The sequence below is a fragment of the Pan paniscus genome, chromosome 1, assembly GCF_029289425.2.
Source record: "Pan paniscus chromosome 1, NHGRI_mPanPan1-v2.0_pri, whole genome shotgun sequence".
Taxonomy (NCBI): Eukaryota; Metazoa; Chordata; class Mammalia; order Primates; family Hominidae; genus Pan; species Pan paniscus.
This window is the reverse complement of record NC_073249.2, coordinates 48,708,984-48,853,162: the sequence shown is the minus strand read 5'-3', so window position 1 is coordinate 48,853,162 and position 144,179 is coordinate 48,708,984. Positions and strand designations below refer to the sequence as shown.

Below are 144,179 nucleotides of genomic sequence, written 5' to 3'. Positions count from 1 at the left end.
ACCAGCCTGGACAACATAGTGAGACCTCATCTCTACTAAAATTCAAAAAAATTTAGCCGGGAGTGGTGGTACACACCTGTAGTCCCAGTTACTCAGTGGCGGGTGTATGTGGGTGGGGGGTTGAGGTGGGAGGATTGTTTGAGCTGGGGAGGTTGAAGCTTCAGTGAGCCCTGATTGTGCCACTGCACTCTAACCTGGAGAGCAGAGCAAGACCCTATCTCAAAAAATAATAATAATAAAATAAAATAGGCCAGGCACATTGGCTCACACCTGTAATCTCACTACTTTGGGAGGCCGAGGTAGGGGGATCACCTGAGGTCAGGAGTTCGAGACCAGTCTGGCCAACATGGTGAAACCCTGTCTCTACTAAAAATACAAAAATCCCAGCTACTTGGGAGGCTGAGGCAGGAGAATTGCCTGAACCCGGGAGGCGGAGGTTGCAGTGAGCCGAGATTGCACCACTGCACTCCAGCCTGGGCGACAGAGCGAAAATCCGTCTCAATAAATAAATAAATACATAAATAAATAAAGATAAAATAAAATAAAATAAAATAAAATAAACAAAGAGGTGTAGCACATGACTTTCGTGTTCTTTGTATCTCCGCTGTTCTGTGATTCATCGGTCCTAGACGTCATGTGGTCTTTGCTAAGGGAACTAGGATGATGCTATCATTGAATTCTGTTTAGTAACTCTCTGTTCAAATTGCACTTATGCTTTAAAGAGTTGGGAAGTTAACTCTATCATTACTTTAGTGTGGGATCAGTTACCTTATTCTGGGATTGTCTCCACAAAAGCTGGGTGGTTGCCCTCCAGGTATCCTTATCGAAGCCGGGTCTACTCAAATGAAAATCACCGCCACTGGGCCATGCCCAGCTTGGACTGAGCACATGAATCACATGGCTGTGAGTGATTGTCCCAGCCCAGGACAGTCCCCTGCTTTGTCCTTGCCCATGGGAACTAAGGAGCATCATTCAAAGAATAAAGACCAAGCCCAGAGCTGACAACTAGCTGCCTGGTTGTTCCATCCATGGCTCAAACTCAAAAGAAGAGAAGTGCAAAGCCACTTTAAGAAATAGTAAGTGTCAGCAGAAAATCAGGTTTAAAAAAAAAAAAAACAAAAAACTGCATAACTGAAAACACGATGAGTGACTCTGTGAAGCTCTCCCATTAACATAAGGTCTCAAAGAGGCTGCAAGAGGGGAACAGGACCCCTCAGTTGTAATTAGAGCCACTGACATAAAGCAGGCCAGATTTACTGGAGTTTTTGTTTGTTCTGAAAGCTCAGAAAGGTGAGGTGGCCTGATTTCCTGGGTATTATACAGCTGGGGGGAAACCTAACAGTTATAAAACTGGTTCAAAGCTGCCTGCATGATTTCATATTTTAAAAGTGAAGTGTGAAAAATCTTTTTAAATTTTACCTGCATTAGATCACCTTATAAGGTTACTAAAGCTCCTAATTAGAGGGCAGGATTCATTTAGAATCAAAAGTGGTTACCATTTTAACCAGTGATAAAAGCTGGCAGACCCTAAGAAATGACTAACAAGAATGGAAGGTAATCAGGAAGCACTTGTGTTTTACTAAACTTAGCACCTTTTGCAAATATTGCTAAGTGGTCACCTCCAGCAGCGAGGTAGGATGTTTGAAGGTGAGACCTCTCACCAGAGTGCACTAGGTTCAAATCCCAGCCCTGGCCCTTGTTAGCTGTGTGAATTTTAACCTCTTCTCCGTGTATAAAATGGTGAGCTTAAGGGGCTCCTGTAAAGATTAATGAACAGTGTCAGGCAGTATGTGAGTGTGTGGGCATCTCTTTAAATGTGCTTATCCACAGGTATGGTGGTTCACACTTGTAATCCCAACACTTTGGGAAGCTGAGGCAGGCAGATCACTTGAAGTCAGGAGTTCAAGACCAGCCTGGCCAACATGGTAAAACCCCGTCTCTACTAAAAATACAAAAATTAGCTGGGCGTGGTGGTGCACACCTGTAATCCCAGCTACTCAGGAGGCTGAGGCAGGAGAATCACTTGAAGCCGGGGGGCAGAGGTTGCAGCGAGCCAAGATCGTGCCACTGCACTCCAGCAGGGGCAACAAAGTGAGACTCTGTCTCAAAAAAAAAATAAATAAAATAAATGTGTTTATCATATTTCCGGAATGGTTAAGCATATACACTCTCATTTTTGTGGATTGCATTGGTTGGCTCTGTGCTCTATGTCATTTTTCTGCCTCTCCTAGAGGCTCTGGTGTTTGCAACAGGAATTTCAGTCTTCTTGACTTGATAGGGAAAAAAGATGTGGGGGCTAAAGGGCCACCCTGTAAACCCAACCCCATTAGGTGACTGCAAACCTTACAGAAATAAATGAACATGTCAGTGCTGGTTTATGTGTGAAGTGAGGTGTGTTCCCTAACCTGTCAGCAAGCCATATTTTATTTGGATAAAGACCCTGAAATCAAGCACCTTTACGGCTGTTGCAGCCACTCCCATTCTGCTCAGCTAAGCAGCTGCACCCCCCGCATCCCCACAGTGCAGCTGTGATCCTTCCTCGGGGCCCTGGGCTCCTGCATTCAAGCTAGTTCAAAGCATCTAGGCCACACCACCACATCCTCTGCACTCCATAGAGGTGCAGTGGAACTGAGCCCACATTAAGCCAAAACCTCCAAAGAAGCAAAATTTTGCATTTTGTAATGGCTGGTGAGATCGGCATCCATGCTGCCTTACCATGCCCTATCCCGGGGAGATCTCAGAGAGGACACTATTAAAGTCCCCCACACCTCGCCCATGTCACTTCCCTGAGTATGATGTCAGGTGAGAGTATGGTCCTATAGCAGAAGACAGGTATTTGTAGTAGAATCTGCTTGTGCCTGCATGTGTGTGTGTGTGTGTGTGTGTGTGTGTTTGTGTGAGAGAGAGAGGAGAGAGAAGAAAGAAAGCCACAGTTAACACTTATTTGGCACTAACTTTGCACCTGGGCACAGTGCTAAGTCACTTTCACACAGTCTCCCTCCTCCTGCAACAGACAAAAGGGCCTTTTCCCTTTATGCCCTCTCTTTCTGAAGACCTGTCTCCTTCCGCTCTCTGCAGACTTTCTTTCCCCCAGAAGTGAACAGGTTTCACGGGTATTGCATGTTTTCACAGCCTCTGGTGGGAGGGTGGGCCCCAGCCTCCCTCTCCGTTTCGCTGCTGGGTAGAGGAGATGGAGCAGCTTCTAGTCCCAAGAGGGAGGGGAAAGGGGCAGGGAAGAAATGATGTGGAATGATTCCTTTTCTCCTTGTTGCAGTTTGGTAGATTCCCTCCCCTCCATTTGTTTTTCTTTGATTATCACTTAGGAAAAGGGAAAGTCAATCCTATTAATAAGCCTCATCAAGTCTTCATTCAAGATCAACTCCTCTATTAACATGACTTTGACTTTATTACGTGAATGAAACATTTGTCCCCTATCCCACCTAGCGTTCCTTACAAAGCCCTATTCCATTAATTTCACACTGGAAGGCAGGCACTATGCCCAATCTCTCTATCCTAATTCTTTTTTTTTCTTTTTTTTTTTTTTTTTGAGATGGAGATTTTACTCTTGTTGCTCAGGCTGGAGTGCAGTGGCACGATCTCAGCTCACTGCAACCTCCGCCTCCCAGGTTCAAGCAATTCTCCTGCCTCAGCCTCCCAAATAGCTGGGATTACAGGCATCCGCCACCACGCCTGGCTAATTTTTATATTTTTAATAGAGACAGGGTTTCACCATGTCGGCCAGGCTAATCTCAAACTTCTGACCTCAAGTGATCTGCCCGCCTCAGCCTCCCAAAGTGCTGGGATTACAGGCGTGAGCCACCATGCCTGGCCTCTCTATCCTAATTCTTGAATTCCCCCTCCAATGGGGGAAGAGACTGGGAAGGGCATTTCCTCCACACTCCCAATAGGACTTTGAAATTGCTTGCTTTTCTGGGTCTAAACTAAATCCTCTTCCACTTGGCTGTATGCTGGGGAGGCTGACCCATATGGCCCATTCCAGGGGGTTCCCTTGCCTTGTCTGGCTTCTTGTTGGATTTGGCCCCAGGGGGAGTCTGGAGGGAGGCAGGAGAGTGAGGACTAGGCAGTCATTTCCCCTGCTCCCTCCCTCACTATGGGATCACATCAGGCCAGTTAGGTCCCTGACCAAATGGACTCTCAGGTAGCACACTCCACAAAGCCCACTCGACTTTGTTGTTCTTGTCGTCTAATTAACAACAGTTAATCAATTCTTCCTGTGTGGGTTTATCATACTGAAGACACTTTTTTTTTTTGAGACAGAGTTTCACTCTGTCACCCAGGCTGGAGTGCAGTGGTGCAATATCAGCTCACTGAAACCTCCACCTTTCAGGTTCAAGGGATTCTCCTGCCTCAGCCTCCCAAGTAGCTGGGATTACAGGTGCCCATCACCACGCCCGGCTAATTTTTGTATTTTTAGTAGAGACGGGGTTTCACCATGTTGGCCAGGCAGGTCTCAAACTCCTGGTCTCAAGTGATCCACCCGCCTCGGCTTCCCACAGTGCTGGGATTACAGGCGTGAGCCACCATACTCAAGACTTTTAATCCATGGTCACGTTGACACCAATATGGATAACTTGTTCCTGCTTTACAAAACACAGCCAATTGTCCCAAACTTTGTGGATCCCACGCTGCTCCCTAGTTGGATCTTGGTACTGGTTTCTAATATTTCGTGGTTGTTTAATAAGCTTAGACTTCAACAGAGCCTCAAGGGAAGATTTCCTGACCCCCAGATATGTATGTGAACTATTTCAAGTGCTGGGATAGCATCCTTGCCAAAGGTTCATTTTTATGAACTCTGTAAGTTTGGTCCTGTGTGACTGGAGAATAGTCTATTGGAGTTTGTGGGAGGACAACACTTGATGACCACCACTGTCTCCCCTTGTGTATCTACTGACTTCTGGTCTTAGCCCCAACAGTCTATGCCCCATACAGCAGAAAGAGTGAATCTTCTGAAAAAAAAAAAAATGGCAGATCTGTCATTCCTCTACTTACAACCCTCCAATGGTTCTCTACTTGGAGTCAAATCCAAAGTCCTGGCCAGGCATGGTGGCTCATGCCTATAATCCTAGCACTTTGGGAGGCTGAGACAGGCAGTTCCCTTGAGCCCAGGAGTTCGAGACCAGCCTGGGCAAAATCAGCAAGGCCCTGTCTCTACAAAACAAACAACAACAGAAAAACCAAAGTCCTTACAAATGTCTATGAGGCCCCTCTGTGCTCTGTCCTCTCCCCTTACTAATCGAACTCTCATCTGCTGCCACTCCCGCATGTACCCAGCTTGAGCGCCTAGGACCCCATGCTGTCTCAAGCCTTAGGATTTGCTGTTTCCTCTGCCTCCAATGCTCTTCCCTGGTATCCACATGACTGGCTTCATCATTTCTTGCAGGTCTCTGCTCTTACATCTTATCAGTGAGGTCTTCCTTGACCACCCTACATAAAATAGCAACCCCTACTCATATGACCCTAGCACACTTTCTTCCTTTTTTTTTTTTTTTTTTTTGAGACAGAGTCTCACTGTGTCACCCAGGCTGGAGTGCAATGGGGAGGTCTCGGCTCACTGCAACCTCCACCTCCCGAGTTCAAGCGATTCTCCTGCCTCAGCCTCCCAAGTAGCTGGGATTACAGGGGCCTGCCACCACGCCCTGCTAATTTTTGTATTTTTAGTAGAGACAGGGTTTCATCATGTGGGCCAAGCTGGTCTTGAACTCTTGACCTCAGGTGATCCACCCGCCTTGGCCTCCCAAAGTGCCGGGATTACAGGTGTGAGCCACCACACCAGGCTACCCTAGCACTTTCTATCCCTTGCAGTCTTTATTTTCTCCATAGCACTTATCACTATCGGATATAGTATAACTATTATATATAATGCATATCAGAACAGTTATGAAATTAAGATTTTTGTGGGCATCTTAGATTTTTTCAATTATTTGTATATTTGATACAGGGTCTCATTCAGTAGCTCAAGCTAGAGTGCAGTGTTATGATCATGGCTCACTAGAGCTTTACCCTCCCGTGCTCAGTTGATCCTCCCACCTCAGCCTCCCAAGTAGCTGGCACTACAGGCACATGCCACCATGCCTGGCTAATTTTTTTGTATTTCTTGTAGAGATGAAGTGTTGCTATGTTGCTCAGGCTGGTCTTGAACTCCTGGGCTCAAGTGATGCGCCCACCTCAGCTTCTCAAAGTGCTGGGATTAGAGGTGTCATCAATTATATTTTAAAAGGTTATCTGTTTCAGTTCCCAAAATTATATATGCGTATCTTATAGCCTCATTCAGCATTTAGATGTTAATAGGGTTTAAAGCTTTGGACTAAAATCAAATGTTGCACAGAAAGATCTACACTCTGTATTAGCATTGAAAATCTTAATGGTCAGTTTCAGGTAATTTCACCTGGTTATATTGCATAAGAAACATTAATATATTGTTCAAAGAATTTGTAATATTAAGATGTTAATTTGTATCTGCATTCTGTCCTCATTACATAGAAAACCCTTGAAGAATGACCATGTTTCCTGATTTTTGTTGCAAATGCCAAATGGATGTGTGAATGAGTTGGGTTTGTGCCATTTTCCATTTGGCCTGCAGTGTAGATTGGAGTTGTCAGGCAGCAAGAACTAGAACGAGGCAGCATTGAGATTCCCCATACAGGGGCTGGGCACGGTGGCTCACGCCTGTAATCCCAGCACTTTGGGAGGCCGAGGCGGGCGGATCACAAGGTCAGGAGATCGAGACCATCCTGGCTAATATGGTGAAACCCTATCTCTACTAAAAATTTAAAAAATCAGCTGGGTGTGGTGGCATGCACCTGTAGTCCCAGCTACTCGGGAGGGCAAGACAGGAGAATTGCTTGAACCTGGGAGGCGGAGGTTGTAGTGAGCCGAGATCGCACCACTGCACTCCAGCTTGGGAAACAGCACGAGACTTGGTCTCAAAGAAAAAAAAAAAAAAAAAGATTCCCCACACAGGGGCGAGTGGGCACACCCACGGGAAGGGAGCCCCTGTAAAAATGGCACGTGGTTCTGTCTCAGCTGCCTGAAATGACAGAACACAAGCTCTGTCACGACTGATATGAACTATGTAAGACATCTCCACTGGAACAAAATACTCATTGCCTTTGAGATAAGCAGAAATTTCTAAAATCTTTCCAAACATTGGTGTTAGATTTAAAAGTACTTTTACTTTTAAAGTCTTTCTACTTTTTTTTTTTTTTTTTTTTTTTTTGAGGTGGAGTCTCACTCTGTTGCCCAGGCTGGAGTGCAGTGGTGCAATCTTGACTCACGGCAACCTCTGCCTCCAGGGTTTTTTTTTCTTTTAAGCAATTCTCCTGCCTCAGCCTCCCAACTAGCTGGGATTACAGGCGCCCACCACCATGCCCAGCTAATTTTTGTATTTTTAGTAAAGACAGGGTTTCACCATGTTGGCCAGGCTGGTCTCAAACTCCTGACATCAAATGATCCTCCTGCCTTGGCATCTCAAGGTGCTGGAATTACAGGGCATAAGCCACCATGCCCAGCTCACTTTCTACTTTTAAAAGGGGCCCACGACTTATATTAGGCCCTGTGAGGCAGCTGGCATCTGATGTCTAAGCTAGGCAACGCATAGTAATCTGCAGTTGTTTATTTTGCCTCTGGGTGTCGCCATTGAGCCAATGAGTGACTCACTACCCAGGTGGCACTGCCTCGCGCTTGCTGATTGGAAAGTGACTTCTGCCCTTTTCAGGTGTATTTGCATTAAAATATTATAATAAAAATAAGTACCATTTATTGACAGTTATCGAGTTATTTCTCATTTTGCCTGCACAATAGAAAATAAGCTGCAAAAACCTATGTATAGGCCATTCCTACCCCAGACCAATTATAAATCAAAATCTCTGAGAGTCAGGGTTGTTTTTTTTTTTGAGACGGAGTCTCACTCTGTCCCCAGGCTGGAGTGCAGTGGCGCGATCTCAGCTCACTGCAACCTCCATCTCCCAAGTTCAAGTGATTCTCATGCCTCAGCCTCCCTAGTAGCTGGGGTTACAGGCACCAGCCATCACACCCAGCTAATTTTTTGTGCTTTTAGTATAGATGGGGTTTCACCATGTTGACCAGGCTGGTCTCGAACTCCTGACCTCAAGTGATCCTCCCACCTCAGCCTCCCAAAGCGCTGGGATTACAGGCGTGAGCCACTGCCCCTAGTCAGGTGTTAGTATTTTTAAAAAGCTACCCAGTGCTGGAAGCAGTGTCTCATATCTGTAATCCCAACACTTTAGGAGGCTGAAGCTGGAGGATTGCTTGAGCTGGGAAGTGGAGGCTGCAGTGAGCCAAGATCGTGACTACTGCATTCCAGCCTGGGAGACAAAGCAAGACTCTGTCTCAGAAAAAAAAAAAAAAAAAAAAGCTACCCAGGTGATATTGATGTGCAGCTAGGTTTGGGGCTCTGCTCTTGGTGGCTAAAAGCAGAATGTCTGGATCCAGATTACCTGGCTTCATCCCATCTTCATCATTTACCTGTAGCAGCTGTGTGACATAGGGCAAGTCCCTCAACCCTTCTGTGCTTCACTCTTCTGAACTTTCAGAGACAGCTAATAGCTCCTAACTCATAAGGCTATTGTGAGCGTTAAGTGAATCAATGGATAATTATTTAGTAAGTGTTTGCTACCATTGTTTTTATAGCTAATGAAGTTGTGGGTAACTCTTGAGAGTCTCCAGAAAATTCTTTCCATGTCTCATCAGAAGCTGTCAGTTATGCATATGGTTGTTATGCCTATGGTACAGAACAGAGCTGCTTCTGTCCTGAGCAACAAATGTAGCTATGTCCCCCTGATGTGGGGCCTCATTTATTTGAACCACCCGTTGGGGTCTGGTCATTGTACTTTCTGTATTCCCTTGTTCCTCTGCCTAAACGCTACAATTCTTCTGATCTCTGGAGTCTTGCAGAAACTGATAACAATTTATGCATTGTAACTGCTGTGCTGCTTTGTTACATAAACATTAGGTCAAGAGCAAGACCCTGAGAATGCAGCTTTGACCAACTGAAACAGATGGTAACTGAGCCTTCCAAAGGCCACACTCCCCTCATATTTATTTACCTGGCAGGCAGCAGAATGAGCCCGTTCTGCTTTATGTGCAAAACTTTCCTCCCAGGACAATTTTCTGGTGCCCCCCGTGACATATCGCAAAATGAAATAAAAGTATCAAGAACAGTAATTTATTCCTGAAATACATCTTCCAAGAGTTACAGATATCTACCATGTCGACCTCTCTTAGCCCGAACCTGAGCTGTCACCCACATTAAATTACTTTCTAAATCAGAGGTAAACTTTGTATCATAAAATACCATTCATAGCCACATCAATCCAACCTGAAATCTGCATTACTCTCTTGACCCGAACTCCTAGATATCCACAATTCACAGATCGACCAGCTTTGCTCTATCAATATGCCTTACCCTAGTGGTGTATTACACTAATAGATTACTGGAGCCGCAGCTCACTTTGTTGATGTATAAGAGCAATACGTTAAGAGAGCCCCAGTTCACTTGGATGATGTATAGTTGAAATGGTCATCTGGGGGAAGCACGCTGGTGATGTATGGCCCTGACAAGGGCACCAACTGGGAGAGAACAAGTTCAAAGTGGGGTTGGTTTAGCTTGTAGAGGCAAAGAGAAACACAACTTAGATCCCACCAGGCCATGTTCCCACTGGTCTCCCAAGGCCTTCTATTTGCAGGAAAGTAAGCAGCTGCACATACAGTTAAAGAGTGAGGTCTTAACCACTTTTGCCATAGAAATTATTGTTTGCAATTACTATAAATCTCTCCAGAGGCTTAGATGAAAACAAAGAGACATAGATGTTACTTTTACTTTTTGGATATATATTTCATAATAAAATTAATAAAGGAAATTGCATAAGGACATGTTATTAATTTTTACATTGTTGAGCAATGGTGAAAACTGTAGATGTGTGCACCAAAAGATATGTACCAGAATGTTCATATCAACATTACTGTAATTACCAAAAACAGAGAATGACACCAAGGTCCATCAACTGTAGAATGGAGTGTCAATTAACTATGGCCACACTAATCCCCATGGCATACAGAAATGGCATATTTTTTAGCTCATGCTTCTATGGCTGGCTCATCTAGGCTGGGTTCTGGAGGATTCAGGGGAGGTACTGCTTTACACATCTCTCATCCTGCTCCTAGGACCAGCTTGCACCTGTTTGTCTCATGGCAACAGCAGAGAGACAAGAGCTAGCAAAACAAATCTTCAGAGCATTTTTTTCAAGATGGCATAACTTCTGCTAATATCCTTGTAACCAAAGCAAATCACATGGTCAAACCCATGCAGGGAATTGCACCGTGCCCACAGTGGGAAGGCATTGAAGAGTTACATGACAAAGGGTATGGATATAGGAAGGATGGTCAATAATGCAGTTTATCGGCCAGGCATGGTGGCTTATGCCTGTAATTCCAGCACCTTGGGAGGCTAAGGCAGGTGCATCACCTGAGGTAAGGAGTTTGAGACCAGCCTGGCCAACATTGTGAAACCCCATCTCTACTAAAATTACAAAAATTAGCCAGGCATGGTGGTGTGTGCCTGTAGTCCCAGATACTTGGGAGGCCAAAGCAGGAGAATTGCTTGAACCTGGGAGGTGGAGGTTGCAGTGAGCCGAGATCACGCCACTGCGCTCCAGCCTGGGCAACAGAGTGAGATCCAAAAAAAAAAAAGCAAGCAATTGATCACCATTTATTATTAATGCAATAATAAGTCTAACTTATTATTAGATGAATAAACTGTGACAGTCATACAATGGAATACTATACAGCAATGAAAATGAACTACCGCTATACATAACAACCTAAATCTCACAGAGATAATATTAAGCAAAAGAGGTTAAACACAGGAGTTCATAGGTATGATTCTACTTATAGAAACCTCAAAAACAGGCACAAGTAATGACGGTCTTAAAAGTCAGGGTGGGGGTTACCTTTGGAATCAATGACTAGGAGCAGGCATCAGAAGGGCTTCCAGTGTTTGTGATACTCTGTTTCTTTATCTAAGTAGCAACTACATTGATGCATTCACAGAGTGGAAATTCTTGTAGGACACATATAGTTTCTGTATTTTATATATTTGGTATGCTTCAATTAAAAAGTTTATTTGAAGAAAACTGAGCATGCAAAGCAGCATGACAAGCCTGGGGCAGATTAAAAAATGAGATATTTAAAACAGGAATGCTTTAAAGCTCTTGAAAAGCACATTCATGGCTTCATGATGGTATAGAGAGTGACAGCAGGACAGATAATCAGAGGGGCAAAGAAAGGAAGGGGCTTCCCTCTGGGAGTTGGTTTAGTCTTGCCCACCTACAGTTAAAAACAAACAGGCCAGGCACAGTGGATCATGCCTGTAATCCCTGCACTTTGAGAAGCCGAGGTGGGAGGATAGCTTGAGCCCAGGAATTCAAAACCAGCCTGGCCAACATGGAGAAACCCCGTCTCTACAAAAAATACAAAAAATTAGCTGGGCGTGGTGGCACCTGTAGTCCCAGCTACCCAGGAGGCTGAGGTGGGAGGATCACCTGAATTTGGGAGGTTGAGGCTGCAGTGAGCTGTGATCAGCCACTGCACTCCAGTCTGGGCAACAGAGTGAGACCCTGTCTCAAAACAAACAAACAAACATTAAAAAATGCTTGCTAACTAATTACATGCTCAAACGAAACCAGAGAGGATTTGAGTCTGGGAGTGGTATCTATACTTTCAGAATACTGCATTAATTAGCAGAGAGGATCAAAATTCTCCAACAAACCTGAGTTGTAATCTGGGCCCTACCAACTTCCTCACCCTATAACCTAGAAGAATTACTGCCCCAGGTCTCAGTTTCTCTAACTAGGCTGGTAAAGTTAACAATAGTACCTCCTTCATAGAGTTGTTTGATGATTATATGAGCAGTTGCACATACACTGCTTAGCTTAGTAGTAGTAAGTATTGCCTAATAGTAAGTGTTCAACAAATGCAAGCTCTTGTTATTATCTATCTATCCATCCACACATCCTCCACCCACCCACCCATCCATCCACCCATTCACCCATTTATCTATTCACCCTCCCATCCATCCACCCATCTAGCCATCAGTTCACTCATCCATCCATCCATTCATCCACCCATTCATCCATATACCCACCCATCCATTCATCTACCCACCCATCTAGCCATCAGTTCACTCATCCATCCATCCATTCATCCACCCATTCATCCATATACCCACCCATCCATTCATCTACCCACCCATCTACCCATCCACCCATTCACCCATCCATCCACCCATCCACTCATCCACCTGTCCATTCATCCACCCATCTATCCATCCACCCATCCACCCATCCATCTACCCACCCATCCATCCATTCACCCATCCACCCATCTACTCATCCATCCATCCAACCATCCATCCATCCATCCATCCATCCATCCATCCATCCACCCATTCATCCATCCATCCACCCACCCAACCATCCACCTTTTCATCTATCCACCCACTTGTCCACCCACCCATTCCTCCATTCATCATTCAACCCTCTCTTCCTACCATCACTGCTTCATCCATGAAGATTTATAAAGAAGTGTAACATTTGGAGTTTATAAACCAGTATTTGAGACCTAATTCTAATTCTTTCCGCCTGTGCAATCTTGGACAAATAGTTAATATTCTCTACATTTTTTGTTTATTCTTTGGTAAAATGGGAGAGAGTGCTTATCTTTACATTATGAAACTACTATGAGAAGTAGATGATTCAGCTGGTTGGGTGTGGTGGCTCATGCCTGTAATCCCAGCAATTTGGGAGGCCAAGGCGGCTGATCACCTGAGGCCAGGAGTTCAAGACCAGCCTGGCAAACATAGCGAAACACCGCCTTTACTAAAAAAAAATACAAAAATTAGCCAGGCATGGTGGCAGACACCTGTAATCCCAGCTACTTGGGAGGCTGAGGCAGGGAGAATTGCTTGAACCTGGGAAGTGGAGGTTGCAGTGAGCCGAGATCGAGCCACGGCACTCCAACCTGGGCAATAGAGCAAGACTCTGTCTCAAAAAAAAAAAAAAAAGAGAGAGCGAGAGAGAGAAGTAGATGATTCATTAAACTCCCCTGAGGCAAAGTATCCACTTATCAGCGTGACAAGGTTTGTATGACGAAAGGAGAGCTATGCCACAGTACGGGAATATAAAAGACCTATAAAGCAGCCCCCTTCACACATATTCTCACCTTCCACTGCATATCACACCATGGCGGTGCGATCCCTCACATCAACAAATCTAAAACTAGGTTTATTATGTCTCCTCTTAGGAGTTGAATTGTATTCTCCTCAAAATTCATATGTCGAAGTCCTAATCCCCAGTACTTCAGAATGTGATCTGATTTGAAGACAGGGTCTTTACAGAAGTAATCGAGTTAAAACGAGGTCATTAGGGTGGATGCTAATCCAATATGACTGTGTCCTTATAAAAAGGGGAAATTGGAAGACAGACATACAGAGAGGGATGATGATGTGAAGGGACAAGGAAAAGACAGCCATTTGCAAACCAAAAAGAGAGGCCTGGCTGGACACGGTGGCTCTCACCTGTACTCCCAACACTTTGGGGGGCCTAGTTGGGAGGATCGCTTGAACCCGGGAGTTCAAGACCAAACTGGGCAACATAGGAAGACACTGTCTCCACACACACATACAAAATGAGATGTGGTGGCATGTGCCTGTAATCCCAGCTACTCAGAAGTCTGAGGCAGGAGGATTGCTTGAGCCTGGGAAGTTGAGATTGCAGTGAACCATGTTCATGCCACTGCACCCCAGCCTGGGAGACAGAGCAAGACCCTGTCTCAAAAAAAATAAATACATAAAAAATAAAAAAAGCAGGGAGAAGGAACAATTGGGAGACAGACATGCATAGAGGGATGACAATGTAATGAGACAGGGAAAAGATGGCCATCTACAAACAAAAAGAGAGGCCTTGCTGGGCACGGTGGCTCATGCCTGTAATTCCAGTGCTTTGGGAGGTTGAGGTGGGAAGATTGCTTGAGGCCAGTTCAAGACCAGCCTGGGCAACATTGTAAGATCCCATCTCTACATAAAAAAATTAACTGGACAAGGTGGCATATGCCTGTAATTCCAGCTACTACTCGGGAGGCTTGGGTGGGAGGATTGCTTGAGCCCAGATGTGGGATGATTGCTTGAGCCCAGGAGTTCAAAGCCACAGTGAGTCATAATCACACCGCTGCACTCCAGCCCAGGTGAAAGAGGGAGACCTTATCTCAAAAAAGAGAGAGAGAGGACTGGAACCTTTTACCTTTCCTCACAGCCATTGTATTCTCAGAGTCTCAGTGGCAGGCAGGGCACACCACAGGCATTCCATGCATATTTGATTGAAAGATTTTCATAAAGGAGGTAGAATTTGAGGGATGGCTAGGACTGGATAAGATGGAGAGGAGGGGAGATGTCCTGGAGCAGATGAGGGAATAATTAAGGATGCCATGTTGCAGAAAGACCAAGGAGCATCAGAAGCTCCAGAGATGTTTCGTTTTTCTTGTGAAGACCCTTCTGAAAGTACCGCTCTGCAAATAACTCAGAAACTCATTGCTGATTTGCACATGGGTTAGTAGGAACTTGGGTTGCTGTTCTGGAAATTTCCCTTAGTGTCTAATACATTTTATTTTACTTCAGAAGGGATTTCCCATAATCTAATCTGTGTGAATATCACTTGAGTTCTTATGCTTGTGATAAGTTTCTGGTCAAGTATTCTGGGCCAACGTGAACTTACTTGGCAATGGTGACACATTCTTCACATTTCTTTTCTTTTTTTTTTTTTTTTTTTTGAGACAGAGTCTTGCTCTGTCACCCAGGCTGGAGTGCAGTGGCGCCATCTCGGCTCCCTGCAAGCTCCACCTCCTGGGTTCACGCCATTATCCTGCCTCAGTCTCCCGAGTAGCTGAGACTACAGGCGTCCGTCAACAGACCCGGTTAATTTTTTGTATTTTTTAGTAGAGACAGGGTTTCACCGAGATCGAGAGCCAGGATGGTCTCGATCTCCCGACCTCAGGTTATCCGCCCACCTCAGCCTCCCAAAGTGCTGGGATTACAGGCGTGAGCCACTGCGCCCGGCCCATTCTTCACATTTCTTAATCACTTAGCCTCAGGATAATGTGACAACCTATTGGTTAGGGAGGATATGGAAACTGAGAGAAATGCAAAAAGAAAGAAAGATCTCTATATAAGCAAAAATTTCAGACTAGCACTAAGGCTTTTGTGTCATTCTAAGCATTCTGCAAACTGTATTCTTCCCTCTAAAAGTAATTGAAATGGGAGTTGGGGGGCAGGAGCCAGACTTGAACATAAATACAATACAGGCGCAGTGGCTCACGCTTATAATCCCAGCACTTTGGGAGGTTGAGGCGGGTGGATCACAAGGTCAGGAGTTCAAGACCAGCCTGGCCAACATGGTGAAACCCCATCTCTACTAAAAATACAAAAATTACCTGGGCATGGTGGCACATCCCTGTAATCCCAGCTACTTGGGAGGCTGAAACAGGAGAATTGCTTGAACCTGGGAGGCAGAGGTTGCAGTGAGCTGAGATCGCACCACTGCACTCCAGTCTGGGTGACAGAGCAACGCTCCATCTCAAAAATAAATACAATACAACACAAAACAAATGACGAACCGTAGCAGTGTAAGGTAGTGGCAAAAAGTACAGAATTTGGTATTCAACAAACCAAAATCTTAATCTTTATGCCTCCTCCAGCTGTGTGATCTTGTGCTAGTTATTTAACATCTCTGAGTCTTAATTTTGTTATCTGTAAAATGGTGGCAATAATGGTACATTGCATGTTATTTTGAATTATTGTGAACATTAAATGAGGTCATGTTTGTAAGACACTAGCCCATGTAAGTACTCAACAAGGTCACAGTGCAAGCTCTCAGGAAGTGTTAGCTATGACTGTATTTGTCAGGGAGGACCTATGGCCAGAAGGTAAACGCCGTTAATAATATGTGTGTGTCCCATGACTCCTAAAAGGAAACAATGCCCACTGGACATTCTATGCTGATCAGGCTGATAAGTCACCAGAAGTGGTGAAGAGGCTAGAAGTCTTTTTTTTTTTTTTTTTTTTTTTTGAGACTGAGTCTTACTCTGTCACCCAGGCTGGAGTGCAGTGGCGCCATCTCGGCTCACAGCAACCTCCCATGTTCAAGCAATTCTCATGCCTCAGCCTTCTGAGTAGCTGGGACTACAGGCATGCACCGCCACGCCCAGCTAATTTTCATATTTTTAGTAGAGACGGGGTTTCACCATGTTGGCCAGGCTGGTCTCGAACTCTTGGCTTCAAGTGATCCACCTGCCTCAGCCTCCTAAAGTGCTAGGATTACAGGCACGAGTCACCATCCCCGGCCCTGGCAGTCTTTTTCTGGGTTAGAATGCTTTAAAAATGGCTGATTCAGAACTGAGGGACTGGGACTTAGCCTGCCAGAAAAACCTGAAGAGGAAGCACAGGTGTAAGCATAAAGAGCACAAAACACAGGGAGTGAAGGGAATTAAGCCTTGAGAAGCAGGTGAAGATGGATAGTCGGGCCTCCCCGGCACAGGTCGGGGGCTGAGGCACCCGGCTGCCAGAACTGGACCCAGCAGGGACAGGAGACAGTCCAGGCAGGGTCTGGGCCTGGGAACTGGGTAAATAATATTAATACACTCATAATAATAAATGTAGTGAAACCTGCTTGCCAGTCACTCTCCTAAGCAATTCACATGGCTTAACATTTCAGTTCTCTCACGATGACCCCATGAGGATGTATGATCATCTCTGGGGACCACAAGAAAAGTGGGATACAGGGAGGCTGCAACTTGTCCAGAGTCATGCAGTAAAAGGCCGGGCAGAAACTCCAACCCACGTCTGGCCGGCTCGAAATCCCAAGTTCTTGCCACTTTGTGCTGCCTCCCTAAACTCTGCCCTTTCTGCTTGCACTTTTATGTTTCTTTGTGTTTGGTTTTTTACCCTCTGCCTCCTTCTGTCTTTTCTCATAAGCTGTTTTGGGCAGCAGAGGCCCTAGCACTGTGCTCTGCTCCAACCTTTCTTGTACACTTTTTCGCTTCTCCCCAAACTCATAATTTTTCTTTGTGAAAAGAGTGAAAACAAGGAAGCATTAAAAAAAAAAAGTTAAAAGTTTAAATCTGTAAACAGTGAGTTCTGGCTGGGCATGGTGGCTCACACCTGTAATCCCTTTGGGAGGCCAAGGTGGGCAGATCACGAGGTCAGGAGATTGAGACCATCCTGGCCAACATGGTGAAACCCCGTCTCTACTGAAAATACAAAAATTAGCTGAGTGTGGTGGCGTGTGCCTGTAATCCCAGCTACTTGGGAGACTGAGGCATGAGACTCGCTTGAACCCGGAAGGCGGAGGTTGCAGTAAGCCGAGATTATGCCACTGCACTCCAGCCTGGCGACAGAGCGAGACTCTGTCTCAAAAAAAAAAAAAGTGAGTTCTATTTTTAGCCTCCACTTTATATAAATAATCACCCAGAATCCCCTCACAATGGCCATGCAATGTCTCAAGTGATTGTGAGCTCATGTCAAAGTTTGATTTCAAAGTTGCTGCCAGGAAGAGGTTTTTGAGCAAGTCAGTTCAATGAGTCCTTTTTGGTAGAGACATTTTCTGGAAAAAGAGAATGGCTAGAGAATCATTGTGTGTGTGTGTGTGTGTGTGTTTGAGACAGAGTCTTGCTCTGTCACCTAGGCTAGAGTACAGTGATATGATCACGGCTCATTGCACCCTCGACCTCCCAGGTTCAAGTGAGCCTCCCATCTTACCGTCCCAAGTAGATGGGACCACTGGTGCACACTACCACGCCTGGCTAAGTTTTTTTGTTGTTGGGTTTTTTCGTTTTGTTTTGTTTGGTTTGGTTTTTTTGTAGAGATGAGGTCTCACTATATTGTTTCGGCTGATCTTGAACTGCTGGGCCCAAGCAATGTTCTCACTTCAGCCTCTAGGTTGGGTTAAAAAAAAAAAAAAAAGTCTGGCCGGGTGCGGTAGCTCATACCTGTAATCCCAGCACTTTGGGAGGCCGAGGTAGGTGGATCACCTGAGGTCAGTAGTTCGAGACCAGCCTGGCCAACATGGTGAAACCCCATCTCTACTAAAAATACAAAAATTAGCGGGGCACTCGCCTGTAGCCCCAGCTACTTGGGAGACTGAGGCAGGAGAATTGCTTGAACCTGGGAGGCGGAGGTTGCAGTGAGCTAAGATCATGCCACTGCACTCTAGCTTGGGCGAGAGAGCAAGACTCCATCTCAAAAAAAAAAAAAAATTCTAGTGAAAAAGTGTGTAGTCAGTCAGGTGAGTGGGTAGCCCTGGCTTCCCAGAAGTTCAGAATCTCTTTTTGTACCAGTAGAACATTCCTCAAGCATTGTATCAGGAATGCTAACTCCTTCCCAGAAGGAGGCTGTGAGTTACATCATAGCCTGGGGTTGAGGCAGTTTTCTTTTTCTTAAATTCCTTTCTTATCCACTTGAACCAACTTGTTTCTTCTAAATTATGTAGTCGGGGAGGGAGGTTTGGTTTTAGAGAGGAAAGTAGGGAAATAACCTGAACTCCAATCAAGAAGCTTAAAGAAGTCTTTCTCCCTTTTCTGTTCTTGAATAGTAAATAGGTGAAGTTTATCTAAAATCCCTAAGGGGTCCTGGCGTGTTGGCTCACGCCTGTAATCCCAGCACTTTGGGAGGCTGAGGTAGGTGGATCACTTGAGGTCAGGAGTTTGAGACCAGCCTGGCCAACAAGGTGAAACACTGTCTCTACCAAAAAATACAAAACTGAGCTGGGCATGGTGGTGCGAGCCTGTATTCCCAGCTACTCGGGAGGCTGAAGCAGGAGAATCACTTGAACCAGGCAGACTTCAGTGAGCCGAGAATGCACCATTGCACTCCAGCCTGGGCAATAGAGCAAGACTCCATCTCAAAAAAAAAAAAAATCCCTAAGGGGTTTCCAGTAGGGGAGATCACCTGGAGGATATAGGAGATGCTATTCTGATGCTCTCAGAAGCAGCAGGTTCTGGGCAGCAAGCAAGTGGACCAGGGAGGAAGGAGATGGGGGCATTGTTGGAGCCCAACTGCCCAGAAGTGGGATGGAGGAGAGGGGATGTGAGGGAAGGGGAGAGCATTACAGGGCTCTGAGAAGCTTAGAGGGAGGTCTAAGGAGGTTATTAACAGGTATGACCTTTGTGATCCGGAAGAAAAAAATGCAAGAAGAACGACTTCCAAATCCTAAGAGCTGAGCTTGCACTAAGTATAATACCAAACTTAAATAACAACAAAACAACTACAAAAAGACAGAGCGATCCATCTGGGCAAGTTTTCAAAAATGGAAATAACCCCTGTGTTCCTCAGCAGGTGAAGGGATAAACCCGTTGCAGTATAGCAATACAATGGAATATTCCTCAGCAATAAAAGGGCCTAACTACAGGTTCATTTAACAACATAGATAAATCACAAAACATTTTGTTGAGCAAAAGAAATCAGACACATACCTAAATATATACTGTGGCCAGGAATGGTGGCTGACGCCTGTAATCCTAGCACTTTGGGAAGCCAATGCTGGCACATCTCTTGAGCCCAGGAGTTTGAGACCAGCCTGGGCAACATGGTAAAGTCCCATCTCTACAAAAAAAATACAAAAATTAAGCCAGGCATGGTGGCGCACACCTGTGGTCCCAGCTACTTGGGAGGCTGAGGTGGGAGGATTGCTTGATCCCAGGAGGTCAAGGCTAGAGTGAGCTGAGATCATGTCACGGAACTGCAGCCTGGGTGAAAGAGCCAGACTCTGTCTCAAAAAAAAAAAAAAAGCAAATATATACTGAATTATTCCGTTTTTATGAAGTCCAAGAACAAGTAAAACTAATTTATTGTGATAGAAATCAGAAAGTGGTTTGGGCATTGGGAGGAGAGAAATGGCTGGAAACGGACATAAGATAACTTTCTAGAATGATGGAAATGTTCTATACCTTATTTTGGGTGGTGATTATGTGGGCAAATACAATTGTTAAAATGCACTGAACTAAAGGCTTATGATATGTTCATATTTTGTATGTGAATTTTTCTTCAATTAAAAAAATAATTTAGGCTGGGCTCAGTGGCTCATGCCTGTAATCCCAGCACTTTGGGAGGCCGAGGTGGGCAGATCACAAGGTCAGGAGATTGAGACCAGCCTGGCCAACATGGTGAAACCCCATCTCTACTAAAAATACAAAAATTAGCCAGGGGTGATGGTGCATGCCTGTAATACCAGCTACTCGGGAGGCTGAGGCAGGAGAATCACTTGAACCTGGGAGGAGGAGGTTGCAGTGAGCAGAGATCATGCCACTGCACTCCAGCCTGGGCAACAGAGCAAGACTCCGTCTCAAAATAATAATAATAATAATAATAACTTAGGCTGGGCACGGTGGCTCATGCCTGCAATCCCAGCACTTTGGGAGGCTGAGGTGGGTGGATCACCTGAGGTCAGGAGTTCGAGACCAGCCTGGCCAATATGGTGAAACCCTGTCTTTACTAAAAATACAAAAATTAGCCGGGCATGGTGGTGCATGCCTATAATCCCAGCTACTGGGGAGGCTGAAGCACAAGAATTGCTTGAACCCGGGAGGTGGAGGTTGCAATGAGCTGAGATCGCACCACTGCACTCCAGCCTGGGCAACAGAGTGAGACTCTGTCTCAAAAATAATAATAGTAATTTAAAAACAACTATGGATTCAGAAAGTTCCTCTTAGATGGTAATTTTTTAATCACACAAACAGTAACTAGGGTTTTTTCTTTTCTTTACAATTTGTTTTGTTCGTTTGATTCATTTATTTATTCAACAGGTATTTACTGGCGCCTACCACATGCTGGGTGTTGTTAGGTGCTAGAGATACAACAGTGTGTGCAACAAATGAAAAATTCCTGCTCCCACAGAGCTTACCTTCTAGTGAAAGGAGATAAACAGTAAGCTTCCACAGAGCTTACCTTCTAGTGAAAGGAGATAAACAGTAAATAAGAAAAATAGGCCTGGTGCGGTGGCTCACGCCAGTAATCCCAGCACTTTGGGAGACCAAGGCAGGCAGATCAGGAGGTCAGGAGTACGAGACCAGCCTCACCAGCATGGTGAAACCCTATCTCTACTAAAAATACAAAAAATTAGCCGGGCGTGGTGGTACACACCTCAAATCCCAGCTACTCCCGAGGCTGAGGCAGGAGAATCACTTGAACCCAGGAGGCGGAGGTTGCAGTGAGCAAAGATTACACCATTGCACTCTAGCCCAGGAGACAGAACAAGATTCCGTCTCAAAAAAAAGGAAAAATAAGGAAAAGTTATGGCATAGTATCTAGCTGGTAAAAGAGCCAAGAAGACATTAAATCAGGGAAAGAGGACAGAGGGTTGTGAGGGAAGGGGAGGGAGGGAGACCTCGTGGAAATGACACTTGAGTTAAAACCTATAGGAAGTGAGATGGAGCCACAGGGATTCCTGGAGGAAGAGCGTTCCCCGCAGAGGCAGCAGCAAGTGTGCTGCTTAATTAGCTTCCAACGGGAACTTATTTTAGAAGAAAGGGATATAGAGCATGGACTTTGGCCCAGGAATTCTGGTTCTGAGATTCTGTACTACAAAGCCAAGAGGCCTCATTTTCCTCATCTGTGAAATGGGGATCATAATAGCACTCACCTTCTGGGGTTATTGTGAGGATCAGGTGTGGTCAAATAGATAATAAGCCTACGATTTTTGGTCTGGGTGACTTTGTGGACAGTGGCGTTTTCAGCTAAGATAAGGAATACAGGAAGAATTAGATTTAAAAAGTATAGGGTTGGGAGGCTGAGGCAGGAGAATCGCTTGAACCCAGGAGGCAGAGACTGCAGTGAGCTGAGATAGCACCACTGCACTCCAGACTGGGCAACAGAGTGAGACTCTGTCTCAAAAAAAAAAGAAAAAGGAAAATATATAGAGTATGAGTTAACTCTTTAGATACCTTTAGATTTAAGGTGCTTGTATTATGGCCAAGTAGACAATTGAATAAGAGAGCTCAAAAGAAAGAAATGTACATTTGGGAGTATCAGCTTATAAACAGTGGTTACATCACTCAAGGAGATAAAATTAATAATCATGGCCACCATTTCTTGAGTTATCATGCATCGGGTTTTCTGTGCTAAGTGCTTGTGTCTGTGAGGTGTCGTGTCACTTAGCCCTCAAAGCCATGACCCTCAAGGTACCAGTTTAGAAATAAGAAAACAGAAGTTCTAAGAGTTAAGGAAGTGAGCAGAGAGGTAGGGAGTAAGAAGCAGAACCTCTAGAATCCACGCCCTCAACAGCTTCACTATGCATTGATCTCTAGGGAAAGTAAGGAGACTGCAAGGAAAAGGTCACACTGGGCACCAAATTTTCTTTCTTTCTTTCTTTTTGAGATGGAGTCTCGTTCTGTTGCCTAGGCTGGAGTGCAGTGTGCAGTGGCACAATCTCGGCTCACTGCAACCTCTGCCTCCCGGGTTCAAGTGATTCTCCTGCCTCAGCCTCCCAAGTAGCTGGGATTACAGGTGCACACCACCACGCCCAGCTAATTTTTGTATTTTTAATAGAGACAGGGTTTCACCATGTTTGCCAGGATGGTCTCGATCTGTTGACCTCAAGTGATCCACCTGCCTCAGCCTCCCAAAGTGCTGGGATTACAGGCGTGAGCCACCGCTCCCGGCCTGGGCACCGAATTTTTCTGTACGAATTTATGGAGTACACATGACATTTTGTTACATGTATATAATGCGTAGTGACAAGTAACTTAGGGTACTTAGGGTATCCGTCTCTCAAGTACAATACATTTTTGTTCAACCAACACACAGAACTCTAATATTTAAAAGACCTGGTGGAGAATAAGAAGCTCATGAAAGAGATGAAAAAAGAACAATCAGAAAACTCAGGCATATTCTACTGTGGAGACATGAGAGGAAAGAATTTCCAAAGAAAGGGAGCAATTAAGTGAGATTAAGACTGAAAAATTCCTTTGGCTTTTGTAATTAGAAGTTAACTGATGACCTTGGTGAGAGCAGTTTCAGCTGGGGGAGTTGAGGCAGAGGGCAGTGGGGTGACTGGGGAGAGAAGGAGGGGAAAATGGTGATCACCCATCACAGCACCCAAAACAGGAGGCTGGAGAGACAAAAAGGGAGAAGAAAATGGGCAAATATCTGGCATCGCAATTTGTGCTCATCATCACTAATCATCAGGGAAGTGCAAACCAAAACCACAATGAGATTTCATCTCACACCCGTTAGGATGGCTGTGATCAAAAAGACAAGAGGTAAATGTTGGCAAGGATGTAGAAAATAAGGGGCCCGGCCGGGCACGGTGGCTCACGCCTGTAATCCCAGCACTTTGGGAGGCTGAGAAGGCGGATCACAAGGTCAGGAGATCGAGACCAGCCTGGCCAACATGGTGAAACTCCGTCTCTACTAAAAATACAAAAATTAGCCAGGCGTGGTGGCACGCACCTGTAACCCCAGATACTCAAGAGGCTGAGGCAGGAGAATCGCTTGAACCCGGGAGACAGAAGTTGCAGTGAGCTGAGATCATGCCACTGCACTCCACCCTGGGTGACAGAGTGAGACTCTGTCTCAAAAAAAAAAAAAAAAAGAAAAAAAAGAAAAGAAATTAGGGGGCCCTTGTACACTGTTAGTGGGAATGTAAACTGGTATAGCCATTATAGAAAAAGGTATGGAGATTCCTCAAAAACTAAAAATAGAACTACCATATGACTCAGCCATCCCTCTTCTGGGTATATACCCAGAGAAAATGAAATTAGCACCCTGTAGAGATAGCTGCATTCCCATGTTCATTGCAGCAATATTCACAATAGCTAAGATCTGGAAACAACCTAACTGTCCATTGATGGATGAATGGATAAAGAAAATGTTACACACACACACACACACAAAAATACACACACACACACACACACACAGGAATACTCTGCCTTAAAAAAGGAAATTTTGCCACTTGTCACAACGTGGAGGAAGCTTGAGGATGTTGTGCTAAGTGAAATAGCAGACACAGGAAGACAAATACTGTATGATCTCACTTGTGTGAGGATTCTTAAAAAGTCAAATTCATAGAAGCAGAGAGGTGAAGGCTGTTTGCCAGGGGTTGGGGGTAGGGTGAGGAGAATGGAGAGATGTTGATCAAATGATACAAACTTTCATTTATCAGAAGAATGAATTCTGGGAGTCTAATGTATAGCAAGGTGTATAATAATACTGTATATAGTAGGCCAGGCGTGGTGGCTCATGCCTGTAATCCCAGCACTTTGGGAGGCCGAGGAAGGCGGATCACGAGGTCAGGAGTTCGAGACCAGCCTGATCAACATGGTAAAACCCTGTCTCTACTAAAAAATACAAAAATTATCCGGGAATTGTGGTGAGCACCTGTAATCTCAGCTACTCAGGAGGCTGAGGCAGGAGAATCACTTGAACTCGGGAAGCAGAGGTTGCAGTGAGCCAAGGTCCTGCCACTCCACTCCAGCCTGGGTGACAGAGTGAGGCTCCATCTAAAAAATAAATTTAAAAAAAATAATGCTGTACAGTATACTTGAAATTTGCTAAGAGTAAATTTTAAGTGTCCTTACCCCCTACACGCACATTCACAAATAGTAACTACGTATGGTGATGAATGTGTTAACTTGATTGTAGTAATGATTTCACAATGTGTTTGTATATCAAACCATCACATTGCACACCTTGAATATACACAATTTATTTGTTAATTACACCTCAATAAAACTGGGGAAAAAGCTTTATTTTTTTTTTTTGAGACGGAGTTTTGCTCTTGTCACCCAGGCTGTAGTGCAATGGGGCCATCTCGGCTCACCACAACGTCTACCTCCCAAGTTCAAGTGATTCTCCTGCCTCAGCCTTCCGAGTAGCTGAGATTACAGGCACGTGCCACCACGCCCGGCTAATTTTGTATTTTTAGTAGAGATGGGGTTTCACCATATTGATCAGGCTGGTCTTGAACTCCCGACCTCAGTTGATCTGCCTACCTCGGCCTCCCAAAGTGCTGGGATTACAGGCGTGAGCCATCGTGCCTGGCCTTTTTTTGTTTGTTTTTAAAATAAAGACCAGGTCTCATTATGTTGGCCAGGCTGGTCTCGAATGCCTGGGCTCAAGTGATCCTCCCATCTCGGCCTCCGGAAGTGCTGGGATTATAGGTGTAAGCCACCATGCTTGGCCCGTAAACACACACACACACACACACACACACACACACACACACACACATATATATATATATATATATTTTTTTTTTTTTTAAGACAGAGTCTTGCTCTGTCGCCAGGCTGGAGTGCCATGGTGCAATCTCGGCTCACTGCAACCTCTGCCCACTGCAACCTCTGCCTACCGGGTTCAAGTGATTCTCCTGCCTCAGCCTCCCGAGTAGCTGGGACTACAGGCAAAGCTAATTTTTGTGTTTTTTGGTAGAGTCAGGGTTTCACCATGTTGGCCAGGATGGTCTAGATCTCTTAGCCTCGTGATCCGTCCATCTCAGCCTCCCAAAGTGCTGGGGTTATAGACGTGAGCCACCATTTTAAAAAGAGGGGGATGTAGGGCCATAGAAAGTGATATCCATTTTCCAAATTTCAGAGATTCTCCATCTTCTTAGTGGACAGCACAATCTGCTCTTTGTGAAAATGAGGCCCCCTAATGGGCAGATGCTCGCTCTTTAGACAAATTCAGAAGTTTCACTGAATATTAGCCAGAGAAACGAAAGCCTGTGACACCACAAAATCGCTCTTAAATTCTTTTTTTTTTTTTTTTTTTTTTTTTGAGATGGAGTTTCACTGTTGTCGCCCAGGCTGGAGTGCAATGTGGCCATCTCAGCTCACTGCAACCTCCGCCTCCCGGGTTCAAGCGATTCTCTTGCCTACGCCTCCTGAGTAGCTGGGATTACAGGCGCGTGCCACCACGCTCGGTTAATTTTTGTATTTTTAGTAGAGACGGGGTTTCACCTTGTTGGTCAGGCTTGTCTCGAATTTCTGACCTCAGGTGATCCACCCACCCCGGCCTCCCAAAGCGCTGGGATTGCAGGCGTGAGCCACCGTGCTCGGCTAAATTCTTTAAAAACCTATGATTCTCTGAGCTTAGGACCATTCAGCAACAGGAAATATGCAGTTTCCAGTTGCCATCTGTTTAATCAAAAGTTTGCCCCTGAATTCTGTCTTGAATAAGTCAGCGATTCTCTGGTGGTTCTCCTGTATGTTCGAGTGTAGTGTGTGTTTTTTGTTTGTTTGACAGTCTCCCTTGGTCTCCCAGGCTGGAGTGCAGTGGCGCAATCTTGGCTCACTGCAACCTCTGCCTCCCAGGTTCAAGCAATTCTCATGCCTCAGCCTCCCGAATAGCTGGGATTATAGGCATGCACTGCCATGCCTGTTTATTATTGTTTTTTTTAGACAGAGTCTCGCTCTGTCACCCAGGCTGGAGTACAGTGGCGCGATCCAGGCTCACTGCAACCTCTACCTCCTGGGTTCAAGCCATTCTCCTGCCTCAGCCTCCTGTGTAGCTAGGATTACAGGCGTGCCATGCGCCACCATGCCGGCTAACTTTTGTGTTTTTAATAGTGATGGGGTTTCACCATGTTGGCCGGGCTGGTCTCAAATTCCTGGCCTCAAGTGATTCACCCTCCTCAGCCTCCCAAAGTGTTGGGATTACAGGCATAAGCCACTGCACCTGACTTGAGTTTAGCGTGTTTAGAGGTCTTTGGCATCGAGAAAATATGTTATGAACAACTGGGATCCAAAAAGTTGGGCCTTTCAAAAGTCCATGAGGCAATCTAATCTTTTTCAGGTTGCTATGGCTTAACACCAACAGCATACCTAGCATTAAGTAAATAATTATTAGAATGAATGAATGAACCTAGCTATCAGATACTAAAACAAACTAAATGGCCATGCTCCACATCTAAAAATCCCATAAACTAATATTGGCTAAAGGAAGAAAGATGGAAAAGCTCAGTCTTGATTATATCATGCAATGACTGTAACTTGCAAAATCCAGAGCACAAACTTACCTGATGAATCATGCACAGGAAGCTGGGCACATAACCTTTTTTTTAACTGAACCAAACTACTGATACCTTTTTCCCTCACCTGTGATTAATTCTTACTTTCCATATTTAGGGAAAACCTTGAAATGCTTATTGGCACATAGTTAGGCTCTGTAAACTCAAGTATGCTAGTTAGCTAACTAGACAGAACAGCCTTTTGCTAAAACTTTCAGATGGACTGACTCCATGGAGGACACATAGCACATTATACCTTCTTTAAGAGCAGTAAGATAATGTTTAGTTATCTTTATTGTCCATTTATTATCATGGAACAAAATGACGGCAGATATATTTTCAGGTATGCCATAAAGGACTGCAATACAATTTGGCACATTGGCAGAATGTTATAAATGGCATATGCCTGCACCAAGTGTGATCTTATATACATAACAAGGGTTTTGTAGCTGGTAATGAAAAGGACAGAAAATAAATTCACTAACAGTCTACTACTTGCCAGCAGTTATTCCCACATTTTTCTCACTAAGTGCTCATAGATAGATAGTCCATGAGGTGGGTATTACTTTTCCTTCTGCAGATGAAGGAATGGGAGTGAAGACAGTAACATGTCTAAGGTCATGTAGTTACTAAGCAGCCTAGCTGGGATTCACACTCCAAATGTGTGAAAAATATGTCAAACTCCAAAGCTCATGCTCTTTCCACATACCACATGGTGATAAATCTATTCCAGGCATAATCAACTAAAGAGAGGCAGAACAATGTTAAAAAAAAATAGTTGTTATGACAATATTAATATTTGTTTAGTGTTTCCTAATTATTAACTTGATTTGCAACACTAGCCTAGCTATTATCAAGGCAGAGCTATTTTGAATGAAGAGTAAAATAAACAAAGAAAATCAGTAAAATAAAAGAGCATAGACCAAGAAGCAATTCTAATGCTGAAAAGATTTATTAAAGGCATTCTCTTTATAACATTTCTTGTCAGTGCACATAATTCCAATAGCAAATATTTTTTCACCATTCATTCAAATACAGTATCACAATGTGTTTAGTATAAATATGTATACAAAATTTTATAAAGACACTAAAAAGTTTCTGACCAATTAAGTCATGAGTTTACAAAGCACAAACTGAAGATTAAATACTGAATATTAAGATGAAAACTACTATACACGTACTTCAGGAAGTTCTTCAAAGAAGTGCACCTCCCGGGAAATCCTCATATGTACATCTACACTCCAGCAAACTGGACAAGCAAAGTGCTACTTGCCAGAGTATTGACTAATAAAAACATATATAGAGCTTCAGAAAGAATACAAGGTCAAATGCCAAAAATAAAAAAAGAAGTGAAAGCAAATGTGCTACATTGTACCATTTTAAAGAGCTTGAAAACATCACACAAGGTTCACTAATACTGTTCTGACTGCAATGACCGTATTTACTTACAATCTCTTCCTAACAAGGAAACTATCAGATTTATTCATGGTACGAATGGCCAATTTCAACTAGTTATGCCAAATGTACAAGTAGTATCTGTAAATTCGAAAAGGGCAAATGAAAGGATCAGGTTATTTAAATGAATTATTCTTTAGGAACTGCTCAATATCACCCAAGCATAGTTACGAAGTATCTCTTCAAATTATACACACTCTTGAGGTCAAAAATGTCAAACTATTTCCTTAATGTAAGATCCCACAAGTAGAATATTATCTTTATTACTTGATCATAAATAAAGGTTTTTATTTAAAAGCTGTGGAAAATAAGGGTCTTTAATCTTCATCAAATCATATACAAATTATTTCATTATACCTTTAACAAAACAAGCATTATCAAGAGAAGGTCCAGCCTCTGATCTCCTAATCTCATCCAACAGTTTAGTATAATTCTGGCAACATTTAATTAGTTTTAAATAATATTCATACAGCCCCCATTATGAAACACAGATAACAGGGTAAACTACTATGCCAGCAAGCCATATTATTAATATATAATTATACTATATTTAGGCAGCTACTTATAATTTGGAAAGAAACAGGAAGCTACACCCTTGAACATACTATTCAAAATGGCAACCAGTTAACCCTTTGAGAAAAGAATTTTTGATTAACAATGCAAGTTAAGTTGTCTTAGTTAAACTTGTATAGGCCATTTCACCATAAACATCCCAGCTGTCTGAGGAGAGAGAAGGCATAGGCACAAAGGTAACTGATTGTTCAGGTTTCCACTCATGAGAAAATAACCCTTTATAAACAGACTAATGAACCAACTACAGACAGTATACCAAAGTTAAACACTTTAAAGATAAAAAGATATTTTATTCATTTATTTATTTTGACTAAGTCTCGTTCTGTTGCTCAGACTGGAGTAAAGTGGCATGATCTTGGCTCACTGCAACCTCTGCCTCTCAGGTTCAAGCGATCCTCCTGCCTCAGCCCCCCTAGTAGCTGGGATTACAGGCACGCGCCACCATGCCCAGCAAATTTTTGTATTTTTAGTAGAGACGGGGTTTCACCATGTTGGCCAGGCCGGTCTTGAACTCCTGACCTTGTGATCTGCCCACCTCAGCCTCCCAAAGTGCTGGGATTACAGGCGTGAGCCACTGCGTCCGGCCTTTGATAAATAGATATTTTAAAGATAAAAAGACATGGACTTTTTTGAAATATCTGTACTGATTTCTCTTAAACTCTCCTGCATAAAGAAAATTGCCTAGCAAGTGTTCTTTTTCTTTCATGGGTGGTCATAAAAGTGCCTACACATCAGTATTCACACCCACTGACTCCTACTGGGTGTGCATTCCTCTGAGCTCACTGCTGGGGATGAGCCATGGAGCTCATAGACACGCTTTGGTACACCTTTATTCTTACTGCCGTCAATCCCGCTTGATTTAGATTGTTGGTGTTCTTCTTTGGTATTTTGATTATAAGTTTCCCAGGGTTTCAACAAATCAGGGCTTTCTTCAGATTCAAAACAAAAGAGGAGAGACTTAGCTAGAGATTCTAGTTCCTGGTGGACAATGTGAGTTACTCTACTCTCATAGCTGCCAACAGAAGTAGAAGGCACATTGAAGTCACTGTAAAAATCATTGGCCAAGTTGCAAATACTTTCAACACAAGTCTGGAGAAGATTTATATCACTATGGCATCCTATATGCAAGAGAGAGAGGGAAAAGTTAATTAGCCTTTTCAGTTTTCATCAGGTATTTATGACTTTTATAGACTCTAGATATCTTTTAAGTCAAAGTGACCCTATCAAAACAATTCCAAACTACTTAAGATTAGTCAACTAAAGTGTTTATTTGCTAGATAAGCACTTGGTTTTTCAGGATCTAATTATTTAGGTAGAAGTACTGATATACATATTAAGTGAGAATTTAATTATAAATAAAAGTTCCTATATGGGTAACTAATATCAGTGAAGTAGCATTGGTAGGCTTCAGTTAATGACTAAAATAATGAAAAGGTTAGAAATAAAAAGGAAAGATGTCAGCCGGGGACTGTGGCTCATGCCTGTAATCCCAGCACTTTGGGAGGCCAAGGTGGGTGAATTGTTTGAGGTCAGGAGTTCGAGACCAGCCTGGCCAACATGGTGAAACCCCATCTCTACTAAAAATACAAAAATTATCCAGGCATGGTGGCACATGCCTGTAATCCCAGCTACTTGGGAGGCTGAGGCAGGAGAATCGCTTGAACCCAGGAGGCGGAGGTTGCAGTGAGCTGAAATCGAGCCACTGCACTCCAGCCTGAGTGACAGCGCGAGACTCCGTCTCGGAAAAAAAAAAGAAAGATGTCTAAGGTTCCTTAAAATATAAAATTCTGATTATAAACTCCATTTGGAGAATCATACCTTTCAGTGCAGAAATAATAATTTCAATAGCTTTCTCTAAGCAATGTTTTAACTTTAAGAATTCTGGAGCACGATTAACCATCCTCTTGAAATCTTGGTATTCAAAGTTTTCTTCTTGTACTTGCCTTCTGAAACTTTTCTGTATAAATAAAGTTAATACTTAAAATAATACATTAACAGGCTCAATGGCAGTAAGGCTCAGTCAATATGATTTTAATTGCCAGAATCTTCTCTTTAAGAAAGAGAGTTTAATTTCCTCACCAGTGCTTAACTCTATTTCTATAAGCAAGATCAAAATACAATAGTAATTACTGTTTTCAAAAGAAATCAGAATTTTCAAAGTCTGTCATCCTATTACATGAGAATGGAATAAAGTAACAGTGCCATTTATTATTCAGTACTTTAAAAGATACATTTATTTCATTTTTAAGAGCTCAACTTTATAATAGTTCTCATTTATTTAAATAAAAATTTTCAAGCCATAGGAATTACTCTCCTTTTTAACACATTGATCATATACTTAATTTTTCTCTTTACCTGTGACATGGGAATAATCTATCTAATTCATCTGTATTTTAAAATCTTTGAGCACAACGATTATTAAACACAATTTTTTAGCCTATAATGACCCATCCAAGCAAAAGCTGACAGTTATTAAACCAGTAGCAAAAAGAAACAGACATACTAATAAATTTCTATACAATCCTTTATCCATTACTAGAACTAGTAAGTTATGACACACATAAAAAAGACAAAGAGCTATCTTACATGCTACAATTAGACATATACAAAAGAGTTGTCTCTGGCTAAGGATAAACACTGAAATAAAAATATCTACATTTGAACCAAGCGAAATGATAAAAAATAAGCAAAATTAAAATCAAGTTAAAGCTTCTCTTACAATTTTCGATTCAGCAAAGATGTTTTCAAGAGATCTAATCAATCCCATGGCATTAGTTTTCATTTCTTTGGTAACCTATAGAGAATGTTAAAATATTTTATTATACTTTATTATTCAGAAGTACAAAAATCATAGAATTGCATGGGACCAGACTTTTAAAAAATTCTAGTCTAGAAGCCCAAAGATTGGAGTTCTATTTCTGGGATTGCAATTAAATAGCTTGAGAGTACTTAAATCATACATGTGAAATTTCTTCAAAAATAAATTGCACATTGACTTCTTTCCAAGTAAGTTTATTTCACTTTTAAGAGCTCAACTTTATAATCTCTCTCATTTATTTTATTTACATAAAAAATTTCAAGCCATAGCAATTACTCTCCTTTTAAACACATTGATCATATTCTTAGTCTGTATTTTCTATTTACCTGTGACATGGGAAAATAATCAGTCTAATTCACCTGTATTCATTAATAATTTCTTTCAAAATAAATTGCACATTGATTTCTATATTAAATATGGACACCCTCTAATATTTGTTATAATAACAGATTTAGAGTTATACTTAAATATTTATAGATACAAAATTTCTAAATTTCCCTTGGAAGGGAGTAAGTAACATATCAAGCAAATACTATAAGAACTTTACAAATGTTTTGTTATTTGATTCTCCATTATAGTCCTATGCTGCCCATTGTATACCTCATTTTATAGGTAAGGAAACAGACCTTGGTTCCTAACTCCTAAGACTGAGAACTAGGGTGGGAGCCCACATCTAAATTCTAAGCCTTTGCTTTTATTCTATCCAATGCTGCCCCCTAAGGTGCTTTCCTGCTCAATTTCTGCCAGGGGATTCTTTTTCAGTGTTTAATTGGCTTTACTCACAGAGAGCTTCCCTAGCCCTAATTCAGATTTGCTCTATGTGGTTTAAAAAAAAAAAAAAAAATCCAAAAGAATATCCAAATTATTTTTCCTTCCTGACTCCAGCTTTAAAATTGTAGCTCCATGCCTTTTATGTTTCAGCTCATTTTCTATTTCTTTGGATATTTTATTCTTCTATAGGTTCTTAAAGGAGTTTTAACTTACAAGAATAGATAAACTAAAACCCTACCATGAACAACAAAGTACAGGTTTGTCATACTATAGAAAGAAAATGAGAGAAAGGAGGGTATGCAGATAGGGTCAATTGTATACAGGATGGGCCTGGCCCTTTTGCTGCTTATTTCCTCAAAACAATACCAAGGCTAACACCTGCACCTACTTCAACAGCTTACTAAACACATTCCCATATATTATTTCATCTATATTTTTCATTAATTTATTCTATACACTTCTGCACTTATTGCCAGCAGAAATTCTTTGCAATAGTGATAGACTGCATAAGTGGTATCACTTTGCAAATATGGTAAAGTGTTTTAGTGATAAATGGTGCTGCTGCTGAGCAAAACCAAATTTGAGACGTCAGTGGTGATCTGAATGAGCCTTTGACAGTCCAATATATCCCTTTCTTCAAAGTTGCACTATGGAACTGAAATCAGCCTCATGCCTATTTGAGCCCAAGCTTGATTTAGTGACAATATGAGCTCCTAAATTTAGTAACAATGTGTTTTTACTTTAATTTTTTATTTATTTATTTATTTATTTTTGAGACAGAGTCTTGCTCTGTTGCCAGGCTGGAGTGCAGTGGCACGATCTTGGCTCACTGCAACATCCACCTCCCAGGTTCAAGCAATTCTCCTGCCTCAGCCTCCTGAGTAGCTGGGACTACAGATGTGCACCACCACGCTCAGCTAATTTTTGTATTTTTAGTAGATACGGGGTTTCACCAAGTTGTCCAGGATGGTCTCGATCTCTTGATCTCGTGATCCGCCCACCTAGGCCTCCCAAAGTGCTGGGATGACAGGCATGAGCCACCGCGCCCAGCCGTGTTTTTATTTTTTAAAACAAAAAAACACAAAGTGAGAGAGGCAGACATATGTTGAGAAAAAGAGAACACGTGCAAGTAAGATGAATGACTTAAGATTTGCCAGGCACTACATTTTTGGCATTTTCATATACGTTGTTTCTTCATCTCATATGATCCTCAGAACAATTTTATGAAATAAGTATGATCATCCTCATTTAAAAATGGAACGACTGAGGCTCAGGTAAGTTGTTCAAGGCTACATAGGAAGTAGGAGAGCAGCTTGATGTTCCATGTCTTTCCCCTATTCTGAGATGGAGTTTTTCTGGGCAGAGAGAAATCTGTATAACCCTGTAGTATGAGCAAAGGGATGGAGAATCTCTGTGGCTTACACAGTTTCACCTCAGATTCTAAGATGAGCTAGAAGTACATTAATACCAAAGTTTTTCTAAACAACAACAACAAAAAAACTTATTCCATGCCTTCCCAGAAACAACCACCCAGAGGGACAGAAGCCAATAGTCCTCCACATGATCTACTTTTCTAGATCAATCAGTATGTACATAAATGAGGAGACATCCTAGTAGCTAAGATCTCAGGAACCTAAATGTCCCCAGGTAGCATTGCCCCAGCCACCTGACTCCAACAAGAGCAATGGAATGGACAGGGATGGTTTTTGTTTGTTTGTTTGAGACAAGGTCTTGCTCTGTCGCCCAGGCTGATATGCAGTGGTGCAATCACAGCTCACTGCAGACTCAAACTCCTGGGCTCAAGTGATACTCCTGCCTCAGCCTCCGGAGTAGCTGGTACTACAGGTGCATGCCACCATGTCTGGCTAATTTCTGTATTATTTGTAGAGACAAGGTCTCGCTATAATTCCCAGGCTGGTTTCGCATTCTAGGCTCAAGCTATCTTCCTGCCTTGGCCTTCCAAAGTGCCGGGATTACAGGCATGAGCCACCATCCCTGGCCACGGATGGTTTTAACATGTTGTTACAAGACTCTAAAACAGACAAGTCTCTGAAATTCAGTCTCATAAGAATTTGAATTTGTATCTTCCTAATCCCCACTTCACTAACAGTAATTGTCAATAAAGAAAATTAACGCATGAACAATAGTTTTAAAAACTTATTTATGTAGCATGTTGAGTTTTGGAGTCAGGCAGAATATAAAATCCTGGCTCAGGGCTTAATAGTTGGGTAATTAGGCAAAATACTCTAATTCAATGAAATGAAGAATATAAATTCCTACCTTGAAAAATGATATGAATATGAAATATGATATTCATAGGGCTTTTTCTTACTGACAAAGTACAAACCCATTATAGAAATGGCTAAGATTTACCACTGTTACATGTAAAGCACCTAGTCCAGTAACTGTCAGAGGAAATTAATCAATAAATAGTTTACAGCCTGTGATGTAGGTATGCTTACATGACAGGGTCAGAGCATTAAGTGACTTGCTAAATGATAAGTGGAAAGTGATAGAACCAGGTTTCAAATACATGTCTTCTAATATTAAAACCCAGATCTTTCCTAAGGTACTAAGTAATGTTAGCTGGAGGATGGGAGGACACATATTTTAGGAAATCACTGAAATGCTTATTGGTTCTGTATCTTGATATGAAATATCTTATGTGAATGCCCCAGAAAAATATTTAGTTCAAGATACTGAATCAATAAATGTTACTAATAGTTTCCATTCTTAGAAGAGGAGAGGACTAAACAAAGCTAAGGAAGAAAATGACAACCAGAAAGCGAACACTAGGTGTCACTACCACACTCCACTCTCTGCTTAGGAGTTTACAGACTGAATTCTTGAAAATAGCTGCAACAGGACCAAGCAAAATATTAACAATAGAGGCTGCAGTGACTCAAGAATAACTTGGGAAAATATCACCATAAGATCATGATGTCAGCCTCTTCAGTGAAAAATAACTCAAAACAAATTAAAACATATGAATTTACAGAAATCTAATTTGTTGACTGAAAAAATCAACTTTATATATTATTTAGTACTGTACGGAATATTCTTTTATTCATCTTACCTCATTTTTTGTACACTGCCTAAAGAGTTCATGCTGAAGTTCTTTTGCTTTTTCCAGTCCAGAATCTAATAAAATCTTCATTCCTAAGCCTACACCATCACAAACAGCATCCATGAATTCCTCCTAGAAAAAGAATTTAAGCATTAACTAGAAAATTTAGGTTTTATATATTTTAATTTATTTAAATTTAGGTTTTATATATTTTAAATTATCAAGTAATTAAGTTATATTTTCTGCTTACTTTAGGACTATAATACATCCCAAGTTTATTAAGTTCAACTAAAGCTAGAATAAGAACTAACAGTCTGTGGTCTGTAAAGAAATAAAATTAGCAAATCTGTAATTTAGTATCCCATATATAACATATTGCAAAGAATGTTTATCATCTTTTAAGCAGGGCTCTATATTGCTAGAACATAGTAACATTCTTTTTTTTTTTTTGAAATGGAGTTTCGCTCGTGTTGCCCAGGCTGGAGTGAAATGGCACGATCTTGGCTCACTGCAACCTCCACCTTCCTGGTTCAAGTTATTCTCCTACCTCAGCCTCCTGAGTAGCTGGGATTACAGGCACCTGCCACCACACCCAGCTAATTTTTATATCTTTAGTAGAGACGGGGTTTCGCCATGTTGGCCAAGCTGGTCTTGAACTGCTGACCTCAGGTGATCCACCAACCTTGGCCTCCCAAAGTGTTGGGATTACAGGCGTGAGCCACCGCCCCCAGCCAGAACACAGCAACATTCTAATATAATACAATGTTTTCAATAGCATAACTAGTGAAAGCAAGCAGATACAAATTATCTGGTATTACAACGTTTTTTCATGTGTTGATTGGCTGAGAAAACCCTCCACGGTAGATGACTACCATCAAATTAAGGATCTGAAAGGTAAAATAAGGTTTGCAAAATAATCCAATATACTTAAAAGTTTTTTGGTTGTTTGGTTTTGTTGGGTTTTTTTTTAGATGGAGCCTTACTCTGTCACCCAGGCTGGAGTGCACTGGTGCAATCTCAGCTCACTGCAACCTCTGTCTCCTGGGTTCAAGTGATTCTCCTGCCTCAGCCTCCTGAGTAGCTGGGATTACAGGCGTGGGCCACCATGACTGGCTAACTTTTGTATTTTCAGTAGAGATGGGGGTTTCGCCTATTGGCCAGGCTGATCTCGAACTCCTGACCTCAAGTGATCCACCTGCCTCGGCCTCCCAAAGTGCTGGGATTACACGCATAAGCCACCACACCCAGCCCAAACAGTTTTAAATCTTATTGCAAAACTACTAAAAGTACAAGCTATTTTGAAAACTTAAAAAGAACTTGCCATGTTTAGTACTGTACTATTATCTAAAGTCTAATGTTTCCTCAGATGAAGTCTGTCTAAACTAACATTGCTAAATTACCTGGACACCGGCAGCTTTATTGTTACCGTTTTCTAGAAAATGTAGCTTGCTCCCTTTCAGAACTGCTAACTGCCCCACATACTTTACAGCTTGTTGTACAATTTGGATTGCATTCTTCTGAGCCTCTTTTATCATTGATGAAATATCCGAACAGCATCCCTGTAAGATAAAAATGGACAAGTGTATCAGATACATGAGATTATAACAGGTGGTAAAGAAAAGATAAGGGCCGGGCACAGCGGCTCACGCCTGTAATTCCAGCAGTTTGGGAGGCCGAGGCGGGTGGATCACCTGAGGTCAGGAGTTCAGGATCAGCCTGGCCAACATGGTAAAACCCTATCTCTACTAAAAATACAAAAATTAGTCAGGCATAGTGGCACACGCCTATATCCTAGCTACTCAGTAGGCTGAAGCATGAGAACTGCTTGAACCCAGGAGGCAGAGGTTGCAGTGAGCTGAGATCGTGCTACTGCACTCCAGCCGGGGTGACAGAGTAAGACTCCATCTTAAAAAAAAAAAAAAAAGAAAAGGAAAATGTCCCGGGCACGGTGGCTCACGCCTGTAATCTCAGCACTTTGGGAGGCCGAGGCAGGCAGATCACAAGGTCAGGAGTTTGAGGCCAGCCTGGTCAATATAGTGAAACCCCATCTCTACTAAAAACACAAAAATTAGCCAGGCGTGGTGGTGGGCGCCTGTAGTCCCAGCTGCTCAGGAGGCTGAGGCAGGAGAATCACTTGAACCTGGGAGGTGGAGATTGCAGTGAGCCGAGATCGCACCACTGCACTCCAGCCTGGGTGACAGAGCGAGACTCTGTCTCGCTGATTTTCAAAAGAAAAGAAAAGAAAAGAAAAATCATCTGGAGAAAATAAATTCTGCATTTATTGATATAGTGATCTCACTTCATAAATGTCTCAGTCAGAACCAGAAAACATCTGTGGCTGCTAAAGGTGATAAAATGAGTAAGATATAGTCTCCACCCTCAAAGACCTTACACACTAATAGGAGACATAAGTAAGTACAAAATTAACTACATAAAAGACAGAATTAATAAGTAAAAGCGAAAAGAAAGAAAAAGAAGGGTGGCTCTTTTGCATCTGAACTTTTCCTGTTCTGATAACCATCTGACAGTTAATAAAGATATGATTTTCTCAGGGGAAAAGAAATCGAGAGGGAGAGGAAGGGGAAGCAAAAGGGATGAAAAAAACCCCAAACACCTTCAAACAAAAGACTTCCCACATGCACTCAGAGTACACATATAAAAAAGGAATGAGGAAGCTTCTCTTGAGCTTTTCTTCTTTCTGTTACCTGCCCCCTGTAGTGTCTCTTCAAAATATTTCTCCTGGCCTGCTTTGGGGAATATGCAGATTGTATTGCTACAAGAAAAGGATTCTCAAACCATACTTAGTAGAAAGTGTAGTCACTAAATTCAGGTTTGCTAGCTTAACACAAGTCTGTCCTGAGCTTAATCTAACTTCCCCTCCAAGTCACCTGGTCTCTCCATCCTTGATTCCTTGTATAAGATTTCCCACAGGGCTATGAGTTGAAACCCACAAGTTCGGTTCAAAGTGTTCTTCTCAGAAAACGAAAAGAAGGAAAGAAACTACACACCAGTTACTCTAAGAGAGACATTCTTATAACATTAATTCATCTGATCCTCACAGCAATCCTGCCCAGTAGGCATTTCTAGCTTTATTTTCCTGTGAGAAACAGGAGACTCAAAAATTTAAGCAGTTTGCCCAAGGACGCACAACTAATTTAGCATGGGTTCAAACATCAGTTCTTCAAGTGCCAGTAGTGAGTTTTTGTTTTGTGTGTGTTCTCCCACTATTCTAGTACTGCCTCTAAAATCTGAGAGCCAACTAAGCACTGACCTTCCTTCAACAAGCTTCCTTTTCTAGGCTCAAACTTAAGTCAGACCCTTCGCTTCTGGCTCTCTAGCTTTGCTCTCTGGCCAATCCTACCTTTCATTTTCATGATTTTATGCTGTCAGAAATTCTCCTTCATCTACTACTTCATCCACACCTGTTTGCAGTCCACCACCCCCCACCCCTTGTCTTAGTCATCCTATTTCCTCATTACCTATATCCAAAGTCATCCTTCATCCCATATGAATTTATAATTAATTCAATAACAAGTATCCAACCGAACATCTATCACATAATGGTGCCTTGTGAAAAAAGACACCCACTGTCCTCTACCTTCTTAGAGCTAACTGTCCATTGAGATGTACAGGCTTATAAATAGTATGTTATATTAAAAGTCATAACGGGTGAAGTTTAGGGTTATTAGAGAAGCAAATAAGACAGGTGCTTAACCAAGTCTTGGGGAGACCTAGAAAATCCTCCTGAGGGAGAACAACGGACATTAAAAACAATCATCTGATTTCAAGTTTACTAGTTAGATCAGTTAAAGATTTCCAAATCCCAGGTAGTAAATAGCCCATTCAGGAAGTATTTGACACAACAAAAATTCTACTGCAATAATAGAATGTGGAAAGTCTTTTGGTGGGCACTATAACATAAAATTTGTTCAATTGTTCTATAATATTTTATTACATGGTCTAATTATCCTTTTTTAAAAGTGAAATCTAACCCTCTTAGTATTTTCTTTTTTTAAATAGTTTATTTTTTGTTATTATTATTGAGACATGGTCTCACTCTGTCATCCAGGCTAGAGTGCAGTGGTGCAATCATGGCTCACTGTAGCTTCGAACTCCTGGCCTCAAGCAATCCTCCCACCTCAGCCTCCCAAGTAGCTGGGACCACAGGTACATGCCACCAAAAAATCAGCTGGCTGATTTTTTTTTATTTTTTTAGAGACAAAGTATCTAACAAGTTGGATATTTGTTATTATTCGCTATGTTGCCCAGGCTGGTCTCAAAGTCCCAGGCTTAACTGATCCTCCTGCCTCAGCCTCCCAAAGTCCTAGGATTATAGGCATGAGCCACTGAACTCGGCCATTAATTTCTTATCTGCTCCTTTTGCATATCAAGGAATTTTTATGAAGGAATTTGTTAATATGGTAGATGACTAAGTATTCTCCAATATCAATTTTCCACTTCTTCCACAGATCCCTTGATTTCTGGCTTGGCACACAGGTGTCCAGAATTTTTTTAAAAAATACATTTCCTCATGATACTTGCAGCTAGATGTAGTCAAATGATAAAATTCTAGCCAGATATATAAATAGATGTGGCATATGGTGATTTCCAGAAACCTCCCTTAAAAGAAGGCAAACTTCAGCCGGGCGCAGTGGCTCATGCCTGTAATCCCAGCACTTTGGGAAGCTGAGGGGGGCGGATCACCTGAGGTCAGGAGTTCGAGACTAGCCTGGCCAACATGGTGAAACCCCATCTCTACTAAAAATACAAAAATTAGCCGAGCATGGTGGTGAGTGCCTGTAATCCTAGCTACTTGAGAGGCTGAGGCAGGAGAATCGCTTGAACCCAGGAGCAGAGGTTGCAGTGAGCCAAGATCGCGCCACTGCACTCCAACCTGGGTGACAAGAGTGAGACTCCAGCTCAAAAAAAAAAAAAAAGGCAAACTTCGCCCTATCCTTCTCACCACTCCTTCCACCCTGCTGCGCTGAGCTCAGATGGGGCTCCTCCATGGTGGGTCATGAAATCAGGGGCTACACTTTGGGCATGGTGGAGGGGACCAATGGGAGGAGCCTGGATCCTGAGGACTCTGTGGATCAGAGCCACTGTGTCTACATCTAGATTTTATGTGAGAGAGAATAAGCTTTCATCTTACTTCTTCTTACAGCCAAACCTAATCTTATCTGATACAAGATAAGCAGGAAAACAAAATTATTTCCTTGTCTCTATGTCAGCAGGATTGTGGCCAATTCAGTCTGAGTTGAAACCCAATCCCATACCCAGAGAAAGACTCTGTCTCTCTTCCCAGTATCCCTTATTGAGGGCCAGCATGGTATAATGGCAGAGCATGAACTGGGCCCAAGACTGCCTGGGTCCAAATCCAACTCAGTCATTTACTAGTTAGGTAACATTGGATGGTATATTTATTTTCCCTGTGCCTCCATTTCCTCATCTACAAGATGGTGATAACAACAGTGTCCACTGCTGGGGTTGTTATAAGGATTAAATGAGTTAATATTTGTAAATCACTTAGAACTACTCGTACATAGAAAGCCATGTAAGTCTTTGTTTAACAAATCAATTACAGACAACCACAGTCTCAGAACTTCAAAACAGAATGTACTTTTGAAAATCATACAGAGCTACTTTTGGGGAAGATATAGACAGTAGAAAGCCAATAAATAATTATTAAATGAATCCTTCAAATGATAATAAGCAAATCAATTTACCTGCAAAAATAACTGTAAGTAGCCTCCTAGTTTTTTAACTTCTTGTCTCAATTCATCCTCAAGTCTTGCTATGTTGGTACAAGGCAGTAAATCACTCAGCCAGTGTTTCATTAGCACTACTAGCTGCTCAAAAGCACATGCAGTCTGAATAGTAAGTGACTGGATTGCTCGATCAGAAGAAAACACTTTGAAAGAAGAAGAAAAATTACTGAATGAAATATTATCCAAATAAAAGAACTCATATATGATCATCGTTAAAATATTTAACACAGTTAAAAGATGCATGCTAGATGTGCCAAATAATCATTCAAAACAAAGTGCAATGTGCAGAAAATAATCATTTATGTGAGTTAACAAAAGCAGTGAGATTGCTTACAGTTATCTTGACTTTCTTCATCTTGTTCTTCATGAGCCTTGGAAATGGCAAATAGCCCATTATAAATTTTAAGAAAACTATTAATTAGGCTGTCTGCTATAGTTCTTTCTTCATCATAACTCTGTCCAAAAAAATCTAATGAAGAACCAATCAATTCTTTGCAAATTCCAGGAAGAAATGACTCTGCTGAATTTGAGTAAATAGTGCTTGATTTGTCCATTAAACCTACATCAACAGAAAATAGCCATTTTAAGCTTGTTTTCAGGAATAATACTTTCTTTTTTTAAAAAAGGGATCCTTACTTTATGTACTTCTGCATTACTGAAATGTATTACAACAACAAAGCATTTTTGTGTTCTGTGGAATTAGAAAAACAAAACTATTAGTATATATAACATCGTATGCTATGCTGTACTTGGAAGTATATCTTCCATGCTATACTTGTATATGCTGATTTCCATAATGCTAATTCTGCAGAAACTACCCCTCTACTGCTTGCAAATATTACTCGTATGCTATTGCTCTTCCAAAAATGTTCAGGAATAATACTTTCAAACAAATGTTTTAATGCAAGCATATTATAGGATTACTGATCAATAAATTCAAAGTAGGCTATACTTATTTCAATTCAGCCTCATTTCTATATGCTAAAGTGAAAACACAATTCCATTCACGGATCAATTAACCTCTCAACCGCATCAATCCATAGATTTAGTAGCTCCCTGACTATACTACGAGACAATAGAGAATCCAAATATCCCACGTAACCACTGGGTTAATCTCTTTCTTTACTTTTTGGTAGGAATTAATTTTCTTTTCTTTCTTTCTTTTTTTTTTTTTTTTAAGAGACAGGGTTGGGCCAGGCACGGTGGCTTACGCCTGTAATCCCAGCACTTTGGGAGGCCGAGGCAGGCAGATCACGAGGTCAGGAGATCAGGACCATCCTGGCTAACGTGGTGAAACCCCATCTCTATTAAAAATACAAAAAAATTAGCTGGGTGTGGTGGCACACGCCTGTAGTTCCAGCTACCCGGGAGGCTGAGGCAGGAGAATTGCTTGAAGCCAGGAGGCGGAGGTTACAGTGAGCCGATATGGCACCACTGCACTCCAGCCCGGGCAACAGAGCAAGACTCTGTCTCAAAAAAAAAAGAGAGAGACAGACAGGGTCTTGCTCTGTTGCCCAGGCTGGAATGCAGTGGTTACTCACAAGCGTGATCATAGCACACTGAGCCTCAAACTCCTGGGCTCAAGCAATCCCTTGGCCTCAGCCTCCACAGTAGGTGGGACGACAAGCATGTACCACTATGTCTGGTGGGATTAATTTTCCCTAAAGAACTGTAATTGATGAAAACAACGACAGTTACATAAAATTAGAAGTATAATTGGATTCATAAACTGGAAAAGTAGGCAATGATAAACTACATTAAAAGTAGTGTCTCAGCCGGGCACAGTGGCTCATGCCTGTAACCCCAGCACTTTGGGAGGCCAAGGTGGGCGGATCACCTGAGGCCAGGAGTTCAAGACCAGCCTGGCCAACACGGTGAAACCCCGTCTCTACTAAAAATGAAAAATCAGCCAGGCATGGTGCTGGGCGCCTGTAATTCCAGCTACTTGGGACGCTGAGGCAGGAGAATCACTTGAACCTGGGAGAAGGAGGTTGCAGTGAGCCGAGATCGCGCCATTGCACTCCAGCCTGGGCAAAAAGAGTGAAACTCAGTCTCAAAAAAAAAAAAAAAAAAAAAACCGTAATGTCTCAGTACTTCTACCTTACAATAGTTTCTCCTTGAGGTATACTACAATCAAGATAGGCTAAAACCGGCCAGGCACGGTGGCTCACGCCTATAATCCCAGCACTTTGGGAGGCTGAGGCAGGTGGATCACAAGGTCAGGAGATCGAGACCATCCTGGCTAACACAGTGAAACCCCGTCTCTACTAAAAATATTTTTAAAAAATTAGCCAGGCATGGTGGCAGGCGCCTGTAGCCCCAGCTACTCGGGAGGTTGAGGCAGGAGAATGGCATGAACCCGGGAGGCGCAACTTGCAGTGAGCTGAGATCGCGCCACTGCACTCCAGCCTGGGAGACAGAGCGAGACTCCGTCTCAAGAAAAAAAAAAAAAAAAAAAGATAGGCTAAAACCAACTGATTATCTACAGTTAATACAGCACATCTGTGAGGGATGGATTTTCTAAGCACTGTCTAAACCAGAAATAAATGAGAAGCTTGACTCATTCAGAGCCTCTGGAAATAACTTTATCCTGGAGTCCTAATATATTGAGTATAATTATTCTTATTTAATAGACAAGATTAAGTTTTCTGGTCTACTTCATAGGTGCTTCAAAGCAGCAAACTAAAAGGAGGTAGAATAAAGGCATAGGGTGGGGAATATTAAAAAACTAGAACAAAGGTAAGAGTTTGGTTTGTAAAGAGAAAAAAGAAAAGCTACAAAACCCAAAGCTACAGTAGGGTAATGATGACTCAATATCATTATGATGATAATGACTATAGTAGAGTCATCGAGAAGAGTTAACTATATATTCTCTATTTAAGAAGATAATTGTATTAATGCATTCTAAAATCCAACAAAAACATTTTAGAAAGACCTGCAAAAATACAGTAAAATATATGGCCCTGAATTTTAGAAGTTAAGATACTCGCTCAACTTCCCAAAGCTAGAAAGTGCTAGACACTGGGGTACAGCCCCTCACCCCCAGGCCTGGTCCCCCTTCCACCACTCACAGCTGCCCAGACGGGGTCCTACTAAGTTCACATGTGGGTTTCCATTACTGTCTTTGAAAACCGCAAATAAGCAAAGACCTTTTCTATCTCTGACTTCCCTTAAAATTATTTTTGTAAAATATCTTACTCAGATAATACCGAATAAATAAGTTGCTACCACAGATACATATCTTTTTATTTTGCTGGTAAATAAAAAACCCACAGCATATTTTAACCTACCTTAGATTAAATAAGTAGTAGGATCATAATTATCTTCCTAAAAGAAACCCTAATTTCTAAAATTTAAAGTCAAGATGAGATATAATACCTTTTATGGCTACTCATATTCCATTAGAACTTTTATCAAATAGATTGTTACATAATTATTTTAAAATTTTTGTTTACTAAGTATAATATATGTACTGTAAAGTGCATATATCTTAAGTGTACAGCTGATTTATATATGTGTAAATCTGTAAACCCCACTTAGCTCAATGTATACAAAATTTCCACCATCCCATCCCAACAGGTTTCCTCTTCCCGGTTACTAACTCCCAACAGAGGTAACCACTATTCAGTTCTAACCTACTCTGGCTTTTGTCACCATAGTTTAGTTTGCCTGTCCTTAAACTTCATATAAAAGGAATCGTGTAGTATATACTCTTTTGGATCTGGCTTCTTTCACTCAACATTATGTTTCTGGAATTCATCCAGGTTATTGTGTGAATCAGTCATTCCTTCTTTTTTATTGCTGCATAGTAGTCTATTGTTAGCAGGTAGTAATTTTTTTTTTTTTTTTTTGAGATGGAGTTTCACTCTTGTTGCCCAGGTTGGAGTGCAATGGTGCTATCTCAGCTCACCACAACCTCTGCCTCCCAGGTTCAAGCAATTCTCCCGCCTCAGCCTCTCGAGTAGCTGGGATGACAGGCATGCGCCACCACACCCAGCTAATTTTGTATTTTTAGTAGAGACAGGGTTTCTCCATGTTGTTCAGGCTGGTCTTGAACTCCCGACCTCAGGTGATTCACCCACCTCAGCCTCCCAGAGTGCTAGGATTACAGACGTGAGCTACTGTGCCCAGCCCAGCAGGCAGTAATTTTTAAATTGTAATTATTACAGGTAGTTACACATATAAAATTTACAGTGTATCCTCTCCTCCTACATTTTAAAATAACATCATAATAAATATTGGTAAAAAAATAATTATTCAGAGGAAGAATTCCTTAACTTTTTTTAAAAAATTGAAATAATTTTGGGATAGATGATACACAGATCATTATGCAAAATTCAGAAGAAACCAAAGGGTATGCAGTGAAAAGGGTGCCTTCCTTCCTGTCCTGTCTCCATCCCCAAGCTCCCATGTACAACCAGCACCTTGGGGTTTTGGTGTATTTCTCCAGAGAGATCTTATTCATTTACAAGCATCTATGTCCACATCTTCTTGTTTCTCCTCCTCACACAAATGATAGAATAAAATACATAATCCGCTGCACTTTGCTTCCTTTCACTTGTAAGGAAGTAATATTCTCATACATTTTGGAACATACACATCTTCCACATTTCAATTAGTTACTCTACTAAAAGGCTTTGAAATAAATCACAGAGCACAGAATTTTTGAAGTGGAAGGGGTCATTGATCCAACCTCCTCATTTTACAGAGGAATCAGAAGCTTCCAGGAAATGAAATGATTTGCACACGGATAAGAAAAAATGTAATGGTAGAACCAGGACTCAATGCTTTTCTCGCCATAGAGAAAATGTGAAGAAAAAAATACCTGATGAATGTGAAGAATGCAAATTCTTAATTGGATGGACTTGTATGTCATGTAAACAACCAGAAATTCTTCTGTTCTTCATCAAACTCCTACTCCTGAAAAAAGACAAACCATAAGACTAGCAGTTCTATACCACATGGAATAATATTATTAAGAATATTTATAAGTTCTCTAAAGAAAATGGACATTCATGTGTGTGTTTTTCATTAAAAATTTTCATCAAAGGAAAAATTCATTTGGTTAATTGAGCAAGAATTTTACTATTTACAGGCATTGTTCTAGGCAGATAGTTAATTAAATAGAATAAGTATTGATTAAGCACTACTATTTGCAGGCTCTGGATATTGTGGTAAAATGTGGCAAACATGGTTTCTGGGCTCACTAGGCTTAAAGTCCAGAACAAAAGAGATAAATTAGGCAAATAATTACAATAAAGTGATGAATGTGATGAAGGCATAGAGTGTTGTGGTAGATTGTATAAAAGAACTTGACCTGGCCCAAGAAGTCAGGGGGGCCTCCTTGGAGCAGTAACCCTCAAGGATAAGTAAAACTTAGCCAAACAGAGGGCAGGCTTGGGAAGCAGGGAATAGTGTCTCAGACACAAGCAACAGGAAGACCTGATAAATGAAAGTAGTGTACATGCGAAGAACCAAACGAGGTTCAGAAGGACTGTGGCCTATGATGTATGAGAGAGAGCAGCAAGGGATTAAGCTGGGAGGTGCACAGGGGCCAGCTTGAGGTGGTCTTTGTATGTGAATAAAGCTTGGATTTTATCCTGAGCAAATTATCCAGGGAAGGATTTTATCTTATTTTTTTAAGTGGCCGAGTTGGGATTTATTTATTTTCTTTCAACTTTGATTTTAGGTTCAAGGGGTACATGTGCAGGTTTGTTACATGGGTAAATTTCATGCTGTGGGGGTTTGGTCTACAGATAATTTTGTTACACAGGTAACAGGCATAATACCTGATGGTATTAAAGAGTTTTTCAATCCTCACCTTCCTCCCACCCACCATCCTCAAATAGGCCCCAGTGTCTATTATTCACTTCTTTGTGTCCATGTGTATGCAATGTTTCAAGGAAAGATTTTAAACAGGGAAGTGATTTAGGTAAATAAACATTTAAGTAGGTATCTGCTACACTGTGTACAAAGCATAATACCTGTGAAGTGCAGCAGTGATACAAATGGAAGAAATGTTTCTATCTCCAATTGCTCTTTTTGCTGACCTCTTTTTCCTCAGCCTATAAAAATGCCCCAATTTCTAGCCCGGCGTGGTGGCAGCTGCCTGTAGTCCCAGCTACTCAGGAGGCTGAGGCAGAATGGCGTAAACCCGGGAGGCGGAGCTTATAGTGAGCGGAGATCATGCCACTGCACTCCAGCCCGGGCGACAGAGCAAGACCCCATCTCAAAAAAAAAAAAAAAAAAAAAAAGCCCCAATTTCTGCTTTGAGTTTGCTTGGCTGCCTAAGCTGTTATTTTCTTTCTGTTTGCTTCTTAAAAATGGAGGCTACCCTTTCTGCTACTGGAGAAAGCAGCCTATCTCCATATTGCCGTTCATCTATAAATTTTCTAAACCCAAACTCCAATTCCTATGTCAATGAAACTAACAGATCAGTGATCTAGATCTAAATTTAGTGGATCCTTTGAAGTATTTTTCCTAACAGAACTCTCTATTACAGTTGGCCACTCAAAGAAAAATACTATTTGTCGAAAAGATTATTAAGCCAAAGCATTCTATCACTAGTAGCCTAGATGTTTCAAATATAAAATTTCCCCCATGAACTCCTACAAGAAAAACACAGAAATAGGACTGATAAAAGGGAAAGGAAATATCAATTCTCAAGTATTACAGTTTTTCTACTTAGGGGTGAAAAAAAGTTTATTATTACAGCAAGTCTAAACTAGGAAAACAGTTATTCTTGCAACAATATCATAGTTAAACAACGTTTAAACCCAAGTAAAATGCTTGTCATATTCCTTTCAAAGAGTTTTTACTTAACCTCAGAGGGAAATTTACTTTTAATTGTCAACAGTATGTATCAAAATTTAAAGGCCGCCAAACCAGTCTATTTTATTGCAGAACGACTGTGGCATATCATTGCCCAGTAGAAGTTCTATAATTAAGAATCTGTCAGTGTTTCCATTACCTGCAGGCATTCTCAGAGTTTGGAATTCTGTCATAAACATTCTTACAAGGCTGAAACTTCATATACAAGGTCTCAGACTAAGAGCAATTCATTTTTTAAAAATATGATACTTTTAAATTATAGAAGTACCCAAAAATCTCTGTGAAATGAAAACATCCAATTTCGAAATCTTAGAAAACGTTGAGATGTTTTGATTTTTGGTAACATTTTAAATTTCTGCTGATTCCCTAATTATTAACTTAAAAGTCAACAGAAAATAAGATGTAAATTACCAACATCCAGGAGGCTAAAAGTCTTTTTTTTTTTGAGACAGAGTCTCGCTCTATCGCCCAGGCTGGAGTGCAGTGGCACGATCTTGGCTCACTGCAAGCTCTGCCTCCTGGGTTCACGCCATTCTCCTGCCTCAGCCTTCCGAGTAGCTGGGATTACAGGCGCCCAACACCACGCCCAGCTAATTTTTGTATTTTTAGTAGAGACGGGGTTTCACCGTGTTAGCCAGGATGGTCTCAATCTCCTGACCCTGTGATCCGTCCACCTTGGCCTCCCAAAGTGCTGGGATTACAAGCATGAGCCACTGCACCCAGCCCCAGTAGGCTAAACGTTTAATGCTCACTATTAATGGTCATATTGTGATTTACAATTCTAAATATACAAAGTTTAAATCTGTTTATAATAAAAATAATACAAAACTAGTAATCCTAAAATCCAAAGATATTCATAAATCATTCTCTGATGAATTTATTGGTCTGGTTTAAATTTTTGGGTTACTCTAGGTTGGCTTAAATATCTCAAGCTCTATCTACCCAATTTCACCTAAGGACCATATTTAGCTCACTTCAGTGGCAAAGGCCAACTCTGTCAAGTCCTCAAGACAAATCACTTGAAGATATTACCATCTGTTACTGGTACTGGACAGAAATCATAGCTTCTCTGTATTCTAAGATTTAATCTTATTCAATATATATTAAGCATCCAGTAATAATCAGAGCTGCCATTTATTGAATGCCCACCCACCGTAATAGGAGCTTTATATGCACTATCTCTAATCCTCATAACAACTCTGCAACATAACCATCATCAGCCCGATGTTGTCAATCATGGTGGTCATAGTAGAAGCAGCAGGAGCAGCAGCTGCTCTGTACATAGGACCTCACTTAATCTTAATAGTAAATCCCTGTAAAGTAGGTATATATTACTGTCTTCATTTTATAGATGAGAAAATTGAAGCCTAGGGATGTAATGTCACTTGTACATGACTACACTGAGCATGGATTAGAACCCAGGACGCTGATATCAGACCTTGTGACCTTTTTGCTATGCTATATTGTAGGGGGATACAGACACGTTCCCTACACTCAAGGAGCTCATTTCTGTGTAAAAGATATGCTTTGTATTTCATTCAGGATAATGCTTGCTATGTATTAGCAATTTCTTACCATAGCTTAGAGGTTACCATGTGACCAATAAAGCAGAAATAATGGGGGAAAGTTGCTATAAAATAGTTTCATCTCTTTGAGGAAAATCATAAATGAGTTTAAAATAAGCCAAGTCAAAAACAAGGCTATAGGCCTAAAATGATTTAGAAACCCAAATGGATTTTGATCTGCAGCTGAAGGCAATGAAGTTTAAGAAAACAAAAAACAATTAGCTTAAACAGAAGGATGCTACTCTTTCATATACAATGGAGAGGCGATATGGCATAGCAGTTAAGAAAATCAGGAGCTTTGGAGTCACCCAAACTTGGATTTGAGTAATGGCTCTTCCTCGTATCAGCTCTGTGACTTTGGACAAGTCACTTAACCTCTCTAAATTCTCAGTTTCTTCATCTGTAAAATGAGGGTAATGACAATATCTACTTCATAGGTTTGTGGTGTGTACTAGGTGAGATAAGGCTTAGTAAGCATTTAATAAATGCTCTTAATAACAATGATGCTTCTGCTGACAGATAAATACTATTGACCCTTACATCCTGAAAATCCCCAGCTCCATCCACCAAAGTTCTAAACCCAAATATACACCTGGATGTCCCCTGAGAATCTCAAATTCTTCATGTTCAAAATTAAACTCCTCTTAAATGCTCCATCTCAGGCAACACGACTTTCCCCTAGTCAGTCACCCAATTTAAAACCAGGAGTCATCCTTGCACCCTTCACACCTTCAGCCCCACAACCAGTCTCTGCATCCTATTGATTCTGCATCCTGAGTATGTATAAAACTCGACTTTCCTCTTCACTGCATTTAAAATCCTTCTGTCTAGCCTCAGTTCGGGTTTTTATCAACTACTCCTGCCTCTACTTTCCTCAATTCCTGGTCTTTCAGGACAGAGCATACTTTGTATTCATCTTTGCTTCCTCAGGGCATAGCAGAGGGTAGTCATCAAAGAAATACTTGCTTAAAAACCAAACCAAACTAGGAGGCTAAATTGGCTCCAAGGCCTTTCCATAATACCATTTTGCCTCTCTATAATCTAAGCATCTGAGGTCTAAGCAGAACTAGTTTTTCCTTGAAAAGCATCTATTATTCACTATGGAGGTCTTTTATGTTTTGAGTTAACAAGCAACATTTGTCATATATAGAAGTTGTCTATCACTATGATTTATTCTTTTGTGAAGTTCATACTAGCTTTACTGCATTTAAAATTCTGTAACTTACAAGAAAATATCATAGAAGATGTCAAGTTCTTGAGAAAGGGTAATTTTTTTTTCTTTCTTTTTTTTTTTTTTTTTTTTTAGATGGAATCTCGCTCTGTCACCCAGGCTGGAGTGCAGCGGCTGGAGTGCAGTGGAGTGATCTCGGCTCACTGCAAGTTTCGCCTCCCAGGTTCATGCCATTCTCCTGCCTAAGCCTCCCGAGTAGCTGGGAGTACAGGTGCCTGCTCCCACACCGGGCTAATTTTTTGTATTTTTGGTAGAGACGGGGTTTCACCGTGTTAGTCAGGATGGTCTCCATCTCCTGACCTCGTGATCCACCCACCTCGGCCTCCCAAAGTGCTGGGATTACAGGCGTGAGCCACCACACCCGGCCAGAGAAAATAATTTAAAAGTAATAAATACTGTTCATTTTTACGGAAAATTTAATTTATGCTACTCTAAGTTGCTCTTAAGACTTATATGATGGAACACTGAAAAACTGGTTTCTCTTCTAACTGACTAATAAACAATTTAATGCCCTAAGTGCTGTAATTTGACCAATAACATATTATTCCTCTTACAGTTCTGGGTTTCCTGTCCAGACATCTATCATGACAACAGTTCTTTTAAAATAAGGAAATAATATATATGATATACAATTTACACACACACACACACACATGCACACACAAAGTGCAAGAAAACTAGTAACAAAATTGTCTTTACCTCCTTCTAGAAAGTGAAGAAACTGGTGCATCTGTAATGTCGGGTTCCCATTCATCTTCAGGATCACAAAAGACATCTTCACCCCTGTTACTACCATTACTCTAAGAAAAATATAATATATAGTTTCAGTAAATTTGGGGTGAAAAAATGTTTAGCAACTAAGAAAAAAAGATTAAATCCTTTGTTACATTTAAGCCATAAAATTAGCAGATTATATATTATCTGATAAGTCTAAAAAATCATTCCTGATCAAATTAAAAGTCAATCACACGATGATAGGGATGATATTAAAAGACATCTACTTTTAATAAAAACAATAGAAATCATTAAATAATTCAGGAATAATAAACGAGATTTATAATAATAGTAAAAACATAAACAATAAAATCCTCAGGAGAGACATAAAAGAATAATCTGACAAAGTTAAGATGTAGTCACTTCCTGGTCGAATATAGTGATCAGGATTATAGTCTATATTTTACATATTTAACGTAATAACAATTACAGTTCTAGCAAAATGCTACATAGAACTTGATTCAGAGACAGTATAATTATACAGAAAAATAAGTTAAAAACTGCAATGAATGGTTAAAAGTAGGAGGTAAGTTAAACCTAGGGTAATTCAACCACTAGGTTTTAAAGTATATATCAAGGCAAGAATAATCAAATGACCTCCATACTACTTTTGTTGTTCTAAAAATACAAGCAATTCATATTAATTGTAGAAAATTTGGAAATTATTAATACATATAAACACAAAGAAAAAAGTTAAAACCACTCATAAACCCATCATTTTCACATAAACATTGTCAATGCTTTGGTATGATTGCTTTCAGCCTTTTTGGATTTTCTATTATGAATATACTTCACGTTTATGACATAAACCCTACTTCTTCATGGTGTAAGAATTCTCTTTTTTTCTTTTGTAGAGAGAAGGCTGGTATCGAACTCCTGGGCTCAAGTGATCCTCTCATCTCAGCCTCCCAAAGTGCTGGGATTATAGGGCAACCTTGACCTTCCGGACTCAGGTAATCCTCTCACCACAGCCTTCCAAGCAGCTGGGACTCCAGGCACGCAACACCACATCTGTCTAATTTTCAGATTTTTGGTAAAAGAGACAGGGTTGGCTGGGTGTGGTGGCTCATGTCTGTAATCTCAGCATTTTGGGAGGCTGAGGCAGGCAGATCACCTGAGGTCAGGAGTTTGAGATCAGCATGGCCAACATGGTAAAATCCTGACTCTACTAAAAATACAAAAAAAAAAATTAGCTGGGCATGGTGGCACATGCCTGTAATCCCAGATATTCAGAAAGCCAAGGAACAAGAATCACTTGAACCTGGGAGGTGAAGGTTGCAGTGAGCCAAGATTGTGCCACTGCACTCCAGCCTGGGCAACAGAGCAAGACTCTGTCTCAAAACAAACAAACAAATAAGCAAACAAACAAAAATCATGTTACCCAGGCTGTTCTTGAACTCCTGGGCTCAAGTGATCCTCCAGCCTTGGCCTCCCAAAGTGTTGAGATTAAAAGCGTGAGCCACCGTGCCCAGCCCTGCTAACATTTCCTTTAGGATTTTTATAGCTGTGTTGATATTAAGATTGGTTGGTAGGCCAGGCACAGTGGCTCACGCCTGTAATCCCAGCACTTTGGGAGGCCGAGGCGAGTGGATCACAAGGTCAGGAGACTGAGACCGCTGACGCAGGAGAATCGCTTGAACCCAGGAGACGGAGGTTGCAGTGAGCCGAAATCGCACCACTGCACTCCAGCCTGGCAACGGAGTGAGACTCTGTCTCAAAAAAAGAAAAAAAGAAAAAAAAAAAGAAGATTGGTTGGTAATTCTCTTCTGAGCCATCTTTTCAGTTATTGTGGTTTTTGTTTGTTTGTTTTTAATCAGTTATTCTAGCATAAGATAAACTGTGACACTTTCTATGTATTGCTATGTTCTAGAATAGTTTAAACAGAATAAGATTTATCTGTTCTTTGGCAGTTTAAAAGAGCTTACCCATAAGAATGTCTGAGATTAGCACCTTCTTTTCCTACACTTTGTTGTTTTTTTTTTTTTCGAGGCCAGTTTGTTGATGAACGTTTCAAATTATTGCATGGTTATTCACCTATGAAGTCAACTTTCATAATTTATCTTTTTCTAAAAAGTCTTTTATTTGTAGGAAATTGTCAAATTTATTAGCATAAAGTTTTATAGGTAACATACTTTTTAAATGTTCTCTTTATGTTTACTTAAATGCCACTTCTCATTTCTAAAATCACATTTATCGTTTCAAAGAACAAGAGCTTATATTTATTAATTTCTAATTCATTATTGCTTTTATCTCATAATGATTCCTTTCATTGCTTTCCTTTGTTTTATTTTGTTTTTATTTTCATTTTTCCATTAAACAATTCAAGTGTTAGGCTACAATTTGGCAGCATCCTCTAAGTTTTTCCATATGATACCTTCATTACTACAATGATCTAAGTAGTATGTAGTTCCATATGGAGTCAAATTATTTAAAGGTAGTATATTTTACAAATAGTAGCAATGCAACAATACATGTTGCAACTATTTTAGGGATAATTTATGGATAATTAGATAATATGAACTTTAAACTTTAAATTCATACCTCTCACAAAACACCATAATAAATTCTATGTGATTCAAAGATGTGAACTTTTTTTTTTAATTAAAAGAAAATGCAGGAGTTGTACAATGTTTAAGTAAGATCTCTGGAATAATAGATGGATTCAAATTTGCCAAATTAAAAATGCCTGTATAACAAAATGAAACCAACAAAAAGATGATATAATCAGGAAAAAAGGTGTATGATAAATATAAAGGCTTATCAAAATATGTAAATAACTTTTATAGCTATATTAATTTCCTACATTTCATTTAACAAAAAATTCAGCCAGGCGTGGTGGCTCACACCTGTAATCCCAGCACTTTGGGAGGCCAAGGTGGGTGGATCACAAGGTCTGGAAATCGAGACCATCCTGGCTAACATGGTGAAACCCCGTCTCTACTAAAAACACAAAAAATTAACCGGGCATCATGGTGGGCACCTGTAGTCCCAGCTACTCAGGCGGCTGAGGCAGGAGAATGGCGTGAACTCAGGAGGTGGAGTTGCAGTGAGCCGAGATTGTGCCACTGCACTCCAGCCTGGGCAACAGAGTGAGATTCCGTCTCAAAAAAAACAAAAAGAAAATTCAAAGGAAATGAACACATACTTTACCCATAAAGAAACAACAGTGAAATCCCTAGATTTACTAGTTATTACAGTACAGGTTGCACACAATGGCTCACGCCTGTAATCCCAACACTTTGGGAGGCTAAGGTGAGAGGACTGCTTGAGGCCAGGAGTTCAAGACCAGCCTGGGCAAAACAGCAAGACTCTGTCTCTATTAAAAAAGAATAATAATAAGCCCAGGCATGGTGGCTCATGCCTGTAATCCCAGCACTTTGGGAAGCCAAGGCGGGTGGATCACCCGAGGTCAGGAGTTCGAGACCAGCCTGGCCAACGTGGTGAAACCTCGTCTTTTTTAAAAAAAATACAAAAATTTGCTGGGGCTGGTGGCAGGCACCTGTAATCCCAGCTATTCAGGAGGCTGAGGCAAGAGAATCGCTTGAACCCGGGAGGCGGAGGTTGCAGTGAGCTGAGATTGCACCATTGCACTCCAGCCTGGGCAACAAGAGCGAAATTCCGTTTCAAAAAACAAAAAATATATATATATATATATTTGTAAAATGCAAACTGGTAACATTGGTAAATGGCAATATTTCTGGCAAGCAATTTGTTGGTGAGCATCAAAGTGTAATAAAAAGTTCATATGTTTAGTTTCATTTTGGAAAATAAAAGATGACAAAGTAAGATATTAAAAACTAATATGTGCAGAGATTTTTTAGTTGTGACTATAACAGGCAGCAGGCAGTTGGAAGCACTCAAAGCACAGCAACGGAGAAATGTAAATATGCAAAAAGGTACATTAGGCATAGGAAGATCATTTCAAATGATGTAATATGATTTATGTCTATCAAATTTCTTCTTTCCTTAAGCTTAAATGTAAAAATTTTAAAAATATACAATTATGACAATAGATTCCACCCTTAAATTTCTCTATTATACCTATAACTGTATTAAAACAATCCAATAAAACTCCATTTAAATGTAAAAATAAATATATATAATTGTTAATACTGGTTGGTTTAGGTAATTGATAGATTGCCTTTTATTTTCCAAATTTTCTATATGGAGAATATGTCACTTTTATATATATACTTTTTTCACCAAAAGTAGGTACTTGAACTTTTATACTTTTTTATTTTAAAAAATTTATAGAGATTTTAATAATATTCCAAACCTCATAAAGTTCTTTCATTGCTGCAAGTTTAGATTCAAACTTTTCCAGACTCCAGAATGTTGAGATTCCTAGTTTCAGGTTACGAACCCGAATAGAAGTGTCAGAACTACTTTTATCTGATATATCATGTCTGAAAGAAAAATAAACAAAAAAAAGCTTATCCTGAAACATACACATCCATTTATACTAAGAGTTTTCTGGGGTAGAATAATTTCCCTAAAAATTCCATCCACTGATTAAGTCTTTCCACAGTTAAGTATTTTTATTATAGTAATAATCATATAAGTATAAAACATATAAAAATAACATAAAAATTTTTTAAAATCAAAAATTTCTAATAAGGTATGTTCCTTTTGAACAATGAAATACTGATACATTTTCAACTCAAAAGAAAATTAGCAAATTCCTAAAACAACTAAAATTATTTTATTTATAAATATACTAGTATGTTAATTGTTGAAATCTCTCTTAATCCAGAATGACCTCTGAAAGGATAAAGTCTCACTGGGGATTCTGGGGATTCTGATACCAGCTCTTTCCTATAGCTATAGAATGGACTTTAGAGAAACTAAATGATAGCCGGGCGCAGTGGCTCACACCTGTAATCCCAGCACTTTGAGAGGCCAAGTCAGGTGGATCACTAGGTCAAGAGTTTGAAACCAGCCTGGCCAACGTGGTGAAACCCCATCTCTAACTAAAAATACAGAAATTAGCTCGGTGTGGTGGCGCACGCCACCCAGTAATCCAAGTTACTCAGGAGGCTGAGGCAGGAGAATTGCTTGAACCCGGGAGGTGGAGGTTGCAGTGAGCCCAGATTGCGCCACTGCACTCCAGCCTGGGCAACAAAGCAAGACTCTGTCTCAGAAAAAAAAAAAAAAAAAAGAGAGAAACTAAATGATATAAAGGCCAACTTGTTTAAAACATTTATAATCAGGATAATTAATTACTCACCTGCCAAAAACATAGTATGTTTTCAATTTGCTGCTGATAGCATTGGCTTCCTGAATCATCATTGAGAGTTTCATAGAGCTCCAAGTTGTCTGCACTAATACAAAGCACACAGAAAAGATTCAAAATACATACATGGACACTAACATATACCATTAGGCAAAACAATTCCTAAAAAAAAATTACTGATTTTAAATGAATGGTTTTAACTCTATATTGCAGAAGGATAAGTGATATTTGAGTAATTTGGTGAAATAAAACATTTTTCCTATAAAATGAGGTTTTTGCCTGTGGGAAGATGTAAGAAAATGGAAGTTGATACAAAAAAGATAAGCCAAAGACAATGCTTTACTTTCTAATATCTAGAAAAAAATTTTTTTTCTAATGTCTTTTTTCTTTCTTCATTTCTAAATTATTTCAAGTATTGAGTATTCTATAGTCTTACTTATGTAGAAACATGTCCTTTTGTATTTTGCCTAAAAATTAAAAAAATGTATATATATATATATATATATATGTCAGGACATTAAAATAAAAAAGGAAAATAATTTAGTGCACAATTTCACTTTCCTTTTTTTTTTTTTTTTTTGAGTCAGGGTCTCACTAGGTCGCCTAGGCTATAGTACAGTGGCTCAAGCATGGCTCACTGCAGCCTTGACCTCCCCAGGCTCAAGTGATCCTCCCATCTCAGCCTTCCAAGTAGCTGGAACTACAGGTGCATGCCACCACACCCAGCTAACTTTTTTATATTTTGTAGAGATGAGGTTTTGCCATGTTGCTCAGGCTGGTCTTGAACTCCTGGGCTTAAGCAATCTACCTGCCTCAGCCTTCCAAAGTGCTGGGATTACAGGCATGAGCCACCACACCCAGCTCCTAATTTGAATTTAAGATTATGACTGGGCACAGTAGCTCATGTCTATAATACCCACATTTTGGGAGGCTGAGGCAGGAGGATCACTTGAAGGCCAGAATTTCAAGGCCTGCCTGGGCAATATAGTGGCACCCTATCTCTAGAAAATAAAATAAATTAGCCAAGCAAGGAAGCATGCACCTGTAGTCCTAGCTACTGGAGAGCCTGAGACAAGAGGATCACTTGAGCCCAGGAGTTTGAGGTTGCAGTCAGCTATGATGGCACTCTGTACCCCAGCCTGTGTGACAGAGCAAGGCTTTGTCTCAAAAAAAAAAAAAAATTTATCATAAACATTTTCTATATTGTTCAGGCAAACTTATAACCAGTAATCTACTAAAAATAGCTTTTTGGAAGGATAAACACATTCACATGAATTAAAAAATCAAGTAATCATTGTAAGGCACTGTCTAGTCCCTCAGAAGAATAAAAGTATTGCCTCCTGGCAATAGATACAAAGAGTATTGGCTGGGTGAAGTGGCACACACCTGTAATCCCAGCACTTTGGGAGACCAAGGCCGGCGGATCACCTGAGGTCAGGAGTTTGAAACTAGCCTGGCCATCATGGTGAAACACTGTTTCTACTAAAAATACAAAAATTAGCCAGGCGTGGTAGCGGATGCCTGTAGTCCCAGCTACTCGGGAGGCTGAGGCAGGAGAATTGCTTGAACCCGGGAGACAGAGGTTGCAGTGAGCTGAGATTGTGCTACTGCACTCCAATGCACTCCAACCTGGGTGACAGAGCAAGACTCTGTCTCAGAAAAAAAAAAAAAAAAAGAGTATTAATATTTTAAAAGTTATTTTAAAGAAGTTACAGAAAGTACACAACATACCTACCAAGTATTCTTGCTAAAAAACTGAACCTGAATTTGATAGGCCTGAAGATCTAACTACCACTTTCTAGGGAATACTGGAACAGAGGAGCCTGTTAAGTAACACCAGGCAGACACAATCAGCAAAATCCAGAATCCAAAAAAACTCTACAGGACAAATCATCTGATTTCTTCAACAAATTACTAGATGAAAGAGAAGAGTGAATTTACAGATTAAAAGAGACTTAAAAGGCACATCTACCAAACGCAATGTGTAGATCATGTTGGTATCCTGATTCAAACAAATCAAGTTTTTTTTTTAAAAAAGGATGAAACAATCCAGGAAATACGATTATGGAGTAAATATGTGATGTGTAAGAAATTATTATTAATATAGTTATGGCAATGCTTAAAAGAGTGACAGAGAAAGAGAGAGAGGGAGGGCAAAAAGAGAGTCCTTATCTAATTTAGAGATACACAGTGAAGTGTGTACACCTTAAATGATATGGTGTCTGGGATTTGCTTCAAACTAGTCCAGGGAAGCAGTGAGTTTGAGGATAGCAGCAACAAGATTGAACATGTGTTGATAATCATTGAAGTTGGATAAATATATAAAGGCTTACTGCAGCAATCTCTACTTTTATAGCTTGTTTAAAATTTTCCATAATAAAAAAGTTTATATTAAAAATATGCTGTGTTTTACATAGAAATGTACCAAAAAAAGTGCAATCAAAAGTCTCCCAGGACTTGGCTAGGCATGGTGGCTTACACCTATAATCCCAGCACTTTGGGAAGCCAAGGCAGGCAGATCACCTGAGGTCAGAAGTTTGATACCAGCCTGGCCAACATGGTGAAACCCTGTCTCTACTAAAAATACAAAACTTAGCTGGGCATGGTTGTGCATGCCTGTTATCCCAGCTACTCAGGAAGCTGAAGCAGGAGAATCGCTTGAGCCTGGGAGGCAGAGGTTGCAGTGAGCCAAGATCACACCACTGCATTCCAGCCTGGGCAACAACAACAAAAAGACTTTAAAAAAAAAAAAAAAAAAAGTCGGGCCGGGCCCCGGTGGCTCACACCTGTAATCCCAGCACTTTGGGAGGCTGCAGTGGGCGGATCACGAGGTCAGGAGGTAGAGACCATCCTGGCCAACATGGTGAAACCCCATCGCTACTAAAAATACAAAAACTGTACTCCCAGCTACTTGGGAAGCTGAGGCAGGAGAATCGCTTGAACCGGGGAGGCGGAGGTTGCAGTGAGCTGAGATCGTGCCACCGTACTCCAGCCTGCCAACAGACAAGACTCTGTTTCAAAAAAAATAAAAAAAAGGTCTCACAGGACTTAATGGCTTCACTGGTGAAGTCTACCAAACAATTAAAGAAGAATTAATGCTAACCCTTCTCAAACTCTTCCAAAAAGCTGAAGAGGAGGGAACAGTTCCAATTCCTTTTGCAAGGCCAGCATTACCCTGATACTAAAGCCAGACAAAGACACTACAAGAAAAGAAAACTACAGGCCAGTATCCCTGATGAACATAGATCCAAAAATCTTCAACAAAATACTAGCAAACCAAATTCAACAGCACATTAAAAGGATCATACACCATGATCAAGTGGGGTTTATCACTGGGATGCAAGGATGGTTTAACATATACAAATCAATAAATGTGATATACCACATTAACAGAATAAGGATAAAAATCATATGATCATTTCAATAGGTGCAAAAAACCTTTGACAAACTACAACATCCTTTTATGATAAAGACTCTCAACAAATTAGGTATAGAAGAATGTACCTCAACATAATAAAGGCTGTATATGACAAGCCCACACCTAACATCTTCAATGGCAAATAGCTGAAAGCTTTTCCTTTAAGATCAGGCACATAACAAGGATGCCTACTCTCACCACTTCTATTGAACATAGTACTGGAAGTCCTAACAAAACCAGCTGGGCAAGAAAAAGAGATAAAAGGTATCCAAACTGAGAAGGAAGAAGTAAAATTGTTTGTTTACAGACGACATGATCTTATATATAGAAAACTCTAATAACACCACCAAAAGTGAAATAAGCCAGACATAGAAAGATAAATACTATATGATCTCACTTACATGTGGAATCTAAAAATGTTGAACTCATAGGCACAGAGAGTAGAATGATGGTTACCAGGAAATACAGGATAGGGGAATGGCAAGATGTTGGTCAAAGGGTACAAAGTTTCAGTTATGCAGGATGAATACACTCTGGAGGTCTAATGTACAGAAAGTTGCCTATAATTAATAATACTGTATTCTATACTTGAAATAAGAGAGTATATCCTAAGTGTCCTCATGACAAAAAAAAAAAAAAGAACTAGGTGAGGTGATAAATATGTTAACTAGCTTGATTATGGTAATCATTTTGCAATATATGTAAAAACATCATGTTGTACATCTTAAATATACATAATTTTTATTTGTTAATTACACCTCAGTAAAGCTAGAAAAAAAATCTCTTGAAAAAATGTCTAAGTGAAAAAGAAAACAAAGTAATCCATGACTAAGCACAACTATTAACAGATATAAAACAAGGATTAAGAATTAGAATAAGATATATTTTTTAAAAACATGCTGCACATTGAAATTTGGCTTACTATTTGCTCAGTTGCAGTACTATTAACAAATTGCCAGACTGGGTGGCTTATAAACAACAGCAATTTATTGCTCACAGTTCAGGAGGCTGGAACTCTGAGATCAGGGTTCCAGTGTCGGTCAGGTTCTGGTGAGGGCCCTGTTCTGGGTTGCAGACTACCATCTTCATGCTATGTCCTCACTTGGTGGAAGAGGTGAGGGGACTTTCTGCAATTTCTTTCACAGGGGCACTAATTCTATCTATGAGGGCTCTACCCTCATGACTTACTCACCTGCCAAAGACCTCCACTTCCTAACACCACTGCCTTGGAGGTTATGAATTCAATACATTAATTTTGGGGGAACACAAACATTCAGTCTAAAGCATTGATATAATAAATATTCTAAAAGCTGAATATTCAAAAACAACCATTCATACAAATTTATTTAGATCCAGAAAAGTCAACTAGAATAAAATATTTTGAATATGTAAAGGCAACTAATGCTAATATTTTACTAATTATATTACATATAACATGCATAATTTTAGAAAATATTTGCTAAAATCAGCACACACTTACTTGTAAAAGTTTTATCCCTATTATTCCGATTCTGCTGTAGAATTTGTACTTCTTTAGCAATTTTTTGCTTTTCAGTTTCTAAAGCTTCCAGAATTCTTGCATGGCGGATGCTATGGTCTTCTAAAGCCTAATTGATATTGATTCATACAGACCCACATGTGAGAATATGCAAAGAGAGAAACTATAACACCACATTGAGATGATGGATATGTTAATTTGCTTCACTATAGTAACCATTTTACAATTTATATACCCCATAACATTGTATAACTTAAATATACACAATAAAACCTATTTTAAAAAAACAGATTGATAATGATAACACACTACAGTAAACCTCATTTTATAGTACATGTTTTATTAAGCCTATATAGTTAACATGTTTTATGTGTTTTATTAAACATGAAAAGCTTTTAAAAATGATTTATAAAATTTCCTTGCAAAATAATTTTTCCCCACAACAATATTATTAGGAATTTTTGATGACATAAATTAATCTTTTTTCTTCCCATTGATAGAAGTTAAAAAAAAAAACTAGAAAAAAAGAGGAAAAGAAGTCATTGTATCAAAAAGACTCCTGCATGTGTATGCTTATCACAGCACAATTCACAAGTGCAAAGATATGGAATCAACCTAAGTGTCCATCAACCAATGAATGGATAAAGAAAATATGGTGTATATATATATACATACATACATATATATATATATATATATATATACACACACACCATGAAATATTACCCAGCAATAAAAAAGAAAATATCTTTTGCAGCAACTTGAATGGAACTGGAGGCAATAATTCTAAGTGAAGTAACTCAGGAATTGAAAACCAAATATCAGCATGGTCTCACTTATAAGTGACAGCTAAGCTATGGGTATGCAAAAGCATATAGAGTGGTATAATGCAGCGGTCCCCAACCTTTTGGCACCAGGGACTGGTTTCATGGAAGACAATTTTTCCACAGACAGGGGCTCAGGGGTTGGTTTCAGGATGAAACGGTTCCACCTCAGATCATCAGATATTAGATTCTCATAAGGAGCATGCAACCTAAATTGTGAACTGTGTGCACTCCTGGTACAATGGGCATTGAAGACTCAGAAAGAGGGAGAGTGGGAGAGGGCAAGAAATGAAAAACTACCTATTGGGTACAATGTAAGCTACTCAGGTGACAGGTGCACTAAATCCTAGACTTCACCACTATATAATTCATCCACGAAACCAAAAGCAATTTGTACTTCTAAAGCTATTGAAATAAAAATAAATTAAAAATAAGAAAACCCAAAAAAGGCAGAAAAAAAGAAGAAAAAAGGACAAACTGTTAAAAAAAAAAAAAAAAAGGCCATATCCAAGAACACTTGTTGACTAAATAAAGAAGTTAAATTTAAAAGATACAAGAAATCTAGTTTAGTACAAATAAGCATTATAAGCCCAGTAATAATAATTGTTTTTGGGCCGGGTGCGGTGGCTCATGCCTATAATCCCAGCACTTTGGGAGGCCAACGTGGGAGAATCATGAGGTCAAGAGTTCAAGACCAGCTTGGCCAACATGGTGAAACCCCGTCTCTACTAAAAATACAAAAAAAATTAGCCGGGCATAGTGGCAGACACCTGTAATCCCAGCTACTCCGGAGGCTGAGGCAGCAGAATCGCTGGAAGGCGGAGGTTGCAGTGAGCCCAGATCATGCCACTGCACTCCAGTCTGGGCAACAAGAATGAAACTCTGTCTCAAAACAAAACAAAACAAAAAATAATAACAATAATAATTGTTTTTCAAGACTTAAACAGTTCTATGTTTTTCTCCTAAAACTCTCTGAGGTGGTTCACTAGCCACTTTGTGTCCAGGAGTTGACTAGTAGATGTATAATAACTGTATTATGGTACCAATACTTTGCAATTACTAGGAGTATTTTATTCCAACTCCAACTCCCACCCTGGTTTCCCCGACCCCACAAACTTGGAAAAAAGAGAAATAAAATTGCCATTTGAGAGAGTAAAACCTTAAGATTAAGATATAAGGAATCAAAACAGTGGCTTGCAAACTTTAATGTTCATCAGAACATCCCACAGGGCTTCTTAAAATAGGTTCTGTGCCCCATTCTCAGTTTCTGCTTCAGTAGTTCTGGAGTGTGGCCTAAAAATTTGCTTTTTTTTTTTTTTTTTTTTTTTTTGACAGAGTCTTGCTCTGTCACCAGGATGGAGTGCAGTGGCGTAATCTCAGCTCACTGCAACCTCCGAGTCCCGGGTTCAAGAGATTCTCCTACCTCAGCCTCCTGAGTAGCTGGGACTACAGGTGTGCGCCACCATGCCCAGCTAATTTTTGTATTTTTAGTAGAGACAGGGTTTCACTATGTTGGCCAGGATGGCCTCGATCTCTTAACGTCGTAATCCACCCGCCTCAGCCTCCCAAAGTCCTGGGATTACAGGTGTAAGCCACCATGCCGGCCTAAATATTTGCATTTCTAACATGTTCCCAAGGTGATGTTGATGTTGCTGGTCTAGGGACCACCCTTCAAGAACCACTAATAGAAAGAATGGCCCAAAATATTGACCGTAAGGGGCTTGAAGGTATTAACATTCTGGTTTTATCCCTTAGGCTTGTGAAATTGATTAGTTGAGGTGGCCCATGAAAGATGCCTCTATCCTCAATGACATGATAAAAGCAGGCAGGTACCTGAGCTCATAAGACTGAGGTAATGAATGCCCTACTGTGAGTTCTGGAAACAGGATGCTTGCTGCTCTCTCCACAGGCAGATGTTTCATTGTGACATCAGGATGTGACCCAGTATAAGAGCTGTGCCTTTTTTCCTTCCTCATATGTGACCTAGTGCTATTTCACTTATTTAAATTACTTGGCATGACTGATGACCAGATAGTTGTAGATGCATAAAAAGAGAACACTGGAGTGGAACTAGATGGAAATAACTCTGTCACTTTCAAAATCTCTGTGTGATCTGTGAGCAGTACCAGGATATAAGCTTTCAGGCAAGAAGTACTTTTCTCATCTACACATCTACAAACCTGGATTTGGCTCTCTTCTGTCAACATACCATAAGCAACTTCTTTGAAAAAAAAATCCAGCTTTTTCTCAGAATAGAGTTAACTGGTTATACAATAAAATTACCTGTTTTGTAGCCAAAGTCTCCATTTTTAATCGTTTTTTGTTGACATATATTTCCTGTTCAAGATGCTGCTTTGCCTTTTCTAATTCCTCAATTTTGTGATTAGCCTTCTGGTTATTTATTTCCTGCATTTTTTTCCTTTGAGACTCTTCTCTCTTTAAAGAACGATAATAAAAAATATCTCAGGCAAAAACCGTAGCAAAAAAGTACAAAAGTCCCTTTCTTTAACCAATGTACAAGAAATTACTCACTAATAGAAAAGTTGCCCTATTAAAGCTTCTCCACTTCATTCAGGTTAAATAAAAATAAATATCACTAGTCAAACTTCTTAAGAGTATTATCTAAAATGGGCTTCTGGGAACCCAAGATTTCCAATAAACCATGGAGACAGCCATGACTCAAGCGGCTACAGGACAGAAGTTTCTCTTTATTTTTATTCCAGTAGCCATCGTCTATTATTGCCACCAACTTTTTTCCTTTTTTTTTTTTTTTTTTTTTTTTGAGACAGGGTCTCACTCTGTCAAGGTTCACTGCAGCCTTGACCTCCCTGGGCTAGATGATCCTCCTATCTCAGCCTTCTGAGTAGCTGGGACTACAGGCGCATGCTACCACACCCAGCTAATGTTTTAAACTTTTTGGAGAGACCAGTTTCCCTACATTGCCCCTGGCTGGTCTTGAACTCCTGGGCTCAAGTAATCTGCCCACCTTGGCCTCCTAAAGAGCTGGGATTACGGGCATGAGCCATCATGCTCAGCCCTGACTTATTTCTTAAAGTAAAATTAAAGAGGGCCAAGACTCACTGTGGCTTTGATTCACTAATCTCTGATCTCTCCCAGTTCTCTTATAGGGACATAATCAACTTTATAGGCAACACATCACTTGGGGTACACTGTCGGAAAAAAAAAATAAAACTAATTCTGCCTTTTACCAGTTCTGCTTCCAGTGCTTTTATTTTGCTTTCATATGCAGCTTTTTGAGAAGAAAGCTCTTGCTGAGCCATTTCTTTTGCAATCTGGATTCCTTGCATCATTTCTTCCTTTGCCTTCAACTGAGCCTCTTTTATTTCTGCTTCAAGTCTACAATGTAGCAAGATGTTTACAGGGTACATGTTAAGAATTCTTTATACATCATAATAGTTCTTAATCCTACTGAAAAGTTTTCCATTGAACGAAAGTTTCAATCTTAAAACTTGATTTCTGACATTCTATCAACAGTGTTTTTAAAATTTTCACTGGCTCTACAATTGTTTACACTCAAAATTTAAACACGCAGGACGAAAAATTGCTTATTTCTAACTTAGTTACTATTGCAGATGCCTGACATTTAAATAAAATCAGTGCTTTAGTAACTACATTATACAGAAATTTCCATTCCCAATTTTACTGAAAAAAAGAATAAGAGTATCAAAAAGAAGGCTAGTGGATATCACAGCTAGGGAGAGAGGAGAATGGCTATTATTTAACAAATACAGAGTTTCAGTTTGGAATAATAAAACATTTCTGGAGATGGATGATGGTGATGGTTGCACAACAATGTGAAGGCACTAGGGTGGGCACAGTGACTCACGCCTGTAATCCCAGCACTTTGGGAGGCCAAGGCAGGTGGACTGCTTGAGCTCAGGAGTTCGAGACCAGCCTGGGCAACATGGTGAAACCCCATCTCTACAAAAAAATTCAAAAATTAGCCGGGCGTGGTGGTGTGCGCCTGTAGTCTCACATGCTCGGGAGGCTAAGGTGGGAGGATGGCTTGAGGCCAGGAGGCGGAAGTTGCAATGAACCGAGATCATGCCAACTGTACTCCAGCCTAGACGATAGAGCCAGACTACATCTCAAAAAAAAAAAAAAAAACAAAAAACACAAAAAAACACAAAACAATGTGAAAGTACTTAATGCCTTTGGACTATATAATTAAAAATGGCTAACATGGTAAATTTTGTGCTATTTATATTGTATTCAATTAAAAAAATTCTTTTTAAAGGGCAAAAGCAGGTTGAGGCTTCTTAAAAGGTGACAAAGCAGTTAGTCTAGCCTATAACCAGTTCTTGATTCCTCCTCCTTTCATCTTCTTTAGTCACCAGGCCTTGTCAATCTTATCTCCTTTATGTTTCCTTCCTACCTAATCACACTATATTTACCTTACTTCGATAGTCTCTTGGCTGCATTTGCAGGTTTTAAGCTTGCTCTATCTCTAATACATTCTCCAGATTTGAGTGCCAGTGATCTCTCTAAAAATGTAATTCTGATTATGAGTGTCTCACGTCTGCTCAAAATTCTTTAATGTTTCCCTTATCCTTTAAGATAAAGTCCAAACTCTTTAGCATTTTATTTGTATATACTTTACCATTTAGCTTACAAGGATATTGCTTATGCCAGAAATCCTACGATACTGCATGAACTAAAACTGGGGCACAAGAAGAAAAGAAAAACAAAAGTACACTCTCCCAGTCTTCCTCTGGCTAAATTCTAATCGTCTATTGGGATTCTCCTCTATGGGACGTCTTCTCATCTTCTAGAAACCTTCCCTGATAACTGGTCAGGGCCAGGTGTCACCCTGTGAGCTTCCACACCACACAGTTCGGGACTCTTGTCAGAGAACTGTGTCATAGCACTGTTATAACTGTCAGCCCCTCGAGATGATGAATTCTTTCAGCACGTGAGCTAAATTTCAATCCTTATTCTTTAAATCTCCAGCATTTGGTACAGTGACAGACACATAATAGATGGTCAATATATATTTGCTGAACTAATGAATGTACTAAGAGAAAAATTATATCACTAGAAACCAGCACCCAAAGAGTTAATTACTAGAGACTGGCACAATGTGATTAACTCTGCTGTAGATCTCTCTCATACACTTACTATTTCATATCAACAGCATACTTACTGTGATCTCTGTGCCATGAGCAACTCATTTTTTGCAAATTCAAAGTCTTTTGGACCCTCACTTATAGGAGTATCTCTTCCAGATGGCCTTTTTCCTTTCTGGACTTCTACTGGATGATTAAATCTAAAATAATGATCTCCACCAAGAATCACTCGATCACCCTAAAGCACACAAAAAAATGTACTACTTGAGGTGAGTCTCAACCAAAAAATTAAATGAGAAAATTTATTATGCCCAACAATTCAATATAGTCTAGTATTAATGATAAACATAAACATCATAGCAACTAACATTTATTACTTTTTTTTTTCTTTTGGCACAGAGTCTCACTATGTCACCCAGGCTGGAGTGCAGTGGCACAATCTCAGCTCACTGCAACCTCGGCCTCACGGGTTCAAGCAATTCTCCTGCCTCAGCCTCCCGAGCAGCTGGGATTACAGGCGTGCGCCACCACGCCCAGCTAAATTTTTGCATTTTTAGTAGAGATGGGGTTTCACCATGTTGGCTAGGCTGGTCTCGAACTCCTGACCTCATGATCCACCCACCTTGGCCTCCCAACGTTTATTACTTTCTATATACCAAACACTGCATTAAGCACATTACACATATAGTCATATGTCTCTTAACAACAGGGATATGTTCTGAGAAGTACACTGTTAGGTGATTTCATAGTTGTGTGAATATCATGGAATGTACTTACACAAACCTGGATGGTATAGCCTACTACACACTTAGGCCATATGGCATAGCCTATTGCTCCTAGGTTACAAACCTGTACAGCATGTTACTGTACTGAATACCATAGGCAACTATAACACAATGGTAAATAATTGTATATCTAAACAGAAAAAAATACAGTAAAAATACAGTATTATAATCTTATGGGATCCACTGTTACATATGTGGTCCCTCATTGCCCAAAACATCATTATGAAGTGCAAGACTTTATGTTATCTCATTTACGATTCACAACAACTCAGTGAGATACATATAATCATCCCAATTTTAGGAATGAGGAAACTAAAGAGCACAAAGCTTAATAATAACAAGAGACATTCATTGAGAGCTTACTATTTGCAGATACTATTCTAAGAACTATATACACAAATTATTATTTCAGTTAATCCTTCACTATCTCTGAAAGGCAGGATATATAGAGTCACAATAGGTCTGGGTTTGCCTGTAACACAATGCTGATGTTTGTTCTCTTGATGTAATTATTAATAATGATCTCAAAAGTGTCCTGACTTGGGTGATATTGTTTAATCACCTAGTTAAATAACTTGCCAAACGTCACAGAGCAAATGGCAAAGCCAGGATTTCGACCCTGTCTGTCTGATTCTAAAGCCTAGCTCTTTATAGGACACATAATGATGCTGTTAGTGGTCAGCTCTTCAGGTATTGATTCATATAAATGTAACTTTTGTCTTTGCACAAGAAAGCAATTAATAGGAAAAAGAATTTTTGAAATGAAAAAGTCCTTAATCTGCTTCAACACCCTTATCTTATAGAGGAAACCAGAACTCAAAGAAATTAAATGACTTATCCAAAGTCGAACAGTTTCTTATATTAGAGCACCCATCCACTTACATGACGTAATACTGTGATTTCCAAAATATGTTTTCCATTTACATATGTCTTTGCTTCCCCAACTGGGATAATACTCACTGTCCCACCAAAATTTTTGATAGTACTGTTAAAAGAAGAAGCACATTGTTAACAATTATAGAACACACTAAAAAGTAAGAAAAAGGCAATATGGGATAATTCTGCTTGGGCTATTCCTTTGGTGTTAAGGTTCATACCAATATGTAACAATAATTTAAAATTATTTTATTTTCCTCCAACTAGATTTTTTTTTTTTTTTTTGAGACAGAGTCTTGCTCTGTCGCCCAGGCTGGAGTGTAGTGATACAATCTCAGCTCACTGCAAGCTCCACCTCCTGGGTTCAAGCAATTCTCCTGCCTCAGCTGCCTGAGTAGCTAGGATTACAGGCACCCACCACCATGCCCTGCCCAGCTAATGTTTGCATTTTAGTAGAGATGGGGTTTTGCCATGTTCGCCAGGCTGGTCTCTAATTCCTGACCTCAAGTGATCCACCTGCCTCGGCCTCCCAAACTGCTGGGATTACAGGCATGAGCCACTGCATCGAGCCTCCAATTAGATTTTGAAGTTTGGTGAAAAAAGCCTGGCCTGTAGCAATCCGATCCACCTGTGGTGGGAACATTCTTCATTGGGTGTATTTTTATTATAACTTCTTTGAAAACAAAAACCTTCCCCCAAAAATTAAAAAAAAAAAAAAAAAAAACTCTAGCAAAAAACATTAACATACTGCCAGTGATTTCTTAAGAATAAAACAGTTTTAAGTGTTTTTTTAATTTTCTAAGCTTCTGGTTTTACATATGAGCTTTAATAACAGAAAGAACAAATATTTCTCCCCTTTTGAAAAGTAGGGTACTACAGAGGAAGGAAAAACATGGAGATCAAAGTGTACTCCTTAAGACATCTAATTTACTGGATGATAAGGTGATACTGTGGAAAATTAGCTATAAGTGCTACATATTTGAGTCTTTTCATTCAGAGAATAGGAAAGAAACTCCAAAGTCCAATTCATCTTTGGATTAACGGGATAGAAAGAAAAACTGCAACAAAAGCTGAGTCCTAACCAAAGATCTTTTTAGTTGTGGATTAGGCTCCAAGATCTGTGATTACAGAATAATAGTTTAATTAAAGCATCTAGAGAAAAGTACATGGAATCTATAGTTCACCCTTAGGTACTACATCCCTCCTACCAGTCTAGTGTCTTATCCAGGTGAAGGTTTATACAATGTGTACTTGTTGTGATCCCTTTCCTCTCCTAATTCTATCTACTCTGCTCTCAAAATTCCATGGCCTACCATTCTGGACTCCCCACAATCTGGCTTCAACCACCAACCTCCCTCATCTGCCACTATTTTCCCACAAGAACCCCATTTCACACTTAATCAACCATATGAATACTCTGAATTTGCCTTAATGTCAGCTTTGCTCCTTTCTTTGAGTCATTCCTTCCAGATAGGACATCCTCTCCCTTCTTGCAACCATTCTTGAAGGCCCAATTTAGAGTCCTCTAAGAAGCTGTTCTTTAGGGTTTAAGTTAGAAGTCAACTCTTCCTTCTCTTCACTTTTAAGCAGTAAGTATGCAGTACTCATATAACACTTAATATGCATTAATAGATACTGAAGTTCTTTTTTTCTCTTTCACATGACCAGCCTCAGCCATGAAGTTCTTTTATTCATTAAGCCTCCAAGAGCCAGTTATGTGTCAGCAATGAAGACAGACATGAAATCAGCTTTCATAAAGTTCATGGTCTAGTGAACAAGATAAACTAAGGAAGGTACGAAAAATGGAAGTAGAGAGTTAGAGGCAAGCAGGAGGCTTCCAAGTTCCTTACTGGACTCTTAACTCTTTGGGAGCACGTTCTGTATCTTTGCCACAGATGTTAATAATACTGTATTTATTTGTTAAAGAAAATAATTAATTAATAGAAGAGCAAAAGAACCTAAAGAACAAAAGGATATGCCCTAACAGATATAAAGATTCATGGCCAGGTGCAGTGGCTCACGTCTGTAATCCCAGTACTTTGGGAGGCCAAGGTGGGTGGATCACCTGAGGTCAGGAGTTCAAGACCAGCCTGGCCAACATGATGAAATCGTCTCTACTAAAAATACAAATAACTAGCTGGGCATGGTGGCTGCTACTCAGGAGGCTGAGGCACGAGAATCGCTTGAACCCAGAAGGCGGAGGTTACGGTGAGCCAAGATCACACTACTGCACTCCAGCCTGGGTGATAGAGTGAGACTCCATCTCCAAAAAAAAAAAGATATAAAGATTCATTACAGGCCGGTCGTGGTAGCTCACACCTGTAATTCCAGCACTTTGGGAGGTCAAGGTGGGCGGATCACCTGAGGTGGGAGTTTGAGACCAGCCTGGCCAACATGGTGAAACCCCATCTCTACTAAAAATACAACAATTAGCCAGGCATGGTAGCAGACATCTGCAATCCCAGCTACTCAGGAGGCTGAGGCAGGAGAATTGCTCGACCCCAGGAGGTTGCAGTGAGCTGAGATGGTGCCACTACACTCCAGCCTGGGCAACAGAGCAAAACTCTGAATCAAAAAATAAATAAATAAAGATTCATTACAAAGCTCAAGTAATTACGACCATGGGGTATTAGTAGGAAGAAACAGATTCTGATATTTTTAGAAATTTTTTGTAGGAGCACTACAGATTCCAAAAGAAGCAATAAACTATTTAATATTTGGTACTGGGAGAAATGGCTATTCATGTGGAAAATAAATGAATTTAGATCCCTAATTCACACCAAATAAAAAATTCCAGACATTCAATAACTTAAATGTGAAAGCAAAACTTCAAAACATCTAGAAGAAAATTTAGAACATCTCTATGACCTCAATGTACAACAGTCTTTTTTTTTTTTTTTTGAGTTAGAGTCTCACTCTATTGCCTAGGGTGGAGTATAGCAGGGTCATCTTGGCTCACTGTAGCTTCCACCTCCCAGGTTCAAGTGATTCTTATGCCTCAGCCTCCCAAGTAGCTGAGACTATAGGTGCCCACCACCATGCCGGGCTAATTTTTGTATTTTCAGTAGAGATGAGGTTTCACCATGTTGGCCAGGCTGGTGTTGAACTCCTGGTCTCAAGTGATCTGCCGCCTCAGCCTCCCAGACTGTTAGGATTATAGGCGTGAGCCACGGCGCCTGGCCAGAACACTCTTTCTCTCTCTCTCTTTTTTTTTTTTTTTGAGACAGAGTCTCGCTCTGTCACTCAGGCTGGAGTGCAGTGGCATGATGATCTCGGCACACTGCAACGTCCACCTCCTAGGTTCAAGCGATTCTCATGCCTCAGCCTCCTGAGTAGCTGGGATTACAGGCGGGCACCACCACGCCCAGAAAATTTTTTGTATTTTTAGTAGAGACGGGGTTTCACCATGTTGCCCAGGCTGGACTCAAACTCCTGAGCCCACACACCTGTGCTAGGATTACAGGCATAAGCCACCACGCCCAGCCAGAACATTCTTTCTTTAAGACATAAAAACTGACAATCATAAAGGAAAAGACTGATGCCAGGTACTACAATAAAATTAAGAACTTCAATCAATCAAAGGCACCAGAGAGAGTAAAAAGATGTTACACGTTAGAAAAAAAGATATTTATACCAAAAAGCTCACAAAGGATTGGCAACTCCTACAAATTATTAAGAAATAAGCAAATCAGTTGAAAAATCAACAAAAGGTATGAAGAGGCAAGTTACAATAGTAAACAAAAATGGCCAATCAACACATGAAAAGATGTTCAACCTTATTATTAATCAAAGAAATGTAAAATGAATCCATAAGGATATACTATTTAATGTTCATCAGATTGGCATAAAGTCTGACAGTACTAAGTGTTGGCAAGGATGTGGAGTAACAGGTATTCTCAAGGCTAATGGGAGTAAAAATTCATTTTGGAAAATAATTTGAAATTAGCTACTAAAGTTGAATATGCACATATTCTACAACCTAGTATCTCTACTCTCAGACATACAATTTAAAAGCACTTCCTAAACTTTATAAGAGATAAACTCATACAATGGAATACTTCATAGCAGTGAAAATAAAACAGGAACCAATGTACACAAATCTTGGAAACACAATGCAGAGTCAAAAAAGTTTACATACACTATCATTCCAACAATATATACAAGTATTCCATTCATATGAACAAAATTCACGTAAAGTAACATTTTTAAATTGGTCAATCCAACCAAAAATTCTGTTATGTAAGATAGATAGTTTACTTGCATGTGCATCATTATAATTGCAAGAAAATAAATTATTCTTCAATCAACAGATCAAGTATGCCAAAACAAAAACAGAGAGAGCATTACACTGTACTTTATATTGAGAGTAACTGACCTATCATCCTTACAACACACTCAGAATGTATGTTTTTCCTGACTAAACAATGGGTTTGAAGATCGTTCTACCAAACGATCAGTATCAACGAATATGCCGTATGAAGGAAACCACATGTTACCAAGATATAGAACAGGTGCCTTTTCTTTTTTTTTAGTGGATTAACATACCAATGATCATCAGCAATCAGCACCCCAGATAACTGAATATCATGGCTCGAGTTTGGTTTATACTTTCCAACTGTAGTTGTTCCTTCTTTTATCATATATAGCAGCATCTCAGATAGTTGTGGATCTTCATTCAGATTAACAAGGTTTGGTAAATGATTGTCCATTTGAAACATAATTCCTGCTTTCTGGTAGAAGTCAGAAAAAGAAATTAATCTTAATCACAGTATGAAATTGTTAAATTCACCTAAAACAAATGGTCTATATTAAACATTAGAACAATTCTATATGAAGTCTCACTAAATTAAAGGTTATTTATTTATTTTTTTATTTTTATTTTTTTGAGACGGAGTCTCGCTGTGTCACCCAGGCTGGAGTGCAGTGGCACGATCTCGGCTCACTGCAACCTCTGCCTCCTGGGTTCAAACGATTCTCCTGCTTCAGCCTCCCAAGTAGCTGAGACTACAGGCGCATGCCACCACGCTCGGCTAATTTTTGTATTTTTAGTAGAGATAGGGTTTCGTCATGTTGATCAGGCTGGTCTCGAACTCCTGACCTCAGGTGATCCACCCGCCTCAGCCTCCCAAAGTGCTGGAATTACAGGCGTGAGCCACCGCGCCCGGCCATAAAGGTTTTTTAGACTCTCTCCTCCTTCCTTAGAATCTCTCCTTTGTGACCTCCCTACCTTCTTTGTCCTTCACCATCCTCAGTCTACTCATACATCAATCTATCATCACCAAATTGTGTCTTCTTATTGACTGACCGTCTTTAGAACAGATCAGTTTGTTTTGTTGCATCTTCATTGCCTTCACCACAGGCCCCTGTCAACTCACACTAAAACTACTGAAGCAGCCTCTTGATCACTGTCAACAGCTTCTGTTTTCAATCCATCTTATATCCTATGCCAGGTTAATTCTCTTGAAAGGGTGCTCTCAAAATGTAAATTCCCTGGTCACTTTTTAACAGCTTCTCACTTCCTACAGGATAAAACTTAATTTCCTTGGCCTGGAAATCAAGTCCTTCATAAACTAATCATAACATATCTTTCCAATTTTATCTCCTTATGATCTCATATAAACTGCTTCCAGTAAAACTGATCTACATACCCTTTCTAAAGACAACTCAAACTTTTCTACCTTTACTTTCACAGAATTTTCTCTTCCAAGAATGTGCTCTTCCTTTTCTCTTCCTATTAAAATCTTACCCAAACTTCAAAGCCCATCTCAAATGCCACCTCTTTTATGAGATTGGATTGGCCATGCGCAAGGAATTTTCCCTCCTTCTCCTGAATTCTTATAGTACTCCCCCACTACCAATCACTTGAAATACTTTTCATTACATTAGGTTCAACCATATGAAACTGCCAGTGTTCAACCATGCTTTACCTACAAAAATGGCAATTGCTTATGGCTCAATCTACTGAAATCACATTGCATTTCAGTCTTCTATTTACGTTTTGTAAATCTCTGGATCACAAGCTCTCTGAGGGATGAAACTGTATTTAATCACCTTGGCTTCCCCTGTTCCTGAAAAGCATAGACATTTAATATATATTTGTAGAACCAAAGTAAATATAACAAGATGGTTTATTCATACTTTAACTTTCCAACTAGTTTATGGGTTGGCTCTAAGCAACCAGTCTTGATCTTAACATTTCTTTATATTAATTTTCCTTACGATATTGCTTTGTACAGAGTCAGTATATAGTAAGTATTTGAAACATTAAATTTACATGCATTGGCATATTGGCAATATTTATTTCTTGGCATATTTCTTTTATTTTCTAATCAGTTTAGAAAGTTGAAATAATACCTGTAACTCTTTTGTTTCTTGAAGTTTTCTTTTTTCAGCTTGTTCAAACTTTTCTTTCCACACTCTTTCCAAAGACAAAGAAAATAACAGAGTTAAAAACATCCAGATGTATAAGATTGAGAGTCAAGAGACAATCAATGAAAATTAGGCAACTACCTAGTAATATTTAAAATATGATAATCTGGGAGTGGGCTGCTCTATTCATAAGGAAGGTAGGAAAAATACTCAGTATCCTCTTGAGGTCCCTGCCATTCCTATGATTCCAGAGCAACACACTTAACATTTAGAGTACTGACTGTACTCTACCTTTGCATTTCTGCCATGTCTCTCTCCTGTTGATGCAGTTTCATTCTTAAGGATGTTATTTCTTGCCGACAGAGCCTGTATCGTTCAGGGTCAATATTCCGATTGTTTCTCTGAGCAGCTTTTAGCTTTGCAATTTCTGCCTTCAATTCTGAAGATTTATACAAAGATGCATTAATAATAACATTTAATATATAACAATTTCCACAGTAAGCATAATCCTCCAATCTTCTATTTCATTTGAAGTTTTAAATACAGTATTACTAAATAAAATAGAATATTGGAGAAATCAGCTCTACTTTATATAACCTATAAATCTTTACTTAGTCTTAACCTGAAATATGCTCCCATATTAATGAACTTTCCCTGTTCATAAGTAGGAAAGCTGTATAATGTACTGACCAAAGTGGAACACTTTTGAGAGGCAAAAGGGGAATTGTTAAAGTGAAAGTTTATTTAAAAAGTAAAGAAATAAAAGAATGGCTATTCACTAGGCAGAACAGCCAAGATCAAAGATTTTTCAAGCTGGAATTCAGAATATTTATTTATTTATTTATTTAGACAGAGTCTCACTGTCTAGAGTGCAGTGGTACGGTCTCGGCTCATTGCAACCTCCGCCTCCCGGGCTCAAGCAATTCTCCTGCCTCAGCTTCCCGAGTAGCCAGGATTACAGGTGCCCACCACTGTGTCTGGCTAATTTTTGTATTTTTAGTAGAGACAGGGTTTCCCCATGTTGGCCAGGCTGGTCTCGAACTCCTGACCTTAAGTAGTCCGCCTGCGTTAGCCTCTCAAAGTGCTGGGATTATAGGCATGAGCCACCATGCCTGGCCCAGAATACTTATTTTTAATGAAAACAGTCCCACTTGTGAAACAGAAGGGATCCAAAAGGGAAAAGATGGACCAGGATAGACAAATCAGATTCTTCTCTGGCTCATACATCTGAAGTGTCTATCACCTTCTGCTGCTATAAAGGGCCAGAGGACAAAGGGGCATGAAAAGATGATAGTTCTACATCAGCAAAGATAAAACTGTACAAATCAAGATTTCTTGTAGGCATTAAAGTCTATCCTAAATTGATGATTACCTAGAGATAAATAGAAAGCAGTATTTAGCATAAATGAAGTTCAGCCTATACTAGAAATTCAAGCTCCAATTGCCTTGAATTGCTCATGAACTAAGCATGAGCAGAGCTAGTACATAAAACGTCAATGGAAGAGAGGTCATAAGAGAAAAATAGTAAATAGTTTTATTGGCATTTTGCTGCACACATCTATGACTGTGTAAATTTATTGTTTAATGCTTACTGTTTCCCCCTTACCCACACTCTGTTTTCTATGTTCTTTTTCTAATTGTTTTTCTCCTTATTACTTATTATCTGTCCTTCTACCTATCATCCTCCATCACTATAGGCTGATGACTAGAATCTATTAAAATAGGTGTAGAAAAAAACCTTTGATGTTCATAAATTACATATTTTAAGACTGCAACTAATATCTGGGACTAAACTGTGGCAAAACAATTTTTAAATTCTGAGAAAATATTCACCTCTAATTAACTTAGCGTTCATATCTTCATTTACTTTAGCAATGTTGACTATTAAACGGGCTTGGTTAGCATATCTAAGTGTGCTTAATGTTTCTTCTATGTTGCTGGCAGCGGGACTAATCGTAGCAATCATTGCAGTTTTTGAATTTCCACCCAGACTTTCTTTTAACAGCCTGCAAGAAAAAAAGTCATAAGACTTTGCTTCTACAACAACTTAATAACAGTAATTATCTAGAAAGCACAAAACAAACTAATAGGGTATATAATACAGTATTATACTCTACTCAAATACCATTTAAAACTTTTCTGGTATTCGTAACTATTTCTAGATCTCATAAACACTTTTTCTCTCTTACACTTTTTATATTGTTTCAAGAGGCAATAATCTGTGCAGAGATTTTAAAATGTGGTGAATCATCAAGTATTTCATGACTGTGAGCTACCATAGGGAAGGGACTATGTGTCTTGGTCATCTTTGTATTTCCAGTGCTACCACAACCTTTTGAAGCAGGTGCTCAATAAATGTTGAAAATGATGAACATTGAAACAAAAATTCTATATTGTACTAAAAGCAAAATCTTTATTTTAGAGAAAAAGAGTATGAGACTTAAAACATATATTAGTGCAGAATGAATGTCACTATTTTTAACTTTCATAAGACATGAAAAAAATCAGATTTTCCCTTATAGGTTTCAAGGTGGCAATCACGTTGTAATAAACCAATTATAAAGACACATTACCCTCAAGTAAAGATGCAGTCCTTATCGTAACTGTATATTAATGCCTATCAGAACTGAATATTAAATCCATACAGATGTAATCTGAATGTAACATATTGAAAATTAAATATACATTCACTAATGAAAACATTTACTGAGCACCCATGTGTTAGTCACTGTGTAGTAAGCAAACAAAATTATTCAACTTCTCTTTATACAACTAGCAATATGTTTGGTAGTACCATATATGTTCAAACATCAGCCACAAATAATAGTTAAGTACAAGAACAGTTATTTACACTCATATAGTACATATTATGTATTAAGAATTGTACACTAATAATCTAATTCTCACTTACCCCTAAAAGGTATTGATTTTATTCCTATTTTACAGATAAGGAAACAGGCTAGAATATTAAGTAATTTGCCCAAAGTCACAGAGCTTATAAGACGCTGAGCTGAGATTCAAATCCAGGTAGTTTGGCTCTAGAATTCATAATGCTTACCACCTTTCTCCATCCCAAAGTTAATGAAGTCAGTCTATCATTCTTTTCCCCATAGTATTCACTATATTTTATACAATTCTTTATACTTCAAAAGATACTTGCCATGTAAGAACAGATTCACGATAAGGAATAAAAACACTCCTTTGGTTTGCTTGTTCCGAAAGTGCAGATATAACTTTTCCCAAAGTTAGCAAGGACTTATTAATACTCACACCTTCCTGCATGCAAGAAAAAAAAAATTTTTAACTTAAAATACTTCTCAGCAAGAAATTTATTTCACAAAATGTATTTCTCCCCTCATATAATTACTGAGTAAATACTTTTTTACTTTCTTTTTTTTTGAGACAGAGTCTCACTCTGTTGCCCAGGCTGGAGTGCAGTGGCACAAACATGGCTCACTGTAGCCTCGACCATCCAGGCTCAAGCAATCCTCCCACCTGAACCAAGGAGCTGGGACTACAGACACATGCCACAATGCCTGTCTATAAATACTTTTTTCTATAAACTACCAACTTTCTTATGACTCAAACGTATTTTCTTTAAAAATTAATCATAACCAAAAAGTACGTATCTCTTTTTCAACCACAGCAATGCAGTCTATAAACTGCAGATAAAGATATATTTGGGGAGGTTAAGTGTATTCAGTTTGTATTCTCCTTAAAATAATGACCTCAGGAATAAATTTCATCAAAAGGAGAAAAAGCATTCCATTTACCTTTAGTCGATCTCCATTAGTGTGAGCCGTAGAGCAGCGCTCACTGCCTGCCAGATCTATTAGGTTAATTCGACTTGTTATTCTGTGATCGTGTTCTTCCCCTTCCACAAATTCTGTCTACAGCAAAATGATATTAAATTAAATTAAGTTCTATGACTTCCAATCAATATAGGTTTTTTTAAAGGGAAAGCTGTGAAAGATTACACATCACTCTTTTATTTTTTAAATAGTCCCTTCTTTTTTTTTGAGACAGGGTCTCACTCTGTCGCCCAGGCTGGAGTGCAGTGGCATGATCACGGCTCACTGCAGCCTTGATCTCCTGCCTTCAAGCAATTGTCCCACCTCGGGCTCCCAAGTAGCTGGGACTACAAGCACATGCTGCTACACCTGCTACTTTTTTTTATTTTTTAGTACAGACAAGGTCTCGCTATGTTGCTCAGACTGGTCTCAAACTCCTGAGCTCAAGTGATCCTCCTGCCTCGGCCTCCTAAAGTGCTGGGATTACAGGCGTGAGCCACTGCACCTGGCCTAAGATCATCCCTTCATGAATCTGTGATAATTTATAACACAAAAATATTCACATGGTCTACTGAAAAGAATATATTGAGCAGTGGATAGATTATGCCAAAATAAAATAAATTACTTCAAAGAGATTAAAATCCATAACCACTCAGTTATATTAAGGAAATAACAGTAAATAAAGAAAAAGTTTAATGCACAAAGATGTTGCTTATCCCAGCATTATAATAGCAAAACATTTAAAAATAATATAAATGTCCATCAGTAGAGAAAAACTTGAAGAACTGTAATAGTTAATGGAATATTATATAGCTATTAAAAATTATTTTATAAAAATTTTAATAACATAAAATTGTTACAGATTTTAACAGTGTGATTTTAAGTGAATTTAATTGTGATGGCAAAAAAATTGAAAGACTATATACCAAAATGTTTAGACGGGTTTATCTGAATGGTGGAACCTATGGCTAAATTTTAAAAAATCTTTTACTTTCTGATGTTTTTCTAAATACTCTGCATAATTACTATATATGAAAATATACTATCATATATTGATATGATCATATCAATGTTATCATGATAACAAGCATCTATTATTGATTTAAAAATCTGGTAAAGAGTATACTGCCATAAGTCATTTGGTCATTGACCAAAAGTCATTGAAACTAAGGCATATTTCCTACAATCAAATTAAGTTTATATATTTATATGACTGTACTTTTACCTTTTGATTTAAAGAAGACAATAAGAAAAACATGAAACTTAAATGTATTTACTATCTTGCCTGTGGAAAAAAAATACCTTGGTCTGGGTGATCACCAGGGTGAAAACTGAATGAGATCGGGAACTTTTTAAAAAAATACCTTGGTCTGGGTTATCACCAGGGTGAAAACTGAAAGAGATCGGGAACTTTTTAAAAAAAATACCTTGGTCTGGGTCATCACCAGGGTGAAAACTGAATGAGATCGGGAACTTTTGTCATTCATACCAGTAGCAGCAGTAGCTCTTTGTTTATTTCCCAATTCTAGCCAACTCTTATAAGAAAAAAGGAAGGAAGATCAGATCAGCAGACTGTAACTCAATGATATAAAAATTAAGAGAGACAACATATACACATTTGTAATTCAGATCAGCAGACTGTAACTCAATGATATAAAAATTAAGAGAGACAACATATACACATTTGTAATTCAGATCAGCAGACTGTAACTCAATGATATAAAAATTAAGAGAGACAACATATACACATTTGTAATTCAGATCAGCAGACTGTAACTCAATGATATAAAAAGAGAGATAACATATACACATTTGTAATTAATTTATAAAATGAAATGAGTAAATATTTATCTTTTAATAATTTGTATTCCCATTGCCTTTTTTTCTGTCATAGAAATCTGAGGCAGGAAATAATAACTTTAAAAGGCTGTTTCCATAACTCTAAGCTTACATGAAGGTCAACATTTTTAATAAAGCAGAGCAATTATTTTGATTAAAACTTAACAAAATCGGTTTGTGATAAATTAAGGAAACTAACCTTTTATTTGTAAAACAGCAATTAAGAAAAAATATTCTTATAAATATTTAGGATTATGCTCTTTCTATCTAGTGAAAAGAAAACAAAATCAATCTTACCTGGATATCAGCGTAAGAACTGACAATGTTCCTATTTTTAAGAAGTGAAAAGACAAAATCAATTTTACTGATGATTATACTCTTGTTCTCATAAAACAATAACATTTCAATTACATATTTACGCTGAAGATCACAATGGACTAATTCATGAATATTATTTTACTGATTCTCCCAGAATCTTTTATTTTCCCCATTCTTGAAGGACAGGAAATAAAATAATGCTTTAATTTTAACAAAAAGTATGATTTTTCTTAATACAATGAAGCACCTTAGCATCTTAATATTCAAGTCTAAGTCACAATACCAAAAGATATACTTTAACACATATGTATATGCATAGGTATATTTATATGTGGGTATATATGGGTCCCAATACAATCCCAGATGTATTAAATGCAGCTGAGTTAATACTTAATAACTTTTCCTTTCCTTTAAGAAAGCATTTGCAGTGTTGGAAAAAAAAGTAAATGACTCCTAGCATGCATCAAACTCTTAACTCTTCTTAGTACCCTCTTCCCTGTCTAGCTTAGAGTCATAGGTATAAAAAGCAGGTTGAGAGGGAAGATTAAATTAATGATGAAAGGAAGGGGTAAAAGAAAGAAAAAGCAAATATTTACTTCATACTCAGTATAATGAATACTCCATGGCAGACACTTTACAGGTACTATGAAAGACACATGCAAGTATTAAAACAAGTAACTAACACTCTATGGAAAGAGAGGGGAAACCTAATTGGACAATAGCAAGGGTAGAAGGCTAAATAAATAGTTACCCAGGGTTTCAAAGTTAGGAAGGCCAATGAGAATACAATAAAGATTATGGGAGAGTAACATTCACTCTATTCATTTGTTTTATCCTCTTTGCCCTTGCTGAGCCAAATACTTACATTGACAGTGCTTCAACATATGGTCCATAAACAGGATGTTCCCTCACTCTCAGCTAGAAGAAGCAAATACATGCATCATTAGGAGTATGACAAATATTTCATGTAACTTGAAATGATCACTTTTTCTACATCTTGAGTTTAAGGTAAAAGATTTGTCTTTATTTTATCCAGGAAAAAAAAAAACACACAAAAACTCTCACAAAAACAAATCTGTAAGGCATTAGGAAACAGCTTCAATATAAAAAACTGTTCATAGTAGCACAATATGCAACAATATATTGTAGCATCAAGTCTTACTAGTTTTTTTATTCTTAAAAAACTGCTATTAGAATTGTCTAATAGACAATAATTAGAACAATATATTTTAGCATCAGATGTCTTACTAGTTTTTTGTTTGTTTGTTTGTCTGTTTTGAGACAGAGTCTTGCTCTGTGGCCCAGGCTGGAGTGCAGTGGTGCAATCTTGGCTCAGTGCAACCTCTGCCTCCTGGGTTCAAGCGATTCTCCTACCTCGGCCTTCTGAGTAGCTGAGATTACAAGACAGTGCCACCACACCAGCTAACTTTTGTATTTTCAGTAGAGAAGGAGTTTCACCATGTTGGCCAGGCTGGTCAGGAACTCCTGACCTCAAGTGATCCGCCCACCTCAGCCTCCCAAAGTACTGGGATTGCAGGCGTCAGCCACCGTACCCAGCTTGTCTTCCTAGTTTTTCAGTAAGACATTTGAATGTTAAATCTTGCAGTAGCTATGATTTATATACTTTTAAATGCTCTCTAAAACATATTCGTTAAATTTCAGACATTAAAATTTTTCTTTATTGTTACATTATACATTTTCAACTTTGTGACCAGAAGCTTTAAACATATAGAAATCATAGAAGCAAATGTCAAGTTTTGTTTAAGTTTCTTGATGTTGCCAATAGTAAACTGCACAAACATGGGCAAGTGAAGAAGACAGCTAACTTCCTTTTTTTTCTTGAGATGGAGTCTCGCTCTGTCGCCAGGCTGGAGTGCGGTGGTGAAAGAAATCTCGGCTCACTGAAACCTCTGCCCCCGGGTTCAAGCGATTCTCCTGCATCAGCCTCCTGAGTAGCTGGGACTACAGGCACGCGCCACCATGTCCAGCTAATTTTTGTATTTTTAGTAGAGACAGGGTTTTACCATGTTGGCCAGAATGGTCTCCATCTCTTGACCTAGTGATCCACCCGCCTTGACCTCCCAAAGTGCTGTGATTACAGGCGTGAGCCAACACGCCCAGCCGTCTTCTTTAGATTTTTGTTTATTGTGCTCCAAGGTCCATTGCAAAATTAAAAATTTTAAATTTGAATAGCAGTTTTTAAAAAAGATGATATAATTGTGAAACTTTCTATTTCACAGATTATCTACAAGGTATGAATTTGCTAAATAATCCACTGAAATACACATTCTATAATAAAAATATAATTTTAAAAAGTTTTACTATGTTTTGGCTTATAGACTATTAGGGATCTGGTGTTCAACTTACATGGTCCAACTAAATCTCGGAACAAATATTTTATCTTTAGTTTTATACAATTCTTCATTAAAATAAAGAGGTTAAATCTGATAACTAATTTAATTTCTACTAGTGATAATGTTCCGCTTCTTTTTTTTTTTTTTGGAGACGAAGTCTCACTCTGTCGCCCAGGCTGGAGTACAGTGGCTTGATCTTGGCTCACTGCAACCTGCCTCCCAGGTTCAAGCAATTCTCCTGCCTCAGCCTCCGGAGAAGCTGGGACTATAGGCGCAAGCCGCCCCACCCGGCTAATTTTTTGTATTTTAGTAGAGACAGGGTTTCACTGTGTTGTCCAGGCTGGTCTTGAACTCCTGAGCTCTGGCAGTCTGCCCCCCTCAGCCTCCCAAAGTGCTGGGATTACAGGAGTGAGCCACCATGCCCGGCCAGTGCTCTGCTTATTTTCTAAATAATCTAATTGGACTGTAGATCCAAGCATTTGCTTTCATATAATTCTAGTAAAACTTTAAGCTATACCATCCAGAGAACTCAAATAATTAGATGCATTTATAAGAACAGAAATTCAAAACAAATAATAAATTGTTTTAATCTTACTGGTTGCTTTCTCTGCCCATTTTCATCTTTACAAACCAGAAGGTCGTGAATTTTTTCATTATATACTTCAAAGAAGCTCATTTCAATGTGATAGCTGACCTAGTAGGAATAGAAACACAGCATATAATTTATTTTAATGTTTTGCAAATCATATCTGTGGTTAGGAACTAGTATCCAAAATATATAAATATATAAGAATATCCTACAACTCAACAACATAAAGACAAACAGCCCAATTTTAAAATGCACAAAGGACTTGAATAGACATTTCTCCAAAGAAGAACGTACAAATGGCAAACAAGCACATGAAAAGATGCTCAACATCATTTCTCAGTAGGGAAATGCAAATCAAAATCACAATGAAAAACAACTTCACACCCACTAGGATGGCAATAATAATAATAAGTGAAAACCAACCAGTGTGGGTGAGGATGTGGAGAAACTGGAACCCTCCTCCATTGCTAGTGGATGTAAAATGGTGCGGCCAATGTGGAAAATAGTTGAAAGTTCCTTGAAAGGTTAAAAATAGAATTACCAGGCCAGGGACAGTGGCTCACACCTGTAATCCCAGCACTTTGGGAGGCCGAGGTGGGAGGATCATTTGAGGTCAGGAGTTCAAGAACAGCCTGGCCAACATGGTGAAACCACACCTCTACTAAAAATACAAAAATTAGCTGGGCATGGTGCCGGGCGCCTGTAATCCCAGGTACTCGGGAGGCTGAGGCAGGAGAATCGCTTGAACCTGGGAGGTGGAGGTTGCAGTGAGCTGAGATTGTGCTACTGCACTCCAGCCTAGGCGACAGAGCGAGACTCCATCTCAAAAAAGAAAAAGAATCACCATAGAAATTTGGAAATTCCACTCCTATACATCCAAAACAATTGAGAACAGGTATTCAAACAAAAACATGCACCAGTGTTCACAGAAGGACTACTCACAATAGCCAAAAGGTATAAACAACCCAAATGTCCATCAACTGATGAATGGATAAACAAAACTGGCAATATCTGTACAATGAAATATTAGTCAACCATTAAAAGGAATGAAGTACTGTATGTGCTACAATGTAGATGAACCTCAACACATTATGCTAAGTGAAAGAAGCCAGACACAAAATATCACATATTGCATGATTCCATTTATATGAAATTTCCAGAACAGGTAAATTCATAGAACAAAAGCAAATTAGTAGTTGCCAGGGATTGGGAAGAAGGGGGAATGGATTGTGACTGCTTAATGGGTAGAGGGTCCCCTTTGGGGGCAATGAAAATTTTTTGGCACTAGAAGTAACAGTTGTACATTATAAATGTACTGAATGCCACTGAATTGTATACTTTAAAGTGGTTAATTTGATGTTATGTGAATTTGATCTCAATAAAAAAAATTTTGGCTGGGCGCGGTGGCTCACGCCTGTAATCCCAGCACTCTGGGAGGCCAAAGCAGGTGGATTACGAGGTCAGGGGATCGAGACCATCCTGGCTAACATGGTGAAACTAAAATACAAAAATACAAAATACAAAATACAAAAAATTAGCTGGGCATGGTGGCGGGTGTCTGTAGTCCCAGCTACTCAGGAAGCTAAGGCAGAAGAATGGCGTGAACCCGGGAGGCAGAGCTTGCAGTGAGCCAAGACCACGCCACTGCACTCCAGCCTGGGTGACAGAGCGAGACTTCGTCTCAAAAAAAAAAAAAAAAAAAAAAAAAAAAAAAAAATTAATATGAATAACAACAAAAGTCCTTGCATTTCTTCTTAACTTCTGCATAAGGTTCAATTCAATCCAATAAGCATTTCTTAAGTACCTATGTACTGCGTGTTTGGCTTTAGGTTATTGTCAGGACATAAAGAAGTATAAGACAAGATTCTTGCTCATGAGGCTAAGATCTCAGAGACATATAACATACCTTCCAATAGATAAAACACAGCAATAGAAAATTAATTAAGAATCAAAATGAGATGACTATAAATATGACTAATCAGAAAAGGGAAAATTTAGGATGGCCAGAGAAAAGGGAAGGAGTAAATAGAATGTGAGGCATGAGAGACAGAGTAGATTGAACCAGAAAGAGCGCGTAGGGCATTCTCGGGCAAGGACAGCAGCATCTGTGCATCGCATGTGCTCAGAATAGGAAAGACACCCTGTAGGTTGACATTTGATCTGGTAAGATGGAACCTTAAATCAACAACTCTTCCTGATTGGGAAAGAAAGCAATCATTAGACTAAGTGGGCTGAGCTTCTCCTCCTTTTGACTCTGAAAGATACAGTGCAGAGGCCAAAAAGGGGAAACTTTGCTTCCAAACAGCTCTTCTGACAGTTAGGGCATGGTTTCCTTATTAGAGAAATAAATTTCATCCATTGATCCAGAAGTGAGTCAGCAAGCATCTAACAGAATTGGAAGCTTCAAGGGAGTGTCAAAGAGATTTAAGTTCAATTCACCAAATATTCATTGTGCTCTACTAGGTACAAAGCACTCTTCTAGGAGCTGTGGGAAAATATGAGATGAACTGGACATAGTTTTTATCCTGAAAGAACTCAGAAGCTATTGGAGATGCAATACAGTTCATGAGTAATACAAGGCAGAATATAGCTGGTGTCATGAGAGAGAAACAAAACACTTCCAAAGAGACCAGGTATAAGGGAACACCAAGTAATTATAAGGTCATTGACAAATGCTATGAACAGGGATGGGGGCTGTCAGAATTCAATAAACACGTAATAATGCTTATTTTATGTAAAATAGTATTTTATGTTATAGAGGCTCCAGGAGGACTTAGAAATGAAAATGTAGTGTGGGAAACAAATTGGAAAAGGTAGTTGGAGCCACACTGGAGAGGTCCTACATTTTTCTTCTCCTCTGAGGCTCCTGCCATCATGCTCGCTATACCACCTTCTATTACCCCCATCCACATACTATTATTCTCTACCATCCTGGCTAATTCCAAAGTTGATATAACCACATTTAGTTGGGCTCACTATGTGCCAGGCACTCTTCAAAACCTTTTGTATAGATCAACTCATTTAATGCTCACAACAAACCTATGAGAAAGACATTGTCAATATCATCTCTATTTTCTGTTCTGAAACACAGAAAGGCATTAAGTAAATTGTTCAAGATCACATTTCTACTGCAGTGATGAAGCTGAGATTCAAATTCAAATAACGTATCTCCAAAGTCCATGCTCTTTTTTTTTTTCTTTTTTTTGAGACAGAGTCTTGCTCTGTCGCCCAGGCTGGAGTACAGTGGCATGATCTCAGCTCACTGCAATGTCCGCCTCCAGGGTTCAAGCGATTCTCCTGCCTCAGCCTCCCGAATAGCTAGGATTACAGGCGCCCACCACCACACCTGGCTAATTTTTGTATTCTTAGTAGAGACAGGGTTTCACCATGTTGGCCAGGCTGGTCTCAAACTCCTGACCTCAGGTGATCCGCCCGCTTCGGCCTCCCAAAGTACTGGGATTACAGGCATGAGCCACTGCACCCAGCCTCTAGTTTCTTCTCTTATCACTTTCCACCCTCAAATTCCATGCTCAAAACACAGTGAACAATTTATAGATTCCCAAAGGCTCCCTACTTTTTTGCTTTCAAATCTTGGTACATGCTGCTCCCTCTCCCTGGAATGTCCTTCTCCCCTTTGTTACCAAGCTAATAATGCTATGTATCCTTCAAAAATAAGCTCAGCTGCTCCTTCCTCTGAGAGAATGTCTCCCTCCAACTTTATATGTTCTCACTTACATGTTCTATTAGAGCATCTACTTTAGTTTGTTTAGCATTTAATTGATTGTACTTGGCTGTTAACTTATTTCTCCCACTACACTCCTTTGAATACAGGGACTGGGTCTTTTAACTCCACACCCCTAATCTAGCACAATTTTCCCAATTTCCTTTATCATAAAAAATACTAGAGGAAAAGCATGAAAATTATAAAATCCCAAGCTCTACACCAGACCAACTGACTCAGAACCCCCAGAAGAGATTTTTAGCAAGTGTGTACATACACATACACATGCACATATATGTCCCTGCCAAGAATCCCCGGTGATTCTTATGACCAAGAAAATTTGAGAAAAAAAAAAATTGATCTAACAAGCTGCCTGGCAACAGCAGAATGCTCAGTAAAAGGTAGCTGAATGTGTAAATGAATAAGTGAAATAGGAAGCCAGTACAGCCTATTCAGGTGTAGTAGAGTGGAAAAGCATGGCTTTTGAAGTCAACTCTGGGTTCAAATCCCAATTTCACTACTCTTTCTGATTCACGTTGTCCAAAAGGTTATGCCTGCTGTCCTTAGTTAAGCTGTACACCTATCTGACTACAAAGACATGTATAACAGCACATAGCTACCATGTTTGTGAGCCTCTACGTATACACAAAAGTAAAGCAAAAACAAGGGAGAAAAGACAGAAGAGATGACTTCACTATCACTGCCCACTAGGTGAAATTGATTCTGAATTTAGAATTTCCACCCTCCCTCTCCATACCACTGTTCCAAAGAAGAGTGATCTATAAATTAGAACTGATCTTCCATTAAGTATTTCCTTAGTGGCCATGACTGATTTGAACTTGATTTGACTATGTTCTACTCTGAAAAGAAGCTTGCAGGTATTATAAGAACATACCTCTTGGGTTTGTTTTCTGGCTACTTGAGAAAAAAGATCTTCACAAAATCTTGGAATTATTCCTGGTTCTTCACTAAATCCCATCATCCTGAAAAATACATTATGAATAAGGGGGAAATAAAACTAATTCTTTTTTTAAAATTCTTTTTGGGGAAATAGGCTGGGAAGGGAGTAGGAAGCAAGTTCACTGAATCTCATAATTAAGAATCTGGACTCTGGAGTCAAATCTGCCTGAGTCCAAATCTTGACTCCAAGATATTTAACCTCACTAAACTTCAATTTCCTCTACTGTAAAACAGGAATAATACAACTATCTAATTCAGAGAATTGTTGTGAAAGAATATAAGCAAAGTCTTTAGCACAGTGTCTGGAATATAGTAAGAACTCAAATGTTGGGCAACCCGCTTGGGTCCCCTTCCACGCTGTGGAAGCTCTGTTCTTTCGCTCTTCACAACAAACCTTGCTACAAAAAAAAAAAAAAAAAAAAAGAACTCAAATGTTAGCTACTGTTAAAATGCTGAGTATTTCCTTCTAGGACAGGTATTATTATCATAGCTACCATTTATCAGATGCCCCTCCACCCTTTTTTCTTAAGAGATGGGGACTAAGTTGCCCAGGCTGGACTCGAACTCCTGCGCTTAAGCAATCCTCCTACCTCAGCTTCCCAAGTAGCTGAGACTACAGGTGTGTGCCATCACATCTAGCTTAGATGCCTTACTTTTAATTCTCACCAAAATACTTAAAAGATAACCTCTCTAGGCCTTAGTTTATGTAAAATATATAAAGTACAGTAAAATGGGGCCAATGATAATTACAAGATGAATTGTATCAAGGTAAATGTATAAACTGAAGCCCAGAGGCTAAGTAAATTGCCCAAGTTTGCAGAACTGGTATATAAAATGGATGAGATTTGGGCCAAGATCTGTGTGATTTCAAAACTATATTCTTTCTATCACCCCCATGCCACTTCTCACAAAAGTATATTTAAACTCTTCTGGATAATTGCATTTCCAATACAACTTACGTATATGATTTTCCAGAGCCAGTCTGACCATAAGCAAAAAGACAGGTATTGAAGCCTTCGAAGGCTCTTTCTAGGAGTGGTGCTGCTAGCTTCTCATAGACAGTTGTCTGGCTAGCGTAGTGAGGATGACATTCATCAAAAGACCAGAATGAAACATCATAAATAAAATTATAAACTTGTTTCATGTCAGGGTGTTCCACAGTTATTTCTTTCCCACTCATGAAGACTACCTGGGATGCTTTTTCAATCTTCTCTCTTGAAAGAAGCACAAAGAAAAAAATCAAGTAACTAAAATGATCAAGGGTATTATTCTCACAGAACATAATAAATACCTCAAAACTATTTAAACAATCTTCCAAGGCAAGATAATTCTTTAGTTTTGTGTGGAAAATGCAGATAAGCAAACATAATTCTAGTGGGTTTCCAAAATATATTTCCTGTGGCTCCAGTGCCACCAAAGGGAAAATCCCAGATTCCTCCAGAAAACCTATCCTACTTTTACAAGATTTTTTCCTCTTTTTTTTTTCTCTTGAACTATACCTTTTCCCATCCCACCTACTATAATCTACCTATACTCTTCATTCAAATCTACATCTTTATTATGCAAATTTGGGGGGGTACCAATCTAAATAAAGCTGGCATAAAATACAAATATCTAATTTTAACAAACTCAGTTGACTGTAAGTTTCAATCATAAGTCTCTCTTGGCTACTAAAGACCTCTCCTCCTTCCTCTAGATTCTCTCCCTTAAAATCATGAATCTTCCTGTATACCCTTTTTCCCTTTGAGACTTAGGTGGAAATCTTTCATTTACTTTAGATCTACAGAAAAACATCATCACTCTTTGTCTGGCTCCAGATATGCACTCCCTCCCCGCTCCATCCCTGACTCTGAGACTGCTTTAAATCAGAATTTACTCTGGAAAAAACACCTGCCTCATCAATTTGACAAGTACTCTACCCTGGCCCTGCTTTCAAGGCTTGTCTGATGAGTTTGGAATCAGGCACTTGGTCCCTTACTAAGTTCAGTATAGTCCTCCATCTTGCATTTTGTCCCTACCAGCTCTTATTGTTTCTCTTCCTATCATGGTTCTTGAGGCTCTGTTAGACATTCCAATTCTCTCAAACCAACTCACCCTCAGTTCTCCCTCTTAATACTAACCCATTTGCACGAAAAAGATTCTACAGTACTGTATAACTTGCCTTTAACTACTGACCCCTTAGGTTCAAACTGGAGGTTCCTGCCCTGATGCAGTGGTCACCAAATCCTCTTCTAACTTGCTTAGATACACAGCTTCAAGTTAAACACTACTAACTCTGTGAAGTTTTTCACTGTCCCTTAAAATATTTTAAACAACTACATTAAAATATTTTAAAACAATTACATTTTGTCACATTCACATTTTGTCATGTCCATCTTTTCCAACCTCATCTTTAATCTGTGTCTTTCCCACACACAACCACTTTTAGAGAGAGATTTTTTGCCATCAAAATCAAATCTAATGTATCACTGCATTTATAACTACTATATAGTAATCGGAGACAATGATGATGATAATCACCACTCTGGAAAGGGTTTTGAAAGGACCTCTTTAGGGAACCAGTAATTTGTTATGGCTCTTCTTTTTTTTGAGACAGTCTCGTTCTGTCGCCCAGGCTGGAGTGCAGTGGCCTGATGTCAGCTCAATGCAGCCTCTGCCTCCCGGGTTCAAGTGATTCTCCTGCCTCAGCCTCCCGAGTAGCTGGGATTACAGGTGTGCAACACCATGCCCAGCTAATTTTTGTATTTTTAGTAGAGACGGGGTATCACCATATTGGCCAGGCTGGTCTCAAAACCCTGGCCTCAAGTGATCCGCCTGCCTTGACCTCCCAAAGCAATGGGATTACAGGCGTGACCCACCACACCTAGCCTGTTATGGCGCTTTTTAAGGGATAGGTATAACATTCCAGCATATATTGCAGATCTGAAAGCAGATTTCATTAGAGACCTAAGTGACTTATTCAGACTTTTTAAAAGCAATATATCTAGAGAAACTTCAATATACAAAATATGGTGATTCAATTTTTTAATTTTATAGTCAGTGATCAAAAATTATCAACACACTACAACTAGACCTAAAAGTTCTTTCTATATAAAAGTATTGCCAACAAGTTTGAAGATACATGAATACACTGACCTTCCAAAGGCAGAGAGGAATTAAAGGTACATTACATGTAACTGCTTGGCTTTAGATTTTAAAAGGCATCACATACCTCTTGGTGAAAGGTCTTACGCGTACTGCCACTGTCACTTGACTATTCTCTACTTTTAAGGGGTCTTTTCCTGCAGAGGTGTTCTGAACTACAGTTTGTTCTTCGGGAAGAATTGTATTTTCTGCGGACCTTTCCTGTTTATTTGCAAGAAGGGAACTTTTTGGTCTTTGTTTAACTTGAAGGTTAGACATTCTATTCTTCAGTATTGATGGAGCTGGGCTCTTAAGCTGAGGCAGGCTGCACTTTGGTGTCAATTTGTGTTCTGTTGTACATTTTGTAGGTGTTCTTTTTTCTAAGCTCCCAAATTTATTTGAAGTTTTTGCAATTTCCTTCCCAATACTTCTATGATACAAGTTTCCTGTTCCCAACACTTTGATATCCAACTTGCTCTGAGTAGGTTTCGTTGTCAAGTGTCCTGATCTAACAACTTCAGTCTGACTCAGGGAAGCAATGGGTGGTCTATTACTTGAGTACTTAAGTGCAACATTTTGATTTGCTCTATTGGGGGCAGAAAATGTTTCTTTGTATTTCTTATCAGCCATCATTTCAATGACCTGTGGATCTTCATCTAAAGGTACAGAAGAGGCAACAAAAGAGTTTTTAGCATTATTTACAATCCTTACATTTGTTCTACTTTCCTTAGAAACACCATTATTTTCTGTTTCACCTCCCACATTCAGTGTCATTTTGACAGAATCTATTTCAGCTGTTTTCCACTTTTCTGCAGAATCTGTTTTAGCACGACGTTGTAATGTAAGACGTGTTTCTGCTGTTTTTTCAGTTGTGTCTTCCAACTCACTAACAAGCAAAGATGATTCTTTGTTCCTTGTAGTTCTCCTCTGAAGTGCCAATCTACCGACAGGATTAGGGGTAAGGGGCATGTCTGCTGTTTTTTTACTGGCAGAAATAACATAAGTTCTATTTATGTCTCTGACTTTACCTGCAGATCTCAATAATGGATCATCATTTTCACATTCTGACATATCCGACTTCAAATGCAGCTTAAGTCGGCTACTGTGGGTGAGGGCATTCAGTGATGAACTATTTTGGGAAGAAGGAATATCAAGAATATCACCGCTGTTATTTCTATTATGAGTACTGTGTAATGACATTTTGGCAGACAGTTATTTTAAAAAAGAATGTTACTAAGACCCTAAGCTCTTCTTTGGACATTCATTTGATTTCCAGCCATTTCTTATGTATCCATTTCTGAAAATATCTGCTAAACTGAAAGAAAAAAAAAAAAGATTTAGATCACATAGACTACAAACAAGCTTTAAAAATATAGAGAGAACATCCCATTGTGTAAGTAAATTCCCAGAGGCATACATTACAATAGATCACAATCTGCAGCTCAGATACTGCTTCCAAGCAACTTCAGGCAAGTCTCTCAGAGAACTTACCATCATTATTCAACAAATATTGACTAAGTTTCCATTAGTGCCAGGCCCTCTGATAGATACTGTAGACTTCAAAGACAAGAATACAATTCCCATTTCTTTAGTCTAGAAGAAATATACTGATAAGCCATATATCAGGCCAAATGTGTCAAGTGACTTAGAAGATGTAAAAAGTGCATGCCAACATAGATTTTCAAGTACTTCCAGTGTGGGGAATGGGAAGGACTAAAGGAAACCCTAGCACCTAAATCAGAGTGTGAAGCAAAGTATTTTTATAAATACCTGCTACACGTATTTTTTTTTTGCCAATGTTCCATAAGAAGGTTTATTTTATTTTATTTTTATAAAAATATGTTTTTTGAGACGGAGTCTTGCTCTGTCACCAGGCTGGAGTGCAGTGGCACGACCTTGGCTTGTTGCAACCTCCATCTCCTGTATTCAAGCAAATCTCCTGCCTTAGCCTCCCAAGTAGCTGGGACTACAGGTGCCCACCACCATGCCCAGCTAATTTTTGTATTTTTAGTAGAGACGGGGTTTCACTACGTTGGCCAGGATGGTCTCGATATCTTGACCTTGTGATCCGCCCGCCTCGGCCTCCCAAAGTGCTGGGATTACAGGCGTGAGCCACCGCGTCCGGCCCATGTATGCTGAATACAGGAATGCCTATAGAGAAGATTGAATTGATTGGTGTCACGAGGCAGATTATTCCCAAGTACCACAGGCAGTAAGTACGATAAGTACTGTAAATTAATTGTGTTGAGAAAAACCATGCAAGATTAGATAAACAGACAACCTGCCCTTTAGCAGTAAGACAACAAATTAGACAGAGATGTATGTAAATATACAGCAACAATATCTATCAGGTATTAACGTTTTAAAGAAAGGGAACAGCAGTGACAGCTAAGAGACCTGGCTTTTAGTCAACTTTGTATCCAACTCCTTACAAGGATGTAAACAAGACTTTAAATTTGCATGCCGGGTTCTAACCTGTAAAATGACACTGGTTCAAACTATTGCAAAGATTATTGCTATCGAGGAACAAATTAATGGAAGGTAATTTTTAAATGAGGCTTTTAAATTTTTACATAACAGTCATTACAAAAAAAAATTCGTCAGGTTATAAGCATCTCCCATCAACGTTTCAACTCAAAATACAGAATTTTCCTGTTATGAAATGAATTTAAAGGCAAAAAGAAGATTCTGGAAATTCTCTTGCAACTAAAAACCATTTGCGATTTGCACAAATCAATACGGTTTCTGTTTGAGGAGTTTCGCCATCAGATTTTAAAGAGGACTGGAAGGAATACAAGGAAAATAAGCACAATCCAAACCAAAACATCCGGTGATTCTGTTCTTTCTCTGCTAGTCATTACCAGGGGCTATGACTAAGAATTACCTCTTAATGCCAACCGACTCGGGGAGACTCGGGGAGAAGCCCACGGGCCGAGAGGCCCTGAAGTCCGGCTTCCCGGTGCCAGCAGAGACGCTGCCTTGCGCCCTTCGTTCGGGGACCCCTTCGCCGCCGACCTGGAATGCTGAGGAATTGAATGGGGGACCGGAGCTAAGACCACCCGCCCGCAGAGCAGTGGTCGCCTGTAGGGAAAGCGTCCGCACGCCCTCCCCAGTGCCGAAACTTCGCCCCTCCGCAGGGTCCGGCACCTTGGGGACCCCCTCGAGACAGTCCCCACGCCACTCACCACCTCCAGCGCCGGCTCCCCAGAAGGCCGCAATTTGAATGGGCGCCCCGCCTTCTGATTGGCTGCTGGGCGCGCGTCGGGTGCCGCGCCTTCGCTTCCACCCGCCCCCCGGAAGTGCCGGTGGTTGGGCTCCGGCTAGACTCGCCCCACCCTCATCTCCCAGGCGACGCTCCCGCCCCTCCTCGGGTTCTGCTAACGCGTGGAGCTTGGCCCCCTTTAAATCCGACCAGAGGAAGGGGCGGCGGTCGCGGGCACAGCGGGCCCCTCGTTGAAGTGGGTGTCAAACGAAAAGCATGACAGTGACACTCTTGTCGATCTTTAATCTAAAAGAAGCCATTACATCGAAGACTTCACATTGTAAATGGATATTTGCCCCCAAATTAATCATAATAATTAACTTTTCTAGTGTTTCCTACGCAAGGCGTTTACGTAGGAAATATGCTAAATGTCTTATATGAATTTTTAAACAGTCCTGAAAATCTTGTGAGATAAATATTAATGTTATCCCTCGTTTACAGATGAGGAACTGAGGTTTAGAGTTAAACTTGTGAAAGATCAGACAATTAGCAGTGGCATAACTAGAACTTGAAGGTTCTTGCCGCCGTACAGTGTAACTCCGTTTCAGTAAAAGTTCCCTTTTTTAAATTTTTTTTTTTCTTTTTTGAGACGGAGTCTCGCTCTGCCGCCCAGGCTGGAGTGCAGTGGTCCCTGCAACCTCCGCCTCCCTGGTTCAAGCGATTCTCCTACCTCAGCCTCCCGAGTAGCTGGGATTACAGGCGCGCACCACCACGCCCAGCTAATTTTTGTATTTTTAGTAGAAACGGGGTTTCACCATATTGGCCAGGCTGGTCTCGAATTCCTGAGCTTGTAAGCTGCCAGGCGTGAGCCATTGCGCCACCCAGCCCCCATAAGATTTTGAAATCTGAAAAAATATTACAAATACATTCTGAAAAATAACCAGATAAATGAGAAAGACTAGATAAATAGATATTGTAAAGCAACAATGTTTTTAAACAGGCAAAAAGTACAGAGATATTGAAGAAGTATTCACTGAGATAGAGACCATAAGTAGCTCCAATTATATAGACCAACCAAACAGATGATAAAGTACTCATTCTAAATCTTACTCTAAAAATCATTCTAAAACTCAATTAAAATTAAGGTATAAAGAAACTATCAGAAAATAGAATATAATATTTATCAGGGCCAGGTGCGGTGGCTCACGCCTGTAATCTTAGCACTTTGGGAGACCAAGGCAGGCGGATCACTTGCAGTCAGGAGTTTAAAACCAGCCTGGCTAACATGGTGAAACCCCGTCTCTCCTAAAAATACAAAAATTAGCCAGCCGTGGTGGCGGGCCCCTGTAATCCACGTTACTCAGGAGGCTGAGGCAGGAGAATCACGTGAACCGGGTAGGTGGAGGTTGCAGTGAGCCGAGATCGCGCCATTGCACTCCAGCCTGGGGGACAAGAGAGAAACTCCGTCTCAAGGAAAAAAAAAAAAAAAGTTATCACATCTATGGGAAAATGATCATTCAATTTGGAAACAAAGCAAGATATGTCAAAGAAAAGACAGACAAACTCAAATACATAAAAATTTTAAACATATGTATAATTCAAAATAATAAAAATAAAATGTAAGGTAACTGGAAATATATATTAAACATGACAGAAGACATAAAGACCTTTTTCAATTTTAAAAGGAAAATAAGCTCATAAATAGAATAAAGCAAGTATTTTTTTAAATCCACCAGAGGGAGACAAACAGAAAGAAAACGTGGAAAGAGTCGAAGTAAAACTGGCACGTTTGAAGCTTTCTAGATTATGTAAGATTTAAAGAAAAATGATTAACTCATGCTAATTAATGATCTCTTAAGATTAAATATTTTTTTTTTTTGAGACGGAGTTTCGCTCTAGTTGCCCAGGCTAGAGTGCAATGGCTTGATCTTGGCTCACCGCAACGTCCGTCTCCCAGGTTCAAGCGATTCTCCTGCCTCAGCCTCCCGAGTAGATGGGATTACAGGCGTGCACCACAACCCCAGCTAATTTTGTATTTTTAGTAGAGACGGGGTTTCTCCATGTTGGTCATGCTGGTCTCGAACTCTCGACCTTAGGTGATCCACCTGCCTCAGCCTCCCAAAGTGCTGGGATTACAGGCGTGAGCCACCGCGCCCGGCCTAAGATTAAATCTATTACAATTTAGCAAATTTCACAATTTTTAAATTATTAAAATGTGGTATGTATTTTCCTGGTGTTTGTATCTAGTTGCACTTGGGATCTATAACGAAAAGGTGCAATAGGAAATTAATAATTTTAAAATGCAAAGGACAAAGCAAAAGTTGTGGAAAAGTGGTAAGAGCACTTTGGATTCTAGCTGAGGATCTGTCTCAACCTAATGGTGAGACCAGAGATAAGTCTCCTTACTGCAGATCCCTCGCTTGTGAAACGAAAGTGCTGGATTAAATCATCATAACCAGCAAGGATTGAGTCCTTTCTTTGTGCAAGAAAAATAACCTAACTCCATAACCTTATAAGATAGGTATTATGATTATCGCTGTTTTACACATGAGGGAAAGTGGGTTTCCAAGGAGTTAAATAGCTTGCCTGACATTATACAACTATTGGGTCACAGAGTTAGGTTCAGAACTCAGGAAATTAAACACCATTTCCTGTGCTCTGTACCACTACCCTGTACAACTGTTTTTACAGATTCTTTCTGGATCTCAAATGTCTATGGCTTTATAGTAAGGACAAGAGTTAAACAAACTGCATGAACCTAAAGGTATTTTAAAATGTGTCGTATTTTGTATTTTCCTTCTAATTTTCTTTTTTTATTTTTATTATTATTATTTTTTTTTTTTGAGACGGAGTCTCGCTCTGTCGCCCAGGCTAGAGTGCAGTGGCGCCATCTTGGCTCACGGCAAGCTCTGCCTTCCGGGTTCACGCCATTCTCCTGCCTCAGCCTCCTGAGCAGCTGGGACTATAGGCATGCGCCACCACGCCCGGCTAATTTTTTGTATTTTTAGTAGAGACAGGGTTTCACCATGTTAGCCAGGATGATCTCGATCTCCTGACCTTGTGATCCACCCGCCTCGGCATCCCAAAGTGTTGGGATTACAGGCGTGAGCCACCGTGCCCGGCCCTAATTTTCTTTTTCTTTCCTTTTTTTTTTTTTGAGACAGGGTCTCAATCTGTTGTCCAGGCTGGAGGGCAGTGTCATGACCATGGCTCACAGCAGCCTCAACTTCCCTGGGCTCAGGTGATCCCCCCACCTCAGCCTCCCGAGTAGCTGGGACTACAGGTGCACGCCACCACGCCCAGTTAATTTTTGCATTTTTTTGTGGTGACGGGATTTCACCATGTTGCCCAGGCTGGTCTCTGACTCCTGAGCTCAAGCGATCCACCTGCCTTGGCTTCCCAAAGCTTTGGGATTACCGGCGGGAGCCCCTGTGCCTGGGCTCCTTCTGCTTTCTAATACATGTTAGACTAAGAGTCTTGGAAGTATCCACTATAATATGCTTACATTTTTTTTTATCAGGTCTTGTTGATGAATCTTTATGAATTCAGTTGTTGTCACTTGGTGAAACAATCTAAATACATTCAGCAATACTGCCAATAATTTTAAAAGAACAATTATGCAAGTAATCCCTTTTATTATTATTATTATTATTATTATTATTATTATTATTTTGAGACAGAGTTTCACTCTTGTTGCCCAGGCTGGAGTGCAGTGGTGCGATCTTGGCTCTGCCTCCCGAGTTCAAGCAATTCTCCTGCCGCAGCCTCCTGAGTAGCTGGGATTACAGGCATGCACCACCACGCCTGGCTAATTTTGTATTTTTAGTAGAGACAGGGTTTCTCCATGTTGGTCAGGCTGGTCTCGAACTCAGGTGATGCACTCCCCTCGGCCTCCCAAAGTGCTGGGATTACAGGCGTGAGCCACCACACCCAGCCTAGTAATCCTTTTTAATATATAAAGAAAAGAACTCAGGGATTAGAAAATATTATAGACTCTCTTTTTCTCTTTGAGTCATGCTGGTTTCATTCCAGGGAAGATTAGCAAGATTTAAAAACCATTGTCAGCCCCAAAGCCTAGTGAGTATCCTATTTTTACATAAAGGAAGCTTGGGTCTACATAAAGTTTCATTTAGGAAGAACAATTTTTTTTAAGGCCTAGTTTGACCTTCAATCGGTTGTCTTCTTCCCATTGTGCTTTGCCAACATAGCCCAAGGTCATTCTGACATCCTGTTGAAAATGCTGGGGATTCCTCCAAGTAGACTTGTAGGTATTTTCCTAAAATGGATAATGAAAAGCTTCAAGTCACTTACTTTTCAACAAATTTACAGAGAGGTATTAGATGATCTCAGTAAGAATGTTGAGTATGTACAAATCACTCAGCTGTCTGTACTAACCCCAAAATAGTTCATAATCTCATTTCTTTTCGGTGGTACATGTCAATACTAGCAGTGTCTAGGCTGCCTAGAATTGCCTAGAATGACACATGTTTAGTTGTTTTTATAATCAATTTTTAGTTTGTGTATTCACATAAATCAATTTTCTAATTTAAAAAACAGCATAAAAAAGATTGTGTCAAGTAATTGCTTCTCATGTTCGTGGATATAAAAGGGCAACTGTCAAGTAAGAAGCCACCTGGATTGCAAGAATTATACATCATCTCAGTCTTTCTAGAGGGGAGAGAGGGGAGTTTTTCTTCAGTGTTGTAGCTTCATGAATAATTCCACACCCATCCACATGTCTTTACCCGTTTACATAAGGCTTTTTTTTTTTTTTTTTTTTGGTTTAGACCACAGGCTGTTCTCTGATTCACTCAGGGGAAAAAAACAACTACCATCGGAAAGAGTTCTGCTCTTTTTTTTTTTTTTTTTTTTTTTTCTTTTTCAGATACAACAGTCTGGGGTACAACAGAGAGTTGAGTGTTCTATTTGGACTAACATTTTCTCAGTTTCCTCTAGCATACAAAGATGAATAAATGATGGCATTTTTCTGTCTTCTGTGATAAACAGTGTTTTTGCAAGCCATGGTGTAGGTTTATGTGGACTTTATGGGTTTCATTTAATTCACATGAAATTATGCCAAAGAATGAGCCCATTCACTGTGTCCTGTATTTCTCCCAGCTGTATTTCTTTAAATATTATTAATAAGTTTCTGTACTACAAGCACTCATTAACCCCAAACATCCACTCCAACTGACAGCAATAGGGCCTGAGCAATTTGATATTATATTCCTGAAAAAAGAAAATGAAAACAAACTCTCATTTTATCAGTTTTCTCCCTTATCCCAGAAATTTAACAAGGGCAATGCAAACTGCTATCCTAGAATTTATTCCACTGTTTGAAAGTCTAAAGCAGGACTGTGCAAGATAGTGTGAGCTACATGTGAATTTTAAACCTTCTAGTACCCACTTTAAGAAAAGTAGAAAGAGAAGGGACAATTTATTTTATTTTATTAATCTTTTTTTTTATATATATAGAGATGTGGATCTCCCTATGTTGTCCAGGCTGGTCTCGAACTCCTGGGCTTAAGCAATCCTCCTGACTTGGCCTCCTAAAGTGCTGGGGTTACAGGAGTGTGACACTGCATCTGGCTGATTTTAATAATTTATTTAACCCATTACATCAGAAATGTTATCATTTCAATACATAATCAACATTAAAAAAATGTTCATGGCCGGGCACGGTGGCTCATGCCTGTAATCCTAGCACTTTAGGAGGCCGAGGCGGGTGGATCACGAGGTCAGGAGTTCGAGACCAGCCTGGTCAACATGGTGAAACCTGTCTCTACTAAAAATACAAAAATTAGCCGGGGGTGATGGTGTGCATCTGTAATCCCAGCTACTCAGGAGGCTGAGGCACGAGATTGCTTGAACCCAGGAGGCGGAGGTTGCAGTGAGCCGAGATAGCACCATTGCACTCCAGCCTGGGCAACAGAGCAAGACTGTCTCGGGAAAAAAAAAATTCAGATATTTTACATTCTTTCAGGCATTCAGTTAAATTTTTACACTTAACAGCATTTACAAGACCAGCCACATTTTAAGTGCCTGATAGCCGCAATATTGGATGGCACAGGTCTAAGGGGTCTCTCTCTCTCCCTTTCTCTCATTGCATACAGGAAAGAGATAGCAGGGTCTTAGGATGTGGATTCAAAATGTATTAAATATCATAAGAGAATTGCATTCTAACTGGATGAAAAGGGCTGGAATCCCCACAGCTCCTGATGTCTCTCTGGCCACAAACTCCGTGGCCTTTCTGTTCTTTGATCTGGTCTTTTGTTGATCTCTGCTGGCAAAGGGCTGTGGTTTGAAGCGTTTCTGATTTCATGAAGTTGGAGCTTATCCTGAACTGATGGTTCTACAATAACCTGATTTTATATGTACCTGACTGTACTGAAATTAATGCTAACTTCAAAATTCTTTCTCTCAGCTTAAAACCCCCCACTATCTCCCTATAATTTGAAGTCTTATCTCAAGAGTATATGCCAGTGAAAAGTGCCAAGTCAGCAAAAGGGTGAGGCCAAAGACATAAAAAGAATTGTGTGGGCCAGGCACAGTAGCTCAAGCCTGTAATCCCCAAGACTTTGGGAGGCTGAGGCAGAAGGATCGCTTGAGGCCAGCAAGTGGAAGCTGCAGTGACATATGATCACACCACTGCACTCTAGCCTGGGCAACAGAGCATGATCCCGTCTGTAAATAAATTAATAAATAGATAAATAAAATAATTGCGGGGACCCTTATTTGATACTCATGACCCCTGAACCACAGTTTAAGGAATGATTTTTTTTTCTGTACTCAGCTAGAGAAGAGGTTAAAAAAAATGCCTTTAAAAAATATTATAGCGTGTTCCTGAGTCCCAGACCAACCTTTCCTTTTTTCTCTTTTGTTCCCTTTTTAACACAGTTCTCAGTTTCTGGGTAGCTACAAGCCCAGGATTGCACCCAGGATTCTAAATGAGATGTGAGAAACCATTTACAGAGAGGAACTATTACTTTGCTCTACAAGGAAATCCCCTGTTTGCAACTAGACTGTTGATGATATTATTATCTAGCCCTAGGGCTCTTTCCTCATTATTTTCTGCAATTCTACCTATTAGGGCTCCATTTAAATGTCTCATGGATACTACTTTGATGCATGACCTTCCAGCTTTGTGAGAGTGAATTTCATTAGCCTCATTTCTGCCCATTTCCCTAAACTGTTTAAATCTTTAGTAATCTGGTCCATTCCTAGAATGTAGCAACTGATACTCCTTCATCACAGATTCATCTGTAAACTTAGCTTCCTACCTCAGGACAGAGTAAACCCCATGCTCCCTTTGTTTTAAAGGTACATAGTGTGGAGTAATTAGAATGGCACACTGAGGACAGAGGTCCTGCTTTTCTGGGGTGGTAGGTGTGCACCTGAATGCAGGCTGCCTGATCCTGGCTCCTCTGAGCTAAGCTCCCTCACTGTCTCTACTCAGTGCCTTGGAGTTGTAAAGAGGGGACTCTTTCATATTCTGTCTATGTCATATTCATAGACAGAGTTTTCTCCTAATTCTGGTCTTCCTGCCCTGCTATAATCCTTGGCTCTGGCTAAAGTTTCATTTCTGCTTCTACTTCTAGGGAGGGGTGACGTTTTCATTGAGAAGTGCAATAGGCAGCGGATGTGGGGATTCCCTTTCTCCCCACCATCCCGCCCACCCCCTCCATGTGGCCGTCTTTCTCCCCACCCCCGACTGTGCTCACAACAAAGACTGCTGGGTCTCATAACTCACATGTCTCTCAGTACTGATTTTGACTTATCGAGGTTGCTACTTTTGCCCAATGCTGTAGGTTGATGCCTCTGTCCCGTTCAGTGACGCGAGCTGAGCTTTTAAACCTCTGTGGTCTCACCTCACCTGTTTTTGTGTTTAACCACAATGGCTGAGTCTCTTCAGTGACAGAATGGTAAATCAGGATTTGAATCCAGGCCTTTGTACCCTAGGTTTGCATTCAAGGTAAAAGCTAGGCTTTGAGGAACATCAGCAGACAGTTGTGCATGGTTATGAGAAATAGAGAGGGGTGGGGAAAGAGACGCAGGCAGGGAGGTCAGAGAAGGTACTGGGACAAGTGTGAGGTAATGAGCAACCTGACTGGCATCAGGGCAGAAACAAGGCAATTGCTGTGACAGACATTTTGAGGTTGAGGATCAATATAATTTGGCATAGTGATTTTATGGTGGGGTGGGGAAGAGGGAGGTGACTGGCTGGCACTTTCAGGTCACAGAACAAGTGTCAGGAGGCCCAGTCAAATCAGTTAAACTTCTTTGATTCTATTTCTTCATGTGGGAACTGATGGGGTTGAACAAAATAATGTCAGGTACATTCTAGAACCAGGGTTCCTTGGCTTTCATCATTGTCTGTACTCATTCTCCTCAAGTAGACAGCATTAGGCAATGTTCATCACTTAGGATTTGATCTCAGGACTTTGGTCAGGCTTTGGATGGCATAGTGTCACCCAAGAGATATGGTCTGTGGGCTGCCATGAAAACACTCACACCAGAAATATCTCTCGCCTCTTTCACGTAGATGTTAAGGGTGAGGCTCCAGGGCACATTGCCTGGGCTTGAATTCCAGCTCCACCGCTTATTAGCTGCATGGCTTTTGGCAACTGAATTAACTTCTCTGTGCCTCAGTTTCCTCATCTGTAAAATTGACATAATAATAGTGCCTATCTCACTGTGTTGTTATGAGGATTCAATGAGATAGTACATTTGCCTGACACATAGTATTATACATTTAGCTATTATCATTTCATATTTCTTGGTTCCTGAAATCCCACCATTTATGATTTATCCAAATAGGACATTTAATTGTTCCTTCAAGAAAAAAAAACAAAAACAAGAAAAAAAAAAAGGAAGCCATTTTGCCAAAGTCGCAGTATGAATGAACTCATCAGAGACATTCTGATGGGAGTGAGAGCAAACTTTAGTCATGAGGAATCGGAGGACATGGTATGGGGCACTGGGGCTGATGAGGAAAGCAGGCCTGGAGGAGGGGCCTCGGTTTGGGCAGTCAGACCACAGCAGGAGAGAGCCAGCCTCCAGGGGGAGGAGAGGATGGCACTGCATGAAGGGAGATGGGCACGGAACAAGGAGGGGAAGGTGCCAAGGTTACTTTGGCTCTCCATCTACTGCCAAGGTGTGAAGAGCTATGAGGCAAAATGGTCACAGTCCTTGGAAAGCCAGGGTCCCTGCTGCCCCATCTTTCTCTTTCTTTTACCCTCCCCGTAGGACTGGACAGCAAGGAATGCAAACAGACCTGTTCTCTCACTGCCTCTGAAAAGAGTGAAAAAGATCTGCAGTGGCAGCTGAGGGAAAACTGAAGAAAGGGCCCCTTGGGGTCAGCATCTCCCATAGCTTGCGCACTTTGCCTTCCACTATCGCCCTCCACCAAAAATAAACGGGAGCAGCTTGAAGAGCAACCCAATATGCTTCAACCTACTTCTGGGCTTCCCAGTGAAATTTTAAGTCTTTTGAGGGCAGAAACCATATGTCACAGACTTTGTCTACCACAGCATCTGGGTCATTTGCTGAGCCAGTTCTGACCCGAGGCCTGTCTGGATGAACAAAAAGCATGAATAACTCTCAAGACAAGTAGGTACAGTTTGTCACAAGAATTACAGAATAGAATAAACCCTCTGTTTCTTGTTGCTAAAAACTTGAAAACAGCCCTTCCAGGTTTATTTGGTTTTTAATAATGCCCACGAAGAAACATTTTAACTCCTCAGATATAGCTACTGGTGTCTGAATTCTAATAGCTTGTTCCAATTGCCACGAGTCTCTATTCTTATAATGTTTAACATTGAACATGTAGAATCAAATGTTTCATCTTCTCTTTGGTGTTATTTTCCTTTTAAATATTTTATTATTGTTGGAATAATAATACTGATTTGTGTATTATTTTAAATAAGTTTTATTTTATTTTATTTTATTTTTATTTATTTATTTATTTATTTTTTGAGATGGAGTCTTGCTTTATCGCCAGGCTGGAGTGCAGTGGCGCAATCTCAGCTCACTGCAACCTCCGCCTCCCGGGTTCAAGAGATTCTCCTGCCTCAGCCTCCTGACTGAGTAGCTGCGATTACGGATGCACACCACCATACCAGGCTAATTTTTGTATTTTCAGTATAGACAGGGTTTCACTGTGTTGGCCAGGCTGGTCTCGAACTCCTGACCTCGTGATCTGCCCGCTTCGGCCTCCCAAAGTGCTGGGATTACAGGCATGAGCCACGGCTCCCAGCCATAATTTTTATTTCAAAAATTCTTGTTTTATACCTGGGATTCAAAGAATCATGTAGGGCCAGGCATGGTGGCTCATGCCTGTAATCCCAGCACTAAAGCTAAAAGGGGGGGATTGCTTGAGGCAAGGAGTTTGAGACCAGCCTGGGCAACATAGTCAGACCCTGTTTTTACAAAAAATAAAAATAAAAAACTTAGCCAGGTGTGGTACTATGCATCTGTAGTTCAAGCTACTCAGGTGGCTGAGGTGGGAGGATCGCTTGAGCCTGAGAGGTCGAGGCTGCAGTGAGCCATAATCAGACTACTGCACTCCAGCCTGGGCAACAGAGTGAAACTCTGTCTCAAAAAAAAATAATAATATAATAAAACAAAGAATCATGCAAACTTATATGAGGTAGTAGTGGGAAAAAGGCACAAGTTTTATAATTATATAGACTTGGATTTAAATCCATGTTTTACTATGCCTGGAATGCAATCTTGGGCAAGTTACTTAACCCCTCTGTGCCTCAGTCTTCTCATCTGTAAAATGGGATAGTAATAGTTCCTACCACATGATGTTGTTGTAAGGATTATATGGGTTAATGAATATAAACCAGTTGGCACATGTAAGTTGTTAGTAAATGTGACTTCCTTTTTCTACCACTATAAAGATTTCCATGGTAGTCCAGTTTCTGCTGCAATAATGCTGCATAACAAACACCTCCAAAATTTCAATGGCTTCCAATAAGCATTCACTTCCTTGGTCATAGGTCCGATAGTTGGCTGGGGTGGTTCTATTTCAGGCTGCTGGTGAGGTTCAGGTCGACTTCATGTGTCTTTCTGGGATCAGGTTGAAGGGGCAGTGGCTACATGGAGCAAGATCATTTAAAACCTCTGCTCTTAACATATTTGCTTTCATTCCATTGGCCAAGCCCAAAGTCAGTGGAGCAAGAAGGTACAGGAAAAAGGAAATGGCTATTTGCTGAGTAGTAATCTAATTTGTCACAACCGAGAGTTTAATATTTATAAATTTCTGAATTATATATCAACAAAGAGAAAACCTTGATCAAGTGTCCATAACTATTCTCTTCCTAATATTTTAGGGGAAAAAAATCAATCAATCCAGTATTCAATTTTTGGCCAGGCGCAGTGGCTCACGCCTGTAATCCCAGGACTTTAGGAGGCCTAGGCAGGTGGATCACTTGAGGTGAGGAGTTCAAGACCAGACTGGCCAACATGGCAAAACTCTGTCTCTACTAAAAACAAAAAATTAGCCAGGTGTGGTGGTGTGGCGCGTGCCTGTAATCCCAGCTACTCGGGAGGCTGAGGCAGGAGAATCGCTTGAACCTGGCAGGCAGAGGTTGCAGTGAGCCGAGATCATGCCACTGCACTCCAGCCTGGGCAATAAGAGTGAAAACTCCGTCTAAAAAAAAAAAAATTTTGAATTCAGTTTTAAGGATGCTTTTTATATATTGCCAAGTATTACAGAATTTCGCTTTCCTTTTAATGACTATAAATCTAAAAATTTAAAAATGAAACACTATGTTATTTATAGTGTTTTATTATGTTACTTTATATAAATTTTAATAATATATAAATGTTCTAAATAGGTTTTATTTTTATTGTGTTATATGCTATATAAATAGTTCTCTAAGCAGTTACTGAGAGCCTAGCACAGATATGTTCTAGGGATTCTGAGGACTAACAAAGTAGGCAGAATAATGTCATGGAAGAAGTCCAAAGGCTTGGGCTCTGGTCCTAGCCCGCCAATGGGTCTGTGGGCCGCCAATGGCTCATGCACATTCATACTTTCCCTCTCTAGGGAAAAGTGGCCAGGTGATCTGTCTGGCCCCAGATGTTTTGTTTTTGGACAGAGGATACAGTGCCTGCTTTCAGAAGAAATGGGAATACCCAAAATACAGAGGAAGGAATGTATAAGACCTTTGCATATGTTAATCATGGTCACTAAGGATCATAAGGTCTGAATATCACAAGATGTCACCATCATAGCCTATCTACACAAGTCCTATGCAGCAATAATATGGCCTGGATTTTTGGCAATCTACTACATATATAACTGATATGATTGATTTTAAACCTGTGAAAGACTAATCATATAAATGCACTTATCTATCAGGAAAAACAAATCTTCTGTAAGATTATGTCCATATTTTGGTATTAGAATAAGTGGTCATTACAGGTATACATCTAACTGATGCAGGTATCTCCTTTATTTATTTATTTATTTATTTATTTAAGACCAAGTCTCACTCTGTCACCCAGGCTGGAGTGCAGTGGCATGATCTTGGCTCACTGCAGCCTCAACTTCCCAGGCTCAGGTGATCCTCTCACCTCAGCTTCCTGAGTAGCTGGGACTACAGGTGTGTGCCACCATGCCTGGCTAATTTTTGTATTTTTTGTAGAGATGGGGTTTCACCATGTTGCTCAGGCTGGTCTTGAACTCCTGAGCTCAAGCAATCTGCCCACTGCTTTGGCCTTCCAAAATGCTGGGATTACAGGTGTGAGCCACCATGCCCGGCTGATGTCTGTATTTTTTTTGTTTTTTTTTGAGGCGGAGTCTTGCCCTGTCACCCAGGCTGGAGTGCGGTGGCTCGATCTCAGCTCACTGCAAACTCCACCTCCCGGGTTCAAATGATTCTCCTGCCTCAGCCTCCCGAGTAGCTGGGATTACAGGCGCCCGCCACCATGCCTAGCTAATTTTTGTATTTTTAGTAGAGACGGGGTTTCACCATGTTGGCCAGGCTGGTCTCCAAATGTGACCTCGTGATCCACCTGCCTTGGCCTCCCAAAGTGCTAGGATTACAGGCATGAGCCACTGCACCCAGCCATCTGTATTTTTTTTTTTTTTAAACAAATCTATTGAGTTCATTGGTCTCACAAAGGCTATGTAGGCTTTTGGTTACTAAATTAAACAGGAAAAACCAATGTTTTTGCAAAACAAAATGGAGATCAACAACTTAATTAGTTATTTGAAAGTACTATGTATCCAAGATTAAAACCATACTCAAAGATTAATCAAGAAAAGCTATGGAAGCTTCAATTACACATACAGGAAATTGAAATCCAGATAATCCTACTTTACAGATTTTCTTAAAAGGAAGCATACAGCTCAGTCAGAACCTATTATCTTCAGTACACACTGAATGCTAGGAGAAGATGGCAGGAGAAATCTGAGCTATCAGACCTTCTTCACCTTGGAGCCACTACTGATTCCTCAGTTCCTGGATTGATGTGCCCAGGACACCTTTAGTCTGGGTCTTTCTTTAAACCTCATATGAATCCTTGAATCATTTACAATGATCTCTCATTTTTAAAAAAAAGTCAAAAATGCATCATCACCCAATACCTCTCCAACAACATTAAGGTCAATCATTTTAATTTTCTTTTTCTTTTCTTTTCTTTTTTTTTTTTTTTTTTGAGCCAGAGTCTTGCTCGGTTGCCCAGGCTGGAGTGCAGTGGTGAGATCTTGGCTCTGCCTCCTGAGTTCAAGCAATTCTCCTGCCGCAGCCTCCTGAGTAGCTGGGATTACAGGCAGGCACCACCAGGCCCAGCTGATTTTTGTATTTTTAGTAGAGACAGGGTTTCACCATGTTGGCCAGGCTGGTCTCGAACTCCTGACATCAGGTGATCCACCTGCCTCAGCCTCCCAAAGTGCTGGGATTACAGGCATGATCCACCGCGCCCAGCCAATTATTTAATTTTCTAGAGGTTTGAATGATTTATAATTTTACATGTACTATTTAATATCTATTAATGAGAGTTCAAGTATACAAACTAATTTTTCTTTTCTTTCTTTCTCTTTCTTTCTTTTCTCTCTCTCTCCCTCTTTCTCTCCCTTTCTTTCTTTCCTTCCTTCCCTCCCTTCCTCCCTTCCTTCCTTTCTTCCTTCCTTCCTTTCTCTTTCTCTCTCTTTTTCCTTTTTTTGTGATAGGGTCCTGCTCTATCACCCAGGCTGGGGTGCAATTGTTCAAACAGCTCACTGCAGCCTTGACCTCCTGGGCTCAAGCGATCCTCCCAACCTCAACCTGCTGAGTGGCTAGGACTATAGGTACATTCCACCACACCCAGCTGATTTTTTAATTTTTTGTAAAGACAGGGTCTCGCTATGTTGCTCAGGCTACAAACTAATTTCTTGACACAATGCTATCTTTCTCCATAAATAAAATTAAAGTATAACTACTTATACTAAAACACACACACAAACTTCCACACTTTTTCTTCACCCTCAAATCCAAAAGAATTTAAAGGAAATTGAATATTTATTTATCCATAAGTAAATGAATATGAAATCTGCTCATTATTTTAAAAGGACATATAGTGAACATCTCCCAGCTGTCTCCTCTCCATAGGCTACCACATTTGCCTTTTTACTATCCTTCCAAAGATAATTTCTCTGTGTTAGTGTGTATGTAGACGCACACACACACATTTATATAAAATGCTATTTCAATTAGGAATTTTCTGTATTTATATTTTTGCATTCATGAAAGTCATAAACTACTTAATTGTGTAAACTGTCATAAAAATTATGACACTTTGGCTGGGAGTGGTGGCTTACGCCTATAATCCCAGCACTTTGGGAGGCCGAGGCTGGTGGCTCACTTAAGGTCAAGAGTCCGAGACCAGCCTGGCCAACATGGTGAAACCCCATCTCTACTAAAAATACAAAAATTAGCCGAGTGTGGTGGCACCCACCTGTAATTCCAGCTACTTGGTAGGCTGAGGCAGGAGAATCGCTTCAACCCGGGAGGCAGAGGTTGCAGTGAGCAAAGATCATGCCATTGCACTCCAACCTGGGAGACAGAGAGAGACTCAGTCTCAAAAAAAAACAAAAACAAAAACAAAAATCATGACACTTGTTTATAAATGCCCTAATGTCCTTTCTGTGAAGCACTACATTTAATTGAATGCACTGGGTTGCCTAACTCATATGCCATAGCAGCTTTGTCAGTTCTAAAATGCTGCCCTGGCTTCAGGATTCATTTTACTATTATCTCCTGACTCCCAGCCCTTAAAATTCTCTGTAATTCCAATGCAAATATCACAGGATTCCAAATAGAAAAAAAAAAAAAAGTTAAAAACAGCCCCTCCCTAGTTAAAATCACCCTTCTCTTAGCAGACTCTTTGCTTTCCCTTAGATATGTTGGATGTTTGAGAACTTGTCGGAGACATATCAGTCCCTGATCGCCAGTAGTTAATTATCTGTACTGTGAATGTGTTCACGGAAGTTCTGGTGAACTATCCAATCCTTCAGTGATGGTATTGGGCAGAGAAAGCCATGGCAGATGCTGCTACCTGGGGAGCAGTGGGAAGAGTTGTAAAATGCACTGAGAAGGAGGGATTCGAACACCAGCCAGAAGAACTCAGATTTGATGAGGCTGTTAGCCGGGAGCAGTTGAAGGTTTCTGAGTAAGGAAACATCAGAGAAGGACAGCAGGTCCTCGAATAACATCATTTTGCTCAATGCCATTTCGTTATGTTTTGTCTTTTAAACAGATTCTCACTGTCGCCCAGGCTGGAGAGAAGCAGCATGATCACAGCTCACTGAAACCTCGGCCTCCCCAGGCTCAGGCGAGTAGCTAGGACCATAGGCACATGCCACCAGGGCTGGCTAATTTTTGCATTTTTTTTTTGTAGAGAAGAGGGTCTCACTATGTTGCCCAGGCTGTTCTCAAACTCCTGGGCTCAAGCGATCTGTCCACCTCGGCCTCCCAAAGTGCTGGGATTATAGGCTTGTGCCACCATGCCTGGCCGCGTTATAATGTTGATGAGAAAAACATGGATTCCCGGCTGGGGCCACTGTCTGTGCGGAGTTCGTATGTTCTCCCTATGTCGGCATGGGTTGTCTCCGGGTGCTGTGGTTTCCTCCCATATCCCAAAGGTGTGCACGTAAGGTCATTGGCATGTCTACATGGTCCCAATGTGAGTGTGGGTGAGTGGGTGCTCCCAGCATGGGAGTGGAGTGTGGGTGAGTGGGTGCTCCCTGCATAGGAGTGGAGTGTGGGTGAGTGGGTGCTCCCTGCCTGGGAGTGGAGTGTGGGTGAGTGGGTGCTCCCTGCATAGGAGTGGAGTGTGGGTGAGTGAATGCTCCCTGCATGCGAGTGGAGTGTGGGTGAGTGTTCCCTGCGTGGGAGTGGACTGTGGGTGTGAGTGCTCCCTGCAAAGGGATGGTAGCCTGTCCAGGGTGGGTTCCCACCTGGCCCCCTGGGCTGCTGGGATGAGCTTTCAATGTTTTTTTTTGTTTTGTTTTGTTTTTTGAGACAGAGTTTCGCTCTCGTTGCTCAGGCTGGAGTGCAATGGCACGATTTCGGCTCACGGCATCCTGCACTTCCCAGGTTCAAGCGATTCTCCCGCCTCAGCCTCTGAGTAGCTGGGATTACAGGCCTGTGCCACCACGCCTGGCTAATTTTTGTATTTTTTAGTACAGATGGGGTTTCTCCATGTTGGTCAGGCTGGTCTCAAACTCTCGACCTCAGGTGATCCGCCCGCCTTGGCCTCCCAAAGTGCTGGGATTACAGGCATGAGCCACCACGCCCGGCCAGAACTTTCAATGTTTTGTTTGTTTGTGTGTTTTCTTGTAGTCTTGCTCTGTCGCCCAGGCTGGAGTGCAGTGGCGTGATCTCGGCTCACTGCAACCTCTGCCTCCCGGGTTCACGCCATTCTCCTGCCTCAGCCTCCCGAGTAGCTGGGACTACAGGCGCCCGCCACCACGCCCGGTTAATTTTGTTTTTGTATTTTTAGCAGAGACGGGGTTTCACTGTGTTAGCCAGTGTGGTCTCGATCTCCTGACCTTGTGATCTGCCCACCTCAGCCTCCCAAAGTGCTGTGATTACAGGCGTGAGCCACCGCGCCCGGCCATCGAGCTTTCGATGTTCACTATCAGAAATGCTTTGGTCTTTATTTAGAAGTTCGGTGATATTTTTGTGACCAAGAATATGCCATAGGAACTTCACTCTTGTTTATATCAATTAACCTGTGGTAGAATTGGTTTTGCTATATGTCGTTTCACTTAAAGTCATAGTTTCCAAGAATTTATCAACGACATGAAGTGAGGACTTACTGTAGTGATATTTTACTTGGAAAATATTCTCCTCCTGTGGATTAGAGGAATATTGAGGGGAAAGGGCTAATATTTTGAAGTGATGAAGTCTTGGGCTTCAGTACCAGCATGAAAATGTGGACATTTTGAAAAAATACAGATAGGACTTCGTGACTAAGCAGATATGGAGATTAGGAAGAGAAATGAGTCAGTGATGACAACAGGGCTTTGACTGAGCAGGACTGGGGGCGTGGTAGCACCATAGGCAATAGGGAAGTCAGAAAGGAGGAACTAGGCTTTCTGTAGGGAAGATGATAAATTTGGCTTTGGAAATGCCGATTTTGAGGCAAAAAGTTCAGTGAAAAGTTGAAGATACATATCTTCAACTATAGCTAGCTAGCTAGCTAGCTAGATAGAAAGGAGCCAGGACACAAGCAAAAAGGATGGGACTGGAGATTGTATGTGTATATATGTTTTTATCATGTAATATTTCAAATACATCAAATGTAAATCAAATAGTAATGAACTTCCATGGCCTATCACCTGACTTTAATAATGATAAACTCTTGGCCAAACTTTTTTCATCCACAGTCCTCACCCTGTATTATTCTGAAGCAAATTCTAGACATGGAGATAGGGATTTAAAAGTATGAAGCACAGAAAATATAGATTTGGGGAAAACCTCAGAGAAACTTAAAGCAAACTTTCTCATTTTACAGTTGAGCAAAGCTAAAGATTAGAGAAGTAATTAATTTACCCTATTAAAAAAACAAAACTGGTAGAGCTGTAAACGGAATCCAGTCATTTGCAAACAGCTTTGCCAAGTGGTCTTCTTTCTGCGATGAAATGAGGAAAGTAAAGCTGATGTGCAAATTTTTCAAAGCTAAAATTTATTTGTAAGTTACTATTTGTAAACATTACAAAAATAAATACTCGTCTTATGCTTTATTTGTAATTTTGTCCTATATCATCACACGTGCAACACATTATAAAATATAAAATAGGTTCTCACACTAACAGTAGAACAAGAGAACTGTGTTTACTTAATTATCCATTGGTTGGTTTTCACACTGTGGCCCTAGAGCCTCTGAGGTCATTGTAAGTATGCCTTGGCGACAACAAAAGAGTCCTATCTGTCCGGAGTCAGTTTACTGGTGGCTGCCAGGAAAGTCACTTTGGATGACACGTTACCTCTTGTACCATACCTCTGTTTATGGAGTAAACTTCATATTGATTGTGGTGAGTAGAATGTATAACAAGGCAATAAGAGATGCGTTGATATTAATTCCAGAGAAGGGCACAACCCAAATAATATTCAGCTGCCAGAAGAAAATAGTGTAGTTTTACTGGAAAATATGACAGGTCGTGGATCCAGCTTAGATTTATTAAATTAATCAGTGAGTCACAGTTTAAATATGTGGCAATGTTCTTTGTAAAGATGTTATGAAACCGAAAAAAGAAAAAAAAAAAGAACCCACTTTGACTTGTTGAAAAAAAAGGTGATTTAAGAAATGTGCTTGGGCCTGGGCGTGGTGGCTCACGCCTGTAATCCCAGCACTTTGGGAGGCCAAGATGGGCAGATCACCTGAGGCCTGGAGTTTGAGACTAGCCTGACCAACGTGGTGAAACCTTGTCTCTACTAAAAATACAAAAATTAGGCTGGGTGTGGTGGCTCACGCCTGTAATCCCAGCACCGTGGGAGGCCAAGGTGGGCGGATCACCTGAGGTCCAGAGTTCAAGACCAGCTTGGCCAACATGGTGAAACCTCATTTCTACTAAAAATACAAAAATTAGGCTGTGTGTGGTGGCTCAGGCCTGTAATCCCAGCACTTTGGGAGGTCGAGGTGGGTGGATCAATAGGTCAAGAGATGGAGACCATCCTGGCCAACATGGTGAAACCTGGTCTCTACTAAAAATACAAAAATTAGCTGGGCGTGGTGGTGTGCAGCTGTAGTCCCAGCTACTCAGGAGGCTGAGGCAGGAGAATCACTTGAACCTGGGAGGTGGTTGCAGTGAGCCAAGATAACGCTGCTGCACTCCAGCCTGGACAGCAGAGTGAGACTCCATCTCAAAATAATAAAATAAAAATAAATAAAATAAAAATGTGCTTGGTATTAGAAATACTAATAGAATAGCATTAAAAGTATTTTATAAAGTGGCACTGAATATTCCAGAATCTAAAAGCCACTCCTTAAGGTGTTTGATATATAAAAGATGTTTGCTTCAATCTGGCAATAAAGCAACCAATTCAGTATTTTTATCATATAATATAGTTACTGTAAAACAAATGTCTGAGAGTGTATGTGATTAGTTTTTTTAGCTAATTAAAAATTTAAACTGTATGGTAATTCTCACAAAAAATCTATTATTTAAAATTTTATAATATAGTACATTAGTGTCCTTTCTTGGAAAGGATGGTCTCTTATTCAGAGAGTAAGTCCTTCTCTCTTGTTTAGTACTACATGTTTTTTCTTTCATGAACTAATGATAGGTGGTAGCTTTTTAAAAAGAAGATCTTTAATTGGGAAAAAAATACTGGCAACACTGGGACCAAATTTTTTTAAAAGTCTAATGTTCTGGTCTGTAAAATACATAATTGAGGAAACCACTGCATTGCTGCACCCCAGACAACAGAAGAGCAGACATGTGAGACAAGGAAGTTGCCAAAGGAAAGATCTTAAGGAATGAGAAGCAGAAGTCAAGATTCAGAGAGGCAGGAAGAACCAGTAACAGGAGTTTGAAAATTGTGTGGCGAGAGGGAAGTAAAGAGAAGGGCGCTGATAGCCGGCTTCTCCCCTATTGGGTATTTGACATATGCAACTGCGCTTAAATCTCATAATAAGCCTGTGAGTTAGGGGCTCTTTCCTCCACCTCTAACTCATCACCTGGCCTTAAGAAAGTGCGGGTTTCAAGAAGGGTGGCCCACAATGACCGACGCAATAAAAAAGTTTAAAGTGAGAGCTGGCAGAACATGTGGTTTAAGAAGGTCAACAGAGACCACGGGAAGATCATGTATGTACAGTGGTGGGAACAAAAGCCAGACCGCCAGCAAATTAAGTAAACCAGTGGGGTTATATTATAGCTAATTTTTTTTGCATTACTACAGTCTCTCAAATAATATTATTTTTGTTAAAATAATAGTTTCCTTTCCAGAACTTTGGCAGGCAGAGGCAGGAGGATCATTTGAGGCCAGGAGTTTGAGACCAGCCTGAGCAACATAGTGAGACAACGCCTGTGGTCCCAGCTACTTGGGAGGCTGAGGTGGGAGGATTGCTGGAGCCTGGGAGGTTAAGGCTGTAGTGAGCCATGATCATGCCACTGCACTCCAGTATGGGGTGACAGGGTGAGATGCTATCTCAAAAAAACAAAACAAAACTACATATCCTGTAAATGCTGTTTTTCTGGCCATGCCACTTTTATTTATAAACAAGTAGGCCAGGCGTGGTGGCTCATGCCTGTAATCCCAGCACTTTAGGAGGCCGAGGCGGGCAGATCACAAAGTCAGGAGATTGAGACCATCCTGGCTAACACAGTGAAACCCCGTCTCTACTAAAAATACAAAAAATTAGCCGGGCGTGGTGACAGGCGCCTGTAGTTCCAGGTACTCGGGAGGCTGAGGCAAGGGAATGGCATGAACCTAGGAGGCAGAGCTTGCAGTGAGCTGAGATCGTGCCACTGCACTCCAGCCTGGGCGACAGAGTGAGACTCCGTCTCAAAACAAAAACAAAAACAAACAAAAAACCTATTAATTGAATTAGCAGGGCAACATTCATTCAATAACACAATGACATTATTTTGATAAGTAGCCTATCTTATTTTTAAAACAGCATTAACCAAGCAGAAGGTAAAACAACTGAGAATGAAAGTAGACATTTCATATTTATCTTTCAAAAGTGGTTCTGAAAATTTCTTCCAGTTTCTATCATTTACATTTTTCCTAATTCTCATTTATTCAACAGTAATTTAAGTGCCAATGTGCTTGTGGAACTGTGGGGGAACCAAGGAAAACAATCACTGATCCGAGTCAGAGTCTTTGTGGAGGTTTCTGGTTCTGACAGTAGCTCTGAGGACTATTTATTTTAAAAAGAAAAAAGAAACTTCATCCAGAAAAGAAAACACTGTCTTTTATTTAATAATTCATTTTCTGGTCATTTTCTGATGTTTTTAATTTATAAGAATTAAGGGAAATAAATACAATATAGTTATATAAATTTTTTAAATTAAAAATATCTTAAATTTTTTAAAATTCATGTACATTTCCATTTATGCAAACCATAAAGTAACAATTTTTTGCTGACTATATACAATAAAAAAATATTCAAGTGGCAGAGAAAATCATTTCTGAGAATTACTTTTATCATGTTTTCTGATAATATCCATAAGATTAGCTCCTGTAACCAGATCGTTCTGTGTCTGTTTATCTTTCTGTTGTTCCTTTCTCTTCTGGTCATGAAGGTATGGGGAATTTAATAACTGAGGGGGAAGAATGGATCCTGTGGGCTTTACTCGTTTTGCAATATCCCAGAAGAGTCTTTTTGAATTATTATTGATGAAAGTAATCGCTGTTCCATTTTGACCTAATCTTCCTACTCTTCCAATCTGAAATAAAATGCAAAGAACATTTTCAAGATGTCCATGTAAAATCTTAGTGTCTTTTGAAAGAAAATGAATAATATTACTTAAAGTAGCATTACTGGCTGGGTGCAGTGGCTCACGCCTGTAACCCCAGCACTTTGGGAGCTGAGGCAGGTGGATCACCTGAGGTCAGGAGTTTGAGACCAGCCTGGCCAACATGGCAAAATCCTGTCTCTACTAAAAACACAAAAATTAGCCAGGCATGGTGGCACACACCTGTAAATCCTAGCTACTTGGGAGGCTGAGGCAAAAGAATCGCTTGAACCCAGGAGGCGGAGCTTGCAATGAGCCGAGATCGTGCCACTGCACTCCAGCCTGGGTGGCAGAACAAGACTCCATCTCAAAAAAAAAAAAAAAAAAAAAAGTAGCTTTACTAAGATTAACCTTCATCCAGACAGCATTTTTTGAATTATGCATCTCAATATATCTGTGAAATCAATTTAGTAGGCCTCCACCAGTATATTTTTAATGGAACAGACCAAACAGAAAATAAGAGAGTGATCACATAAAATAAAAGTAAGTATCATTTGTGAAACTTGTGTTTTAGTTATACCTGTATGGGTGGTGTTGGGGGTAATGACATAAAGATGTTTCTTATTGTGGGTGGGTTAAGGTCAAAAAATTCTGAAAGCCCCTGCATTAAGAGCAAGAGGACTATTTACTTCCAAGGCTACTTAAGAGGCCTTGAAATGTGAGATTTATACTAAATCATCTTTGCATAAAGTTATTTGTCTTTTTTTTTTGACGCGGAGTCTCACTCTGTTGCCTAGGCTGGAGTGCAATGGTGCAATGTCGGCTCACTGCAACCTCCGCCTCCTGGGTTCAAGCAATTCTCTGCCTCAGCCTCCCGAGTAGCTGGGATTACAGGCACCCGCCACCATATCTGGCTAATTTTTTGTATTTTTAGTAGAGATGGGGTTTCACCATCTTGACCAGTCTGGTCTTAAACTCCTGACCTTGTGATCTACCTGCCTCAGCCTCCCAGAGTGCTGGGATTACAGGCCCGGCTAGTTATTTCTCATTTTGAGAGAATTAAATGGACACAAATTTATGGAGTATCAATAAGGCACAAAACCCACTTGTCTCCAAATAGATAATGAAAATATACTAAGAAACTCTTCAAAAGAGGGGGAAAATACACAATCATGGTCAATTTCTGCTCCTTAACTGAAATGTAAAACTTAAAGTCTATATTCAGAAATATTTAAATGAGTAGACAGTTTCTGCTAATACAGAGGGCATTTTTAACACTGTAAAAGAAACTTCTAAAAAAGTTAAGAGGGGAAGCCTCTAGGGAATGAGACAGAGAAGAGAGGCAAGCAAATATTGTTTTTCAGTAACAGCTTTTATTTATACCTGACTTAATTAAATTACTGAATTGTTCCAATAAAAATAAAAATAAAAAAAGTAGTTATTTCTCTATAAAAGTCCACAGAAAAACAAGTAGAAATTAAAAAATTCAAAAAGACAAAGAAAAGATTATACAAAGTAGCTTCAGGCTGGACATGGTGGCTCATGCCTATAATCTCAGCATTTTGAGAGGCTGAGGCAGGAGGATCACTTGAGGCCAGGGTTCAAGACCAGCCAGGGCAACATAGCAATACCCCATCTCTACGAAAAATAGAAAAATTAGCCAGGTGTGGTGGCATGTACTTATAGTCCCAGCTACTGAGGAGGCTGAGATGGAAGAATCGCCTGAGTCCATGCATTCAAGGTTACAGTGAGCTATGACTGTGCCACTGTACTCCAGCCTGGGCAACAGAAGGAGACCCCGTCTCTTAAAAAAACAAACAAAAAAAAACTTGCAAATCATGTTTTTGGCAAGTCTTCTAGAGTATACAAAGAACCTTCACAACCCAAAAATAAAAACCCAATTTAAAAATGGACAACAAATTTGAATAGACATTTCTCCGAAGAAGTTACAAAAATGATCAATAAGTACATGACATATGTTCAACATCATTAGTCATTAAAGAAATGCAAGTCAAAATATAAGGAGGTTTAACTTCATACCCACTAGCATAGCTATAATAAAAAAGATAAGTGTTGATGAGGATGTGGGGAAACTGGAACCTTAATAAGCTGCAGGTGAGAATGTAAAATGGTGAAGCCATGTTGGAAAACAATCTGGCAGTTCCTCAAAATGCTAAACACAGAGTTACTATATGACTCAGTAATTCTATTCATAGGCATATGTCCAATAGAAATGAAAACATGTCCACACAAAAACTTGTACATGAATGTTCACAGCAGCCTGATTCATAGGAGCCAAAATGTAGAAACAACCTAAATGTCTAGCAACTAATGAACAAACAAAGGTGGTATATCTACATGATAAATTTTTTTGGCAATTTAAAAAAATGAAGTACCGATACATTCTATGATATGGATGAACCTTAAAAACATTATGCTAAGTAAAACAATCAACCCCCGTGGAATACTTAATTCCCTGATGTGCAGGTAAATGTGGTGGTACCAAAATAAATAAAAAGAGAAGTAGTACTGTATTAAGTAAAAATAAAAGCGACTGCACTGAAGGCACTAACAGCATTTCAGTGGGTGATTCTAGTAAACGTGGCATTCAGAGGTGATGTTAAGAACACTACAGACAGGCTTTACTTGAAGAGTTTGTAAGGGAAGCCGGAGAGGGAAGACAGGTAGCAGTCAGTGAGATAATGCAGCGCTAAGAGAAGGCTCTATTTCTGCTAGAGAGAGAAGCTATTGTTACCTTTGGCAGCAAAGAAAAGAAAGAAAACTTTCAAAAGTGAAAGACTAGAACAAATAAGGATATGAAGAGGAGATGAAGACAAGATTCCTTAAAAAAATACTTTAAAGGATCAATTTTATTTTGGCCAGACATATCAACTTAAAACGATCTTTTTAAACAAAACTTTTTGATTATAAAATCTCACTGATTATATGTTCACTGAAGAAAATAAGAGAAAGAAACAAAAACAAACCAAAAATTTACTACTTAAAAATTTTTTAATTAACATTTTTGGTTACTTCTAGTTTTTTTTTTTTTAAGGCACTTTAGGCATACTTTTAAAAACAAAATTTAGTTTTTATACATACTTACCTTTCAAAAACAAAATTTAGTTTATATACATATATATCTTAAAAGCAGGCCAGGCATGGTGGCTCACGCCTGTAATTCCAGCACTTTGGGAGGCCAAGGCGGGAGGATCACTTGAGGTCAGGAGTTTGAGACCAGCCTAGCCAACATGGCGAAACCCCGTCTCTACTAAAAATACAAAAAAAATTAGCCAGGTGTGGTGGTGGGCACCTGTAATCCAAGTTACTTGGGAGGCTCAGGCACAAGGATCCCTTGAACCTGGGAGGCGCAGGTTGCAGTGAGCCGAGATCATGCCACTGCACTCCAGCTTGGGTAACAGAGTGAGACTGTCTCAAAAAAAAAATCTTAAAAGCAAAAATACATACAGTTTTATACACTGCTTTTTTTTGGAGGGGGAGAGGGGAATGAAGTCTCTGTCACCCAGGCTAGAATGCAGTGGCGTGATCTGGGCTCACTGCAACCTCCTCCTGCCGAGTTCAAGCAATTTTCCTGCCTCAGCCTCCTGAGTAGTTGGGATTACAAGCGCCTGCCACCACACCAGGCTAAATTTTTTTTGTATTTTTAGTAGAGATGGGTTTTTGCCATGTTGGCCAGGTTGGTCTGTGAACCCCTGACTTCATGTGATCCATCCATTTCGAGTGATCTGCCCGCGATGGCCTTCCAAAGTGCTGGGATTACAGGTGTGAGCCACTGTCCTGGCCGATACTGCTTTCTTAAACTTGGTATCACATTGACAATGCCTTTCCCAATAAAACTCGTGAACAAAACAGTGGTAACATATAAAGCTCCTTACCTGATGGACATACTCATCCATACTTGAAGGCATATCAAAATTGACAACCAGCCTGACACTGATCAAGTCTAGGCCTCGTCCCAAGACTCCTGTGCTCACTACAACTTCATAGTCTCCTTCAAGTAATCCCTTCCAAAAAAGCAACAAAATTTATTATTCAGAATTTATTTTGTGTGGTTTTGTGTAATTCTGATAGCTTTTCTTTTTATAATGCTTACTTCAATATTTTTATTGCAATATCTTTTCAATAAGTAAAGGTCATAGTATACCTGAAAAATGTATGCAGCTAAAATTCTCCCCAATCCCCATGGATTTTATTAATTTATTCAGGCAAACCTTTTCCAAAGGTGAATTACTGCCCTGCTCTAGTCCAAACTGACCTGATTTCAGAAATGGTAAGTTCTGAATTAGTAATCTATTTAGTATATATTCCCTAGAGAACAGGCTATTGCTCCCCAAACAAAAAGCCCGAGCAAGAGAACATTAACTTCATGGTAACCACTCGTTTGATGGTCTTGTAGTCATTAAAAGAGGATCTGTTATAAAAACCAGCTGTAATATGGTATCTCTTGAAAATGAGGCAGAACAGATTTATAGAAAACAGAATATAGAATGTTGGGTGTCAAACCTTCAGTATGTTTTTCCTTTCTATTTGCGACTTCTCCGAATGTATAGATATGCTTTTCAGCCCTGTGATTTTCTGAACGGCTTCACTCAAAAGATCTGCTCCTAGTTTGCAGTCCACAAATACTAACACTGGAGGCTTAAAGAGTTTCTTATCCTGAAAAATTAAAAACATACGTCAAAAATTATTCATATAAAATAATTTACAATGGGAAGTTTTTCTGAAAGATTATCACAAGCTAGTTATCAATAGGTTTATAAATATTGTTAAGAAGGAGGCTGGGCGTAGTGGCTCACACCTGTAATCTCAGCACTTTGGGAGGCCGAGGTGGGCAAATCACAAGGTTAGGAGTTCAAGACCAGCCTGGCCAACACAGTGAAACCCCGTCTCTACTAAAAATACAAAAAATTAGCCACGCACAGTGGCAGGCGCCTGTAACCCCAGCTACTCGGGAGGCTGAGGCAGGAGAATCGCTTGAACCTGAGAGGTAGAGGTTGCAGTGAGCTGAGACCATGCCATAGCACTCCAGCCTGGGCAACAGAGTGAGACTCCGTCTCAAAAAAAAAAAAAACCAAAACACAAAAGGAAAAAAAAGGCATATTGTTAAAATAAGTGTTTTATTTAAAATATGCACAAACAGAAGCCAGTCTATTCCCCCTCTTAATTTTCCATCACTTAATACTCCAAGAGTAATTCAAACATTTTAAGTGCGATTAATGTAGCTCTACATGCTGCTACCAAGTCAATACCAACCATATTTAACTTAATACTTTTTTTTTTTTTTTGAGACAGAGTCTCGCTCTGTCACCCAGGCTGGAGTGCAGTGGCGCAATCTCAGCTCACTGCAAGCCCTGCCTCCCAGGTTCACACCATTCTCCTGCCTCAGCCTCCCGAGTGGCTGGGACTACAGGCCTGTGCCACCACGCCTGGCTAATTTTTTTTGTATTTTTAGTAGAGACGGGGTTTCACCATGTTAGCCAGGATGGTCTCAATCTCCTGACCTCGTGATCTGCCCGCCTCGGCCTCCCAAAGTGCTGGGATTACAGGCTTGAGCCACCGCGCCCGGCCCTTCTAAAATATTTTCAAAGGAGAACATATTCCTTAGGAATAATCTTGATATTTAAATATATTTCTATAAGGAAAAGAAAACCCAATCCTGTATCTATCCAACATGTTTTGATTCTCATAGAATTCTAAGGTAGGTAAAGCAATTTATTAGTAAATACCTATATCAAATTCCCCGAAAGTTCAATCTAAAAATCATTCTCTTAAGAGCTGTGAAAAATGCAAACACAATCCATAAAACATGGTTAACTGCTTTACTACTCACATTTAAAATTTCAAATAATTTTTTCTTTTTGGCTGGGTCTTCTACCCACAAAATAATCTGACGTACATTGGCACAAGGTAGGTTCTTTTCTCCAGTGATAATTCTCACAGGATTATGCAGAAGCTGGCTTGCTAGTTGTTCTATGCTAGTTGGAATTGTGGCTGAAACCAAAATGGTCTGACAATCATTAGGAATGTTTTCCAAAATGTCAAGCACTTGTTGTTGAAAGCCCATCTTTAACATGGTATCAGCCTAAAATAAAATTGTATTAAAGTTAGTCTTGTTTGACATTAAAACCCAGAACCACCCCCAAAAAAGACTGATATAATTAACAATATAAAAATTAAAAATTCTTAAATAGAAAACTATACCACAATGTCAAGAGAACTGGAAAAATATGTTTATACTAAATTATAAACTGTGCAACTAAATGTTTACAATGATATACAAAGATTGTTATTATTGGCATTATTAATAGTAGCAAAAAGCTATATACATTCTAAATATTCATCAGTACGGGATTTGCTAAATTATGGTAGATCCATATGACACTATGCTGTCAAGAAAAATGATCAGAAAGCCCTTTATTAAATAATGAATGATTGCTAGGTTAAAAAAAAGCAAATTACAGAATATTATGTGTAACAAGATACCTATTTATGCTACAAAAATATTATATGTATATACACTCAAGAAACTGCTAAATTGCTAATACCAGGGAGAAGCCTGGAGGGCTTTAAGGGAGGCAATTCTACTTTTAGTTTTTTGCAAAGTTTGTTTTTTTTTTAAACCATGAACACAGATTACATTTATAATAAAATATTATTTTAAATAAAAATTAATGTTAGGGGCTGCTATGGTCTGAACTGTGGTGATCCCCCCTAAATTCGTATGTTGAAATCTAACCCACAATGTACTGGTAATAAGAGGGGAAGCCTTTAGGGGGTGATTAAGTTATGAAGGCTCCACCCTTATGAATGGAATTAGTGCCCTTCTAAAAGAGGCTGGATGGAGCTCTGTGTGAGGATGCAGCAAGAGGGTGCTGGTGCCATCTTTGCTGGTGCCATCTTTGAAGTAGAGAGCAGGCCCTCGCCAGACACTGAATCAAGGCTAGAGCTTTGATCCCCGACTTCCCAGCTTCAAGAACTGTGGGAAAAAGTTTCTGCTGTTTATAAATTACCCAGTCTAAGGTATTTTGTTATAGCACCAGGAGTGGACTAAGACAGGGGCTTTCACTTCTATTTTTCTATACTGTTGGTTTGTTACAACCATGAATTACCAAGCAAACAAAAACATTTTTTTAAAGTTAGTGCTGCCAGCCGGGCACGGTGGCTCACACCTGTAATCCCAGCACTTTGGGAGGCCGAAGTGGGCGGATCACCAGGTCAGGAGATCGAGACCATCCTGGCTAACACGGTGAAACCCTGTCTCTACTAAAAATACAAAAAATTAGCCGGGCATGGTGGCGGGTGCCTATAGTCCCAGCTACTCGGGAGGCTGAGGCAGGAGGATGGCATGAACCCGGGAGGCGGAGCTTGCAGTGAGCTGAGATCGTGCCAGTGCACTCCAGCCTGGGCTATAGAGTGAGCCTCTGTCTCAAAAAAAAAAAAAAAAGATTAAGGCTATCTTCAGTTGTAAATACAATCCAGGTGTCTATAATTTGGGAACAATGAGGTATTTAATTCTTTTTTTTCCCCCTTCTGGGCCCTGATTCAGGATAATTCTTTTAAACTATTACGGCATTGTGGGTGTTTGTTTTGAGACAGGGTCTTGCTGTCACACAGGCTGTAGTGCAGTGGCATGATTCTAGCTTGCTGGAACCTTAAACTCCTGGGCTCAAGAGATCCTCCAGCTTCAGCCTTCTAAGCAGCTGGGACTATAGGTACAAGCCAGGGCACCCAGCTCAGCATTGTATTTTTAAGGGCCCACTAATGTGCTGTCATACATATTAAAATTTGAATATTCATTTTAATATTATTCAGTGGAAAAAAGAATTGTCACCCAGGTTGGAGTGCAGTGGTGCCATCTTGGCTTACTGTGCAAACTCCTGGGCTCAAGCCAACCTCCCACCTCAGTTTTCCAAATAGCTGGGACTACAGGCACATGCCACCACACCCATCTGATTTTGTATTTTTAGTAGAGATGGGGTTTTGCTATGTTGCCCAGGCTCCACCTCCACTTTCTAACATGTCTTTAATGTGCACAAATTATTCAACAGATGTTATTCAAAATGCAGAGTGGGCCATAAAAAGCATTTTTTTTTTTTTTTTTTTTGAGACAGGGGTCTTGCTCTGTCGCCAGGCTGGAGTGCAGGGGTGCAATCATGGCTCACTGCAACTTCTGCCTCCTGGGCTCAAGTGATCCTCCTGCCTCAGCCTCCTGAGTAGCTGGGACCACAGGTGTGACCACAGGCACGTGTCACCGTGCCCCGCTAATTTTTGGTATTTTTTTTGCAGAGACTGGGTTTCCCCATGTTGCCCAGGCTGGTCTTGAACTACTGGCCTCAAGCAATCCTCTTGCCTTGACCTCCCAAAGTGCTGGGAATACAGGCGTGGGCCCCTACACCCAGACATCTCCTCTCCTGATTTTTCTCCTCCCTCACTAGCTACTCTGAGCCTCCTTTCTCTTCTCTCAATCTCTATACATTGGGGAGCCCCATGGGCTGGGTCACAGGCTTCTTTCCTCATCTGTGCTCTCTCCTCAGATAAGATCAACAAATTCCATGGCTCTGAATACCATGCTTGCATCAAAGACTCTCAAAATCATATCTCAGGCCACAACTGCTTCCCCGAACTCAAGTGGTAGAAACTATCTGCCGACTTAACATCTCCACTTGGTTCCAACAGGCCCCTCAAATTCAACACATTCAAAACAGAAGTTTCTATTTCCTTTCTGCCAAATCCACTCCTATCCCAGAACACATCCCAGGAAACAGCGCCATCAGAAACTTTTATTTCATCTGTTCTCTTTACCACTTGACACTGACTCCATTAATCATCCTGTCAACCCACTAGCACACCTCAGAGCTGGTCGCTTCTCCCAACTCATACTTGCAAGACTGCTCGCAATCCCGTCACCCCCATCCCATAACCAATTCTCAAGCAACCAGATAGATTCTTCTAAAATATAAATCAGATCTTCATCCTCCTCTGCTTAAACCCTCCAATGGTTTCCCATCACACTTAGAATAAAATCCAACTTCTAACCATGACCAAAAAGTCTTACAAGTTCTCATCTTTGTCCACTTCTCTGACTTCATCTCCAAGCACTCTCCCCTCACTGCTCGTGACTCTGCCACACCAGCCTTCCTTCTGTTCCCAAATACCTCATGCTTGCTCCCCTGTCAGCACCTGGCTGAAAGTCTTCCCTCCAGATGGATCTCTGCATGACCGGCTCCTTCTCATTCATATCTTAGCATAAATGTCATCTTCTCAGAGGGCTCTCCCTGACTACCAATCCAAGGTAACCCCCCTCCCCGCGTTGCCACTGCCATATCGCCTTGTGTACATTTATCACAGCTACACGAGACAGTTCGTGTGTCTCATCTTCCACTGTATTCTCAAAACCAACAAGTGTGAGCACATGAAAAGCCCTAATGATATATTTTGTAAATAAATGAACACTAATTCTAAGCACTGAATAAGCACCTTCCTATGTCAGGCAACTTACTAGTCAGTGTGGCCCAAACCTCTCTGAAGATAAGAATCACCTGAAGGGCCGGACGTGGTGGCTCAAGCCTGTAATCCCAGCACTTTGGGAGGCCGAGGCGGGCGGATCACGAGGTCAGGAGCTCGAGACTATCCTGGCTAACACGGTGAAATCCCATCTCTACTAAAAATACAAAAAAATAGCTGGGCATGGTGGTGGGCGCCTGTAGTCCCAGCTACTCAGGAGGCTGAGGCAGGAGAATGGCATGAACCCAGGAGGCGGAGCTTGCAGTAAGCAGAGATTGCGCCACTGCACTCCAGCCTGGGGGGAAAAAGAAAGAATCGCCTGAGGGGAAAAAAAACAAAAGGATCACCTGGAATGAGTTTGTAGAGATTCCTGGCTCCAACTCATACCTACTGAATCAGAATATCCAAGTGAGAGGTCTGGTCTTGTCTGATGGTCACTGAGCAAGCCAGGTGACTCCTATTATTAAGGAAACTTGGGCAAACACTGTGCTAAGAAAAAATTTTAAAAATGTATGCACAGTTCAACAGAGCAGAGAGAAACAAAGGCCTAAAATCTGACAGGGGGAGTGAGGGATTTCAGAGTTACTAACAGATAAAGAAGGAAGAGCAGGTAGAAAGGATGGGAGAGAATTCCAGGCCAAAGGGCAGGTATGACAGAAGACACGGAGGGTCGCAAAGCAGATCATTTCAAAGGAATTATCTGAGTTTTCACCTCTGACTATTTGCATCTTCATCCTCCTCTTGAAACAATGGTTCTCTCTTCTTCAAGGATATTATTCATTCTCAGTTCCTCTCTGGTGTCTCCAGCAGCTTTTTTACTGACTCATCTTCAGACTCCACAAGCCAGGCCCTTAGCCCTAGCCCCTGCCTCTGTTTCTGCTCATTTCTAACTTGCCTCCCTTAGAGAAACCATACGTTTCATGGATTCCGATGCCTATTTTATTTTTTTAAATTTTATCGGCAACCTCCTGAGCCAGAAAAGGCTCAGAGGGACTCCCCAATGCCTATTTTAGATCTTCAGAATACTACCCCTTAGTTCATCATTTGCAGGTAATTCACCATGTCTAAAGCCAAACTCAAATATTACTACCAAGACCCAGATTTGCTCATTTGTCCTTTTTAAAATTAAAGGCACAACTATAATTGATGGAGTCACCTCTATTGCCTTCTTCTTCCTCTCTCATCCTCAGGCATCAGAAGACTCACAAGTGACTCCTCCGCTGCAACTCTCAGATTTGGCCTGTGACTCCTACTGCCTCCACCCTGTGACCCCTTACCCCTCTCTGGATTGCTGGCTGCTCTTAGATTCTTTCATTTCTCCTGTACCACGCAGCAGGGTAACCTCTTAAACCACTACTCAATAATTTAGAAAGCCTCACTGACTCCCACATCAAATCCAAATTCCTCTGCCTTCCTGTGCAGGCCCTCTATAATTTGGCCCCACCCTAACAACTCAATTTTACCTCCTATTATTTCTCAGGAAGAATTCTTCAAGCTGGTGGTCTCTTCTCTGCCCCCTGCACACATGCACTTGGACTTTCTGACTCTGCTTATGTTGGTCCCTTCACTTTGAAGAGTTGATACATCCTCTAGTTTTCTAAATCTTTTTCCATCTTTTGAAGCCCAGGTCAAATCCCATTACCTCTGAGAAGCCATTTTTTGCAGTGCTAATACATTTACTCTCTCATTTCTCCTTCTGACCTTATTTCTTCTGAAAAATTGGCATCATATACAGTCCAATTTTTTTTTTTTTTTTTTTTTGAGATGGGGTTTCACTCTTGTTGCCCAGGCTGGAGTGCAATGGCACAATCTTGGCTCACCGCAACCTCCACCTCCCGGGTTCAAGCGATTCTCTTGCCTCAGCCTCCTGAGTAGCTGGGATTACAGGCACGTGCCACCACGCCCAGCTAATTTTGTATTTTTAGTAAAGATGGGGTTTCTCCATGTTGGTCAGGCTGGTCTTGCACTCCTGACCTCAGGTGATCCGCCCGCCTCGGCCTCCCAAAGTACTGGGATTACAGGCGTGAGCCAACGTGCCTGGCCATACAGTTCAATTTTTTCACTAGTATCTTCTATCGGCCATTGGCAAACTACAGCTCTGGGGACAAATTTAGACCTTTACCTGTTTTTGTAAATAATGTTTTATGGGAACCCCGTCACACCCATTCATTTTCATACCATCTACATTGGCCCCCAAAGCCTAAGATATTTGCCACCTGGTCCTTTACAGAAAGTGTTTGCCAACCCCTGGCCTACATCATGTTAGTACTTTTGTATCTCCGTACACATGATAACGTTCTTGCCTTTACTTCAGTATATGTATCTTTTCTCTCTAACAAGATTTCAGCACCTTGTAGGCTTGAATGCTATTCAGAACTTCTCTGTGATGCCATCCAAACTTATCGAGAATTGGTCAATTTGTACCTAAATAATACTTCTGTACTGACTGCAGTTTCAGTATATAACTGATTATGTTTACCAGCTCATTTCCCCTCTAGATCACCCAGAAACCATATTCCTTAAATGCCAAGGAGCTGGGACACAGCCTGCACATACAGGCACTTGATAAATGTTTGCTGAATGAATACTTCCCTTGTACCATAATGGTGAGCACAGCACGAAAGTGTCTCATGAAGCCTTGTTAGTGGAAGAAAATGAAAATGCTGTAAAGAGAAGTGAGGATGAGGCCAAGTGCAGTGACTCACGCCTGTAATCCCAACACTTTGGGAGGCCAAGGCAGGAGGATCACTTGAGCCCAGGAATTCAAGACCAGCCTGGGCAACATAGCAAGACCCCGTCTCTAAACAAATTTAAAAAACAAAGAGAGAAATGAGGATGAATGGAAACTAACCTTAAAATCCATATAAGAATTACTTCTCAGGCTGGGTGCGGTGGCTCATACCTGTAATCCTACCACTTTGGGAGGCTAAGGTGAGCAGATCACTTGAGGCCAGGAGTTTGACATCAGCCTGGCCAACACGGTGAAACTCTGTCTCAACTAAAAATACAAAAATTAGCCAGGCTTGGTGGCACACGCCTGTAATCCCAGCTACTTGGGAGGCTGAGGCACAAGAATCACTTTGAGCCCAGATGGTGGAGGTGGCAGTGAGCCAAGATCGTGCCATTGTACTCCAGCCTGGGTGACAGAGGGAAACTGTCTAAAAAAAAAAAAAAAAAAAAAAAAAAAAATTACTTCTCTAGCTCATAAGATGGGGAGAATTTAAGAACATGGGGCTTATCAACAAAGGGAAGCCCAGTCATGTTCAGGGTGACAGTATTGTCTAATGATAATCAGATTTAGCAATGTCAGTTCTACCAAATGGCCACGCCAGAAAAATGCTGACTTAGCAGTAGCAGGACTCTTCAGTCTATAAGACATTTTTGGGCGGGTGCAGTGGCTCACACCTGTAATCCCAGCACCTTGGGAGGCCAAGATGGGCTGATCACAAGGCCAGGAGATTGAGACCATCCTGGCTAACACAGTGAAACCCTGTCTCTACTAAAAATACAAAAAATTAGCTGGGCATGGAGGCCGGCGCCTGTAGTCCCAGCTACTCGGGAGGCTGAGGCAGGAGAATGGCGCAAACCTGGGAGGTGGAGCTTGCAGTGAGCCGAGATCACGCCACTGCACTCCAGCCTGGACGACAGAGCGAGACTCTGTCTCAAAAAAAAATCAGCTGGGCATGGTGGCAGGTGCCTGTAATCCCAGCTACTCAGGAGGCTGAGGCAGGAGAATCACTTGAACGCAGGAGGTGGAGGTTGCAGTGAGCCAAGATCACACCATTGCACTCCAGCCTAGGCAACAGGAGCTAAACACTGTCTCAAAAAAAAAAAAAAAGCCATTTTCACCATCATTCTTCATCCTTGCCATAGCTCTAGAAGATTAACCAGCTTGCCTAAGCTCTCATGGGAGGTGGAGTAAATGTTCAAATCTTGGTCTTGCGGGTACTGGCTATGTGTTCTATCCTACTGCTACTTACTGGGGCCCATGGAAGGCAGGCTAAGACACTATCCTGGTCAGCACCCAGCACCACGCATTTGTGATCACTGCTGGGTAACGCCAGGCCTCTGCTCTGTCACTGCTGGTGAGACATGTGGGAAGATGCATGTGCCCCGCAGGCAGAAATGGCACATGCCCAGGGTGGGCTGGCACATGGTCCTATGTTCCCATGGCAGAATATCACCGAGAAACAACACTTTTACTTCATCTTATTAAGCAGGCCAAAAGTATAAAAATGCCTCTATAGTATATGTAACATAGAAAATCAGGATCACAGATGCCTATGTCCACATAGAAAAAAAAAAAATTTAAAGGCCATCCGCTGGGCATGGTGGCTCATGCCTATAATCCCAGTACTTTGGGAGGCCAAGGCAGGAGGATCCCTTGAGCCCAGGAGTTCAAGACTAATCAGCCTGGGCAATATAGTGAGACCTATCTCTACAAAAACCAAATTAGTCAGGCATGGTGATGTGTGTGCCTGTAGTCCCAGCTACTCAGGAGGCTGAGGTGGGTGGATCACTTGAGTGTGGGAGGTTGAGGCTGCAGTGAGCTGTGTTTCCGTCACTGCACTCCAGCCTGGGTGACCTAAGCAACAGAGCCAGACCCTGTCTCATTACTTGACACTGACTGTTTTTGTAAACAAATAATAGTAAGCATCAAATGCTTAAAAAAAAAACTTACCATTGAGAATAGAGTACATATTGAATTTGTGTTTTCTGTCAATTAGGAAAAGACAGCTCTGGTTTAATTTTAGTGTAGTACACATTATGTTAGCTTCAGTGCTACACAGGAACCTGCTGCAATGCTTTAAAAGTCCCTGAGGTTTTTTTTGAGAGAGGGAAAATGTACTGAACATACAATGAAATTATATAACTATACTTTCCATAAATTGTGTAAAATCATGTAACTGTTTTTTAAATACCACTACTTACTTCATCTACTACCACAATCTTTACACCACAGAGTTCTACAGAGCTCTGCTTTATTATATCCAGAAGTCGCCCAGGGGTTGCTATGATAACCTGAATAAAAGAGAAAAAGCAAATTAAAAAAATCAGTAATAGCCATTTTCATTCATTCATTCCATATTGATTGAGCAACTAATATGTACCAGACACTGTGTTAAGCACCCAGAATTCAGTGATGAATAAGCCAGACATAGTCTCTGCTCTCATGAAACTTGTAATACAAAGGAAGAAACAGATAAAACCAGAAAGTACTCATGAGATAAATATACTAAGCCATAACTGGAGGGACCTATCCAGTCCTACCCAACACACAGGTCAAACCTAAAGTATTAGTGGGCGTGAGCAAGGTGAGGAGTGATTAAGGAGAAAAGTATCTGTGACATTCCTGAGGCTGGGAGGCCAGTGAAGTTTCTAAATGGTAAGGGATGGGGAGAATGGGGCAGGCTGAGGCAGGCACCAGGAAGGACCTTGTAGGCAGTTTGATTGCTATGGTTCTGTAAACAAGTGAAAATTCCGTAACATCTTTGGGCTTTTTATTTCATTTTTAAATTAAGAGGTTGGGCAAAGTGATTTCTAAGGTTGCTTAAGGCTCTTAATAATTTTATAACATGTTAGTGGCTAACAATGGGGGCTTTTTGTTGTTGTTGTTGATATAATCTCGCTCTGTCACCCAGCAGTGAGTGCGTGGCTTACTGCAGCCTCAACTTCCCCAGCTCCAGGGGTCTTCCTGCCTCAGCCTCCCAAGTAACTAGGATTACAGGCGTGCCACCACACCTGGCTAATTTTTTGTTTTTTTGCAGAGACAAGGTCTCTGTGCTACCCAGGCTGGTCTCAAACTCCTGGGCTCAAGTAATCCTCCTGCCTTGGCCTCCCAAGTGTAAGCTGCTGCATTCAGCTTATTTTTACCTTTTTTTAAACAATAAGGAAAAATGCTTTAATACCAATCACATCTCCCCTGTGCTTCTAAGCTACTGTTGGCCAGTATTTAACTTCTATTGTATTTTGAAACCTACAGGTTGTTCATTATGATTACTGTTTCATTCAATGTTTCCTGAGATTTACCCACATGCTTACTATTTTCCTTGACCACCATTATTTCTTCCATCCCACACCCTCCTTTCTGGCACAATCTTCTTTATCTGTAGACTACCTTAGTTTTAAAGTTCTCTTACGTGGTGTACTGGTATTAACTTTCTCAGTTTTGTTCATCTGAAAAGCTTTTTATGTTGTCCTTGCTCTTGGAGGGCAACTTTGCTGAACAGAGGTTTTGGTTATTTTTTCTCAGAGGGCACCTGGGAGAGAGCTCAGGCTGGTGAGAGGGGTGGGAGTGACAGGTGGGCAAGCAGGAGCCTCCACAGAAAGGTGGCCCTGCATGGGGTGCTGCAGCCTGAGGGGCTGAGGAGAGTGCAGGGTGGAGTCTGGTGAGGAAGGCATCACTGTGGGCAGGGTGGTGCTGATGGTGGGAGGTAGGCTACATAGAGGAGGATTGGTCAAATAAATAAACAAATACATAAATGAAAATGAGTGGCAGGTTTCTGTCAGTTACAAACATGAATGAATCCTGTTGCATGGAATTGGAATTGGAAGTATCAACATGAACTCATAGTCTCATGGTTTCTAATAAATATAGATACAGAAAAACACACACTTAGATACACAGCTGACCCTTGAACAACATGGATTTCAACTGTGTGAGTCCACTGAAACATATCAATTTCAACCAAACACGGACCAACAATACTCGAGTTCAGCAGGGCCAACTGCAAGATTCAAGTCTGCAAAGATTTTGGTACATACGCAGAGGATCCTGGAACCAATCCCTGGCAGACGCCCAGGGATGACTGTATTCCCTAGCTCTATCCACCGGGAGGTCCTAGAAGCAGTGATAGTCCAACAGCCATCAACGCACATAGCCCAGATCTTTCTTTTTAAATACTATCCTCTAGTAAAAGAAACCAGGGCTCCTTGGAGAAGGCATGATTCCAGGGCTGGGGCAGGGAAAGAAAAATGTAAGTATGGAACATCTTCTTTAGATAGAAAGTAAGGAAGACTCAAAGAATGATGGAGATCTGAACAAAGGACATAGGAACCAACTTGAAGGTGTTTCCACTGGCCAGATAGAGATCAACTGGAGTATCAAAACAAATAATGATAATAGATTGTAAACCTTTGAATAACAGGAAGCTATGAGTCCATACAGATATAAATAAATATATAAATAAATTAAAAGTGTGGTGAAGAATGAGAAATTTACATTTCAAAGTACACCTCAAAGTACTCTCCCCAAAATACTTACTAAACTCAAAGGGGAAAAAAATAAACTTGACAATTACTTTACAGATCCTAACACTAGGAAAAGGACATACTGATACTGTGTGCAACCTAAAAGGATGCAATGAAAAAAACAAAGCATCTCTTCTGTGATATTCCTGTCAAAGACATGTAACTTGAATCTAATCAATTGAGGGATGTTCTTCAAAGTAAGTGGCTTGTAAACCTTAAAAGGGCCAAGATTATGAGGAAAAAAGGAAAGATGGAAGAGCTGTTTCAAATTGAAGGAGATGACAAAGACATGACAACTAAATGCAACATGTGATTCTGAACTGGATTCTTGTGCTATAAAAAGTGATGGAACAATTATAAAAATGTGAATGGGGACTGAGGAGTAGATGATACCAATATTAATTCCTGATGTAATCTACTGTATCAGCGTGATACTGTTTGGATCTGTGTCCCCACCCAAATTGCATGTCGAACTGTAATCCCCAACGTTGGAAGTGGGATCTGGAGGGAGGTGATTGGATCATGGGGGCTATTTCTCATGGTTTAACCCTTCCCCTTGGTGCTGTCATCATGATAGTTCTTGTGAGATCTAGTTGTTTAAAAGTGTGTAGCACCTCCCCACTCTCTTTCTTCCTCCTGCTCTGGCCACGTGAAGCTCCTCGCACCCCCTCTGCCTTCTGCCATGATTGGAAGCTTCCTGAGGCCTCCTTAGAGGAAGAAGCCACTATGCTTCCTGTACAGCCTGCAGAACCATGAGCCAGTTAAAGTTCTTTTCTTTATAAATTAGTCTCAGGTATTTCTTTATAGCAGTGCAAGCATGGACTAATACACAATGTTAATTTCCTGATTCCGTAATTGTATTACGGTTATGTAAGATAATGTCCTTGTTTGTACTGTAAAGTATATGGGGGTGATAGGGCATCAAGTCAGCAAGTTACTTCCAAAAGGTTTGGGAGGAAAAAAAAGTTCCATTTACTGTACTTACCACCTTTCTTTAAGTTTGAGATTGTTTTTTTAAAAAATGTGTGCTTTGGGAGGCCGAGGCAGGTGGATCACCTGAGCTCAGGAGTTCGAGACCAGCCTGGCCAACATGGTGAAACCCCATCTCTACTAAAAATACAAAAACTTAGCTGGGCATGGTGGTGGGCGCCTGTAGTCCCAGCTACTCTGGAGGCTGAGGCAGAAGAATCGCTTGAACCTGGGAGATGGAGGTTGCAGTGAGCAGAGGTTGCACCACTGCACTCCAGCCTGGGCAACTAGAGACTAACACCAATACATTAACATATATTTTTTTAAGAATTGGAATGCAAGCTTAGTTTAAAAGCTGTTAGAAGTTTGCAGCTACTTATGCGTTTGAATTATAATGTTATCCATTCTTTGCAATGAAAATAAATTTAAGGCAGAGGTTGATATGAGACTGCAGTTAAACTCCATTAACCCAACTTCAAATTTGATGCCCATCAAAAGTACTTGTATTGTTTACTTTATAAATATATACTGCTGAACTTATAATTTGGCATTAATATCACCTTTGTCTGTTTTATATACTGGAGGTCCACCTTAAAAAATCACTGATCCAATATCCCATTAATTATCAACCTGTAATTTCTTAAAACAACATTTTACAGGCTTTAAATCTGTCAGATAAATCTGATTTGACCTTCAAAAGATTCCAACATGAAAGGCTGATATTCACCCATAGAAGCTGTCGAATACTGCAGGAGCTTCATCCCAGCTGGTACTGCTGCCCCAGCCCCCTGAGTGCCGTTCCCCAACTCCCTGCCAACCCAGCTCGTCCCCTGGGTCGCCAGGGCCGCCCTACCACCCCAGTTAACTAAACAGTTAATGCCCAGAACACCAAGGGGCCCCGAGGACCCAGCTCCTGCACCAAAGCTGCAGTCTATTTTGATTGGTCAGCATCTGTGCCAAACCTTCCATTAAATATTTTTATTTTAAAGGCAGGTATCTTCAGCCACCCATTCAAACTCAAGAAAACTGAAGCCCACAGAAGTGAAGTAACTTATCTATGGCCATACAGCTACCAAGTTTCAAAGCTAGAATCAGACCACATTGCTTTTACATACTTTTACATACCAGAAAATACAGACTACGCATAACAGCATGGCTAAGGAAGGAGGAAAGACAGGTAAATTAAGGATCAATTTTGGCAACTATTATTTATTAGCTATAGATCCTTAGATAAACCCCATCTTTCTGAGATTCAACTTCTCAACTATAAAAGATGGACTAAGGATTATGCCAACCCACCTTCAGAAGTAAATGTGATGCTTAAATGAGATAATGCATGTCAGAACATTCAACAGCCTTTGGCATATAACGGGCTCTCAATAAATTGTGCTTCTTTCCCTTCCTATATAAAACAAACTAAAAAAAAAAAACCTAAGGCTTACTTGGTAAGAATTTAAAGGCTCTCTAAAATCATACTTTTAAAAGTTCTTCAAGGGGAAAAAAAACACTAGTTCCTGTATTGCCTACAAAACTTTTCAAAGACATTGTATCAAATCAGTGCTTACCTTAACATGTTGTTGCAGACGATAAAGCTGTGGGGGTAAGGGTAAGCCCCCTACAAGAAGCACAGTTTTCATGCGTGGCAGGCCACTCATCAATTCTTTAGCTTGTCTCTCTATCTGAATGGCTAACTCTCTGGTTGGTGTAAGAATGAGCGCAGATGGAGTTTTGCTCTGCAAAGATGTGAAAAACAAGTTTAAAAACACCAGCAATTAATTCCTGCTGATATGAACTAAATCTTCACAAGGATTCCAGGAACATGGCCCCTTTAAAGTGTTCCCAACTGGGTATGAGTCCTCCTGCCTTCTGCTTACTGCAGACTTTTTTCCTCCAAAACCATCATAAATTAAACCCATTTCTTACATAACACAGAATACAATGAAAGATCAAAATGGGGCTGGGGAGAGGTGTCCACAGTAACCAAGGTGAGAAAACTGAAGGTTTGCTCCTAGTTTATTGGACCCTGTAATCTACAGTCATCCTCCCCTGAAGAGAGAACCCAATAGTCACCATGCAGATCTGGTCAAAGCTGGCATGCTACCCTTGGTCTTTCCCTCTTAGCTCTCTTGTGGATTCACTTCTTTCTTTGTCCATATAACTTACATATATACCCATATCCTATTTCGGGCTTTATGGCTCTATTTTGGTCTTCCAGCATGTGTGACCTATATTTTAAACAATCTAGCACTTTTTTTTTCTCACACTATCTTCTACTACTCTTTAGTTTTCCAATTTTTTCTCCTTTATCTTTCCTCTCTTTGCCCACTTTTTTTTTTTTTTTTTTTGAAACGGAATTTCACTCTTATTGCCCAGGCTGGAGTGCAATGGCACAATCTCGGCTCACTGCAATCTCTGCCTCCCAGTTCAATCAATTCTCCTGCCTCAGCCTCCCGAGTAGCTGGGATTACAGGCATGCGCCATCATGCCCAGCTAATTTTGTATTTTTAGTAGAGATGGGGTTTCTCCATGTTGACCAGGCCGGTCTTGAACTCTAAATCTCAGGTGATCTGCCCACCTCGCCCTCCCAAAGTGCTGGGATTACGGGCGTGAGCCACTGTGCCCCACCTTGCCCACATTTTTTACTCACTTCCCTTCCTGCCATACTTCATACTTCACAAGTTCATCAGTACTTGGGAAATAGTAATTACTCAAAATGTTTGTTAAACTATTTGTGAAAGTGTTCTATACACTATAAACTAACAACTAAGGTACGGTAGTGATTATTTTAAGATGAACCATAGATCACATTTAAGAGTATATTTTGAGGCTAGGTGCGGTGGCTCATGCCTGCAATCCCGGCACTGTGTGAAGCTGAGGCGGTTGGATCACCTACGGTCAGGAGTTCGAGACCAGCCTGACCAATAAGGAGAAACACTGTCTCTACTAAAAATACAAAATTAGCCGGGCATGGTGGCGTATGCCTATAATCCCAGCTACTCAGGAGGCTGAGGCAGGAGAATCACTTGAACGTGAACCTGGGAGACGGATCACTTGAACCTGGGAGGCAGACGTTGCAGTGAGCCGAGATTGTGCCGTCGCAGTGAGCCGAGATTGTGCCATTGCACTCCAGCCTGGGCAACAAGAGCGAAACTCGGTCTCAAAAAAAAGAAAAAAGAAAAAAAAAGTATATTTTGAAACTCTATGTTTTCCAACTTCAGTATAAATCAGTTTCTTCAAAACACAAAATCCAAGGAGACAAAACTGACACACAAACTGTAGCTCGTCTGGTCAGCTGGATCTTTTCCCCCTCAAATCCAAAGCTCATTCTGTTAATAGAAAAACTGTTAAAAAGAAAATGTTTTGTAAGGAAGCAAGTTTTTAGATCCTCAATAAAGAGATCTCTGGTTCAATATAATACAAGAAAAATTCCCTGAAATTATGTTTTCATACAAACTACTATCAGAAGCAAAATCACTACAGGCACTAGTGACTAAAATTCCAAATATTTAGTTTTAGTCTGCAATTTTAATATAGTTAAAAATGAAACTTGGTAAATACCTCACTTGGTTCCAAGCATAATACATGTGAACTCTATTATTAAAACACTTACCTCGAATAAAGCTCGCATGATAACAGGAAGAAGAAAAGCAGCTGTTTTTCCTGAACCAGTATCTGCACTGGCCAGAATGTCTCTTCCCAGAAGTCCCACAGGAATCATCTGCATTTGAATGGGGGTTGGCACCTCATAGCCTGATTTCTTCAAGTTGTGATTTAAGACCTCAGGGAGACTACAATGTTCAAAGTCAATAATGGGCCTAGTGACTTCTTGCCCTTGAACTAAAATTCCCAGCTGCTGTTTAAGATTTTCAATCTGGTCTTCCTGAAGGTTCAAAATAAAGGGGTGCTCTTTGTAGACATAGGAAGCATTCAGTGGAGACTCTGGCTCAGAATCAGCCTTCTGTGGATTGCTGAGTTTTGATTTCTCTTCCTTTTCCTTAACTTGTAGAAGATGTTTCGCTTTACACTCCAAACTACACACATCTTCATCTGTCTTATCACAGATATACTCTCCATAACGACCACAGACAACACAGACGGGTTCCCCCGGTTCTGCCCAGCGCTGTGTTTTGGAAAATGACTTAACGGGCTCTTCAGAAGGATGGCTGTCCTTCGCACCCTGCTCGGGACTTACTGAATGAACCTCTGCCAACTGGCCACCTGGGCTGGGGAAAGGGCATGATTTGCTGATGTGCCTGTCTGTTGTGGCTGCTTCTGTAGCTACAGCATCAACGGGAACATCTCTGCTTTTGTCCAACTGAAGGTCTTCTGGGTCTGGTTTAATTATCTTAGCCACACAACTTCTGCCATCATCATTAGCATTCCTCTTGATTTTTAGAGATCTTGGAACAAACATCCTTCAATATTCTGTTAAGGAAATTATATAATGAGATTTATTGTACCATTAATAAAGTTCACATATAAAGTACCATATGATTAAGGACTAGGTGTGGTGGCTCACCCCTGTAATCCCAGTACTTTGGGAGGCCGAGGCAGGCAGATCACTTGAGGTCAGGAGTTTGAGACCAGCCTGGCCAACATGCTGAAACCCCATCTCTCCAAAAAATACAAAAATTAACTAGGCATGGTGGCATGTGCCTATAATCCCACCTATTCGGGAGGCTGAGGCAGGAGAATCACTTGAACCCAGGAGGCAGAGATTGCAGTGAGCCGAGATCGTGCCACTGCCCTCCAGCCTGGGTGACAGTGAGATTCTGTCTCAAAAAAATTTTTAAAAAGGCCAGGCATGGTGGCTCACGCCTGTAATCCCAGCACTTTGGGAGGCCGAGGCGGGCAGATCACGAGGTCAGGAGTTTGAGACCAGCCTGGCCAATATGGTGAAACCCCTGTCTCTACTAATAATACAAAAATTAGCTGGGCATGGTGGCGCACACCTGTATTCCCAGCTACTCGAGAGGCTGAGGGAGAAGAATCTCTTGAACCCAGGAGGCGGAGGTTGCGGTGAGCCTAAGACCTCACCATTGCACTCCAACCTGGGCAACACAGTGAGTGTCCTGGGGTTATGCCTGAAAGGAAAAGTGAGGACATCATGACACTCTTTATACCAAGCTTTTCTTCCATTTGCCAGCTTCCACTGATGAAGAGATGGAGTCCTCCTCCTCACACATAGCAGTGTTGAAACACTGCACACTGCTCAACATAGCCTTGTACACATGGTCTATTTCCGTTTACTGATTATTTGCACTTTGAAGTATCAGATATTACAGAAATTCTGGGGTAAATCCTTCTATTATAGCATCAAAAAAGAAAACAGGAGAAATACTTCACAATTAGAATCTTTAAAATCAAAGCCACAAATCATAGAGAAAATGCTATTTTCATAAGTAACACTTAGTGTTTATTATATGCCAAGCACAGTGCTTCACCTAATCTTCACAACAACCATGTAAAGCAGTTAGCATTGCCTAATGTATATATACAGATATTTTTTCATTATGCTATACTATGTATATTACACAGAGTAATATACACAAGACTAATATACATAGTATAGCATAATGAAAAAATAATCTAGTAATATACATAACATACCATAATGAAAAACATGTGTGTGTGTATAAAACACATTATATACACTCAGAAGAAACTGAGCCACTTAGAAATTAAGTGGTTTGGGCTGGGTGCGGTGGCTCATGCCTGTAATCCTAGCACTTTGGGAGGCTGAGGTGGGCGGATCACGAGGTCAGGAGATCGAGACCATCCTGGCTAACACAGTGAAACCCCGTCTCTATTAAAACAAAACAAAACAAAAAAAATTAGCCGGGCGTTGGCGGCAGGCGCCTGTAGTCCCAGCTACTCGGGAGGCTGAGGCAGAAGAATGGCGTGAACCCGGGAAGCGGAGCTTGCAGTGAGCCGAGATCGCGCCACTGCACTCCAGCCTGGGCAACAGAGCAAGACTCCGTCTCAAAAAAAAAAAAAAAAAAGAAATTAAGTGGTCTGTCCAAGCTTACACAATTCTTAAGTGTTACAACCCTGGCACTGTGGATCCAGAGCACAAGCTCTCAACCATATGAGGACTAAGCTCTAATTTTTTATCTTACCCAAATTCCTTTCTAAGGGGTCTGGAGAGTCATGCCCTACAAACCATAAATTCTCATCAGATGGGTTTTATTTAACCCTGTATATCGTGACTTACTTTCCAATCTGACTCTGGCCTAACAAGGAAGAAAATAAAAATGTTTTACCCCAAAATATATTTCCTTGTCGTACCTTAAAACCCCACTGCAAAGTCTCTTGCAGGAAAAATCTGCATTTGGTGAGAATTCCCATCTCCCTTTGTTTTCCTTCCTTCCTTCCCAGATCCAGGAGACAATCAACTAAGAGCCAGGCACCCTTTTAAGTCCAATATAAAACAATTTACAACCTGCTCTCTCTAAAGTCTATCTAAGAGCTTCCTCTGCACAATAAAACTTGGTCTCCACAATCCTTTATCTCTAGCCTGAACATTCCTTTTTATGGATCCCAGGTCTTTAGATAACCTCAACCAGATAACGTTTACATTTACCGATTGAGTTGTCCCGCCTTTCTAAACTAAACCAATGTATTTCTTAAATGTATTTGATGTCTCACGCCTTCCTAAAATAGATAAAATCAAGCTGTACCCCAATTTCCTTGGGCACATGTTCTCAGGACCTCCTGAGGACTGTCACTGGCCATGGTCACTTGAATCTGGCTCAAAATAAATCTCTTCAAATATTTTTCAGAGTTTGATTCTTTTCATCAACCCATATCTATACCTTTTTACACCAAAAACATGTCTTTGCAAAATTACAGTTATTGGGAATAAGGCTTTTAACCTAATCTGGGGACTATCAAATATACTAATATTTTTCTTAAAAAAATTCTTTGTTTAAACTGCCAGATTCCAACTTCCAGAAAAATTCCAACAGAAATGCAACCGAGGGTCTAGAATTACTATCCTAAATCTCCGAAAATGTACAGGGGGTGGCGGGCGGGGCAGGGATGGCTCTATGTGAGCAGGAAAAAGCTTGGAACTCAAAGTCTTCCAATGGCGAAAGGGAACGTGCTCCTGCTGGGCGGGACGGCGGACGGCTGGCGGCGGCGCGGCCTCCAATTCTCGCCAACGCGCCCCGCACCCCCGTGCACTGGCGGGCCCTCCCCTCGGGCGTTGCCTCCCACCCACGCCCGGCGGCACCGCACCCCGAGGCGCTTCACGTCATGGAGCTGCTAGGAGACGGGCGGGGCTCCGGTTCCGGGTAGAGGCCTGGGACACGGGGAACTGTAAGGATGGGAGGAAGGCCGCGCAGGGACACCAGTTCTGCCGCCGCGGCCTAGCGCCCCAGGTCCCGGAGGAGGGGCACCAGGGCGGCCAGGGGCCCGAGCTTCCGGGGCACGCTCACCCGCGCAGGACTGAGGCCGCGTCCGCTCCCGCTCCCGCTCGGGCCGTCTCCCCCTTCCAGGCTCCAGGCCAGGCTTCCGCCCGACAAGCCCTGACCCGCTCGTCAGGACTGCGGCCCGGGGTTGGTGGTGCGGAGCGGAGCGTAGAATCCACTTCTCCGGGTTTTGGGAGGGGGTTCGCAGCCCGCTTTCCGGGCGGCGGGGAGGCGGGGCCACCGCGGGGGCGGAGCTCGGCTGGGAGCCGGCAGTGGCTTGGGAGGGAGGGAGGGAGAAGGAGAGGGGCGGGAAGGCTCCTCGCGTTTTCCACGCCCCCGCCCAGCTCTGGGCTGGTGGTAAATCTCGGAACTGGTCCGGACTGGGCGAGTTCTGGACGGAGGGGCATGTTTGGGAATCCTCTTGGAAGAATTTACGTAATCGAATGGGCTGGGACTGGTGGAAAAGAGTTGGACCGTCCGGAAAGAAGCAGGAGGGCGGCGCGGGGGCCTGGCACCCTTAGAAAGTGGGAAGTGTGAGTGTAAAAGGGAGGGGCACTTCTGCCCGTTGGGCCCAAAAACACTTTTCTGGCTTTAGCTAGTAGAACCACTCAAAATTTAAACGGAGTCAGCTTGATGTGGCATATTTGATAAGCTGGATAATATTTCCTGCACCACCGCACCCCTCCCCCCACCCCAACACCAACAAGAAAATAACACAAGTCACGGTTCTTGTTCCTTGTGGGCTGACATTTCCCTGTTTTGCCAACCTCTGGAGCCACGTGTCCGAAGCAGCTTGTAGTTGAGAAGTGATGGGGGAGAGGAGACAGCACGGGAGAGGAAGGAGGGAAGCCAGCTTATATTCAGGTGCCTTAAGTATTTAAAAATATTTTCAGTGTAATATTCGATGCATTCAAAAGAGCATATTTACCAAATATGTAAAATTTAAAGTATGCTAATGAAACTATCACTCCACCACGTTATCAGTATTTAGCATGTATCCATGCATCTCCAGGATTCTACTCCTGGCCTCTTAGCTCACCACCACTATCTTCAGTTTTGTCCCTCTTTGCCATTTTTAGTGGTTTTATCATATTTGGATGCATTCCTGTGTATTGGTGTATTTTTCTTCTTTTTGAGCTTTATAAAAATACATATAGCCTGGAATTCGCTTTTTATCACTCAACATTTGTTTTTT

At 40.6% G+C, this 144,179-nt stretch overlaps 2 protein-coding genes across 7 annotated transcripts; both read right to left on the bottom strand.

The window, feature by feature from the left end:
• Positions 1 to 28,019: 28,019 nt before the first annotated feature.
• On the bottom strand, positions 28,020 to 96,040 carry KIF14 (kinesin family member 14). 2 transcript variants are annotated; one of them, XM_003823058.7, is made up of 31 exons: positions 95,910 to 95,999; positions 95,609 to 95,747; positions 92,813 to 94,039; positions 90,561 to 90,815; positions 89,537 to 89,624; positions 84,927 to 85,025; positions 82,843 to 82,895; positions 81,957 to 81,987; positions 81,248 to 81,355; positions 79,803 to 79,919; positions 79,190 to 79,305; positions 77,863 to 78,035; positions 76,321 to 76,468; positions 76,015 to 76,078; positions 74,206 to 74,390; positions 69,667 to 69,769; positions 68,077 to 68,237; positions 66,122 to 66,269; positions 65,196 to 65,348; positions 62,071 to 62,197; positions 57,167 to 57,260; positions 56,216 to 56,345; positions 51,865 to 51,965; positions 46,364 to 46,458; positions 41,873 to 42,097; positions 41,497 to 41,681; positions 37,171 to 37,329; positions 35,780 to 35,902; positions 31,834 to 31,908; positions 30,933 to 31,071; positions 28,020 to 30,232 (listed from the first exon to the last, which is right to left on the bottom strand). In XM_003823058.7, the coding sequence occupies exons 3-31, from the start codon at positions 93,922 to 93,924 to the stop codon at positions 29,853 to 29,855; spliced, it is 4,947 nt and encodes a 1,648-aa protein (XP_003823106.2). In that variant the 5' UTR covers positions 93,925 to 94,039; positions 95,609 to 95,747; positions 95,910 to 95,999; the 3' UTR covers positions 28,020 to 29,852. The 2 variants fall into 2 exon arrangements, with proteins under 2 accessions (XP_003823106.2, XP_063454037.1); XM_063597967.1 differs by having other exon boundaries at positions 95,609 to 96,040.
• A 145-nt stretch (positions 96,041 to 96,185) lies between these two features.
• DDX59 (DEAD-box helicase 59) lies at positions 96,186 to 143,146 on the bottom strand. 5 transcript variants are annotated; one of them, XM_055110005.2, is made up of 9 exons: positions 141,861 to 142,370; positions 140,525 to 140,656; positions 139,183 to 139,997; positions 137,138 to 137,305; positions 132,285 to 132,374; positions 123,679 to 123,930; positions 122,352 to 122,504; positions 121,724 to 121,852; positions 108,368 to 114,538 (listed from the first exon to the last, which is right to left on the bottom strand). In XM_055110005.2, exons 3-9 carry the CDS (start codon positions 139,984 to 139,986, stop codon positions 114,431 to 114,433), a joined length of 1,704 nt encoding a protein of 567 aa, XP_054965980.1. In that variant the 5' UTR covers positions 139,987 to 139,997; positions 140,525 to 140,656; positions 141,861 to 142,370; the 3' UTR covers positions 108,368 to 114,430. The 5 variants fall into 5 exon arrangements, with proteins under 5 accessions (XP_034799254.1, XP_054965980.1, XP_034799258.1 ...); XM_055109998.2 differs by lacking the exons at positions 108,368 to 114,538; positions 141,861 to 142,370 and adding exons at positions 117,324 to 117,818; positions 142,812 to 143,023; XM_034943363.3 differs by lacking the exons at positions 108,368 to 114,538; positions 140,525 to 140,656; positions 141,861 to 142,370 and adding exons at positions 96,186 to 100,202; positions 143,012 to 143,146.
• Between the last annotated feature and the right edge of the window lie 1,033 nt (positions 143,147 to 144,179).

Excerpts from the sequence above, each read along its gene's own strand:
- DDX59 (XM_034943361.3), bottom strand. The coding sequence starts at position 139,986 with ATGTTTGTTCCAAGATCTCTAAAAATCAAGAGGAATGCTAATGATGAT. Across the intron at positions 123,931-132,284 it reads AGATTGTGGTAGTAGATGAA|GCTGATACCATGTTAAAGAT; the intron begins GTAAGTAGTGGT and ends ATTTTATTTTAG. Across the intron at positions 121,853-122,351 it reads AAAGGAAAAACATACTGAAG|GGATTACTTGAAGGAGACTA; the intron begins GTTTGACACCCA and ends CTTTTTTGGAAG.
- KIF14 (XM_063597967.1), bottom strand. The coding sequence starts at position 93,924 with ATGTCATTACACAGTACTCATAATAGAAATAACAGCGGTGATATTCTT. Across the intron at positions 78,036-79,189 it reads CGTGAATCTGTTCTTACATG|GCTGTTAAAAGAAAGTCTGG; the intron begins GCAAGTATCTTT and ends TTTTTCTTGCAG. Across the intron at positions 56,346-57,166 it reads ACATACTATGTTTTTGGCAG|ACATGATATATCAGATAAAA; the intron begins GTGAGTAATTAA and ends TTTTTCTTTCAG.